Source organism: Colossoma macropomum, unplaced genomic scaffold (genome assembly GCF_904425465.1).
Source record: "Colossoma macropomum unplaced genomic scaffold, Colossoma_macropomum, whole genome shotgun sequence".
NCBI lineage: Eukaryota > Metazoa > Chordata > Actinopteri > Characiformes > Serrasalmidae > Colossoma > Colossoma macropomum.
Window position 1 is genome coordinate 24,783,130 of NW_023494784.1, and position 134,438 is coordinate 24,917,567.

The 134,438-nt window shown below is 39.8% G+C and overlaps 7 protein-coding genes across 17 annotated transcripts; 6 read left to right on the plus strand and 1 right to left on the minus strand.

The window, feature by feature from the left end:
• Nucleotides 1–428: 428 nt before the first annotated feature.
• mycbp2 (MYC binding protein 2) lies at nt 429–78,013 on the minus strand. 9 transcript variants are annotated; one of them, XM_036564263.1, is made up of 84 exons: nt 77,295–78,013; nt 74,852–74,927; nt 64,493–64,708; nt 60,302–60,455; nt 60,001–60,197; nt 54,566–54,808; nt 54,243–54,314; nt 53,761–53,857; nt 53,122–53,195; nt 50,320–50,458; nt 48,843–48,919; nt 46,979–47,183; nt 46,386–46,550; nt 45,888–46,046; nt 45,496–45,700; nt 45,196–45,341; nt 44,790–44,876; nt 43,545–43,649; nt 42,269–42,388; nt 40,371–40,452; nt 40,081–40,198; nt 39,735–39,939; nt 39,474–39,627; nt 38,992–39,164; nt 37,313–37,438; nt 37,009–37,136; nt 36,804–36,895; nt 36,327–36,461; nt 36,137–36,220; nt 35,919–36,015; nt 34,737–34,929; nt 33,830–34,104; nt 32,324–32,545; nt 31,915–32,106; nt 30,854–31,060; nt 30,448–30,585; nt 30,151–30,329; nt 29,769–29,911; nt 29,598–29,698; nt 29,262–29,480; nt 28,877–29,099; nt 28,388–28,506; nt 28,005–28,092; nt 27,830–27,879; nt 27,561–27,733; nt 26,742–26,886; nt 26,435–26,641; nt 26,265–26,320; nt 26,063–26,178; nt 25,729–25,826; nt 25,051–25,167; nt 24,302–24,442; nt 21,398–21,622; nt 20,380–20,512; nt 20,127–20,249; nt 18,041–18,205; nt 14,891–16,525; nt 14,604–14,773; nt 12,524–12,768; nt 12,196–12,363; nt 11,936–12,093; nt 10,100–10,299; nt 9,815–9,964; nt 9,482–9,642; nt 9,227–9,383; nt 8,799–9,023; nt 8,607–8,672; nt 8,186–8,425; nt 7,381–7,470; nt 7,181–7,261; nt 6,807–7,073; nt 6,416–6,699; nt 6,173–6,269; nt 5,951–6,070; nt 5,442–5,543; nt 5,193–5,321; nt 4,683–4,815; nt 3,961–4,064; nt 3,615–3,803; nt 3,393–3,500; nt 3,030–3,239; nt 2,611–2,718; nt 1,707–1,872; nt 429–1,601 (listed from the first exon to the last, which is right to left on the minus strand). In XM_036564263.1, exons 1-84 carry the CDS (start codon nt 77,564–77,566, stop codon nt 1,486–1,488), a joined length of 14,130 nt encoding a protein of 4,709 aa, XP_036420156.1. In that variant the 5' UTR covers nt 77,567–78,013; the 3' UTR covers nt 429–1,485. The 9 variants fall into 9 exon arrangements, with proteins under 9 accessions (XP_036420156.1, XP_036420085.1, XP_036420308.1 ...); XM_036564192.1 differs by having other exon boundaries at nt 44,790–44,900; XM_036564415.1 differs by having other exon boundaries at nt 21,506–21,622; nt 44,790–44,900; nt 77,295–77,566.
• Nucleotides 78,014–83,141: 5,128 nt separating this feature from the next.
• Nucleotides 83,142–91,831, plus strand: scel (sciellin). Its single transcript, XM_036564959.1, has 21 exons — nt 83,142–83,357; nt 84,453–84,511; nt 85,207–85,312; nt 85,460–85,522; nt 85,661–85,750; nt 86,378–86,413; nt 86,877–86,906; nt 87,161–87,223; nt 87,311–87,385; nt 87,894–87,944; nt 88,651–88,719; nt 88,802–88,864; nt 88,949–89,023; nt 89,777–89,851; nt 89,953–90,015; nt 90,129–90,197; nt 90,303–90,371; nt 90,506–90,574; nt 90,905–91,013; nt 91,167–91,269; nt 91,364–91,831. Exons 2-21 carry the CDS (start codon nt 84,469–84,471, stop codon nt 91,378–91,380), a joined length of 1,338 nt encoding a protein of 445 aa, XP_036420852.1. The 5' UTR covers nt 83,142–83,357; nt 84,453–84,468; the 3' UTR covers nt 91,381–91,831.
• Nucleotides 91,832–92,880: 1,049 nt separating this feature from the next.
• On the plus strand, nt 92,881–101,454 carry slain1a (SLAIN motif family, member 1a). Of its 2 annotated transcripts, XM_036564796.1 has the most exons (9): nt 92,881–93,450; nt 94,257–94,393; nt 96,501–96,629; nt 97,201–97,311; nt 97,543–97,692; nt 98,915–99,262; nt 99,803–99,988; nt 100,146–100,428; nt 100,547–101,454. In XM_036564796.1, exons 1-9 carry the CDS (start codon nt 93,029–93,031, stop codon nt 100,620–100,622), a joined length of 1,842 nt encoding a protein of 613 aa, XP_036420689.1. In that variant the 5' UTR covers nt 92,881–93,028; the 3' UTR covers nt 100,623–101,454. The 2 variants fall into 2 exon arrangements, with proteins under 2 accessions (XP_036420689.1, XP_036420748.1); XM_036564855.1 differs by lacking the exon at nt 96,501–96,629.
• Nucleotides 101,455–104,736: 3,282 nt separating this feature from the next.
• On the plus strand, nt 104,737–105,728 carry wu:fc50b12 (uncharacterized protein LOC103911624 homolog). 2 transcript variants are annotated; one of them, XM_036573657.1, is made up of 4 exons: nt 104,737–104,789; nt 104,939–104,989; nt 105,086–105,249; nt 105,464–105,728. In XM_036573657.1, the coding sequence occupies exons 2-4, from the start codon at nt 104,948–104,950 to the stop codon at nt 105,696–105,698; spliced, it is 441 nt and encodes a 146-aa protein (XP_036429550.1). In that variant the 5' UTR covers nt 104,737–104,789; nt 104,939–104,947; the 3' UTR covers nt 105,699–105,728. The 2 variants fall into 2 exon arrangements, with proteins under 2 accessions (XP_036429550.1, XP_036429540.1); XM_036573647.1 differs by lacking the exon at nt 104,737–104,789 and having other exon boundaries at nt 104,918–104,989.
• Nucleotides 105,729–107,954: 2,226 nt separating this feature from the next.
• On the plus strand, nt 107,955–111,325 carry kbtbd7 (kelch repeat and BTB (POZ) domain containing 7). Its single transcript, XM_036565043.1, has one exon. The coding sequence runs from the start codon at nt 108,288–108,290 to the stop codon at nt 110,187–110,189; it is 1,902 nt and encodes a 633-aa protein (XP_036420936.1). The 5' UTR covers nt 107,955–108,287; the 3' UTR covers nt 110,190–111,325.
• A 142-nt stretch (nt 111,326–111,467) lies between these two features.
• zgc:101559 (uncharacterized protein LOC492776 homolog) lies at nt 111,468–114,125 on the plus strand. Its single transcript, XM_036565168.1, has 2 exons — nt 111,468–111,764; nt 112,501–114,125. The coding sequence occupies exons 1-2, from the start codon at nt 111,513–111,515 to the stop codon at nt 112,936–112,938; spliced, it is 690 nt and encodes a 229-aa protein (XP_036421061.1). The 5' UTR covers nt 111,468–111,512; the 3' UTR covers nt 112,939–114,125.
• Nucleotides 114,126–116,929: 2,804 nt separating this feature from the next.
• On the plus strand, nt 116,930–120,754 carry rgcc (regulator of cell cycle). Its single transcript, XM_036565257.1, has 5 exons — nt 116,930–117,098; nt 117,328–117,501; nt 119,500–119,607; nt 119,703–119,765; nt 120,224–120,754. The coding sequence occupies exons 1-5, from the start codon at nt 117,065–117,067 to the stop codon at nt 120,229–120,231; spliced, it is 387 nt and encodes a 128-aa protein (XP_036421150.1). The 5' UTR covers nt 116,930–117,064; the 3' UTR covers nt 120,232–120,754.
• Nucleotides 120,755–134,438: the final 13,684 nt, after the last annotated feature.

Below are 134,438 nucleotides of genomic sequence, written 5' to 3' on the forward strand. Positions count from 1 at the left end.
CCTTAAATAGGTCACCAGTGAACCTACACAAAACATTGATTATTTTGAAATTGTGGTAAAAAAGGGTACTGTTTTACATGTACCTCTTTATCATAACTATAAATAAAAAAATGTTTTAGGCCAAAACCATCTCAAAACTACAGTAAAACGATGTCTCACACATCAGACAATTCATGCAATAACTGCGTGAAACTCCTCGGATGTCTGGTTGCTATAACCACTACTGTGTGTTTCTCCACAATGGAGTATTGCACATCAGAACCACTCAAAATAATGTGCACATTTTAATGACTGACTTTTGCAGGAATTCTTTTTTAGTAAGCCTTAGTACAGACACCTATTACCATACTGTTATACCTTACACATTAATAGCTAAGGACAGCTCTGTCAGGAGAAAAAAAAACAAAAAAAAAAACACGACACCTTTGTAATGTACCTTGCAGAACAGAGAATCTGGTTTATTACCGTCCAACTCTATCCACCACAGATAATACAGAGCAGATTTACAAGTAGCATTTTTTTCTTTTACAGCAGCTGTTCATCACACTTCCACACATTCTCACACTTCCAAAAAATGATTCACAATTTCCATTTTTTTCTTTTTTTTTTTTTGGTGTGAAGACTGACCCCAGCCCAAAGATTTCTGTGTTCTGTTCTTACAACACGATGGTAGAACATACTCACCTTTTAACGTTTTTAAAAAGACAGAAAAAGGGTTTGTACCACATTATAACATTGTGGAGCTGAAAGGGACACGTCAGACGTAGGCCCATCAAAGTTTTCTGAGCACAGAGATGATATTTGTTATATTTGCAGAGGGAAAACAATGGCGTGTATCACTGTATAAAAATGTACAGTGGCTTTTATTGACATACATTCCATATGTTTACAGCTGCAAGATAGGAGGCACACCCAGTATTGCACTTCATTAAAAGTTCTGGCTCAAAACAAAACCCAGAATATCAAACAAAACTGAAGTGTAAAGTAGCAACATCTGAATACACCTATTTTGGATACTATCATTATATACAAGATTAGATAAATCGTACACTATTTTCCTCCCAACATAACATTCTTGACAGTCCACTTATATAATCTTACCAGAATCTTTTCTGCCAAGCAATGATGCACTCAATAGTGGAGAATACTGTACAGGATTACGAAAAGAGTCAGTTTACATATTGTTACACTTCAGTGATCGGGTGGTGTGCAACGTTTATGGGAGCCGAGGGTTACAACGGCTGCATGCAAACACGTCACAAAGTTTTTTCCATATTTTTTTTCTTTTAATTTCCTATATTCTTCAGCGTCCATTGAGAGATAGAGAGAGAAACTGAATCCTGAAGCACAGTGGCTTATCAGTGCCTCCTCTTAGCCAGACATCCAGGGTAAGTACTCTCAGACTGGACTTAAGCAGGACTCTGCTGTTTTAGCAGGACAAGTAAAACAGGGACTCAAAGAGGGAGTAAGACAGGGTCCAGCAGTTCAGAAGGTATGGGCATTTCTGCACACGCCACAACCGAGGGCAAACTCCTCTCCAGTGGGAGGATGCACAACATGCAGGGGACACTCACTTCCCTCCAGCTGTTTACCCTTAGGACCTGTCAAGAAAAGTAAATATGTCAGTCATGGTGCTTAGACTGCGAGCTGGTTTAAATTAATTTAAAATAACGTTACACAGCGCATTTTTACAGAAAAACGTTTACCAGCTGGACAATGAGGCAGCTCTTCTTTGGGGACACTGGTCATTCTCTGGAAGTCATCATGGCAAGCGTTGCAGAAGTGTGTGGTCCCAAAGCAAAAGAACACAGCAACAGAACAGCAGTAACGGCATTTGTACTCAAGGAAGTCTGTTCCATGTTTAGAGCACATCTGCAAAAAAGAGACAAGACTCTTTTAAATATGAAGATAACTGTTTATTCTCTATACAAATAAAACAGTACATATTATAAATAGCATGATTATATACATCGTTGCTGTTGGAACAAACAAATCCAATCCAAATCCAAAAATCCCCCCACCATTACACCACCTCCACCAGCCTGGACTATTGACAAGGCTGGTTGGGTCCATGGATTCATTCTGTTGGCACCAAATTCTGACCCTACCAACTGTGTGCCTCAGCAGAAATCCAGATTCATCAAACCAGGCTACATTTCTCCAGTCTTCAACTGTCCAATTTTGGTGAGCCTGTGCCCACCGTAGCTTCAGCCTTCTGTTCTTGGCTGACAGAAGTGGAACCATGTGGTGTTCTGCTGTTGTAGCCCTCAAGATTTAACGTGCATTCTGAGATGCTTTTTCTGCTCACCACAATTGTACCTGAGTGGTTACCTGAATTACTGAGCCTTTCTGTCAGGTTGAACCAGTCTGGCCATTCTGATGGTTCATGTGAACTTTACCTGAAGCTGCTGGCCTGTATCTCCATAATTTCATGCCCTGCACTTGCATAAATAAATAGGCGTACAGGTGTTCCTAATAAAGTGCATGGTGAGTGTTTTATATAGAATGTTGTATATACACATATATACATATATAAAATCATGTCATCATATATATTAAAGAATGTTTCTATTTGGCATTTTTCAGAACACACCATTCCTTTTTACTAACCTGTGCTCTGGACACATCTGAGCATGCTCCACAGATGAGCTCGCTGGGGTCATAGTCATCGCCTTGTCCTGCCTCTGCATCACAGCGTGCCTCTCCCCCAAAATAGGCCTGCAGAATTTAGCATTTAACTCATACTTTTAGCCAAAAAACACTATAGCCGGTGGGTAATTTCTTGCATACTAACGTAAACTGATCGGATTAGTGCTACTTTCATATCATTTAAGGTTCTGCTTTACTTTATACAAGGCTTTACGGAATTCTGAAAGTGCAAAACAAGATCAGAAACAGTACTGGCATATCAAGTACAATATATATTTAATAGATATGACATATGAACTAAAAAGACTAGATTATATATTTACCATTAAATACTAATTTCAATGTATAAATTAAAAATGTCTGGAACCCTATGAGCTAACCTTTTTGCACTTGTAGCACACATAATAAGCGTATCTATTCATAGCGAATCCAGCAGGGTCATTGTAAAAGCGGGCTCCAGGCGTTGTAATGGCTTCACTCTTGTGTAGGCCCTCATATTCCAGTCTCATTAAAGCTTTTCTCCTCACATCATCATACAGCTCTTTAATGGGATCCAGGAGATCTTTGATCACTGAGTGGTTAATTTTGTTCTAGAACAGACAAAAGATTCCAAGAAAAAAAAAAATCATGAGTGTTACCAAAGATACCAAAGTACATGTACTCTAAAGAAAACATTGAACTTTTGCTTGATTTAGCAGCTTTTGGTTTGTAGCTCTTTTAAAAGTACAAATGAGATTACATACCTTACAGATAGGACACGACATGAACCCAAAGGTTATCCTGGGCCCAAGCCAACGATTCTCCAGGACTCTGCGTGTGCACTGGAGATGGAACACATGGCTGCAATCCAGCTAAGAACAGACAAAGACATGTCAGACCTACAGAACAGTTATGACCTTATAATGAATAATATGCCAACTGTTTGTCCTGTGGCCACAATTACAGTTTTTCTTCACAACATATACCTGGATGGCAGGGGCAGCAGACAGAGCCTCAGTGAAACAGATCATGCACATATCATCAGCATCTTGTTTGAGACAGCCAGTGCTCTTGTCACAGCCATGAAGACAGGGCAAACACAGCTCTTCATTCTTCACCCCACCACAAGGGTGACCACACGCATGGGTCTTACTGCAGGCCAGTTTTGCATACTCCTACACACACACACACACACACACAGAGCATAACAATGTGTCACTGTGGTCACATTACAATAACAGATAGCCCTCTTGCTGCATTTATTAAATTTCAAATAGACACAGTAGTTCTACAATATGGTGCATATATTCTAGGACAGGGAAAGCTTTGTACCTGACAGTCTGGGTCTGAGCACACACTTCCCACTGCAGACAACTCCGTGCCATTCCTGGTTCCACAAAAGCGGCAGGCATCTGAACTGCTTGAAGCAGGTTTACCTGAGAGACAAGGGGATTTATGGCCATAAGGATGGATAAAAAGAGTGTCCCTTAGAATTGGGATGAAAAACTGATATTATCGAACATCGCAATCCTTTTAAATTAAGTGCTGATATTCTGCAGCTTATTGTTCTTTCTCTAGAGGCTATACAAACATAACATGAACAGCTAATTAACTACACGCATTTTCTTTAAATGCCAGTTGGAAAAGTTTGGAAAATGTATAATTGGCAACAAATGCTGAAGTACATGCAACAAAGAAATGCTAATACATGCTAATGCTAATACTCTCCAATAATGAGTAAATGTATGAATTTGTTCAGAAGGGTGCAGCAGTTTGGTTTCCAAAAAACGAACCGAACTGACGAAGCTGGAGTTAATTTTCCAACAATTACATTACCATGAGGAAAAATGCAAGCTATAGTGTAAGGATATGTAATGGTCACAGGTGTTTCGTAACTGAATTAGGATCACAATAATATCATTCATCATGGTAATTCTGCAGACGATAATAGTTTAGTCAATTTTATATCATCCAAACAGTGTCCATAAACAATCCACTTCCTAAGAATACAGCAGAAGACATTTTCACCAGCACAGAGTGTAAGCTCGCCTCACCTGTGTGTTCTCTAAATTCCACCATGGCCTTCATGGTCTTGGAGTCAGCCAGTGCCATGAGCCAGAAGAGTTTGGTCCTTCCACAGCCCTCATGCAGGTCAACCTTTATGGCCTCCTCTTCCTCCTTAAAAACCTGCAAACAGCAACAAGAGCAATATATTGTTGAGCAGGTTTCATGATGTATCCCACTCACCGTGAATTAGGCTTGCATATATCGCTTGATAATCATTATGACAATACTGGCCTTTGCAATATGCAAATTAGAGTTTGTTTATTGTTTGCTGTAAGCATCCTGACCAATCACTCATGTTCCTGATGGGTGATATTCTGTGGGTGTTTTGATGAATCACATGATTCAATTATGGTAATATGTTTGAGAAAGCACCAAGGTGTTTAATATATTGCAATATATTGTTTAATAAGTTGCAATTCACCATCACAAAATGTAAAAATAATCACAATTTGTTATTCTGCCCATATCATGTAACAGTTGCATGAACGGGAGCATACCTGTCGTTGATGGGAGCGTGTCCGGCGGTGCAAGTGGAGGAAGCGGTCACAGTCAGTGCACAGGTTTCCACACACATTACACAGGATGATGGCTGCAGTCTCTCCGTCATCATGGTTATCACACATAGGCTGTGAACAAACGCAAAAGAAGGTAAAGAGCCAGTTTTCGGCAGTAGGCCTATGAGGTAACTGTGTATTTATGGCTCTTTATTGTGTCCACAGGGGCCTGTTAGAGACTGTATGCTGTACCATCTGTTTTTGCTGGCCGTCTTTGCCCATCCAGCGGCCTGAGGACAGTCGGTCCACATGGTCCTGATCCAGCACACACAGAGAAGCAAGAGCCAGCCAAAGCTGTGAAGAAATCATATAAATACATTACATTTAGCTTAACCCATTTTAAAAATAATTTGCTCTGTAGTAGAATAACATTCTTTTATTACACTTCAACTGACCATCTCCATAAAATGTTTAATTATATTCACTTAAAAAACAGAACAAATACAAAAAGAATAACCTGGATACTGGTCTCTTTTCATGTTTAAAATTCTATATCTGCTGTAAATGAGGGCTTCTGATTTTATATGTAAATGCTATTTGGGATTGCTATTAAAGTCTGTTTTAAAAGGACATTTGAACAGTACACTCCACCCAACCCACACTTGACAGCTCAGTGGCCAGATTTGCTGAAGAGCACTCACTAAGCTGACCTGTGCTCAAAAGAAACAGAAGGGACTGAGTAATGAAAAGCTTAGTCATACCCGCGTGGTAGCAATGCAGCGCACTGGTGAGCGATGCTCCTCCTCCATCTTAGTGAGAGCAATAATGGTCTCAGCAATAGCGTTCTTGGTCACTCTGGACCAGGCATCTGAGAGATGGCCCTGCATAGAAGAAATGGTGGGTCTACCTTCCTCCAAAACCACTACAAAACCATGAACAGGAATTGAGAGGTGTGGAAACAAAAATTGAGACTGAATACTAACAGCAGCCATATCTTTAACCAGCTTAATGATGATCTCTGCAATCTGAGGTGGGGTTGAGCCCTTCATCCACCAGTGACTTTCCCCTCGCCGGATGTAACTACACAAAAAAAAGAAAGGGAAAAAGGGACAAATGAGCATGCTGAAGCATAGACCAAGCTCAATCTTTCACGTGTAGGCTCATTTCATGAATCTGAAGTAAATTTTTTTTTTTCAGATTACTGTAGCAAATCAGTGCAAGCTTACCTTGAGTTGAAAATCATAGGCAATGTAACTGTTGTTACACCTTTGCCTGCTGCCATACCAGCTGTACCCACAATGGTGGTGCCCTTTGCCTTCAGCTGTACGGTGAGGGCCTTAGCAATGCAGCCCAGGAACATGTCCAGGATTCCTAGCTTGTTCCAGTCTCCTTTCTCCGTAGAATGGATGATGTCACTGATATCTGCTGGGGGCAAGGCCTTCACTCCAATTACACTGGCTAACCGCACAGGAGTCACTTCAGGAAGCACACGTCTGAGCAATGAGGTCACCTGTGTGGAGTGCAGGGCCATTAATCCTAAAGCTAGCTAAGACTGTGATAGTCACATGTGAGAGAAAAGAAGAAGAGTGCGTATTATACACACAGACTTAGACACACCTGTCTTTGGACACGTGGTGAAGCCGTATGGAGGAGGGAGAAGAGATCCTGTAGTAGGGTGAGTTGTTGAGCCAAATACTGCCTACCCACATTGGACCCACTCAGGGCAAGCACCATTGATAGCAATTCAAAACAGTATGCATCTGAGGAGGCGTCATCATCACTAGGCTGGGAGTTGGCATTCTCCTTACTGGAGATGGCATGTTCCCACTCCTCCCGCACACGTGTAGCCTCCATGCGAATGGCCTGCACAATGTGGGCACACACCTGGGGACAAAATAAGGATTAATGAGGATTAAAAAACGTGGATGAGATTTAGCATTTTCTGACTTTGTGGTATAATAGCAAGACACTAATTTATCACAATATTGTACCTGCTTCTGTAGATTAGTGAGCTTGCTCCTGCTGAAGATGATGCCAACCATGTGTTCTTTCAAGTCAGCATCAGATGGTGCCTGACAAGAAATTAGTAATAAAAGCAATTATCTTCAATAAACACATGATTGGCCTTTGTCTATTAGATTAGTTCTTGTGATTATGGTTCTTGTGATTATGTGATTACTCTGGCACTGACCTTGTCTTCACCCTCAGGAGATGACAGAAGGTTCTTCTCCTCCTGCTCTGGAGTAGGTTCAGCATCTCCACAAATCAGCTTCCCAAACACCTACACAAATGATAGGAACTATTTTAAGTGCAAGTAAGAAGTTTAATTTTAGCGTACTGGTCATAAACAGCTTTAATTTAAAGGAAATGAAAAGCCACATTTATTCTAAAACAATTTCTTTAAATTTATTCTAAATTTATTCTCAAACAATTTACAGCAATGAAAGTGTCTCCTTATGTTTCAACAGGGCTCAGAACAAGTTTAAATTCAAAATGGTCTCAAGTTATTGTGTGCATTATGAATGAGTATTTAAAACATACTGACAAATCCTTTTTGCATCAAAAACATTATTTATCTATCAACATGATAACTTGCATTCTGGCTTACTAGCTTCAATGACATATGTTTTTGCACACGTAGGTGAGAAAGAGTAATGTGGAAAGCGATGTACCAGAATGTATCACTACCCACAATATTCAAAGGAGTGTAGGAAAATAAGTAAGCATTATTGCCATCATCTTCTGTGTCATGTAGAAAGTTAAAAGAGGTCATTTCTGGCCCATATCCTTCTTTAAAAACTTGACTTTACAAATAAACAACAAAAACAAAAAAAAAACCTCAAACAACCTCAAAAAAAAAAAACTGGATTACAGCATCTAAAAGTATGGGTGGGGAACTTCAGCAGTTGTGGTTGGTGTGCTAGAGCAGGGAAATCACCAAACTGTGCCAGACTCTGACCCTCAGTTCCACAACCTTGATCTAAAGACACACTAACCTGTGAGGTGATTAGGCGGAACACGCGCAGGGTCTCTGCTTCACAGTTCTTTTGCTGGGCCACGCTGGCAGAGATTTGTCCAGCTATCTTGATGCTCTCACCCTCCTTCCAGCCAAGCACTTTGACTTGCCTCACCCTCAGAGTGTTCTCAGGGCCCTTCATCTCAATCTTGATCACATGGTGGTCTCCTCCAGGCAACTCACTGGTCACCCATCCCATGTGCCTTGAGTCCAAGTCGATCTACGACAACAAAGAGATCACTAAATAAAAAGGCCACGGAAATCAATAGTAACTTGGTATCCGGACACATGATTGAAATGTCCACATAGACTTAATTGATTGCTTTTCCCATTGAATCTTCAACCATATTACTGATGATTGTTTAATATTCAGAGTTTAATGTGACATTTGAATGACATACCTGTTTGATCCTGCAGAGGTCTTCCACTGCCTTTCCACATAGAAATGTCATCGATGTGACTTTGTTCTAATGGATCAGAAAAAGCAGAAGCAGCACAACATGAATCTGCATGCAAGTGTTAATTAACTGAACAATCACATGATCTACAAAATGATAATAACTATAAAACACGATCCCCAGTCTCAGACTCACCCCAATGTCACGGGAGTTGTCCACATGTACAGACACGTAAGAAGCATTGATGCCTTTCACACAGCTGATGGTGATGCTCTTGGTCTTGTTCTTGTCCTCATCCCCTGACTCCCAAAAAGTCTCAGTAGATCCATCTGTTAGGCTGCCAATCATAGCTGGTCGGCTGGATGTTTTTATATCTACTACACTGGTCAAGTCCTTCAAACAGGTTACCACGCACAGCTCCTGCGTTCAAAGAATTATTTCAAAATGTGCATGAAAAATATACTGCTAATGTGGTAATAGTAAAAGTATTTTAAGTTTTGATCTGAATTTCAATATTTTATGAGTTAAAAGTGTTTCTGCAAGGCTGATGTTATACACTACCCAGACTGGTTTGGCTGTTTAAAGGAGCAATGAGTTTGACTACTGAAAAATGTAATTAAAACCTGGTTGATGGCTTCATATCCTGACTGCACACTGATGTTAAAGCTCTCCTCGCTATCCCCATCATCCGATTTGGACAAGATGTTGTTGATATGATGGAACACGTTACTCTGATGCAGAAACTGGTGGTCTGACTGTTTGAATTTGAGACTCCAACACCTATTGCAAGCAAAAATATCAGTTACAAGACAGATTTCACAGTTGCATGTAACATATAGGTGCCCATAGAGGCATGTGTTTCACAGAGGATTAATTACCTGAGGGCCATTTGTTGGAGAGAGCTTCCACTGGGTAGTGACATCATCAGGTCAGAGATGGTCTGAAGGAGTCGATGGAAGGTATGGGGCAGCGGGTGAGCGGCCTCTCCAGCAATAACAATATCAGAGAGCGGATGCTCACACACACCCAAATCTTTCTCCTGCAAAACAACAGATCAGACAGCATTCAAAGGTAACAAATCCCTGCTCAATACTCTCAAAACAGACAGAAAACAAAAGCAGTGTCCTTAACTGGACACATCTGTTAAAATTACTGTAAAAGCAATCATACAGTATGTTGTTAATTCACAAAATTAACAAATTGCCACACACCTGCTCCACAATTTCTTTGTTCCCTTTGTTGTCCTCTTCCTCCTCCTCCTCTGGTTCACAGGGAGATGGGGTGAGAGAAGCCACAAAATGCCAGAGGATATCATGGAGAGACGTGGTCTGAATCACGTTGCATAGCAGCCAGTTAAAAGCCTGACAAAGGAAAAGGAGGATCTTCATTATGAAATAGGGATTGTATAGCGCAAAGACATGAATAAGGATATACTCTGATGAGAACATGAAACAGGTATCACTACCAGGTAGAGTATGTGACCAGTTATCACTAACCTCCATAGCAAACACTCTGCAGGCAGATTTGCGCAGAGCATGCTTCATGGCCACTTCTAGGCCCTCCAAATCATGGTGTTGAATGACAAAGGCAAGCACAGGCCACTGAAAATTTCTCTCCCCCTTACTCAGGGAGCCATGAGCTGAGATTAGACGAGACAGCTCAGGAGAAGGATGCCGCAAAAGTGAGGAGCCCACTTCTAAAACAGAAGAAGAATACAGAGCACTTGCTTCATAGGAACATCTATAGGTCATTTGAGGAAGTAAGTACACCCTATGACATGTTCATATTTTTTTGGACATACGTGGACATCGCCAGTTAAAAAGTATGTACAGATAAACATTATGCAATAGAACAAAAAACAATGGAAATTTGGCTTCATGAACAATTATTCCAAAGAATAATAAAAACCGAGATGTCTTTTTTGTCTGGCTTTAGTAACTAGTACTGCTCCCTTTGACAGAAATAACTTTTTGTAGACATTTCCTGTAACTGTCTACTAGTTTCTGACATCTACTGTGAGAATGTTTTGCCTGTTTCTCCATTCAAAATTCTTTCAACCCCCCACAGCATTTCAGTGAGATTCAGATCTGGGCTTTGACTAGGCCTTTTCAAGACCTTCCAATTCTTCCATTCCTCAGTGGATTTACTTGTATGTTTATGATCCTTATCCTGTTAGATGGTCTATTTCTTCAACCTTTTTTTTTGCATTCTCCTCAAGCAGTCTCTGGCACAAAAGAATTCACAATGGATTCAAGAGCTACCTGCAGGACCAGTGATCAAATTTTAGGAGACCTCTTTTAGCATCTTATGGTCTGCGGTCTGCTTTCCTGTGGCAGCCTGGCCTAGACAAGTTGGCAGTAGTTTTAAATTTCCTCCACTTGTAGATAATCTTTCAGACAGTGGAATGATTGATTTCCAATATTTTGGATATCTTTTCAAACCCCTTTCCAGGCTCATAGACATCTAAACTCTTGATCCAAGCATGATGATACCACATACTCCAATAACAAAGAGCAAAAGCAGTGATATATGTAGGGGTGTACTTACTTTTTCTACAAAGGAAATTGCATTATTCTTTACTTCAGTTATATAAACAATGACAAAAATTTTCATTCTAAGTGTCACTTGTTAAATCATTTCACCTATCTACCAATACTGTTTGAAGACTTGATATGTGTATCTCCAAATATATTGAAAAAGTCTAAACTTTTACTACTAGAAAGTCATGACCTAAACAAACTAATTCAATTTTATACTTTTTTATACTTTTATACCATTTTAGAGCGAGAGCTAGGATTAGTTTCAAACAGGTGATTACCAACAAAATGCTTTTAAGTACAACACAAATCTGCAATTCCCATAGTTTTACAAGGCTGATGTATAAAAATACTGGGCCATATTACCTTCTGTACATAGAGGTCTCTTTGTTACAAAAGTTCTCTTAAAACTAAATCTCCAGTAATATCCGAGGAGAATGTTTCTAAGCAGTATCTAGACTTATATACACCTACCACCAACTAAACCAATTTAAGTAGAAGGAGACAGAGCACCTCCAAATAACTGCTCACGAAAAAATACAGATACATTTTGTTATATAAAAATGTATCTTGCTAACTTTCATGAAACATGAAGCATAAACGAGGGCTAAATGGATTAGGTTAATGTATCTGTGGTAGACTGGGAAAAGCACCCAGGTGAACTATTCCAGCAGTTTTAATAGAACATCAGAAAATTCTGTGACGTATTAGAACATACAACTCCAAGTTATATTTATTTAGTAAGTCAGAGGCAACAATATTGTGGATGTGCCATTAAATACAAGTAGAACATACCTGCGTCTCCACTGTGTACCCTTCGTCTGGGCACTGCCTTCACTCGTGCAGGGGATGCCGAGTGCTGCTTGTCATACTCAGAAGCTACTACAGAGTAAGAGCGCTGGAACACTGTCCGCTTGGCTGTGTCACTGTCTGTGATTGGGCTGGTCTCAAGACTACCAAAGCAAAGAGTGAAGAGAGAGAAACAGATTATTTGAAAAGCTCATCTCTGCCTCAGTTAGTAAAACTATCACTTAGAGTGGACTATGCGCTCCTACCTAGGTGGCATAGACTTCATGTTGCTCTCTGGCTCTTCAAACACATTAGGGCAAGCATCCGGTGTGACAGAAATATAAGGAGCAGGAACTGAAGTCGATCTCAAGTAGCGCATTTCATCTTGAAACAGATTTTCATCCTGGTATGCTCCAAAATTCTCAGTATGTTGACTGCAACAAAAGACACTGAGATCAAGCTCACATCAGATGCTTGAATACAACTGTTGACTGACATCAACGTTCACAGATAAAAGAATTCAAGTTAGATGACATTTTTTGAGCAAATATGAAATGTTATATGACTCAGTAATAACAGGGCTGTGCTATGTACCGGGCCAGGGTCTGCAGATACAGGCAGCCAATTTTGTTGGGCAGCTCTTCAGAAACACCCTCCTTGAGGCTGGGCAGATGTGGGTGGAAGGGTTTGGGTGGGTGGTGGCACAGCAGGCTGGGTTCAGCTGCACTGCTCAGGGACAACAGAAATAGGGCATTGGCACGGATCACCTGGTGAGCCTCCATGGTGGGAAGTGCTCGAGGAGTTTTCACCTGCAGAGGCTTCTTCCTGGATTGTTTCACCTACACCAAAAAAATGAAAAATACACTTAAATCTGAACCAATTACTTCAAACTGAAAGCAAAGTTTCAAAGTTACATAACTGTTATGACTGTAACCATGGTATCATCCACCTAACACACAAACTTTCCATTTAATGTAGACAGTAACACAAATACCCTGCTCACTAGACATCCTCCAGGAATCTCCTTGCCAATTCAGAGCGATTGTCAACTCTAGTGGTAATCTGGTATTCATACAACCACAGCTACCTTTAAAACTAAAGTTCTATTTCTTTCCTCTTGATAGCTGGAGAAGTATGATAAATGCTAACAAAGTCATGTGGAGTGGGCCTCATCTAGCGGTTCTTCTTGAATCAACGATACTGATATTGTCATTCCAAAGAATGTAGCTCCAATGTTTTGCAGCCCAATGCTGTGGAGTTTATATGCCTCTAGCCGAAGCTTGACATGGGTATGGTGCCCTCTGGCTTATGTAAGGCTGCTCCAGAGCACCCCATTCTAGTGGCAATGCTTTTCTATGGCAATTACGCAAGCTGAGTGTGTGCATCTGACTGCCAGTATCAGCAACAGCTCCGCCTTAAAGTAGCTGAATTAGAACAGGTGCCTGGATATATTTCACCAAGTTAGTGTAGTAGGGCTTTAGGGAGGCCACACTGATACATTATAATCAGAAAAAGTTTTGACTTTCATCATTGAAACATTGCTGAGAATGCAATTAGGCTCTGGGCATGGTGGCAAGACACCGATCCTGGTGTCAGATACCAACCAGATCCACATGTAGGTCATAAAGACTACCTCCTGTCTGGCAAACGCTGGCACTTAAGTCCACATAATGCCACAATGCCTGGCCTGGGAACAACAGACAGCAGACAAGCATGTTGCTTTTCAGTGAAAAATCCACCTTGATATACTGACAAACTGAGGGGGTAAGACTCTCCCAAAAAAATAAATAAAAATATATAAACAAATAAAATAAAAAGAACTGGGTCATAGGAAGAACCTAGTACCATGTGGACTTCCTGGCATGCACAGCACTCTCTTAGGCAACGTGTGGCTCTTTCAGACTTGACAGACTTCTAGGCTAGGGCAAAAAATAGAAGGAATGCACTGTTCAAATGATGTGCATCTAGAGACAATCCTTCCATATTCTTGGGATGATAAATGTACATTTTAAGAAGGAAAGGAAAACTTGGATTACTTAAAAATTTGAATGCAATTTTCCTTCCATGGGCCATATACAGCGTGAGAAACTGTCACAGCTCTTTGGCTGAAAGGAGACTGATGGTTAGCTCCGTAGAAGTAAAAGATACAGCAGGGTCTTGTTCTTTAACACTCATCTTGCACCAGTAACAATATCTAATAGCGACCTTATTATCAAGCTATCTGGGGAACAGTAGCATGGATTCAAATCAGGTGACCCAAGCCAACAAGTCTGTGCTAGCACAGGGCTACTTACACAACCAGCAGTAGGATACTTAAACTTATGAATTGTTTTCAGCCAGTGGAGGACACAGTAGGGTCCTGCAGCTCAGGCAATGTCACTAGACTGTTTGAAAGCAATATAACATCTTAATCTGTATCACCAAGAGAACAGGAAAGAGCATGTCTCATGTATGAGCTAGATATTTGCATTTTTATCTTTATTTATCATTATTATTATTTTTGTCTCCTACATGTTATTGGTATAACATACCAAAATATGTGCAGATGCACATGCTTCACATTACCTCTGACAGCCGTCAGGAATTAAACAGAACTACTTTTGCAACATACAAGATGTGTGTATGCAAGTGTGTGTGTAAAAAACAGATAAGCACTTGTGAAACTAAGCTTTACCTTTTCCCTGGCTGCAGTTTGTTTCTCTCTCAGATACTTTTCTCTGCAGCGATCACAAACCAGATACCAGGTGCTCCCTCCTATGCCTCCATCTCCACAGTTCCCTGCCCACCCACCGCAGAAGTGACCAATACTGTTATAGCCCTGGCCACCAGCATAACGTCCACAGCCTGAAAGAGTACAAAGGAAACCACTCATAATCCATGTCATCTACATATACTTACACTTCGAATTTTACAAAATTCAGTAGTACACTAAGACTTTTCAATAAAAAACAGCTGTTGTACCTGGATGGGCCTGCCTCATGTGGTAGGTAACAGGGTATGGATGAGACTCTCCACAAAGCTCACAAATGGTGTCTTTCTCTGGGCCTCCCATGGCCAACTGCGCCATCTCCCCAAAGAGGTTCCCTCTAGGACGCACCTCTGCTTTCTCTTTCTTCTTCTTCTCCTTCTTGGCTTTCTTGCTGTCTTTCTCATTTTCCTTCTTTTTTAGAATGGCACTGGAACCAGGGCTAGGAAAGATCATGTTCTGTGTAGCAGCTTTGATAGTCGCCATAGAAATGTCCTCCCAAAAAGCCACCAGGTGTTGGAGCGTAAGGGGCAAGAGAGACTTCGATCTTATGGATGAGTGGCTGGTTATTTCATAGGAGACAGGCTCACCCTTCCCATCCTCACACTTCTCAGGCAATGGTGGCTCTTTAAGCATGGAGAGAACCTTGTTTTTGTTGATGCTTCCCATCTTAGAGATGTCCGGTCCATGAGGTGAGATGTTGAACATGTTGAGAGCAGATGAGATCTCCAGAGAGTGACGGTTTTTCAGCTTGCTTTCTTTCTCATCTAGGCTCTGCTGGCAGCTGAGTGAGCTGCGAATGGGTGCATGCTCTTTGGTGAGCTCAGGGTTGAACTTCAGGAAGGAGGAACAGGCCATCGCATCATGTACAATGCCCTCATGCCACAGGAAGGCTGCAAAGACAGCTCGGGCACATTCAGCCACAGAAGGTGACATGGCCTGTTTAGCAGGCTCAGTGAGACGCACATTCTCCCCTTTAAAGAGTGGACCTGATTTGTCCTTTTTCGGCCGTACATGTCTGCTAGAGGTCTTTCGGCTGACTTTAGGTGAGGAACGACTGTCCAATTCCTCCTTGACAGGAGCCTTTCCAATGCTGAAATGTACTTTGGAGGAGCCCTCTTCAGCATTGCGCAATTCTGCATTTTCATCATTGACATCACTGACATCACTGACATCATTTGACAGCAGGGCACTGGAGGTGCACAGTTCTACCACTTCACTGTGGAGGTTCTCTTGGACAACATGGGGAGATGGGGCACGATTTTCTGCATTGCTGCTTCCACCTTTTCCCTCTTTGGGTGGGAGTTTTGGTTTGGGGGAAGTAGACCTGCCTCTTAGTGGCTCTGTTAGGGGCACCTTTTTCTTTCTTAAAGTGTCAGGATCCAGTGTGTAGGAGTCAGATTTTGATCTTTCACGTGGAGGGTCTAGACGGGCCTTCGAAGAGGGGCTGACTTTCAGTGGCAGGTTCTTATCATGTGGAGAGGAAGAGCGTGGGGAACCGATGCTAGAGGGACTTGACCTGCCTGAGGAGAGGGTCTTCTGTTTGGGTGAGGAAGAGCGGGAACTGGGGGTTGGAGACTCGGCACGGAGGCCTGAGGTCCTACCATCGGCCTTTAGGGCTTGTAGGGTATTGTGGTTGGGTGAGTGTGAGCGGCTGTGGGAGTCAGAACGCAGTTTGCCTGTATCTGACTTGAGGATGAGAGCCTCGCTGGCTGATAAGCTGTCGATGGTCTTGATCTTCCCCTGGTCAGTAGTGCGGTTGGAACGGCTATCCAGTTTGGGTGAGCGACTCTCCTGATGGTGCTTGCTTGCAGGAGACAAGGATCGAGCTGCCACATTCCCTCTCTCACCTACATATCATAACACACCAGTGATTACCAGAGTATACAATTACCATGTGTGGGAAGGAACCCCACAAAGTACAGGCTTTTCAGGGTTTTAGAAATTTCACAGTGTGGCAGGGTAACAAAATAACTATACAATATATTAAAGTAAAATATGTAACCTAAAAATTAAAAAAGGAGGGGGGAGGATTGTAAACAACATGAAGGACAGAAAGAATGAAAAAATCTGAAATGAGAGGAACATGACAATAATCCACTGAAACCCTAGCCTTCCAGTTCATTAATTCACACTTAATCATGTCAACTTCGTGAATCTAAGTTACAATGACGTAAAAGTATTTCTGCAATCATTAGAGTGTACCCTGCCAGAGCTGAGCATTTCTGCCAATACCTCTAATGCTGCAAAATTTAACGAGCTATATACTCCATACCCACACCTAAGGGAAAGTACACAGATCATGGAGCAGTGGATGAGACGAATCCCATCCCAGTAGTGAGTCTCCTGGGTGCTCCCAGGAAAGGCATGCATTACCCACCCTTTTGTCTGAGAGCAAGAGATGAGAGAGCGGTGCCAGGCCCAGTCACACTGCTTTTGTGCACACGCTCACGTGAAGCAAGGCTGCGTGATGAAGCATCTACAGCGGAAAACAGTTGCAAGGAGAGTAAGCAACAAGGCTTGATTGAACCAAAGAAAACTATCAGAGAAAGAGAGAGTACAGGAGCAAGACAGACATAGAGAGGGTAGATGTAATAGAAGGAAGAAGGAGAAGGAAGAAAAAAGGGAGAGAGAGGGAGAGAGAGGGAGAGAGAGAGAGGGAGAGAGAGAGAGAGAGAGAGAGAGAGAGAGAGAGAGAGAGAGAGAGAGAGAGAGAGAAAGAAGAATGCAGTCACTAAGGCCAAGTGCCAGGGGGATTGAGGGTGGGGGGGTGTGGGGGGGGTAATGCTGGTATTTGTTCCTGAGAGTGCGCATGGGACTATAATGGCTGGTTGAAGAGCTACTGATATATGCAGACCCATACTGAGTTAGTATATTTTAGCTGATTCACATATGTATTTTCAAACAGTTCTACTAGATAGCTGCATATTTAGTACCACAGAGAGTGAGTGAGTGAGGGTATTTTGAAATATTCTCAGCTGTTTTAGTCTAATACCTCATCCTCTTAAAAGCTGTTTGTAAAACAATGAAAGAATCACAAAGTACATGTTGTAAATCAGAGAAAAAAATGAAATAAAATGATAACGTGATAAGGTGAACAAACATTTAAAATAAAAGCTGATATAATAGCAGCAGAAATTTAATAGAGACTAATGGTTTAAATGGTTACAAGATGAGGACAAGAAAAGTGTTACTTGATGATATAGCAAATATAGCAAGCGAGTATGGGGGAAGACAGGTTGAAGAGCAGGGGACCTAAGCCTAAACAGAGCACAAGAAACCAAACCAGTAAATAAAAGAATAAGAATACAAGCAGCACCTGGGCAAGCAAGCACCACCACTGTCAGACAGACAGACAGACTTACTCAGAAGCTGTGGTTGTGGCTGAGGCTGCTGGGAAAGGGACTGTCCAAACACAAAAGGGCTGTGGGCAAGGGAAGAGGGAGGTTTGGCAGCTTGCTCAAATACGGAGGGAGCTGGGAGGAAAGGCCCAGACTGAATGGAATTCAGTATGGCACTCAGCCGGTCACCTGTAATGTGGAAGACAAGGGGAAGACTATAGCTTTTACGATCCTCGATAGGAACCATAAAAAATGCTAGTCTGATCAACGGCCCACAGAGACACACTCACTGGCAGTACAGAGGGGTGTCAGTAGGTCAGTTGAACTATGGGGTAATAGGTAAAGGGTTCGGGGACAGCAAGTTGGATTTAAAATCCCACACCTCTGATGGTTAAGGTGTAGCATACCAGGCCATGGATAAGGCACTGGCTTTGGCAACATTGCCTTGACATTTCTTTCATCACTTCCAAGTTAAATACAGTTCATAGCTCGTTTACATTTCTTGCTAAAATATGACAGAATAAATTTAAAAAAGTGTTAACCAGGTGGAACAGTCTAGTTTAACTTTGGTCCTATCACTAGCCTCTCATCATGAACTGTAATGGTAACAACTGTAAGCATCAGGCAGTGATGAAAAGCCCATAAGACACCACAGTATGCAGCAAGGGTCTATGGGAGCACCACTCAGCAGCAGTAAACGAAGAAAGAATGGCAAGAGCCAGGCCTTAAACCAAGTCAGAAGCTGAAAGAGACAATGGGGCAAAACTTGGTAAGACCTGACTGCAGCACACAGAGTTTTGCCCATGCATGTTATACATGGCACTGATGCTAGCCATGACACACAATGACACATGAGCATGCACAACACAGGTAAAAGATAGACCGACTATTCCAGAATCATCTGTCAGTGATTTCTGCTTCCTTAATTAAAAAACGCTCCAGAATGGTCCATTTTTTTTCAAATTTAATAACATGTGGCATCAGGGTGTTACATGATATGATATGCTAAAATTAGAAGCTATTTATCAGACAGTAAAAGCACATTTACTGTTCATTTCACTTAAATCTACCTGGGGTAAAAAAGCCAACAGTACTTTGAAATTGTGTCCAAGTTTTGTAGCATAAAAAAAATATTTTTTTTCCCAGCAAATGCGGTAGATCAGTTGAGGAACCGAATAAAATAATTATTTTAAAAAATAAATATCAAAATCATGGTTGGCAAATTACTGAGTTACTGAGTTATGAGTTCAAGCAAGTGTGTGATTTACTACATGTGCTGTGTTGAGACCCTGCAGAAGTGCTGGAAGTTGGGCATGCCTAATTTAATTCTAACAACCTACAGTCAAGGTTTTGGGAAATTAATAATATAAAGAAATTAAAGAAGAAAAGATAAAAAAACTAAAAAATGATAAAAGGTAAGGTAAAAACAACATTGAAAAAAAAAACAAACAAAGCAAAAAAAAACACATGTTTACTCTGTTACTCCGTTGTACTCTGCAGGAATGCGTTTTGAAATGGGAAAGACCCTTAAAGTAATGCCTTGTGTACTAAAACAAATGAACAAATAAAAACAGAAAGGGCAATAAAGCAATGTAATAACTGTATCTCTCCTCATTCGGTCACTCACTCAATGTTTAGCTTAAATCATTCTCAAAACAGCACTAAATCTGCAATGAACAGATCCAGGTAATACAAAGGCAAAAGCATACAACATACTATCACTTAGTTCACTACTCTACACAACACTGATGAGAAGTATTGGTGTTTCTTGGTAAATGCAAAGAAGAGGATGAAAGATGCAAAGAGCTTAGTCCAAAACAGAACCTGACAGCTTGAGCGTGTGGGTAGTTTATATATATGATTTAAGCAAACTGGTTAATGAGTTTATACATTACTTAATCACGGGTCTTTATGCAAATACATACGTTTGGGATGAGTTATAAGTTTTCAAATGATGTATATATAAAATTATGATGAGACCATCCAGGAAGATATCATGACAGAACATACAAAGGTTTGGAGAAATGCTGGTTATGTTATGCAGTGTTATCAAGGCAGAATGGAAGGATAAACTTTATTTTCTTGTCTTCCTACGATTCTCTATGCTCACCTTTGTTGTTGGAAATGCCATAATCAAATCCTTGGGCTCCACTGCTTACGGCTCTATTGAAGGCCTGCACTGAGAAGGGGCTGGGTGGAGGAGTCTGAGCACCATGTTCCAGGATGACTTGCTCTGTTATAAAAAAACAAAGCCAGTTTAATGAATGACGATCCTTTTCATCAGCTTTCTGTACTGGGGTGTCTTGTTTTGAGTAGATTGGTTGTCCTTCTAAACTCTATTTTCTTTGTGGGTGTGGTGTTACCTTCTTCATGGCGCAGATACTGGTTTCCTCCTCTATCTCTGGCCAGAGACCAGGCCTCTCCCTCATCGCTCTCACAGAACTCCACCACACTATTCTTATCCAGTTGCACCCATGTGCCTTCAGAGTTAATTACCTGACATACAGAGAACAAAACTTATTTCTTAACTCCTAACCACAGCTCAAAAAACAAGACCATTAAAACGTGTGAAAGTGGTTTCTCAGCGAATAAAATGACAGTGAAACTGAAAATAAAATGCATTAGGATTATTAATGCTGATGTATTTGATGTGATTAAATTGGTATCATGTCATTTACTACGAACACAGGTTTGAAGCACTGGATCGAACACACAGCACATTGGTCTATTTTCAATGTGACTGCTAAAGGGAACACTAGTGAAGCAGTTGTAAGTGCACACTTGAGAAACAGCCAGTGTTTCAAAGGAGGGGTATTCAAAGGACAGCATGACACACCACACCCTCTAAGGAGAGATTGAGAAGGAAGAGGCACATTCCGCCACCTCCATGGCAGAGCATGGAGAGCATTCAAATGTGCTAAAGGAAGAAACACTCAGAGTGGGCCGAGAAGGTCACTGAAGTGATGACTTCAGCTTTGTTGAGAAGCTTATTTCATGGGAATCACAGTATGTAAGATTTATTTCTGCCCACAGTAGACTGCTCATAGCAGTAGAGTCCACAAGATGTACCATATCATTCGCTGACCATTCCAAATAGATGTAATAAGACAAATTTAATAAGAGTGCTGAAAGCTGAAGCCATGCGTGTTACTTAGGAGAGAATTTTAATATACATAGAATGATCACACATCCACACCAGAGGCATATTATACATTGTCTCTTTAAGAGGAAGTTACACAAAGGTAAATGTCTAATCTTTTAGGGACACAAAGAAGAAAAGGAAACTCGTGATGCAGTGACTGCAGCACTGGCAAGACAGTACGAAATCTGGGAACTAAGTTATCTACTAGCAGCCAAAAGAACACAGCTGGGAGTCCATACCTCGCCTACTGCCTTGACTTTGTTCCCCAGAACTAACATTCCAATGGGGATACCTCTAAGGTTTGGGCAGCTTCTGATGTTGTGACCCGAGGGTCCCGTCTTCACTACCTTATAAAGACCTGGTCCGCCACCCAGGCCCACCCTGTCCAGGTTGCGCATGGGGGCTTCATGTGAGGGGCGGCCATTGGTCTCCCTTATACACTCATCTGACTGGGGCCTGGCCTCCTGCAAAACCAAAGATCACAAGTCAATCTCCGTAGTACAGAAGCAGCTGGCACAGTGCTTTACATTTATGAAGTCCATATGGGCTGTCAAATTCTAAAATATTTGCCTCTGAGTTCAAAGGCCAATCTATATTTTTCAGCAGCAAGATCACCTGCGCACATACTTATTGTATTGTTTCATTGGTATCCATCCAGGACAATATATGCAACATAAACAAATTATGAGTAGTAACATACATATCTCACTGACGTTCATGAATTTAACATTACAAATGCTATTTGACGAGCATCTCAATGAGATTCACATTATGGTACTTCAGTCTACTCCAGAGTAGTGCTGACTGTCAGGTAGACAAGCTGTTTAAAGAATCCTAAATCATTCTAGCTTGTTTTATAAGTAAGATCAAAGACAAAACAAAAGACATGCTACTATACACTATATGTCCAAAAGTATCCAGAAAGACCTTAGGGCTACTTCAAGGTGCACCCATTGTTGACATAGGTGTTCTATTGCCATTACACAGATAATGTATAATCTCTACTGAAAAGCACCCTCAGTAATAAGCGACACTCTTGAACAGCCACAAATGATCTTAAGGTCACCATGCCCAATGCCTAGAGTCAGATAGAGGTGTTTAAAGCCCCCCACTCTTTGGGCTGTGGAGCAATACTAAATACTTCTGGGATGGGCTGGAGTGTTGTTTGTGTTCCAGAACTAATCTTCCACAATCAGTACCTGAAATCACTAACGCTCTTGTGGCTGAACGCATTCAAATTCTTACAGCAATGTTTCAATATCTAGCATAAAGCCTTCCCAGATGAGGTAACAAGAGGAGGACAGACTGCCTATTAATACCCTTGATTTTGAAACAAACGTTGAATTAGCAGCTGTCTTCAAACTTTTGGACAAGTAGTGTATGCTCTCAGTCTCTTACACCAATGAACTTTCATGCAAATGACATGTGAATTACTAATTTATAATCTAAACAGAGCTTCATATGACACTTCCATTAGCTAAAAGTGTAAAAGTATCACTAGCAACAATAGTACAAAAATGCATTTATTGGCATGTTCAGTATATTATCTTGAACCTTCCCAGTGATACGAACCACAAAAATAACCATGCATTTGTGTTTGAATTCATTTGTGACACACATGAACTGCAGAAATACACAACATTTCAAGAGGACAAATAATGACAAACACTGGTGGAAAACAAAGAAGCAGCAAAGCCATACACATCTCTCTCCTTGTGACAACTCACCTGAGGGAAACAAGATAAGGTCGTCCAAGACAAAAAGTCGATATCCCTGACTCCTTGGCTAGTGCTAAAGGCATTCTGAGCAACAGATTGCAAGAAAGTCAAATCATGGTAGGGAATTACTTAGAAGAGAAAAGGCGCTAACGGGATGGATTTTCTTTTTTTGGAAGAGAGAAATCCGTTCCTTTAATGTTTTTCATTTGCATGAAAATTACTGTCTAATATTAGGACTTGTAAACTTGAGGTAAGGCCTAATTATGGAATTCTGAATCTGCTGCAACTGAATCTGGTACCAATTGTAATTTTCAATCCATTCATTCCTGCATTACAAGAGGTATACGGTAATACAAGAAATTAAAAGATCACTGAACAACTAATTACACCATCGTAAACAATCTTCCAAAAAAGTTATGGTGTGTCATGCTGTTCACATTGAGACTCATATTGAGAGTCCTTCAAATCCATGAGTAAACGTGCTTTCAGAATCATGGCACATTTTCCAGCAAAGCAGTCTTCTGACAGCCAATTGTTTCATGGCAGAAAACAATGTGTGACATGATCCTTTGTCTGTTCACTAATTCCTAAGCATACATACTTGGAAACAAAGAAATCAACAAATGCTGTTAATCAGGACATCTGATTTGAAGATTTCTGTGCCATGAAGCAAATATAGCAAATACATTTTCATCTGTTAAGATGATCTTCAGATACACAGTGCAGTCCTAAAGTAACACAACAGTAATTCCGAAATATGTCAGCTGATATGAATACAAATACACTTGAAGCTGACAGTCTAGACCAAAAGCCACTTGTTTCACTTGAGTACAATGTGCTGGAGTACAAAGCCAAAACAACATGTACTTACAGACTGCACTGTATGCAGTAGTGTCAGGCTCTGTGAAGTAAGAGGCAGTGGGGGTTCAGTTGAAGGGCAGCTTGTGCCTTTCAGTTACACTGATGTAGCTCATCCAGTGGCTCACTTTCATCAGGAAACAGTACTGCACAGTGCACTGACATCAAGAAGCTGTTTTTTCCACACCACACATGATGGGTAACATACCAGTTATGCAAGTGTTAGTACCTTTCATACAAACTACTGTGCATATGCACCTGCCCAAATGCTTTCATTTCTGTAGGCCTCAGTGAAAGTCTTCAAAAGAAACGCTGGAGTGTTGCGCCACTGAATTATGACATGCAAGAAAATATTTTGCTGACTTCAAAGTTATCAGCACTTCATGCTTGTAGGCATTTGGGACTGGGTTACTGGATGCACTTGAGAGTGAATGTTAAACTAGTATATCACTGAACGCACTGGCACAGTGCTCCAGTTAACCTGGAAGGTTATGAGGCATAACTCCCGATCCCAAATGGGCAGCATAGGGGCTCCAGCTAGTCTACAAAGGGGCATCCATTACTTACGTCAACAGGGACCAGAAGGCTTCTGCCCAGATGCTGGTTAAAAGAGAGGCACCAGGCTTCAGTGTACCCATTCATGTTGGGAACATACTTCTTAACAGTCTCATCATTCAGTCTGAGCCACACACCATCATCATTGTGGATCTATGGGAAACAAGCAACAGAGCGGAGCCATGCCCTCCTGTAACTGCTAACAGGACCTCGCATGATCCTTAGAGGCTGCAGTACATGGGTGCTATAGTTGATTCTGCATGTAATAGTGCTATAATTGATTCTATAGAAGATTCTGCGTGCAACATGTAAACATAGATCTACAGAGCATGTTAGTGTGGAATTATGAATATCATCATCTGCAGTGTTTGAGTACGTATTTCTGCTGAAGAAGTCTCAATAACAGAGAGCAGACTTATCAGGGGCCAGCTCTGACTAATTTAAATGAATATGTCCCTTGGACTAAGGCTAAGGACAGAACTGCAGCCTCAAAGTCTCTTGCATGTGTGAAGCAAAGGAAAGGCAAAGAAATGTTTTAACCAAATCAAAAAATGTAAGCTTACAGAGAGTTGCAGAACTAATTTTAAAAAGCTTATTACTATTTGTGATTTTAGAAAGGAGGAACCATAAAGGAATCAAACATAATTACTGTCACCAGGCTCTCTCTGATTTAAACAAGAGGAAAAACAAGAGGGAAAAGGACACAGTACTTGGAAACAATACAGACAGATTAAGTGTGTCCCTGGTCTAGAGTGGTTTACCTCGTCAATGAAAGTGATGGTGCCATTGACTTGGACTATGCCTATCTGTTCACTCTGCAGAGAGGGGTGACTACGCACACGCAGCCCTGCGCTGTCCTTGGCGACAAATTTGCGCACCTGAGAGAAGCAGAGAGGGGAGAGAGAGACGGGGAACAGTGAGACAGGCAAGCAGATGGCAGGAGAAAGCAAAGCACCGCAGATTACGAGAGGAGGAGACAAACACACAGCAGGGATATGTAGCAGAGAAAGTGTGAGAAGAGCTCCATTCCAAAAACAACCTGTCAGATTAGTCTTCTGATTTAAAAACCTTAGGACATAAAATCAAGCTTTGAGAGGTTTTACACAGAAATAAGGAGCCCAGCAGCAAAGGCATAAAAAGCTTGCATGATTATGCGCAGTATGTTTGTGTTGCTTGTTTCCCAGCTTAAACTCACAGTACAAGTACATGAGAAAAAGGCGTTAAAGAAAAAGTCACTTCTCACGTCAACCCAGGAAACTCCTTACAAGAATGTAATACAACTCAAGCCTTACTTCTAATAAGCTGAAGGTAAACAAACACAAAAAAGTTTCAAGTTTGAATAAAAAATGTCAACAATAGAACGTAACTCTTGGAAAGAAAAGCCCTGCAAGACCAAAGGGATCAGGCCTTGGTTTAGATGTTAGAAGAGGAAATCTCACCTTGCTTGGTTGTGGCTCAGCTTTGGGTTTAACCATCTGCGTGCCTGGAGGGATCATCCCTTTGGGTGGGTCTTTCACTTCCACCTCCAGACCTGCATCTGCAGAAAATTCCATGCTGTCAGCAATCATTTATATGTAGCACATCTTAACGCGGCATTTTTTATTAAGTTATTAAAATAGTATTTCCACAGTGAAATGCTCTATAAAGCTTATTTGACTTTAAATAAAATTAAAACTGCCAATGGTTTTATGAAGTCAGATGGCACACTTTCCCCTTAGCTTACACTACTGCTATTGCATCTACTCAGGCTACGATAATTCTAGGACTATTTACCAATTTCAATGCCATCTATGGTAACATGGATGGTGTACAGCCCAACAGCACCAGGAGTCCAGTTGGCACTGTAGGTGCCGTCCGTATTAGCCCGGATGAGCATATTTTCACTAGGCCTGATGAGAATAAGAGCATATGCTGTAAAACATTATTTCTATTCAACAGAATACAGAATTTAGCAGTTCACGAAACCCATCTTTACCTCTTTGGAGTGGGCGAGGCAAAGCGCAGCTCCTCAAAGGAATAATTCTCGTATGCCTAAGTAGGGGGGAAAAGACCACAATCCAAGCATGAAATATAAATGAACGCACTTGGTTACATTGGATGTACCTATTATTCCTGCTCTCACAAACCAAAGCAGTAGCAGCAAACCTTCATCATGGTAATGGCAATGTAGCGGGCTTCCTTGATGATCATGGGTTCGTAAGTGGCCTCCAGTTTTGGTGCTGGCAAGCCACCGAAAGTGAGGTCAGTGCCTGTTGCTGAGTTAGAAGGGCTCCCTGGCAGTCGCTGCAGTTTCTTCATGTTGTCTTGCTGAATGGACTTCTTCTGAGACACAGGCACAGCTTTCACTTCCACCTGCAGACCAAAGATGATGAATTTGGAAAAGGTTCTCGGATGTCAAAAAACTTATTTTAGACATAAAAACATAGTTGCTCTGTATAAGTACAAGGCTTACCTTCATATTTGGCACATGTACCACATCCCCATACTGGTCTTTGGTCTGCACAACCACAGTAGTTGGCCAACCACAACGGATGTCATCTTTGTTGAGAATGAGGGAAGTCTTCTGAGGGTCTGCGTAGGAGTCTGGCTGGAGCCACCTGAAAGTAGAGGCAAGTTTTTGGAGGAAAAAAAAATTATAACTTGCCTTTCTTAGGCATGTGTTGCTTTTATTTTGTTGTTGCCATCATCAGACAAAACCAGGACTGTCCAACGATAAAAACAAGTAATATCGATTATTTGCATTAGTTTGTGTAGTGGAATGCGATTAAGCATAATTCTCTTATTTGTTTGAGCTTAACCCTAAAGAAAGATTTTTTTCAAATTAAAGCAGTGTTATAGTTACATAAGTGGACAGATAATTCATTAACAGTATTTTTATTAGGGTTAACCAGGGTTCACAGGAACCTGAACATGAAAATCATGTATTTTCTGTAAATGCATTTTCTAATTTTCATCACTGATGTCCAGTGAAAGCAACAGTGGCTGCATGTTACAGCTGAATATCATATGTACAGTCAACATACAGTGAACTCCTTGGTGATCAAAGCCCTCTCACTTTTGCTTGTGTTCTTATAGCTTTTGGATTCTTGTACAGTTGCTTTCCTCTTTGCTATTAGTTTATTAATTCGCTGCTCGTTCATTTATCCAAAGCTTTCCCACAAGCACTGTCCAGCATAGTCTGATTAATGTAATGCATTAAATGCCATTTAAATTTACATCTGAACAGTTGGGCTTCAGCCTGCACGACTATAATGTCTTCTTTAGGACTAACCTGGCTAGGCGGCCTCCACTTGAATTGGGCACACAAGTGATAAAGTCCTCCAGAAAAGAGTGCTCATTGCTTTGCAGGTGCAGGGGCAAGTTGCCCTCTAGAGCTTCCAGAATTGTAGGGGAGTGAGAGAGAGCCAGCCCCTTCCCCAGGATCCCTGAATGGGCCTTGCACACCTAATAGACACAATCACAGAGATTACAACTTAATCCTACTTAACCCAACTTTATCTTACTGAACCTAAATGATTTACAAAACCTTTATTGTAATACCTGAAGTGATGCCTCTTCAAGAATTTCCAAATCTTCCTCTAGTTCATTTCCTGTGGAAGAGAAAGAAAGGTGATACATTGAACAGAAATGAGTGGAAGTATGATTAAAAGTGGAAATCACTAATGCAATTACCATTGTAAAACTTCCTAAAGAAAAAAAAATATATATATTTTACCTATAGGCAAAGCTAGGTCCTTTTTCATGAGAGCAGCAGCACACACACTTCCCAAATATGCCAGCTCCTTCTCCAGCTGAATGATACCCTAAGAGACACAGGCAGGTGGAGAGAGTTTCAGTTAATATGCATGACTAGACATCACAAAGCTTTGTTCCAGCTCACAAAAGACGGAGCTAATCCACTAATTAACCGGGCAACTAAAAATCAGCCAAATGCATGCAACCATCTTCATTAAACATAAGAGAGTGGAAAAGAAAATCAACAGGAACAGTATATCCTGTGAGAATGAGATTCAAACTCATTCAGATTAACTCAGGGGTTTATCAGAAAGAAATGTATTCTAAAACTCCCTAATCAAAGGGCTTAAATTGACCCCTTACCTCATCAGGACCAGGGTTAAACTCATACCCCACAGCCACACATTTAAAGCCATAGAAGCAGGATTTCTCATCTTTGACGTAATCTGATGCTGTTTCTAACGAGAAGAGGGCCTCATTACCTTAAAGAAGAAAGATACATGAGTTTATAATGGCAACAGTATATAGTGATCAATCTTCACTACCGGTGTTTTAATTTCACTTGCTGGAAACACATTGTTTTTTTGTGTCCACACACACACACACACACACACACACACACACACACACACACACACACACATGCGTTTATCTAAAAAAAAACACAACCATATCTACAAAGAAAAGAAGTTTTAATTTTGCAAACTATAACCTTTTACATTTAAGTTACCTTTCTGGGATCTGAATGTTATACTTATTTGAGGAATTGTTTTTTTGTTTTTTTTTTTAAACAAGCGGTGTTCAGATACAGTAGCATGCTGTGTGTTTAGGAACTTGAGACTGTGCTCCTACCTGGCAGTACAAGGACAGTGGTGGGCCAGCCAGTAGAGCCAGAGAATTTCTTGAGTTCGGTCCAAGCGTTGATGGTCTCGTGGGCCAGGGGCCTGGCTCCCAGGCCAGAGAAGTGCAGCGTCCGACTAGGAATGAGCAGCCGCAGCACATCTTCCGGCTGGGCTGTGCCACACTGGGGGTCAAACTCTATAGTTGTCCAGCGCACACAGTCTGGGAAGGACACCTACAGGGTTTAAAAAAAAAAAAAGGTGAACTTCATAGTTTCTGCTTAATAAGAACCAAACATGTCTTATATATTTTGATATTTACCTTGACATACTTTGTCATTACAATTAAAAACATATTTAGTTACTAATTAATACTTTAGTACAAATTAATGCTTTACCTTGTAGTGGGTAACACCAGCCTGCTTGTAAGGATGATCACTCTCTATAACTGCATAATGGCTGGAAGTAGTGCAAGCCGACAGACCCTGCTCAGGCTGGTTACCGGTGGTGCTGTCTGTAGACTGGTTAGGATTGAAAGCAGGTGGGGCATACTTTTGGTTCAGGGCAGACACAGAAGGGAGAAGCTCCTGCACCAAACCAAACACCTCCACGGCAGCCTGTTATGGGGTCACACAAAATTATGACAGATATAATAGACACTGACAAGATAAACTGTTTAAAAAAACAAAAAAAACAAAAAAAAAAACAAATACCTAGGCAGAACACGTGATTACCTTTGGTACTGAGGCTGCCACAGGGCCAATGTATGCCAAAATGAGAGGAAGTAGCATGGAGAAAAGACTGGAGGAGCTCAGCAACTCTGGAATGTCTTCAGCTGCACAAAGAAAACAGTTAGTCACAGTAAGACACTCAGACATGACCATGAATAAAGGGATAATACTCACCATCCACAGCAAAGGCCCGGTGTAGGAGGTCCTTAGCTGCCCGTACCACAGCGCTAACCACTGAGAGAGCACGGCTACAGTTTTTATCCTCTTCATTAGCCTTGCTCAGCAACTGGGACTGCAAATCTCCATCATATTCACTTCTGTGACAGACAAAATGTAACAACAATGTAACAAAGAATACTTGTACTCATCATGCTCTAATTAATTACAGATTTACTTTAGGCGTACAGTGAATTCTCATGTCATACAACAGCTTTGGCATGAAATTTAATTCTAAAGGTATATACGGCTCATGTATGACAAGAAAGACACTGCTTTTTTTTTTTAAAAAGGATATATTGGTTTGTGAAAAGAGGAATACAAAAGTGTAATAACCCACCTGTAGTAGAGGATCTGAGGGATCTGGCCTCGGGTCTGGTTGGTGCCATTACTACTGAGACTACAGGTACTAAAGGTGAATGTTACTCCGTCAGAACACTGCACTGTGGTCATCCCTCCGTCTCCATTGGCAGTGCGACTGCCATAGTTACGCAGGCGAACAGCATATTTCACAGTCTCCTGTAGTAAACAGAGATATGAGATGCAGATGTTTGTTAATGATGTTCTGATGTTTCAAAGTCCCGTAAAACAAAAGGAAGACGGTTTATGTTTGAGCTTAAGTAAGTAGCCAAATCACCTTCAGAGGCACAGCCTTGTCCAGTCGGATCTCAGCAATATCACTGGGGCTATCATCAGTGCTGTAGGTGCCTTTGACCAGCTCCAAAGATGTCCATCTGTGGGAGTGTGCTGAGTCCCCAGGGTGCTCTGTCTGTGCCTGAAACATGCATCAAAAAGTACATATTGGGTTATTTTCCAAAGCTTGATTTTATAAGAGCTTTCCTGAAAAAACACAAGCAGCATGAAAACGGAAGCATCACTTGAAAGAGCCAAATCAATATTTCCCCATGTAATTTGAGGCTTTGAGAGTGGTTTCTATGACTGCTACTTATATGCAAAAAAATTTAATTAATTAAAAAAACAGAATAGAAGACACAACTAATAAAAAATGGCTTATATAACTGACGCAAAAAAACAGCTCTTACATCATCAGCAAGAACCTCCAGTTCGTATTCATGGATACCCCCTCCCCCGTAGACGCAGAAGCCCACCAGAACCACGCCCGGTTTGTCCACAGTGAAGCAGATAGCATCAGGGGAGCCATTGCCTGTGTTCCAGCTGCGGCCCTGACTGGTCTTAGTGAAGCGGTTGGGAGTGGATTTTACAGAGTGCAGTGAATTAAGCCCATCAACCTGAGCAAGGAAATTACAACAGAGCAATTCAAAAAATGCAATACTGAGTGTTTTTTAATCTAAAGATGCACAAAGTTCAATGTTTCTGCTAAGATTACTGGTAATGGCAATCCATCCTGCATATAGTCCACTTTAAAGATCTAGAAGTAATGATGCAGTACCGGGAAAAGACATTAAATGATCAACATCGCAGCATGCTGACATCACATTTCTTTTCCACTGGGTGGCAGTAGTGGAGATAACAAAAATTGAAGGAAAATGTTTTTGTGATTGCTTGCTCAAATGACAAATACAGGCCTTAACTAATGGGAAGAAAAGAGGTCTGTGTCTTCATACGTTTCCACATACTAACCATATATACCAAAACAACATAAGATGAAATGAACAGTAACATGGCTCGTCCTCTACACAGCCAGCAGACTAATGGCACGGCTGACCAGTTGCTATGACAACCAGTCAATGGCAGTTTCCTAAGCAAGACGGACTGCAGTACACCAGACAATAGAAGGGTGATACAGTCCTGTGGAGAACACACCTGTGCCCATGACTCAGCTTCCTACAGCACAATACTCAAAGAGGGAAGAACAGGAACAGAGAGGAGGGGATATATCTGATGAACAGAATGATATCATCTCTCATGCAGCAGCCAAAGGCTATTTATGGCCAGCAGGCTGCTGTAATAAGATTAGAGCAGAGGGCAAAGCTTATTCGAACTAGAAGTTGGAAAATGGTCACGTTTTTTCCAGGAAAGAAAGAGGAGGGTGAAAAATGAAGAAAAAAAAGAGCAAAAGGCAGGAGGTCAAAGAGACAGAGAGTTGGACCGAGAAAGAAAGAGAAAGACATAAGTATCTAACCTCAGAGCCGAGAGCAGAGGCGGTGAGCTCACTGACGATGCTGGCCAGCAGGCCGCAAGTGTTGGACACTAAATGGGGAGAGAAAAGCTCCATCTCTTTCCTCAGACTTTTCCTCACTGGGAGAACCACAATTACCAACATTTTCTCCAGAACTTCCCGGAAACTTGTCATCCCCATTAGGTTCTCCTCCGTCTGGACGCCCAAACAAACATACAGCATATCATTTTCATGTTAAAAAAAGGTCACTACAGACACATATACATACATACATACTTATATACACTCATACACATACACCCACACGCACACAGATATAAGACAATGTCTGTGTCCATTATCTCTGTTGTTAATAATTACAGTGAACATTGTCCTAAATGGATACATAGGCAGGATGTTTGTGAGTACTCACATGGCTGAGTTTCTCCATGTGAGCCACCAGCAGGGGGAAGCGGTGAGCGAGGGCAGAGTCATTCTCAGTGCTGACCTGTTTAACGAGCGAGCGCAGCAGAACCTCTCCATCATATGCGATAGGCAGAATGGAGGTCAGTTTAACTGATGTGTTACACAGTGCAGACATCACTGCAGCCAGCAGACGACTGCTTGAGGTGCGGAAGTTTGCCTCCTGGATGTCCTAGAACATCAACATTGGATTTACTGTAAGTGTGAAGCTGAGAGTGAGAGATCTGTCAGAGATCTGATAATGACAATGATTTTTGACATATAATTTCATGACACATAATTTCAATGTGTTGTCATGAATGACAGGCCTAACTCTGATTGCGTACTCTAATGATTGAGGATTGCAGATTCTGTTCCTGAATTCAGTGTCTTACTTTCAGAGCAAACCTCTAAATGAGCATGTCACTGGAGATATTTCAGAACACAACACCACCAGGCTATCAGACCTAAATCTGTCAAGTGGCTTATTTTCTGGGGCTTGAAAGTGGTTCAGCTTCTCAAGGATACATGAAGCACTAGAAAAATTAACCATGTTAATGCTAAGGACTAGGGAAGTTTCAAAACACTAATGAATGTACTTTTTACATACTGTAAAACAAGTTCACAGTATAATTCATATGTGCAGCGAGTGCAAGACAGGATAAGACCGTAACAATGGATAATTTATTAATTCTACACAGGCACAACACCTCTACATCAGATATGATAATTATTGTAAACATTTATTCTTGTATTTTTAACAGACACTCTTATCTAGAAAAACTTACAATAGTAGCTGAATGCAGTACTAACAGCTTTGCCCAAGGACTCTTTATTATCCTGATTGGTCAGGGAATGAAACTATCAATCGCCCATGTAAGGGCTGTGGTGTTTCTCACTAGGTTTCACTTCAATGAGTTCAAGAAAAACAAAAATGCCCACCACTGCTGACTACACCTGCATCAGTGCATGTGCAAGCACAAATCTGGCAGCAAGTTACTGGTTGCAATTATTGGCTCCAATACCTACACTTTCCCATTCGCTGGCAAATAATATACTGGCCACCAATATATCATGTACCCCTACTGGGGGAATAGGAGTGGTAATAGTAGGCTCCCAAATAAAGTACAGTTCAAAATTCTACTCTATGGCTTAGTAAAAATTACAGCAGTGTCTTTTATCAACTGGGGCCAGAAGTTAAGGATTACAAAGTGGTACACTGACATTTCCACAAGACATGGGGAAGATGAATAGAGTGTCTTCTTCATGCAGTGACATACTGACACAATCAGGCATCACAGTCTTTAGTCACTTTTAGTGTGCTGTGAGAGAGCTCTGTGTAGCTGGTTCCTCAAAAGGATCCCACATACCACAGAGGATGTGTGCATTCTCTGACCTCACCACTGTTGGTAAAATTGGGCAATGTAGGAAGAAGCTGTATTTTGGTTATGACCAAGCGTCCTCAGAAGGCATTTACCTGGTCAAGGCAGTTGAGCAGGTCGCACAGGCAGGCCCACTGCAGGGCAGGGGTAGGGTAGAAGGAGTGGAAGCAAGCTGTGAAGGTGTTGTGGCATTCCTGAAGCACTGCCTCCAACAGTGTGAGCGGTTGGCTAAGGTAGCCCTGCGGGTCGTTATCCAGTTTGGTCAGGCAGTTGTCCATGCCCTCTGACAGAATTTTCTTCAGCAGGCTGCGTGTCTTCCCAACACACTCTGCCAGCTTGCTTGACTCCTCCACAACTGCCTTGGTACTAGCTGAACAGGACAAGGCACAAGCACAGGGACACACAATGTTAGGGTTACATATGCTATCATGACGCATGTCCTAATCTTTACTGGCTTATAATCAGCAGAGCATGTGCACTAAAGGTGTAACAAATTTAATACAGTCCGAGTGGATAATATGATAAAATTTTATGCCTATCACGTATCATGAAAATGTCTTGAAGTATCATATTTTTTTCATACCACCCACCCTGACAAGGTAAGGAGTTTCTCCTTTGTCTTCTCATTTGGGATTATGCTATACATGCATTCATGTTACAGGGACTTCAGCCACGTAACACTGATTATGTTCCACAGAAAGAATTCCACTACTAACATTATCTGTCTGTCACAAAAGAAGGGCAATTCATTGTCCATAAACAATGCACTGTGTCAGTGGTGACATGACTGGTAAATAGTAATAGCAGTAAATTAATTAGCAGTAGTTTTGCTGATCTAATATTGATGATAATTTAACGACATATCGAACAGTTATGATACTTTGCCAACAGCAGCCACCACTAAATGATAACTCAGAAGCTTTTTTCACATATAGAAGTATTAACCTTCTGCACTGTACTGACCACATGTATGCATCTATTACCAAATATTATCTAGATTACCAGAGATGGGGTAGATCTCGCAGATATAAACACGGAGCAGGCGTAGGCAGCAGGTGCCCACAAAGCGTAGACGCTCAAGGTCCAGCAAGGTGGCTGTGTACTGGAAGCCCTTCAGTCCTCTGAGCTCCTCCACCCCCAGCACCAGCGTAGTCCAGCTCCAGTGCAGGATACTCAGCAGAGACTCGAAGCACTCCTGAAGGAAAAACATACAAACATTACAGCATTAGGTCAGGCCACTTGCTAGAAGGTCAGTAGACTGGTAAATGTATTGTTTTTTAATTTACTTGTTTCACAAATTCAAATAAGCAATTTAATATGTTTTCTATTTCTGAAAAATAAACACAACTAGGCCAGACTAGTCAGAACAGTCCACATATTTGAGTCCATTTCTAAACGAATACGTTTATCAAATACAGGCAAACGTAGATAAAAAAAAATATGTTGTCTAGCTAATACAGGTGTGTTGATTCATAATTAAGCAATAGAGCAGAAAAGTGTTTTCATGAATAACACACAACCTTGAGTATTCTATGGCTGGTAACCAACAGTGCTGAAAAAAGTCAAGCAAAGACGTCAATTTGACGAACACTGTATCAAATGAGTTTTAGTATTGAAAAGTATTTTTCAGCAAAAAAGTAACACCTTTTGCACTGCAGAGCCATAAAACTGCCACAATATCAGGTTCAGCTCAGCTTTATCAATACTCGTCAGATTAAACTGAATGCTGCTTTGTTCCAGCCAATGTTGTTTGCTGAATTGTGTTCTGTTAATTTCTGGCTATTTCAAGTTTGTTTAGTTGTTTTGCTATCACAGCTGCCAAGCAAAAACCTCACTTAGGAACATTTAGGGACAGAACTGGAATTTAAAACAGGCCTGCTGTTATTCTCTTCTGGCCAATCTAACCAAACAGCCTGCAGGTCAAAAATGATCTTATAACTTACGTATCATATCCATTCTCTGTTTTTTGTATGTGCTAAAATAGGGCTTAGTCAGCTGCAGCATAAAACAAATTTGTTTGTGGTTCGTTCGTTACTCAGTAACTGGTGCTCAGTCGAATTTTACCGAACAATCATTGTGAAAAAAAAAACATAAATAACAGGACAGGAAGAACACTTCTTAACCAATCAGACTCTCTCTTCAGAACTAACTGTGGTATAAGGTATCTGTTCTTGGCAAACATACCACTGAGACAGTCCTGGCAAAGGAGCGCTTCAGAATGTGAACCGGCTCACTGGTCTGCTGTTTTCCTTTTGCTGCATTACCATCATTTGATGGCAACCTAAGAAAATCAAGTAAGAAATCTCCTAAGAAAGTCAAGTAAGTTGAAGAGGTCAATCACATATTGAAATAAAATGTATCATAGTAAGTTGTCTGGTCAAATGAGCACCTACATCACATACCTGTATAACAACTGAGGTATCTGACCAGCATTCACATCAGTACCATTATTCGATTTCTTGGAGCTCTTAAACTGAAACACCACGCTGCAAAGTGGCACAGAGAGACATTGTTTTCACATACTAATTTACAATCACACAACACTGAAGGATTAACATTTCCATTTGGATATGAAAGTAAAGAGGCTGGTACCCATCATCAGTGGTTATAGTTGCTTGGCCATGCGAGCCACAGTCACTGCTGGGCCCAGACACTCGAGCCCAGGCCACATACCACCAGCCTAGCTGTAACAGCACCGGCTCATCAAACATCATGGCATACTTCTCCCTGAAAACACATAGAGGATGGATAATCAGACCAAACTTCCTGATGACAAGGTCCGCATCATTCTCGCTCTCCCTCACATATAGAAACAAAAAAGAACATATCCTGCATCTGTGTGTGACTCATGGAGCAACCAGACACAACATTAACACTGATGCTAGCTATAGATCAGCATGGACATGTTCAGACTAGCAAACAGTAGTCAAGAGCCCCCTGAGAGCTATATGTCATTAAAATTCTGTGCTTCAGTTTTAGACTTTTGCCTTTGCAATATCACACGACCAGTTCCAGTGATGAAATGAGTGTTAATGTCCAGAAAAAGAATAGAAACATTTCTATCAGTACCTAGCAGCACAGTCATAAGCCAGAACGTCTGTCTCAGCCAGTAGGTCCCCATCTGTCTCATGATCTCCTCCATCTGGGCCCAACTCAAACAGCTGCAAGTAAACAGCCAATCATCCACAAGGGCATTCATGTATCAAATCTAAGTAAATTGAGAAAAGGCAATAATTATAGCATAAGTGAGCTTCTAACCGAAACAACAGCCTACCTTGATTTTGGCAGTGTACTCTCCCCGACCTCCAAACAGCCCCAACCCCCCCAGCAGGATATCAGCATCCGCACAGAAGCGAATGGCCTCTACAGAGTGGGCAGAGTAACCCCAGCCTCCACCATGACCTGAACACCAAAAAATTAAAACAATAACAATAATAAATGACAAACTGCACATATTCTGCAACATTCTATTCGGTAACACTGGTCAACCTTCCATTCTCGTATTGGACAAAGTAGAGACATTGTTAATATAGCATGGTTTTAAAAAAGTTCATTGTGTCACAGCAATGGGAACTGACTCTCAAAGCGGTTGACCACACTGTAGTCCTCTTTGGAATAAACCTTCATCACTGCCTGTGTCTCCTCCTCAGCACTGGCCACACCCATCTTCAGCTCCTGCATGGCTGCTAGTGTATCCAGACAACCTGTACAAAATCACACACAGGTTCCCAACAGAATCAGCAACATATTTCACACTGGACAACCACAGAATTTTTTACTAATCGTATTTGAGTTAGATGGCTAATAACTTAACTCTGACAGATCGCAGTCCCTCTCAAACAGCCAGTCAGAGCAAGTCTTTTAACCAAACATAATTTGACTCTAATTAGCTCTAATCGGAAGTGCTAGGGATGGTGCAAAACGGCTGCCAACAGGTTGTGCCCAACTCAGGCCACTTGGCCTACATTCACGCTGCAGGTAAAAGTGGCCCAAATCCAATCTTTTTATTCACATGTGACAAAGATTTGTTTTTTGTGTGACAGCACAAATAAAAATAATAAAAAAACATTTTTGAGTTCGGCCTCTTTCACATGCGGTACTAAAATCTGATTTGCAGCAATGTGTTTGAACAGTCACATCAAAATCTATGCTACTTTTACATTAATCCAACTCCATCTTTATCATAATTTTATATGCATGCTGCAACTGACTGATAGCAACAGCATCAAAACTCCTTTTGCCTTTTACTATTGTTACACTTCATGTCTTTTCATTTGATGAGCTACACAAACGTAAGTTAACAAGTGTAAACAAATAAGCATGGCACTGACTAATGAGAGAAACTAAGCTAACAGCCATTCAAAATCATGTTTACTTCAAAGGAAAAAATAGGGAGAAACAAAGGAGTCAAAGGAGCCGCACACAGATCAAGTGTCTTTATTGCCACTGTGGCAGTGTGCGCCCCTTTGCTAGCATTTATTTTTGCAGCAAATAAATGAAAGCTTGATCAGCTTCCATAATTAAAACAAGTACAGACATTCACTACTTCACTCTTTTCTGCAATCAACTTAACATTTGTTGGATTAGTGTACTTAATGGATCGGTGTTCTTTCACGCATGCAGATTAATTCAGGAGCGTGATCTGTTCAGACTGATGTCAGATATAGGTCACATTAAAAAGACAGCATGAACGACTAAACAAAAAAAATAAATAATCAATCAGATTTGGGCAGTAAATCGGATTTGGCCCTTTTACTGTAGTCTGAACATAGCCTTATGTACTCTAATACGATTTGTACATTGGACGAATGCCACAATGGTAATTCATTTCTCATTTCTTCTTGATTATAGTCACATTTATCATTTTCAAGGCATTTGCTAAACTATTTATTTGAATAACTTTTTTTCAATACTTTCCCCATATCTCTCACAATCTTGGCGGTTTATAATACACATTTTAACATTGAGTCCACTTGTGAAGTTAACTTATCACCAACACACATTACATAAATCACTTTCCTCAACAATGGCTGCATAACAATTAATGTTTGTATATAAATGGCTAAAGGGAATTAGAATAATGCATCAGTCATCAGCTTATTCACCACTTAGCTTATATCTCCTTTCTGTTTAGACATGATTTGAGAGGCTGTCATGAGGAGAGGCAGAGAGAAATTATATGGAGAGGTAAAGCTGCAGAAATGTATGTGACAGAGTGACAGAGCCAGAAGGAAAGAATGATTGACCGAGAGCCTACCCAGGATATGAAGGGCTCCGTGAGAGCGCGTGGTGGTGGCATGGGAGCCAGAGGGCAAGGCCAGCTCAGGGCTCAGGATGCTACAACGAGACTGGATGTCCGAGGCAGAGGGCATGCGAGCGTCTGCAATCACAGCGTTGTAGCACCACATCTCCCGTGTGCTAGGTAGGAATCTAGAGATGCAGAGAGCCAGAGTTTGGGTTGATGGACGAAAGAGGTAATATAACAGTAGACTTAAACAAAACCACTGTTAATGTTAAGTCACTGTTAATGTTAAGCCAGTTTCACATACTGTAGGATAAAAAAGTGTAAGAACTCATAGCACTCATAACACAGGCCACAGAGGACACTGGCAAAGCCATACTGAATGGTTATGTATACAGTATATTGTTTCCATTTATCTTTCTCTTCTTCTCTGCAGCCACCAGCACATTCTGGCTGCAATAAGATAGTTAGCCCAGACAGTGTAACCAGATCCTTACCTCCAGATGACATCATATACAGGGTCTAGACAGAGGCCAAAGCCCTGAAGGTCCTCCTGCTCTGAGTCATTAAAGGTCCGACAGCTTCCATCCATTTTGTTGATCAGCAGGCATTTGAAGGGAGGTGGTTCAGATACAGATGTAGGAACCAAACCTACAGAGAACAGATAATTGGTTTAGGACAGGCAGTGACATTTTTCATCAGAAACATTGAGACACAAGGCCTTCAAATGCTGAGGGTGAGTCATGCAGGGACAGTACCAATGATGCGTTTGCTGGCAAAAATCTCTGAGGTGGCCAGAACATGGGAGTTGATTAGTGCTTCATCAATCCTCAAGAAGGTCTGGTCTCCACTGGCACCAATCCATGTGGCTTTGCGGCCATATTTGGCACCGATGTTGGGCATGGGCGAAGGCTTAGCATTCCAGTAGGGCATGTCCAGAATGGGCCGACCAAGCTGTCCTTTCTGCAGACACGACAGAGGGAACCCTTAGTTTTTTTTATTTTGGCCAGCACTGACAATGATATATCTTTTTTACACCTCTTAAGACTCAATAGTATCTCAGCGTAAAGTAAAAAAAAAAAAAACACTGATGGACCAACACACCGAGAAGCTTCCAAAAGTGAAGACCTGACCATCCATGAGGAGCACTGCAGTGTGGTTACTGCCTGCTGTCACCTGAATGCTGGGGCCAGGAAGAGCCTGCACTAGAGTGGGAGACCCCCTTTGTAAAACAGAAACAAATAAGCCATTAGCAGCCTGGATCTGATCAATTTATTTCATATATTATTAGTATATGTGCAAAACAAAATTTAATTTAATTTATTTTCAAGGCAAAGCACAATGAACAATTTATGTCCAGCACTTTGTTTCAAAGTGTGGTAAAACATCCCTACCTGGAATTGACGTCTCCATGTCCTAGCTGACCATGCTGCCCATAGCCAAATGTGTAAACATCTCCATTCTCCATTAGCACCACTGTAAGTTACATACAAACACTTACATATGAACATACAAACAGCAATAGTAGTATGTATGCATCCAGGCAGGACTGCAGTACTACAATGAAAGTTAATTAACCGAATTACCAATAAATTCAAATTTAAAATGTATAAATTCTAAACCAAATTTACAGAGCCAGTGAACGTTTTGTAGTTCGTACGCACGCTTTCTCTTATTCGTGGTCATGATTACTTAATTCGTTCCCACGATTAACAATTCGTTATCTCGTTTTCTTTTCATCTTGGGCACGTTTTCTTTACTTCGTGGGCATGGGTTTTTTTTATTTTTTTTTATTTGTGTTCACGATTTTCTAATTCGTTCTCTCGTTTTCTTCTAATCCTGCTCATGTTTCCTTTTTAATTGAACGCACATTGTTTGCTTTTTTATTTGTGCACAAACAAACTAAATGCAGTAGATACAGGCCGCTAACAGCTCCCTGAGACTTTCTGATGGGTTTTGATGTGTTAGATTGATGAGATAATGGACAGAGATGCTCATTAGGTTTGATTCTGATTTGGGGGCGTTAAGAAGACACTGTAGATCTTCTTCACAGCAAACGGCCCATAATTTATCAGTGCAGCTGCAGTTTGGTGGTGAAATGAAGGAAGACAATAAACTACAAAAACAATCTTCACTAAACTGCACTTTCTAATGATTATATTTAACAGAAATATAGAAGCAGCATGGCCGCTTAGCCCTGTTTCTGCTCCCGTGTCAAGCTGCGGTGTTAGAGATCATCACACAATTACAGGAAGAAATGATCAGCATCAACATTTCAACAAACTCTAATTAAACACACAGAAACATTCATGTGGGATGAGGTCAAACGGCGAGACAGTTTAATAGATTTATGCATTGGATGTAGATATATTAATGTGAGGATGTTAAAACACTGATCATTTCTTCCTGTAATTGAGTGCTGGTCTCTAACACCGCAGCTTGACGCAGGAGCAGAAACAAGGCTAGCAGAGCCATTAGCTGCTTCTGCATAGGACAAATATCATGTGCATTCAATTAAAAAGAAAAACATGACCACAATTAAAAGAAAACGAGAGAACGAATTAGAAAATCGTGATCACGAATAAAAATAAATAAATAAATAATACAAAAAAAAACCATACCCAAGTAAAGAAACATGCGCACGATTAAAAGAAACGAGAGAACGAATTGTTAATCATGGGAACGAATTAAGATATCGTGACCACATGAACTGCACAACGTTCACTCGTATAAATTTTTTTTTTCACCTCCGTAAAATTTGTAATTTGTAAAAAGTTATTCTGTTGCAAAGGAAAAACTATATACAATCTAGTTATATGCAAAAGTTTGAACACGCCCAGTCAAATTACATTTTGTTGTTAACAGATCCTCTACAGGGAACAAACTAAAATATGTTGCTTTCTGTAAATTTAAGTGTACATTTGATTTATTTGCTAAGTTCATCATACTGGAAAAAATAAAAAATGTAAAATGACATAGCTTTTGTACAGGACACATTTTGTGGTATATTTTCCCCCACTATGTTAAACACCAACACAGTAAATACATGAATCTGTATTCAAATGTGCAGAAGTGTGCTCCCTGTAGAGGATGTGTACTTATTTTCATGTAGAAAATCAATAAAATATATCATTTGTACAGGGGTGCCCGAATGTTTGCATACAACTGTGTATTCATTGCAGGGTTTTGTAGTTTTATCATTTTAGATTCCAAAGGGTCTCGAGTTCTAAAAGGAAATCTTGCTCAGCCACATACAAGAGACAACATGCGGCCAGCTGCAGTTCTAGCTTACCCGAGTGGTGGAATCCACAGCTGACCTGCACAGCACGGAGCTCACAGTCAAAACGCACCGCTCCCGGAGGGTAAGTAGTGATCTTACTGGCATCTTTGTCCCCACGCTCACTGCTGCCGTCTATAACACAGAACAGGGTTAGATGATGTTGAGGACAGAGAGGGCAGAGAAGGACAGCCTCACACAGACAGATATCTGAACCAGCGGGGGAGGCTGAGGGCCATCAGTCACCTGGGAGGAAAGAACTGGAGCTTCAAGAAAAAGGATGAAAAAAGGAATAAAAGCATGCATAGTGATCGAAAACCAAAAAAAAACTCAGCAAAACAAGCTACAACAAATTATGTGAGTGCTTTTTAACAGACAATTTGAGGGTCAGTCACTGATTTGCTGGCAATCACCAAGATGGGCAGAGACAGACAGCTGATGTGATTTTGCTGAAGCCACAGCCCTGATCACAACAGCATGGATGAGTGAGAATCCTACTAACAAATACCTCAACCAGCATGGTTATCACTATAACCTCACTGTGAACACATAAGCTGCAATCGCTCCTCTCAATCTCCTTGCTTATGCACACCAAAAGAGGAAGTGGACGGGAGTTTTAATCCACCACCAACAGAATGGGTTAGTCTGAATTAGGGGGTGTGCAAAAACGTTTTTAAACATGTATAAACTACTGTCTTATTCATTTAATGTTTCCCAAAATAAACGTGTATCACATTCTATTTATAGTGATTGTGCACTGGGATTTATTTTCTGAAAAACATTTGATGAAAGTGTTAGAGCTGATATGACCGCTTGAAAGTGAACAGTTACACTTGATACACTGCATAAAAATATACAAAAGAGCTCCTCACACTATTTTTAGCACAAATGTGCCAAATGTGTTTATTGTAGTTTCCATTATCAACTTGTTATCTGCCAGACAGTGGTGTATGACTCTTGGTCAGACTCTCTTGTATAAATCTGGGGAAATTATACTTTAGCTTGGCTACTAATTTAACAAACGTTGCTACTATTTTAACAAAAAAGTGAGACGTTCAAATATTAAAAAAAAACAAAAACACACAACCTAACTAACACAACTGGGCAATTTGTCTTCTTCTACTACTAAAATGTACAAGCAGAGTGGGGGGGGCAAAGAGGAAGAGGAAGAGAAGAGGAAGAGAAGAGAAGAGAAGAGAAGAGAAGAGAAGAGAAGAGAAGAGAAGAGCCTGGTGATGGGGAGAGGGGGCAGCTGGGCTCCAAGTGGAGTCAGAAGTGAAGACCATAGTACCTTTGAGTTTCTCCCGCATTAGCTTAATGGCCTGAAGGGGTCTTAGTCTGGCTAGGGCCTGCTCACGCTGGTTCATAAAAAGGGGGCCAGGGAATACAAGGGGGCCTATGAGGGGGAGAAAGAAACTTTCACATGCATGGGCAAAGCATCTCACAAATGGAAAAATAGCATATAGTATACAACACATCGCAAATCATAGAATACACAAGCAAGGGGAGCACCTGTACAAGACAAATCCTTTCACAAAGATCACAAATGTATGTGAAGGATGATTCAACTGTAGGAGCGTTGTGGATCACAGATCCTTAGAGCTACTTTTTTTGGCTGAATCAAGACTAAAAGCTTTGTACAGACAATGCATGATCACAAGCAAAGCCCTGTGCACAGTCCAAAAGAGGTCTTAACTGATACGCTCGAGCCAAATTGATGGTGCCTATGGCCTTTAAAAGCATAAAAATAAATCATTCTTGTGATCTGCATTTTCTTTATTTTGGAGTCCATGTGCCATATAAACCCTAAAATGTTGTCAATTGAACTAATAAATATTTATCACTGTCAACTGCCGATGGCTAAGGGTTGCAGTCAAATGTTGGTATATTGCACACAGCCTCAAAAGCCCATCAGCAGCATGTGAAAAATCATGCTGTCCATGACAAGCAGTGCCCTGATTCAGCAGATCCACAAAGCACCAGTTCTTGAAAACACAAACTCTGTTTACACCTGGACAGTTTTATGTAACTGGCACTTTATTTTAACTTCCTCGGGCCATTTAAGGCAACTGAATTAAACTCAGAAGGACAAACTCATTAAGAGCTAAACAGAAGGAGCAGCATGCCTCTGTTTAGTGGTGGTAGCCCAGAGGGGGTTTTGTCCCCCACAAGCAGAACAGCAGAAGAAGGTGGCATCACAGCACCAGGAGGGGTTCTGGTCATCAAATGTGGCTTGGAGAAATGAATGCATGTATATTTGTTTAAAATGAGTCTTGGATCACCTCTTGAAGTGAACGGAATGATTTAAATCTGTTATAACTGCATCTTGGGTGCACGTACACCTGCATTTTATGTGGATAATCTGTAGGTGTAGTCCTTATACTCAAGATGCATGAAATATCCAGGTGTAAACGGTGTCTTAAGCACATAACTATTAACATGCTGTTACATAACCTGCACTTCAGGCTCCGCACTGTCTTTGTCCTGAAGAGCAGTGGTCAGTGTGGGTGTGTTTATAATAATGACTGCATCTCACCTCTGCCTTCCTCCAGCCTGTGACGGCGATTGATGCGCTGCCTCTTTTCTTCCTGTCGGATCTGGATGTGCTCCTCTATATTGACGCCTGGAGGGGGAGGGACAGGAACAGCTAAAATAAAAACGGTCCAGCATGGGCAGGGCCAAAGGAGGGAGCAAATGAGAGACAACATGGGCAGTGTGAATGATGAGCATGGAAAAGCGATGTAAGTCAGTGGACATGCATATGCACATACAGACACAGCACAAGCACACTGTGATATTAGGCAAACAACAACAGTACTACAGCAACAGCAGCTCTTTGCCATGGAATGATAAACATGATAATGATATGTTAGAAATGGTAGTACAGAGTCTCCGTAACCAATTATGAGGCAGCACCATCCAGGATAAAGTTGGTGTTGTACCTAACAGTAGATCTAGTGGTATCATTTCCTTCACAGCATCAAAGATTCCCCTTTGCCTGGCTTCCTGACCATCCAGCTCACGAGCACACGCCTTACAGCAACCACATGAGGAGCAGCCAGACTCGCCAGAGCCACAGCCACAGATTCTGAAGAGAATATACAGACTCATACATAAACAAACATTACCACATACATAGTGCATATACAAACACCACATCCAAAGACATAATAGCACATTCATGAAGCAAAAACTAGCAACATGGTTTTACACTGCTGTGTGTGGACGTGTACGTTACATACCCTCCTGGCACTCTGTCAGGTCTCCCACTGCTCACACAGCTGGCTCCATAGCCAGTGCAGTCTCCACACACAGTGCACACCATGCACTGGTCCAGCTTCCACTTGTGCATGCCTGGCTGGCACATCATTGACTTCTCCTCCTTCTCGTCCAGCTCATCTTCCAAGTCCTCATCCATCGCTGTGGCCATGTTCTCCACTCCAAAAGCTGCAATAGCAAAACACATAAATCCCAAAGATGGTTCTAAAATACAATCAAAGGGCATTTTTCACTGAGACAGCACAGTGATGCCCCACTGGAAACCTTGAGTTAATCACCCCTGGCCCAGAAAGAGTAATGTGACTGATCTGTCTGGTGATTTATGCTACCAAAGAGATCCATTTATGATTCTTACCCTTCCCTGCCTGACTCATGGCTCCTGTGTCTCTGCCGCACTGGCCTTTGTTGTTCACTCCAAACGTCCACACCTCGCCACTCTTAGTCAGTACACATGTGTGGGCCTTACCCATGGCCACCTGAGTTACAAAGTGACCCTTCAGATCTGATACCTGGCCTGAATGAAACATGAGAACAAAGGATTTGACTGATCAGGGTTTGATTAGGCACTGAAGCACAAATCTCAGCTCAAACATCGCTCTGTAGACTCTTTCAAAGAACTAAGATGAATTTAACATCATGGCACTTTTGAGATCAGGCCCAACTCTACAGCAATGATATGCTTAATCTGGCAAAGATCCCCGCATTCACAATAAAGTATAGCTGGCAATCTAAAAACAAAACCAATACAAGAGGTGACACAATGTACTGCAAAGAAGATGGATACATTGCCCACAGAAAGCTAAATGTCAGTCTATCATTTATAAAAAAAAAATATTTTTGTGAAGATACTTACAGGTGCTGTCACTGTAAATGGCATCCTTGCCAAACATGTAGAGCTCTCCATCCTTAGTGACTATGCTGCTGCTGCCATTGTTGCAGGCTGTGTACACAGCTGTCTTTGTCTCCAGCTTGATCATCTTCTTGGGCTTGTAGGGCTTTGGCTGTCTCCGACTCTTTGCTGAAGAAAATAAGGTTCACATTTCTTTTACAGTTTCACAGATGCTTGCTTGCCCTGAAACAAATCACTGGCTGTGCAAAAGAATATTCCTGAACGTTTGTGTTCTATCAGCATGTATTCATATAAGAGAAATCCAAGCCAACTATTAGCTCAATTGACTTTTATTATGAGAAAAGAATGTTTAAGAATGCACTTTTTAAATTACAAATGGTAAGAACAGAAACATCTGGAAGAAGAAGAAAGAAATAGTTTGAGTAAATTAAGTGAATTATAAGGTTATATTTATATAAGCAATTTTAAGCAAGGCTCTACTACATGCTGAACATATTTGAAAAAGAAATCCAATTCATTAGAAGAGGCTTTCTTCCTTAGATAGCTGACAAAATTCCACACCTTCTCAAATGATGAACCAACTAACAAAGCCTTACTTGACTCTCCATCTTCTCCCTTACTGGCGGACCCTGTGAAGAAGACGCTGCCATCCTCAGCTACTAAGAGGGCATGAGAGCCATCATGGCCCACTGAAAACTGCACAATCTTGGGTGACTTAGTGACCGGCAGCTCCACCCACTTCCCAGCTGATGGGCCACCCTGCTTGATGCCAAGGCTCTGATACTTCCCAGTGTAGTAGATCTAGAAGGAACGGTCAAGGGAAAGAAAAGATTTTTTTTTTACAACAGGTATTTGTATTTTTTTCAACAGGTTTTTGTATTTCATTAAAATATCTCCTAAAACTTCTGATGTTTTCTATCACAAAACAGTGACTCCATCAATGACTACAGCAGTTTTACTAATGAGCAACAGCACTCCTAGGCTCTCTTTAATAATGTTTAAAGTGTGAAAATTTTAACTGTGCAGCTGAGGGATGTATATCAGAAGTGCTATGACCAGGAGATCATAAATATCATCATAAAGAGAGGGGGGCTTCCCATAAAAATAACCAGAGATAGAAGCAAGTAAGAGCAAGACACATTAGGTCTACACATGACAAAGGAGAGCAAAAAATGCTACAAGTCTTCAGAGGCACTGTTACGACACAGAGCACAGTGGCGAGGTGTTAGGAAGACGATGTAGTGAAAAAGTTTTTTGTTGTGTCACAGGTCAAGCAGCTCTATTTTTCATGCAGTGTTCACTGGGCTGGATAATTGCCACATATGGCCAAGCTTGAGATTAGACTAACTTGGTGACAAACTCACAGAAGGGCTCTTTTATTCACACCCTGGACACACCCATACAGACATCCCACTAAAAACATTCTCCAACACACACACTCAGCAAAGTTAATACACACTAAAGTTCCTTGTTCCTTGCATACTTGACAAGTTTTCTTTAAGCTTCCCATGATCCTATGTACACAAGATAAGGACTTTTGAATTGTTTAACTAGTTTGGAATCTTACAGTAAGTATAATATTTTATTAAAATTATTCTGAAAGCGTTTTCATCGGTTTAGACTAGGGATCAAAAATGGCACTTTCAGTTTTTGGTCAAATAAGTAAAAAGGCAGGAAACCGGAGTGGTGCAACTGTTAAGCATGGGCTTATCATCAGGAGATCATGAATTTGTTCCTGGTGATGCCCAGTCACGTGTGGCCAGTTCAAGAGAGCAGAATCTGCCTTGCTCTCTATGTGGGGGGGTGTAGGACAGTGCTCATTCTCTCATTACAGGTGTCTGTTAGCTAATATTACAAGTGCTCTCCTCCAAGCACGTTGATGCCACATTATCAGCAGTTCAAAAAGATATGGTGGCGCCTCAAATTTCTCAAAGGAAGCAGTTGCTATCACTGACACAATTCTTGGTAGTACTGTGTGATGGGGAAGAACTAGCCAGTGGGTGGAATTGGCAAAGGCTAAAAATTAGAAAGAAAATTTGGTTTAAAAAAAAGAAAAAAGGTAAACCAAACATTAAATAGGTTTTTACAAATAAAATGCTGTTTCTATGAGAGACATTAGACAGGCAATTTGTAATTACTGTTAATGCAAAGTACCAAGAGTGGTACAACACCCAAGAACTTCTCCACTACAGGTCTGACGCCACTTCAAAACATGACATTGCTCTTAACACGCAAAACTGAGCAAAAAACAGAAGCAGAAAGGAAAGTCCTTGCTAGCACGCAGGAATGATCTTCTAAATTGCTAAAGAAATCATAATTAAGCCAAAGTGCAAAGTATAACTAAAAAATAATGGAATTAATTATGGTTAACTGTTTCTGTTTTCCTTCTGCCTTCTGCACTGCTGATAATGTGACTGGAACAGGAAAACTGGAAAGCAGTAAGATTATGCAGAAGCGTACCTTCCCAGAAGCTGTTTTCATCAAAGCAAACTCCCTGCCAGCTCCGAGCAGTGCTGCTTCTTCATCAAACCCTGTGCCTGAGGACATGATCGCAGACAGGGGGGGAAAAAAACAAAACAAAACACACACACACACACACACAAGCACATTGTGAGACAGATGAGAAAGACAGAAAATGTTGCACCAGCGTATCTATGCTCCAAATTCAGCTGCATTTTTTTATACATCTCACTTTGGCAAAGATTTAAAAAATGTTGATATTGGTCATGGGCCTTGCTAGGCCAATTTTAGGGTGGCTTTAGCTTCCTTCTAAATGTTATTTAGCCCCCCTTTCTAAGTAAATGTACATAACTAGTCCAAAACAACTATAGTTTATTCTCATTCACAATATACTGTGATAGCAGGGCACGACCTGGGGAAGGCGCTGGTGGTGCCTCTGCTGTACTACCAAAGATTGACTAACGTAACATTCAGACAATCATATCAGACCTCATACGCTGTAAGCCAATCATATCAGAACTGGGTGAGGCAAAGCACTGCAAAGTAATCAGTGGCTGAGCTGAAGACAGGATTTTGGCAAAAAGCTCACTAAAAATAAAAACATTAGACCTTATTCAAAATCTATAATATACAGAGTAAAACAGTCCACCTACAGGATGGATTTGTGGCAAATTATGGTCAGTACAGCTGGACATCTTTTTTTCTTTTACTTGGTTGTTAAGTAACTTTAGTTAACTTTGGGTAAAGAAAAAAGAGGTAAAGAAAAGAGGCTAGGCTAAAACTAGCATTAACTAGCTGACAGGCCAACTAATTTAACCTTACTTCATAATGAGGGCGAAAGTTTGAAAGAACAAGAGGGATAAAAATTAATGTTTATATTAGTTATAACACTCTTTATAGTCTTTGTTTTTAGATTTCTCTTCAGTATCTGGGAACAATGACACCAGTATTTGCCACATATTGCTGTTCACAGTAAGTAAAATCAGTGAAAAGGGTGATGGTGAAGTTGGCTTCCTGTTGGCAAGATTCCTGTTCAAATTTTCCCGCTGCAAGGCGCCAGAACTGCTGCAGCATTTATGGTGGAAAATTCAAACAAGAAGCTGACTTCAGCTTTGGGTACAAAGGTCATTACAATAGTTTTATATCCCTCAATTACTCAACCTGTAGATGGAAATTAAGAGTCAACAGCTCAGTCGAACGCCAGTCAGTTTTACCAGTGAAAAAAAAAATTACTGAGTTCTTGTAAATCTGAGTTTAATAAAATTAATGTATTACTACATGCAGGAAGAGAGGGAGGGGAAAAAAGTTGAAAGAGACTGACAGGGTTAAAGGAGTAGATCTGATAGAGGCTAGTGATCAAGAAAAAAGCAAGGGAGAGTTGTATAATCTTTCGGTTAAAATTAATACAGAATTTAATTTAACTGAGAAAATACAGAGAGATAAAACACAGAGAGATCACAGAAATAAGTGAACTCACTAATGATATGCAGGTCTTTTTCTAGGTCAAAGAGCGAGATGCCACAGGCATGAAGACATTTTCTAGCGAGCTTAAGCTGCAGCTCCTGCTGCAAGGCCGGGTCCGTGCTGGTGGCGTAGATCCGCACCACAAAGCCGTCCTGCATCAAAACAATAAGCATGGTTACACCTCAGTTTTCTTATATGATGATTACTGCAATAGGGCAATTAAGTTCCACAGTATGTGTACACCATCCAGACCTGTTCAGCAGTAATTGTGGTACAAATAAATCATGCCTTTTGCACTGTACTGTTACTCTGTGCACTTTGTGTCCACGTCAGGGCAAATGTGTTAAACCAGTGATAATGTATCCCAGACCCACTCAGTAGATGAGAGGATGGTCCACAGAGGACCATCAATGTAGCAGGTCAGCTGCTCTCTCTCTTTCTCAGTTTCTCTCTCTCTCTATATAATTGGGCCATTAGCACTATGCTGTCACCCAGTTCTCTGAGTCACAGAGCACTCAGGAGTCAAACCTGCCTTACCAAACAAAACGGTCTACATGTAGCATATTTTTGCTGTCGTCGCAAATCCTTGTATAGGACAGCTGTCATTTTCAAAAGATGTTAAAAAACAAAATACAAATTGAAAAAAAGGAGATACAAAATTTTATTCCAACAGTGATAACATACATAAAACCTAGCGCTGAATCAGTAATACTGTTCATCAGAAATCTGGGAAAGTGGCTCTTCAATATGTATTGAAGATCTCTATTGCTGTTTTGTTTACTTTTTTGATTTAATTTTATTTGACTATCTTTGCCTAAACAATGAGATCAGAAACCAAGTTTATTTCTTGGGATCCATAAAGTTTTCAAGCTTAAATTTCTTTTGACTTTGTTCTGGAGCAGTACTAAAATAACTTCCGACACAGGGGATTTCAAGTCTTTGACACCATTAGAACTACACAAGCATCTCAATTAGACAATCTCTGTACAAGGAGTATATTAACACACGCATTTAAGTGTGCTTAAACCCAACAAAGAGGAGAGAGACATCCTTCACCCTGGCAATAGGGCAGCACATACCAACCAGCCCCTCAACTGGACAACCTCACAAACTTACATACACATTGCCACATCTAGCTCAGTTATGACAAGAGGAGACAAAGTGGCACCGCATTGCCCTGTGGGCTACTATGTGTCATTGTAAAAGAGTGAGTGTGTGGGAGTTGAGATTCAGTATTGTGCAAAAGTCAGAGATCACCCTTCATTTATTTAATTCCCAATCAAAATGGCCATTAGGTACAAGGTGTTCATTTTTCACCAGTTATTTGAAGAAATTAGATGTATGATAATTCACCTGCATAAGAAAGGTGAAAGTCAAAGAAAAATAAGTGAAAAAGTTTACAGAACTGGAATTTAAAAAAATTATTAAAAGACAAATGGGACTCCTAACAACTGTGCAAGACCTGGTAGATCACCAAAACTGTCACCATCAGATAAACCATACTTAAAGCTTTCACTTTTGCTTCAGAAAAAAATCCATAGGTCAAACCTACAAATCATAGAAGCCGCTGATGTTCTCAAAAAAGGAACCGACCACCCCAGAGTCCAGACCTCAACATCATTAAATGCTTTTGCAATTATTTAGATTGTGAGAAGCAGAAAATTCAACCAACTTCTAAGACTCAACTTTGGAGGTGTGAAAAAACATCCCTGTAGATTTCTTTGAAAAACTGAAAGCAAGTCTCCTGAAAAGGAATAGAAGCTGTAATAAAAGCTGAACATACTAAATACTGAGATTTTTATACTATACTTAGTTGTTGAGGTTTCGGTTTCATTTTCTGCCTTTTTCCCCTGATGCCAAAAAATGAATAATTGTACTTAATGTACTTAATGGTTGTTTTTGTTTTGACTGGAAAGTAAATATATGAAGGGTGCTCCCTGACTTTTGTACAGAACTGTATGCCTGAGGCAATTATTTGATTTGCCTATGCTTTGATATTACAAAATGTGCATGCCCCTCCCTCCCTCCAGGACATCCGTGTTGGCTGCTTAGAGGCTGCTGAAACACAAAGATGTGCACACAGACACAATTTCTTTCTCTCTTGTATCAATAAAAGCTCCTCTGCATCTAAAATCATCATGTATATGGTCCTTATCCTTGGAAGCATGTATAAATGTATTTTACATGCTTCTCCTTCACAGTGGTTCACGAATGTGATGTCAGTAATCTTGGAGACCCTGGTACAATGACTACATGCTGCCCTGCGGACTCTCCTCACACTTCATAGTCATTAAACAGACAAGACATGCACACAAACTATATACATTTTCAAATAATTATTCTCTCCTGATAAAATTATTCCTTATTTTAGACGGTATGATCTTGGTTGTCATAAGCACCTAAGCATTACACCCACTCTGACTGTTTGTATAGGAAAAGGATGCTGCTGTCTTTCAGGCCATAAGTGACAAACTGTTGTGTGGTCTGAGCTGTTTGTGTTCTATCACAGACATTTCATTTCAGTGTGAAGAGAACAGACTCCCTGCTTTCATGCTGTTTAGCAAAGGCGTCTGAACAGCAGGTTCTGTCCTGACTGGTTACATCAATCTGTCACCTAGTGTCTGGGCAAATCAGTTCCTGGATAGTGCTACAAATGATATTTCCTTACACAGGTGATAATGACAACGTTACTCAGTTAATCTAGATTTTTATGCAGGTAGCACAGCAATAATAAAAAGGTAACATGGAATAAAAAGCGACTTTATCAGAGGTTGCAATTAGCTATGCATAAGCAAGTGCCTTTGAAAATACTTACATCCTTGCAGGCTGCTATCTGGTTGATATATTCACCGTCAGTGAATATGATGTTCTGCCCATCTGCTTGAAGACCTCAAAACAAAAACAAGGACACAGTGTCATTCATGCAAAGCACCGCCCTTACATACTGTAGCACTCTTGCCTCTAATAAATCTAAATGAGCAATGCAAAGTGACAGAACACAAAGGCAAGCTACAATGGCAACCACACATCGCACACAACACACCATGCAGCACTACGTAGCGTCACCTAGCATCATGTAGCAGATGCAGTATAAATCGTGACCATACTACACAGAATGTAACTGATAACAGCCAAGCACTCGTTATTTTTTTTTCATTCTACTTGTTTGAATTTCATAACATGAAACTTTCAGCATCAATTATGAATTTACCCTGAATGGTATCAGCACTCTTCACAAATCACACGTTTGAGGTGAAAAACAAAGTAGGCCAGAAAGGTTAGCTGAGGTGACAGACGATTAGCTGGGCGACATGCCACGCCCAGTGCACAGTGGTCTTTAGAGAGGACAGTGTTTGGGGTGCGGAAAAGAATATTTAGCTAGTCTCTTTAAAAATTAGGATTACAACATACATTTTAATACCCTAATAGACATGTTAATTAAAGGTGTTGTTACCAGGCATTGTGATCGTGCCCTCCTGCTCTAGAGTCTCTGGGTTGATCTTGACGGCTACCATGCTGTGACTGTTCATGTCACGATATAGCAGGGAGCCCTACAAACACACAGAACAATTTTTAAGCATCTCAGACTTCATATCTGCTGTTTTCAGTAGAGGTACTTCCATTAACAGACTAAAATTTTAGCAACCACTTCACACACTTCACAGCATACATCTTCCTGAATTCTGATCACCATGCCATGTGACCTTTTAACCCCTCGCCCTAAATGTTCTGTAGCAAACTTGACCAAAATTATCCTTAAGCTTTGATACTACAGAGAGGTTTAAAGTTTACTACAGAGCTCTCAAACCAAATTAATTATAGCTATAACATAGAAAAACCTGACAACTTGCATGTGACTGGATGCTACATGCATTCATATCATAGAATAAATCAGTTCTCTAAATTTTGTAGGAATTTAAGAAGTAGTCTTGTTACCTGAGCAAACCCCAGCCATGACCTCTTTTCCTTTCGGTTCCTGATGCGTGATGTAGAGTTGTACACATGGCCCTGCAATAATTAGTCTTCCATTAGTACACTTAGGCAGACCCTTTGGCAAACCACAGTTTTAGCAATAAATAACAGTACATTACATACATAAGAAAGAGACTCCCAGAAGCACTATAGTGCTATTATTCATTTAAATAAAATAGTTTGGGAGCTCTCCAAGATTAGACTATTCTGATTTTAGAACTAAAGAAGTATATTCACATAGCTTATTCTTTGTTCAAGACAGATGGTAAAATAACAGGTAGGCTTACCCTGACAGTGCCGCTGTACCCTGAGCCTATTTTGTAGAGGCCATCCTTGCAGAGCAGATAGAGGAAGGATCCGTCAGTCTGCAGCAGACAGCGCTCATCCTCATCAATGCTCACCTCCTTCAGAACCCACTTGTTCATCAGTGCTGCTCGTTTGATGCCGTTCCCAAACCAGTCCTGGATCTGGATCTTCCCTACAAGCACTGCCTGTACGCTCCTTTGAAGAGCATTTAGGATGGTTGGAACCTATACATCATTCAGACACAAGATGCAAATCAGAAACACTGTTGTGTTTGAAAATTCATTCATACTGACAACTAGGCTTCAGCCATTCAAGAAAGACAGACATTTTGTCTGTTGCAATGGTGTACATAGTGATTAACTACAACAAGCACTTCTCATTAAATTTACACTTGGAAGTACTATCCTTGTGGCCTTGTAAAAATTCATCCTGCATATCTTTTCTCTTTTCATTTTAGACACATTCAGTCCAGCATTATAAGCCAATTATTGTTATGACTTTTAAGCTGGACCAATCAGTATGTTGTGATGAGCCAAATGTGTATTTTTAGTTGGTGATATGCAGTAAAGAGTCCAAAAACCAAAGTAGAGAAACTGGCTGCATTAACCATGCAACACTATCAATTACACCAGAATTAAAAGGCAGAAAAGAAGAAAATACAGAGAGCAATGCTGTGCATGTTTTATTTGATGAACATGACTGTTCTCGTCTGACTCAGGAACAGGCAGTGCCAAACTGAAACTGAAAAGTTTGCAAGATAAAGGAATGGAGAGGCAAATTTATATGCAACCCATAGCTTAAAGTGCACTAATTTGCACAGCAAGAGCATAAATAAATAAATAAATAAAACCTGAGAGCCCAATGAGGCTTTTTACCATTTTTACATTAAAACAACATACTACCTCATTAGATTTTAAAGCTAACAAATATGTTTTGGTTTGTTACAACATTAAATTTTTTTTTTTATTAATTTTGCCTAGCAGATCAAAGTAGAGAGTCCAGTGTGTATTTCATTTCAAGCTGCACAATTGCCCATCCTGTGCTTCATCTGCTTTAAAGGGGCACCCACTGCTCACCAGCCTTCTGGACCAGTTTGACCACCATGGAGCTTCCCGCTGTTCATCAGTATGCAAACCTCACCTGCACGCCACTGACCCTCCTAATGATACTGCTGCATGCACAAACTCAAGCTATTTAATCATAGCCAATGCTTCTTTTGCTTTTCCCCTTTTCTGTATCTTATACTAATGGTCAAACCTTATTCTCTGTTCATATTGCTCTTTTGTCATTGTTTTGCTATCCAGTGTCGACCAGAAGTGGATGGGTTTCCTCTTTGAGTCTTGGTTTCTCTCAAGGTTTCTTCCTCTTACTCTTAGGGAGTTTTTCCTTGCTACTGTTAGCAGCCTCGTAAAAAAACAAACTTTGCTGAGCCTAAACAAAGCTCAGTTAATTTAAGGGCCATATAATAAATATGCTATCATAGTGAAGCTAACGCTTAAAAGCTACTCTTCTAGCAGCACTGTTTAACATTAATTAGTTGTTTAGTAGGTGGTTTAAGATTTATTGAATGATGGCTTGAAAATCGTGCACTGTATTATATTTGGTGACCGCATAAAGCTAACTTTTTTACCCGCAGCTCAGTTTATTTTACTTTATTTTTTTTACACAAATACAGTCATATACCATACACCCTGGTAAAAAGTCAGGAAGGTATTAAGGTATGAAAAAATAGACACTGCCCAAGCCTACTCAATATCACTTGCACACACTGGACACCAAAAATTTCTTTAGCACACAAATTACTCATCTTCTTTTCTAACCTGTCTTTCTTGTACCTATGAATAGTCACATACTCATTACCCTTCATGTTAATGCCTTCTATGAGACCCAAGTGTCTGTCTGATCCACCATCAAGCATTGCCCACTGACAATTCTGGGCCTGTAGATCATTCTTGACTCTTTAATAACTTCACCGCGCACAGTTGATAGCAGCACATGAAACAGTTATGCTCAGTAGGGATCAACTCAAAAAAAAAAAAAACCCTCAACACATAAGACAGATGTATCTTTGCATCCTACTATGTTGTGCACTAGATTTGGGCTATATGACCATAGTATTGAGAATTACTAATAGATTCCATCAGTCGTAGTATCCATAATCAAGCTGGGCAATTTACATGCCAGAAAATGTATCACTGGCTTTAAATCTGTGTGCTCTTTTTGAAGTGCAGATTCCACACCAGCCATAATATGTCTTTCTGTCTGTCATAGCACTCTACTGCAGTGCAATGCTACACAAGTTTCAGGTCACAAAACGTAAAAGGTGTGCTGTAGTCTTTTCTTGTGAAACATAACGTGGACATGATTTTGAAGGTTAAAACAAAGACCCTGTTTATACCTGGTAACTTCTTGCATCTTGAGTATCAGAATTATCTGGTTAAGGCCAAGTCACATAAATATGCAAGTGTGAACATACCCAAGACGCACTTACAACAGACAAACAAATCGGATTACTCAAACCACTTCAGGAGGTGGTCCAAGACATATCTGAGCCACACGTTATAGCAGTGTAAATGCATCCGCCTCTCTAAAACATATTCGATAACTGAAACTCCTCCCCACGCAGCACGTCATTAGGTGTGTGATCCGTGTCTGTGAGGAAGATAATTATGGAGGACGCATATGTTCGGGGATAGAAGAAACAAAATGCCTAATAGCAATATGGACAGACATTACTGTGCAAAACAAACTGCAGACGAAGAGGCTGAAAAGGTAAACGACTGGAATTGTTTGCCGTGTAACAAGCAGATTTGCATATTCCATCCCACTCAGCAGTCAGATTTCAGATTTAACCAGAGACGCATTTGACTACCAAGCGTAAATACATGTGGCTAAAATCTTATCAAGATTCAATCTAGATACGAGTTACATGAAGTAACCAGGTGTAAACAGGGTCAAAGTTGTTAAATACAAAGCCTATTCAGAGGTAGGTGTGGGCAATATGGTGAAAATATTATATCACAATACCCCAAGACATTTTTATGATACACAGTATTCAGCAAGATATTTAGTTTTTCTGAGATATAACAAGTTGTAACAGACAAATTAGAATGTGTAGTGCCAACAACTAAAAAAACATAATAAAAATAATAATAAACCTATAACTACAATGATTTTTATTAAATATTTTACAAACTGATATGCACTATATCCAATCTTAATCCTAATTATGCTCACCTTATAATGCATGTAGTCGTCAGTGTTCTTAAATCACTGACAATATCCATATGCTCTGAAAGTGCCAATTTATCACGATAATGATAAAATATCGTCATATTGCCCAGCCCTATTTAGAAAAGACAGTTTAATATATTGTTTACAGGCTATATGCTAGTCCATAAACAATAAAAGTAGTATGGAGGTTACACTGTAAGTTTTAGCCTACATTATTATTTTAAAAATAGGCTTCTGGAGAACACAGCCTACATGTTTCTGACCAGAAAATGCAACATTTCAGCAGTGTTCTCCACGGTGTTACCACTTCACCTGTCCTACCACCAATGGGTTACAGTTGACTGTGAGACTGTTCACTGCCACTACAGTTAAGGTTAAGAGCAGCCTTTCACTCAACTAAAAGCACTTATTAATTGGTGACATCATTACGCGCCTTTCTCGTGCTCACTAAAATGTTTTGAGTTGAGAAAAGCGTGATGGCAGCCACAAGAACAAAATACTCAAAAGTGTGGGAGCATTTCATGCTAAACTCGGAAAAAAAGGTTGTCAGTTATACTATTTGTAAAGCCGACCTCAGCTGGCAGGGGAGCACATCCTCCATGTTGAAGCATCTGAAGAGGAAACATGTCGGCTCACTAGATGAAGAAGATGCATCTCAGTAAGTTACCTGTGCTAGCTAGTTAGCTAAGGTTAATGTTAAAAGCCGTCTTACTTTACGTTAAGAGCTGTAACATCTATTTGGAAATGTTTTTCTGTTGACTCATTAATGGAGTTGGAACGGAGAAGCAAGTAACTATTATTCATAACGACCCTGTTCACATTCCAAATAATGTTTACAGTTTTAAATATAGAATTGTTGTCTTAAGGTTGAGGCCACCAGTGCGTTCAAATTCAGCGAACATAGGAGAACATTTGCGAACACTCGCAAATAGTTTCAGGAGGTAATTCTCCGCATACAGGACAGCTTGACAAAGTGTTAGACAGTACAATGCAGGAAGCACAGACTGCATTGTTTACATTTAAAATTTTAATTTAGATTCATTTTTTTTATTTACTTGATTGGACAATTGATTGAATTTTGTCATATATTTTATTTCTGCTAGTGTGCACATTCTTGGTTTTAAATTGCTAGAAAAAATATACTGGAGTTTTTTTTTTCTTTTGTATTAGCAGGAAAGTTCATTAAAACAGCACATTTTTAAATAAGTTACTCATCTTTATTGTCTTCGTTTTTAGTTAGCAAATGCCTAAAACAACCTCAAGCTAAATAAGACAGCTGATAGCTACATAAGAGTTAGTGATTCATAACCGATTATTCATTTCAATAATCAATAGATTATCAATAGACTATTGAACTATCAAATTAGTAGAGATATTTACTTATGATTTTGGCCATCAAAAAAGGGCAGCTGCCAAGATGTCTAATAAATGCGCAATGTCACCACTCAATTGTGAAACAGTGATGGCTACAGAGGCACAATAATGCACACAATCTCACAAGCCTATTGTGCACTTTTGTGCTAATTATACATTCAGCATCAATGAATCTAACTCCACATCTTCAAACAAGCTTTGCATATTACATTTGCATATTATGCCCCAATCGAATGTCCTCTCAGCAACTAAGGAGAATGAACTCCGATCTGTGTCATGTCTAAACTCCAACAATCCAGCAGTCACGCCCCAGGCTACATCATTAAGCCAAATTTAGCAACATGAAAAGACAAACAGTCTAGAAGAGGCGCAAACGAGGCCGAAACGTAATTGACAGAGGCACTCTTGGCAGGCAGAGTAACCTTATAAGACTGGAACTCAGAGGGCTTTGGCATTTTCAGCAATTCAATTCTTGAGTTCCAGATACAGAGATGCAGCTCAGAGTCTGCCTGCCTCACTGAAGTTAGACACAGATCATTTCACTTAGAAACAGTGGCAGTGGCAGAGTCTCTACAAACTAACAGTAGAACCATCTTCTGCAGCTCAGAACAAACAAACAGACATAAATACCACTGCAAGTATTCAGCGACTTAAATGCGTGTTATAAAGCTGCCACAAATTTACACCCTGTTAAACACTACAAAACATAATCATCTATTCAGAGCTTATCTTTATAACTGTCTACGTATACATTAGTGTGCAGTACACACCTCAACTGCTTTGCATTCAAACACATTGCCATTCTAACCTGGATGGTCTGGCAGGCGTGGCTGCCATTGTTGGTGAGGATGGCGGATACAGCCTGCAGGGTTTTCCCCGTGTCTCCCCAGGCCACCACCAGGCTGAACAGGCATGCACAGGACAGAGCTGTCAAGGCCTGACCAGTGGGGTCATTCATTCCTGTACTTCGCACTGTTGTCTCTAGTAGCAGGTGGAAGAGGGATTCTATGGGACCAAAAATGAAATCATGTTTAGCAAAAATATGCATGCATATAAGAGTTTTTTGTGTTTTGTGTGTGTGTGAGAGTGAGTCAGAGAGTGAGACTTACCCAGTACATCTGGAGGTTCAGTCTGGAAGCTCTCAGGCTGTTGTCCCTGTAGCATGTCCAGCAGGGCCTGTAGGCTTCTTAGACACAGTGAGTGGTGTGAAAACCGTGTCTCCTTGATAAGCTCAAACACCCCACACAGTCCAATGCCAATGATCTGACAAGAACAAGAACATACAATGACTGTTATGGCACTAAACAGACAGAGAGAGACACACATATTAGGGGCACACGATACACAAAATGCAAAATGCAAAAATGTAACCAGACAATTTATTATTTTAGTTGATCTGCGTTTTAAATTTAGGAAGTAAATAAAGTGAAACAGGTAAGTGCTCACTGTATCTAAATGCTGCTGTTATACTAGCACTAAAATGTCAAAGCATAATTGCATATGACACATTGTGCTAAATAGCTTGTTGCTACTTACCTTTGATGTAGCATTTTGTCTGACTCATGTTATTAAATAGGAAACTATTAATTTCTAATTAAACAATTTAAAATGCCAGTTTTGCCCATTGAACAGCAGATAATGTTATTTATGTTGCAACTCTGGCTACAAAAGATACTACACTAGTGCATTTCATATGCTCATTTATCTCAGTGTGATCTTCAGGTTAAAAATGCAAATAACAATAGGCCAAAAACTCAGCCATCAACCAATTTGTCTGTTAAAAAATTATAACTGGAATCGACCATAAAAACTGATGCATCCCTACCACATCCATAAAAGTATGCTTACATTACAGAGGTGAAACACACAAGCAAATTTCTAAATAAATTCACAGGCAAATCTTTTATGCTCTACAAGTTTGGACACCTTCTAAAATATTTTCCATTTTCATTTTCATCCAAACACACTATCAAACAGCACTCACTGGATAAGACATGTTGCATCTCCAAAATGTCAATCTGGCTAATCTACATCTTGAAGAAGGTAGAAAAAAAAGCTATTTAAATGGCTATTTAATGTCAATCCAGTCACATGGATCTTTGAGTCTGTGGAACTGCTTCCTAGCCCTCATGACCTAGCCACTAGGTACGGCCAATATGATGATTTTTATTGTTATTGTGATAAATTAGATCAGAAACGCTTTTCTGAGCATATCATGGACATCAGTACTTCAAGAATACTGACTAACTACGTTTCATCAAAAAGTGACTATAATTAGGCCTGTTTAACTGGATTTAGTGCACTGCAATTTGTATTACACTGAATAAAAATCACTGTAGTTGTAGCTTTATTATTATTATTATTATTATTATTATTATTATAGTAGTTTTATGTGTGGCACTAGATGTTCTATTTTCGGTTCCACTTATTAAATCTCAGAAAAACAAAATATCATAATGGATACTGTGTATCAAGAAATGTCATGAAGTACAACGATATAATATTTTTGCCATATCGCCCTCCCCCGCTTCTTGCCCTGATGAAGAGATAGTTCTATTCTCCATCATGCTTTGTTTCCTTCTGTACGTTTATCGAAACAAACTGACTCATTTTCATTCATCTTCGAATATCATCCTCTAACACATGAATGTCACAAATTACTCATCAAAGGCCCTCTGCTGAACTACAGTGCAAAACAATACCAACTTACTCAAAAAGCCTCAATTAAATGCCTGCCCTTTGACCAATGAAACACTGCTTTTGATAGAGGAACATGGATCACTCTTACATAATCCTCATAAAGCCAAGTATGCCTGCTTTTCAAGAGTATGTCCAAAGGGCAAATAACACATGGAACATCAAGATGCCAAAAACAAAAGATTGTAATTACATCAAAAAGTGATTCTGATAATTATTTTATATAGACGGGTTTTAAAATACACGGCAATGAAACTGTTCTATAAAATTACAGATTCTTAACAACTTCTTAAGTTGCTGCAGTATGTCTGTGAATTGTGATTGGTTGGCATGTATTTCAATTTAATCATATTTAAGAATATCAACCATTTTTAACTGCACACCCCAGCAATTAGCACTGTGCAAACTGCATCACCTGCATCATCAAGTCAGGTTGTTAAGTAATCTCAAACACACTTGCTTCTGACAGTGCTTGGCATACTGTTATTTATAAGACAAACATATGATCAAAATTCAGGCTTCCCCCAACGCACACACACACACACACACCCACACACACACACACACAACACACTGGTCAATAAATTACAAACCATTTAGGCTAAGAGAATGTAGGTATGCTAGTCAATATTTTATCTGATGACTAATTGATTACTCAAGTCTGATTGGCCAGTGATGGCCTTGTTTTTCAAGATACTAAGTCCTGTCTTGAAATCCCATTAAAGACTTCCAGAGGTGCTATACGCAAAAGCCGAACTCAATAGGGCAACCGGATGTTTAGACAGTCATTTGCATTTTACAGGATCAGATATTAAGTATTTCTGAGAATTGTCAGCAGCTCTTAAGTAATGCAGCTGTTTTGCTCAACTAAACTCCACCACTAAAAGATTAATTGGTCATATTGCTTACAAATGTCAACATGACCGTATCTGCCACAAGACTGTATATTTGGCACATGCTATGTGCTGAACTCCACACACGGTCAGGAAGGAGAGATGGTTGAGAAGTTTGACTTGGATTTGAACTAGTAAAAATCAAATTTGAAAGAACTGGACACAAAAAATTATTTGACAAATTATACGATCCAATATGGCAGATGTGCAGTGTCCTTGAGACTATTTGATTCTGGTTCTTATGCCGCATTCACACAATTGCAGTAGATGGACAATGTCAAACTGGACACTCCATTGTTTTCAATGGAGCCGCAGCAGAACATTCTGCCATCGCCAGTAGCAAAGCCCTGCAGATTGCTGCAGAGAGCAATTTCTGCTTGACAAACGGGTAACATTAACTCCTTTTTTGCTGTTTCACAGAACCAATAGGTCAGTACTGCTTTCTCTGATTCGCTAATATTTGTGATAGCTAATCCCAATTAGTTAGCTTCACAGTAGCAATTGTAGCAACAGTTTGCTAACCCAAAACCAAATTACACTACCTGGTGTGTCTTGCTCACTTTAACATCATATCATGGTAATTGTCCCACGTTTGCAAAGGGTTTTATGGCCACAAAGAGCTTTAAAACACCTCCTTCAAGCTGTGGAGTATATGATGTTGAATGATAAGAAGTTAAAATTAATTCTCTTTCAGCACACAACAGACTAGTAGGAAAATGATTACACAACGTATGTGTTACCCCTACAAAAACTTCAGAAATACTGCATCAGAGTCATCATATTATATTTATTAGAGCTCAATTTATTTAAGGTTTTTCTTCATGCTCCTAGGTTGTAGATTGCACATGTGCTCTTTGATGTTGTGACTAAAATTATATAATACCCCTCTTCGGACAGGCATGATGTTAACTGAAATCTGCATCAATTTATGGTCTTACAAGGCAGCATTCGCCTTTGGTCTTCCTTGCGAAAAGAACCGAGTTCTTTACGTGCTCTGCTTCCAAAAAGTCACAATGCCGGGCCTCCTGATGAGCTGAGAGGCTCGGCCTTTAATCCTTTCAAGCACTGCTAAAAGCTTCTGATAGTGTAGATTTAATTACAAGACCCGTCTAAAGGAGACAGTGCTAACCTGATGAGTTCAAAAGCACAGCTTCTCACAGAACTCCACATGTACATGTACTAGACCCACAGTCAAACCAAGAATCTCCTCATAGCGTAAGCACTTCTTACTAGCTTGCCATCGTCACTGCTACCTAACGTCCTCAAAATTTGCTTATTCTAACAAAACTTTTTAAACTGAGTTCCATCATCAGTTCATCAATGTTAATCTCAGAAGAATACAAACAGAAACAGGGATCCAGTCCTCTCACATTTCTACAGAAACACAGTCAAAAAAATATCAAACGTTTGGACACACCTACAAATAGTGGGGTTTCATTTTCACTATTTTTCACAGTTCAGAATAATAGTGAAACTATCCAAACTATGAAGTAACACAGATGGAAATAACAAATACCACCCCTGCCCTGATGACAGTTTCTGAACTGACTGGTGCTGTACATGATCAGACAATTCAGGTCCTAATAAAGGACTTGGCTGCGTGAGAGAACTCTGATGCTTGTAATTTGACGTTTAGCATTTGCAGAGGTTGCTTCAATGCCATGGATCAAGAGAAGAGTCAGCCATAGTGCACTGGTGTATCCTACTAACCTTGGGCAGTTTGACAGCAGGTTCCCGGCACTCCTCCTCCTCCTCACTGTCCGAGTCACCACTCTGCACAGAGTTCCGAGAGGCCAAGGCCAGGGAGGCCTCCTTCTGCTGCCAATCCAGCACACAGTGCCGTACATTACAGTAGACATTGAAAGCAGAGGGATTACTATGGAGCTTGATGTCTGGCACCGGGAAGGCTCCGTCCAGATTTTCTGTCTGCAGGAGTGACAGATATACAGAAAGATGAGGAATACAAGAAAATGTGGAAGAACAGAGCAATGGAGATTGGGTGAGATAAATGATGTACATTTAGAGTCTTAAACAAGACATGCGACACAACAAGAAAATGGGATTCCCTTTATTTTTCTTTACTACAGGGAAATCTTACTGCTCTATTTGTGGGTCAGTACATTCTGTCACCAGACATTTACACACACCTGCAGAGTGAACAGATACACGCTGCCAAAAATCCCAGTCAACAAAACAAAATGACAAATAGCACATTGGCTGATTAAGAGCACTAATATAATTCACAAACATCAGGAGTGTAGCATCAAAATACACTAAGATTCACAAAAAATATATAAAAAAAAATCCAGTCAATAAAGCACAATGCACCAGAAAGCTTGACTTGTTCTCCAGTGTTACTTCTAGAAGAAAAATTTCTCTGATCCCTTCAGCAAGCTAAGTCTTCATTTCATAAAAATGAACAATTACCTATTGATGAACAAACAACAGAAAAGTACACTAGGATGTGACTGGGTAGGTTTGTGCTAAACGAACTGTAACTGGTAAAAGGTAAAGAAAAAACAAAACAAATCTATTGGCTTTCCTCAGACTCAGACTGATGGAAATGTCTGTTCACTGGTACATTCTGATACAGGCTATTAAGCCACATACGTGCCACAAAAGCTTGAAGGTAATGCTTTAATGTGATCAACTGAGAAATCCATTAATGTTTCTTTGGCAGCAAGATGGACGGCACTTTTCACAGAGCTGGGGAGATTCCGAACCACTTTTCGATTGAGAAAGAAAAAAAATTCCCATTTTCCCTAACCACACGGACCACAGGCCTGTAAGCACAGACAATCAGCCCAACTCAGTGGCAGAACCAAACTTCTTCCATGCCACCGTGTACATATCCTTAGACTACAGTGCCAGGTTTTGAGATTAATTACACTTTCCTTGGCAAATTAAAGATGACAATATATATCAACCAACACTTTAACTTAACTGTGATATTATTCTTTTATTTCCATTATCTTACAACCCTGTTTGCAAAAAGTTTATTATTTTTATGATTATTAGTAGTAGTAGTAGTAGTATTGGCAGTAGTAGGGCATCTCTGTATTTACATGTGCTGATACTTGTGGACACCTCAGTGATGTTCCTGGAAGCATCAGCAATTACACTTTAAGTTTACAGAGATTATTATAATTCTTTTATAACTCTGAAGTGGATGCAGGAGCAAAACACCATAATAGTATGTGAGATGAAGCTTAACCTTTGTCAAATAAAAAGTAAGACAAGGGAAAACCAAAAAACAGGTTTAACCAGGTATGACCATTCACTGTGTTTTTCCACATGGTTATCTAGAGGTGGGCGGAATGGCAAAAATGTAATATTGCAATACTTCAATACTTCATAATGGTATATTTCACAATATATATTTTTTTTCTGACATCTAATAAATTGGAAAAGACAAAGTAGTGCCACATTTAGAAATACCAACAAACATTATGAATACAGTGATTTATATACCACATTTCACACACTGCGATGCACTAAATCCAAGAAAACAAAACTGTGCTCATGTTTGTAATCAAACATGCAGTGGGAAGTGTTTAAAGGACAGAAAATATCCATGACATATTCAGAATAGCATACGGTGACATATTGTGATGCAATTTATTATAATAACAATAAATATTGTCATATTGCCCAGCCCTATGGTTATCCAAATAAGAGGATTCTGTTACCAGCACAAGCCTACACAACACTTTTGTTGGTATGGTTCCACCCTGCCTCAGTTAGAAAAGAATACTCACAGTACAATAAGTATTTTTATTTGATAACCAAATATAAAGTCTGTTTACTTAACTAACACTTTTACTACACAAGCACAAGGGTCTCGGAACCATTTTCATTTGGAACGGGAGAGTCCTTCTGATCCCATCATTTTTTGTTCCCATCGCAAGGATATGCAGAGTAGCCCAGCACAGTGAAGCAGTTAACATTCTCTTCTAAGTGCCCAGGGTGTTTGCCTGCATGCCCAGTAGTTAAAAAAGATGTAGAAACAGGCATTTTCTTGATCATTTTCAAGCCAGTAATAATCATTAGATGAAACAAAGACATTTATAATATCAAGGCAGGAAACGATTCCTACTGACCAGCCACCAAATAATTGATAAGCTACTAAGTAATCAGGCATGAAATGCTGTCTAGTAAAGAGGATTCAATTTTATAGCTCCATTAGTATAATCTTCAGAATTGACATTATTATTAGCCTCTTTAGCTCACCGTCAGCACTCACATGCCCACTCTAGACAGTGTTATTCAAGAGAAAAAAAAATCCCATGAGGGCCTGTGATCACTGTGGCTTAAATAATCACTTTTTTTAGCTTAGTTTCTCAAAGACATGAGCTACTGTTGGTTGTATAGCCCAGTTTTACAGATGACCAGCTATTGGTAATACAGAACAAAAATACTTGTGAATTCACTCTCGCTTCAATGCTAATTGGCACTGGTCTTAGCACCACATTGAAGGAGAATAGAAATCCAAGATATTATTATGAAGAACATATCCAACAAATGTTTGAAGGAAGACGCAAAGAAATATTTTTTCATTCATTTATTTATCAATACATTTTTCATGGAAAAAAGAACAATCAAAACGAACAAACTACTCCACTTACAAAAAATGTCCACAAGAATAATGGCTAATCTGACCACTCAGAAATGAGCATTTGAAACAATGACATCCCTCCAACCAAAAGGAATAGCAATTTTGACAGTAATTTTTAATTTTAAAAGCACCAGGTTTCTGATTTTATGCATGATTTGCATAATTGCTGCTAAAGCACTTTTACATGGTGTGACCACAGGAGAAGAGAAAAAGAGAAATTTACAAAAACTACCAAAGTCAAAAGTTAGGCAAAATGTAATATTTCACAGAAAGGTTGTTGAGCTGAAGAAAATCTCAATAAAACAAAACCATATTTGAACTGAACTTCAAGCAACAAACTGTAGTTAGGATGGAAATACTGACCATATATTACAAAGACAGCATAACCGGTTCTCTTTAACTGGATTTAGTGCAGTTCAGTATATGAAATGTAGAATATAAATCACAGTATTCATAGTTTTTGATGCAGCTTTTAAACATGGTACTACTTTGTCTGTTCTAACCTATCAATGGTCATCTTTGCCATATCACTCACCTCTAAGTATATTCATTTATAACTATCCTTACATATGTTAAATGAATTATCAAACCTGCACATAATTTGAAGTGTGCCCACACTTGAATTGTTAGTCTTTGCTCTTTTAGCTTCAATGGCCATACAGAATATATATATATATATATATATATATATATATATATATATATATATATATATATATATATATATATGAAGAACAGGGCTTAAACTGTACACTTAAATATTAGACAAAGATAACACAAGTAAACACAAAAAGTAAACAGCAAACCTACAGGGCCCTGTGTGAAAAAGTGATTGCCCCCTAAAACTGGTTGGGCCACCCTTAGCAGCAACAACTTCAATCAAGCGTTTACGATAACTGGCAATGAGTCTTTTACAGCGCTGTGGAGGAATTCTGGCCCACTCATCTTTGCAGAATTGTTGTAATTCAGCCACATTGCAGGGTTTCCGAGAACGAACCGCCTTTTTAAGGTCATGCCACAGCATCTCAATCGGATTCAGGTCAGGACTTTGACTAGGCCACTCCAAAGTCTTAATTTTGTTTTTCTTAAGCCATTCAGAGGTGGACTTGCTGGTGTGTTCTGGGTCATTGTCCTGCTGCAGAACCCAAGTGCGCTTCAGCTTGAGGTCATGAACAGATGGCTGGACATTCTCCTTCAGGATTTTTTGGCAGACAGCAGAATTCATGGTTCCGTTCACCACAGCAAGTCTCCCAGGTCCTGAAGCAGCAAAACAGCCCCAGACCATCACACTACCACCACCATATTTTACTGTTGGTATGATGTTCCTTTTCTGAAATGCTGTGTTACTTCTACGCCAGATGTAATGGGACACACACCTTCCAAAAAGTTCAACTTTTGTCTCGTCAGTCCACAGAGTGTTTTCCCGAAAGTCTTGGGGATCATCAAGATGAGACGAGCCCTTATGTTCTTTTTGCTCAGCAGTGGTTTTCATCTTGGAACTCTGCCATGCAGGCCATTTTTGCCCAGTCTCCTTCTTATGGTGGAGTCATGAACACTGACCTTAACTGAGGAAAGTGAGGCCTGCAGTTCTTTGAATGTTGTTGTTGGGTCTTTTGTGACCTCTTGGATGAGTTGTCGCTGCGCTCTTGGGGCAATTTTGGTTGGCCGGCCACTCCTGGGAAGGTTCACCATTTTTCCATGTTTTCCCCATTTGTGGATAATGCCTCTCACTGTGGTTCGCTGGAGTCCCAAAACCTTAGGAATGGCTTTATAACCTTTTCCAGACTGATAGATCTCAATTACTTTGTTTCTCATTTGTTCCTGAATTTCTTTGGATCACAGCATGATGTCTAGCTTTTCAGGATCTTTTGGTCTACTTCACTTTGTCAGGCAGGTCCTATTTGAGTGATTTCTTGATTGAGAACAGGTGTGACAGTAATCAGGCCTGGGTGTGGCTAGGGAAATCGAACTCAGCTTTCCAAATTTGTGATAAACTACAGTTAATTTATGTTTTAACGGGGGGGGGCAATCACTTTTTCACAAAGGGCCCTGTAGGTTTGGATTTCTTTTTCCCTTAATAATAAAGATCTTTATTTATAAACTGCATTTAGTGTTTACTTGTGTTATCTTTGTCTAATATTTAAATTTGTTTGGTGATCTGAAACATTGAAGTGTGACAAACATGCAAAAGAACAAGAAATCAGGAAGGGGGCAAACACTTTTTCACACCACTGTATGTATGTATGTATGTATGTATGTGTGTGTATATATATATATATATATATATACACACATACACATACATACACACACACACACACACACATATACGCACATACACACATACATATATTATTGCATCTGCTAGATATTTCACCAACATTTCAAACCAACATCTGACGATGCATCTGACGAAGTATACTCTGAAAGAGAAGAATGTTGCCGGGACACTGGGCTAAAATATCTGCACTGTATTCATTGTACTGCATTTGTAACCCTACACAAATAAAAGCTATATTTTGAGAATGCCTTGGCCAGTAAAGAAAACAAATGTATCCTCCAACAAATTAGGCCTCACCTCTCACTCAAAGCCTACATAAGCAAACTGAAGCTACCTTTTTCTGGACATATTCTAAGAAGCACCAATCCATTGGAAAAGACCATCATACTTGGAAGAGCTGAAGGTAAAAGATGAAGAGAATGACCAGCAACAACACAAACTGACACAATCAGTGGAATCATGAACCAGCCATTCAGAAGCCTGAAGGCCCAAACAGAAAACAGGATGTTATGGAAAAACACTTTCCATACGGTCGCCAGGACGGCACTTCATTAATTAGTTAATTAATGCTAATCTACATAGATGTCGTACCAGTTTCTACTTTTTATAAAGGTTTATGTGTCGCCATTGACAGATACATACAGGAAAAATATCAGACAGCCTCATCGGCCCTTAATTCCCACATCGGTGCATCCCTAAACTGCATGACATGACAATGCAAGTGTGTGCTATCTCAGGCAATATTTTCAGCACAGGATCAGATTCACTCTGTTTTTCCCCTCTGATAACTGACCCAGCATTTTCTGCTTATATCGGCCCGATACAGACATCTGGATCAGTGCCATCTTTGACAGTGAGCCTTTCAAGTTGAATTTGCACCGTACACAATGTTTAATGGTGAAGTAAGTAAATGACAGAGACAAGCTACATTTGCCCCAGTGTCCCCTAAAAGCCAAACCACACTCCAGCATCCCAGTTTTTCCTGAAATACTTTATTAATTCTGTCACTCACATCTTTGAGAAGGGAAAGTGAAACTAATCAGCATGCATTACAGCTGTTCAGAAGCAAAATGCAGAGTTTGAAAACTAAACTAAAATGAAACCAACTCAAGTCAACCTTTCTCTGCGAACCAACTCTGCTGAGGCAGAGACATTAACTACTTCATTTGCCTTCACACAAGACTTCAGTAAATGTACAATGCAGCAAAATGTTGCAGAACTTTTTGGGGAAATCTTTTCAAAAAGAAATAAGTGAGCAATACAAGTGGTACATGCTGCTTTCAAAAGGCTGTCAAAAAATCCCCATGCAAAATAGGTCAAACCAAACATTTTCTGTCAGGAAGAATGTCATTGCATCTGATAGAGGGAGCAGTTACACACTGTAGTGTTCAAGTTATTTAAACAGCATCTTCTGTCTTCAAAACAAACCCTCCCTCTGTGAAGGACTCCACCCATGTCTGTTTGGGAGCAAACAAAGCACGCCATAGAAGTGACAGAGGGACGGATAAAGACAGGGAGTGACATGAGAGAAGGGAAGCAATGAGAGAAGCAGAAAGCCAGCGGGTTTTCAGAGCGGAGAATTACTGCTGCAAATGCCCGCTTTCTGCTACAATCACGTTAATCTCCTTTGCCCCTTCCCGTGAGCCATTCTTATTCCCTTTGGGAAAATAAAAGTGCCGGAAAAGGGACATCCAAACACAGGCAAGAATTATGCTCCACACACACAATCGGGAAAAAAAACATCTAGTACAAGATCTGTTACACTTGTGCTGAGAGACTCTCTCCGCACAGATGTAAAACCCTGCTGACTGGCACACTATAGGTGTTCAGAGCAGGAGATGGAGAAAGCTGTTGCTGTGGAGATGTGCAACACGGGTCGCCCAGCAACAGCCAATCGTGACCCAGTCACTGCCCAAATTTCTTCCATGTGTGCAAGTGTTTACTGGCATCTGCTCAGCTCGAGCAGACTAATTAAAACATAATAAAACAACTGAAGTCTTTTTGATAACACAACCAACAAAGGTTGCACAAGAATTGTCATCTGCCAATTAGACCTGTGCGATGTAACTGGATATCGGTGATGACTAACAAGGCAATAATAGTCATGTTGAGAATCGTCGCGTTGAGAATCACGATATTGAATATAATATTTTGAACAAAATTCGAATGAAAAATAATGCTGACAATAAACACGTTGTTGCACAACTTACTAACAACACTAGAGCTGGGTGGCAGGAGGAGTGAGTTTGCTGATTGGTGCTGACTGTTTGCAAAATTGGTGTTCGAACAATGCAACTGCATTAGACTGCATGATTAACAGAATGTCCATTTTCCACAAGACATTGTCAAAGTTTCGTATTGCAATATCACAATGCAGCATCACCCCCTACGAAATAATATTAAATAATATGTACTTGAACGTTTTATTCTTTAGCGCAACATTGTAAGCGTTTCCCATCGAGCTTAAGCAGCCGGATTGTTCAGATGAGTGGTAAATTTATGAAAACTGAACACTTCATGGTTTCCCAGACAACTACAGCTGAACTGCAGAGTGTCTCCGCTGTTAGGACTGATGGCAGCAGGCCTGGGAGAAAGGGTGATGTAATCAGATATCATTAATGATGGACTGGTAACGTTGACGATGTGTAAAAGGCGATAACCACAGTTTTGGAAAAGCAACAGGGGACCAATCTAACGTTAAACAGCTTGTAAACATATAAGGAAATTGAGGTTCTTGTTCCTTTAAGATGTAAGCAACATCTGGCTCTTTTACTGTCCTGTTGCGGCTCCACAACAGAATTAGATTTTTAGGTGAAATAAAATAATCCTTCTTTGCAGTAAAATAAAGCTCTGCCGATCGTTCTAACCATTTTAACGATAAATGGTCTTAAACGCTGGAGTTAATGTATAACTGCTAATTCACCCTTTAACGCTGAAGGTTGGTGCGCAGACTGCTGATCACAATAGCAACATCAACAATCTGGCCTAACTAGTAGCTGACAAAAAAGGCAAAGAGAGAGATTTAAGACGAACATCGATAATTTTGTGACGAGTGGACTTTGCGTTTATAAGCACTCCAGCTGGTTTCCTGATACATTTAATCTACAAAGAGAAACTGTCAAACACTGGAAGGTCATGAGGCTGAAGTCAGCTTCTCATTCGCCAGCTTCTTGTTAGAATTTTTCCATTCCACCTTAAAAAGTGAAGCAGTTCTGTCACCTCAGGCACCATTTAAGAGGGAATCGGAAAAATGTAAACAAGAAGCCAGCGAACAAGAAGCTGACTTCAGCCTCAGAAAAAGTCAAACGTTGGGAGACATTTTACAAGAAACTATTCTACTTTTGTGGAAAAGTTTTCTGCTGGAGATGCAAGAAAAGCAGCTATAGCTGAGCTAAAGCTTAAAGCAGAGCAAAGTGACCCTGCATTTCCATTTATATTATATTTTTAGCCTATACTAGTACTACTGAGACATATGTACAGTCAAGATGGTAAAATAGACAGAAACTGTTGTGGCTCCCAAGGTGGTTTAATTTTTGTTGAAAGGACAAAATAGCTCTTCTTAACATTTGGATTGCCGACCCCTGCTTTAATAAGTGCAGAGGTACGCTCATCAATAGTCATTTTCTCTGTCTGAAAGACAGAGAGAGATAGATAGAGGGAGAGAGAGAGAGAGGGAGAGGGGGGAGAGAGAGAGAGAGAGAGAGAGAGAGAGAGAGAGAGAGAGAGATAGATAGATAGAGAGAGAGAGAGAGAGAGAGAGAGAGAGATAGAGAGAGAGAGAGAGAGAGAGAGAGAGATAGAGAGAGATAGATGTTTAAGAAGCTGCTTGTTAGTTCTCACTGCTACGCGCTGTTATGCTAGCTTTACCTCACGGCTTTTCAACTTCTACTTATTTTACTTTAAGTTCAGCTTGGGGTGCATGGAGCCAAAAATAAATGCTGACGTGCTTTGGAACCCTGGAGATAAAGTTGCTCTGATCCCCATTTACAGCCAGGAAACAGGATAGAAAAAAAAGGTAATAACATTAAGCAAATATGCACATAATGTTTTTTTCACTTTTACTGTTAAAACATCGAGTTATAATGGGGCCTATGATGAGGCTACCAGTAAACTCCCACTGTCTCTGCTGCATGCGATTTACTGAGTAAAATGTGCAGTATTTTCTGTACAGCTTAAGTGTCACAGTGGCTCAATTAAGAAAATGCCGCTGTAACGACAGAAAACGTCTTGTTTCTTAATACCTGCAGCACATGCACATGGCTTTGGAAATCACTTGCAGTCTGAAGTTTCTCCAAAAGTGAGGGCTATTAGCATGCAAGTTGCCCTAAATCTGCACCAGGAGAAGCTCATGAACATATACGTTAGCAGCCACGTTCATTATAACGACAAGTGAAGTAGTTTAAAAAAGAAGCTGGGTCCTCAGTATCATATTATGTAATTTATGGTTTTATTAAAGATCATCATGTAAACAGTTAATGTTAAAAAAAGCATGTAGACTAAACCAGAATAGAAAGTAGGTCAACGCTGCAGAGGACCATGTGTACTTGTTTAGAGTGGGACTGCGCCCATATAATCAATAATCACGCTATTTTACTAGAAAATATCATGCTAATAATTTTTTCTAAATATGTCAAGTACGGTGGCGTGGCTTTGGAGCTCACTCATGCACGCATGTTTAGCAGTCTGAATTTTCTCCACAAGGGGAGCTATCAGTATGCAAGTCACTTTTGTGGGCATCACCCAAAGAAGAAACGACATAAACCCAAAGGTTTGCACTTTTAACCTTCAAACCCAGAGGTGAAAAGGTTTATATCCCAAAAGTTATTCTATAATATTTAGTATGTCATTTTAATGAAAGACTTTCATTGAATCAGTTAAGGCTAAAACATAGAAGCTTTCATATACAATTCAGAAAAAGACATGGAGATTCACAGTTCACACAAATATGAAGTGCATGTAGTACATCTTTCCGCAATTTCCAGGGAAAAATGGAAATAATTTAGTATGTAAAATGCTAATTTGACATACTAAGGTGAAAGAAACCAAAACATTAAGGTTTATTTAAACAGCATCACCAGAGAGACATGTACGTCTACGTAAGTCTACCAATAGTGAAAAAATATATACATTTTCCCATAAGAAAACAGTTTAGTATCCCAAACAAAAAACTTACCTTTGTTCTTGTTTTGACTTTTGATCTGACCTTTTGCCGTCTCTTCAGTTTTTTCTTACTCAAAGCTTTCTTGCCCCTGAAACAAATAAAAACAGATGGCAAAGCGTAAGACAGAATGCAGTCTATTTTTCAATTTCAAGGACGAAAAACAAGGGAGAATATGAATTTGTGTAGCCCAAGATTCGCATGTTTAAATGTTCATGATTGACTGATCCTTAGAATCAGACTATAAACATTAGAGACACTAATAAATATCTGTCATATTGTTTTACACAGTTCAAGTCCTGGCCAGTAGGACAGCAAAGTGTTTTGATTTTTTTTTGGGGGGGTGGTGGGTGGGTAGTTGTTGTAAATGTTCTTAGTACACTGGCTAACATTTTTGAAACGTGTTCATATGTTTATACTGTATTTCAAACAAAAAATGTTGTGTCAGGCAACAAAACACTGTTTACTTGGGTAATCTTACTTAGCTCCTTAACATAAGCTTGAGAACAGAGGGCCATCCTGTCATCAACATTTGTTGTAATAAATATTCACTGCACAAGAAAATGTTTACTGCAACACATATTTACCACGTTTCATTTGACCAAGTGATTTAGTTTATATTGACTGGGCTGAAGATGAAGATGTAAAACTAATTAGAGAATAGGAAGTACATTAATATTTATGTACACGAGTACACAGTGACGGTTAAATAATTCAGTATCTAATATTTAAACAACAGAAACTGGCTCCAAATGTACACTGAAATGGCGCAATTCTGCAAATATTTAGAAATGTTGACATAATAAGGATTCTGCGGTAAGCTGAATTACCGGTTCTTCTTTTGCACCTGGTAATATTTGGTTTAATAAAGATCCTCTCTGAGTAAACAGTCGGCAACATTACAAATAGTACACTTCACTGACAAATGAGGAAAAAAACTAACGGAATTCACAAAGTATTGATCTGCACACCCAAACATGTCTGGTGCCTTTCGTCCCCGCTGCCTTTTAAATGTGCTACAGTAACCTGGTAACACGCACGACTCAAGCAACGTGAATTTGTTTGGGTGCTGTCACAAGGGCAACCCCCACTAGAATTCCTGGCTCTACAGGCCAGAGCTTCTGTGCCAGAGAGATTTACCATGCAAACTCCAACTGATCGAGCAGGGAAGGACACAAATCCTCCCGGCGTTTTATCCTGATGCACACACAGCGCATTTTTATCTGGGTAATGCAAATGAGCTACCGTTGTTTACACTGCTGCTGTACATGACGTTCTGTTTGGGATAGCTTTATTAATGCTATATTTGCGTTTATAGACTGCCCCTAAAGTCACAGTAAACGTGCAGGCAGGTCTAACGGATGTGGCAGCTCCTGCAGCAGAAGCGCTGTAAAGGCCGCCGGTGCTTCAGCTCTCCCGATGTGAACAGGGTGACGTAAGACCAAACGCGCTCAATCCTGCGCAAGCTAACAAAATGAATGTGGCCTGTGCGCATTGATTTCCCAAATAAATACACCAGGCTTCATCGATTCATTCAATTACCATTTTTAACTCAACCGAAACCTCCTTGTAGTTTACGCCTGAGACGGATTGATACACTACGAACCTACCCAAATGCAAGCCAGTGACATACAGCCAGGCCCACGCATCCAGTGTCCCCAGTATAAAAAAAAACGATTAAAAGAACAGAAAGCTAGAGAAACGACACTGGGCTAAAATGTGGTTTTTTTTTGCGATAACAACATAGAGCTAGCTTGTTCAGCAAGAGCGTCTGCTACGCTGTCATCAAAATGTTGCTAGCTTAAACAGTTATTAGCTCGCAAGCCAACCAGCTATCAAGGTAATGTTGCTTCGGTAACTGCCGGCTTTAAACAAGGGTGTTACCTCGGCTAACGTTGACACGCTTAGATAATACTTTAAACAAGATATGGCATGGGCTGAGCAACGCCTGCAGAATGACCGTCTTGCTAGCTGCTTATTCAATTAACTGTTGTTGGGCCGAGACAGCCCGGCCAACTAGCTGGACTTGTCGAGCTTGTGCACGGTTTCAGTAACGTTAACCTGATTTTCTTAACGTGTCAGCACATGAACTGTGAACGTAAGGGAGTTGAAAAGAACAGGCTTTTCTTTGTACCGGCATAATGACGAAAAACAAAACAAAACCGGGCAGCTAGTGTTAGCCTTTCGTAGCTAAGGAAGTTAGCTAGCTAACGCTAGCTTGCCAGCCCGCTAGCTAACCTCCCCAACGTTAGCGCGGTGTGGGCTAGACCTTTGCTCGTGTTGACTGCTCTAGTGGCTTCGCTTTCGCTTCTCGTTAGCCATTTAGCGTTAGCTTGCTAACGTTACGTTACGTTACATGTGTAACGCTGGCTAAACAAATCTAATTATTTCCACTGTTTACAGAACCAGACGCGGGACAGTCCATTTTCCAAGATGAACCTGACGAGCCATAACTCACCTCCCAAGGTTTAAGCCTTGTTCTTTGTCGTTGACAGCGGTCGTGTAAATCCTCCTGTACTTCTCGGCCAAAGCTCGCCCTGACAGGAGAAGCTGGTATCGACTCCGACAGTCCGGCTGAGCCCCTGGAGTGGGAGTCGAGCCCATACCGGCTCCGAAAGAGGAGAAATCGTTCCCAGCTCCAGATATGACCCTGACACCCAGCCCCATGGAGGGGGATGAGGAGGACAGAATCCCACCGCCGGCTCCAGCTGCCGCAGCAGCACACATCATCGTTTTGGAGAACAATGCATATATCACACCAATATGTCACCAGTTGGCGATCAATATGTACTTCCAGCCGTCGTAAAGCACACAGCACTCCCCATATATCCGAGACGTAAACACAAAAACCGTCCAGTAGCAGTTCGCTAGCTACATCCACTAGCTCCACTCACCCCAGCAGTGATCTCGGCATACGCGTTAGCCGCTGCTGCAACTGCGAAATAAGCTGCTTTCTCGAGATAGCGATTTAACCCTCGCCTCGATGAGAACAATGTTTTAGGCCAAACCTAATATTCATTTTCAACTGTATAAGCAGAAGTCTTTCAAAAACGCGAGCTGTCGTCCGTTGTTTTCATTTGTTCCTTGTATTTTTCTTGCGCCCGGACAGGCAGCTCCCCTAGCTGCGCTGCCATCTTAACTTCATCATCCTTCCCCGTTCGAGTCTCTCTGTCAAGCATGCCGGGATACATTCCCATCCCAGTGAAACTGTAGTGATGGGCTCGCTGTAGGAGCGCCGCTCACTGCAGCACAAACACGCACGTTGAACACCGTCCCTTTAGCTTCCTTCATTCATTCATTTCTAAAAACATTGCATCTAATAAAACATAACTGGCACATAGTGAGTAAATCTTAAACCCTTTTCACTCAAGCAAGAATAGGCTACAAAGGCAAAAGATAGCGTCATGCTGAAATCGATTATTTTAGCATTGATCATTTTAGCCTATTTTTATTTAGTTAGGAGTGACTGGTCCAGCTGTGGTACAAGATTATTCACAGAAAGTATTCTAGAAAACTCTAAATTGTTAAGCAATTGCATGCTTGACTTTTTGTTATGCACTGTCACAGGGCTAAGAGAGAAAGGATACCTCTGAGGGGGGGAACTAGTGAATTTCCTTCATTAAAAACATGCCACAAGATTTTGGACATTAATATTCCATATGTTACCATACATGGGAAATGGAGTTAAAATATTGTTTATGGGCTTTATTTAACAAACAAAAATATGAGTAAAGGCATGTCTCTATGATTTGATTTTTATAGTTAAAAACATTCTGCCTCAGTCTGCATCCATTCCCAAGCAGAGTTTAATAGTGTCAGAGCCTGCTGTGGAGGTTGGTTTCTGTGGGAATCTGTGGATGGACAAATGTTATTGCCTTTATTTAACAAGGAAAAATGTAGCTGAGATTAAAAATTTCTTTTACAGGAGTGTCCTGACCAAATATAACTGAGCTCTTGTTCTGAATAAAAGTCATCACCCTTGCTCTGGCCCATAAGAAGAATTTAAGGATTTATCATGATGCACAAATAGTTTGTTTAACGGAACAGCAAAGACACCTATCTTTCCATCGTCTGAGCAAGCCATTTGGGTGGGGGAAATTCGAAGTTACTGTGCCGCTCTGAATGTTTCTCAGATGTCATGTTTTTACTGGTCATTTATTGCAAGAGCAGCAGACACAATGGCAACAATGACCAATAAAAATAATGAAATGTCTTGACTGAAGATCATCTCTAAGGTGAATCTGTTGCAGCAAAAATCCAGCATTAATGATGTTTAAAAGTGAAAAAAGTATACAATTCTTGTAGATATTCACAAGCTATGTGTGCACCCTTGGATGTGGTTCTGTGGGGGATGGGGAAATGATGTTACCACAGGAATAACACACAATAACCACAGGAGAAATAAAAATTGAATTAGGCCTCACATGTGCACACATATAGGCTAATACTGTAAATGTACAAATGCGCTCTTCAAGCCCAGTCTATTTGGGTGAGGCCTCTTTAGATTTAGCTTAACTGCACCAAAGGAAATAGGTGCAATATCAAAGTAATCTACATCTCATCTTAGTACAAACACTGTTGTTTGATTAGCAGCTTCCAACTCGAGAGCTCCACTCAAGAAAAACAGCAAGAAAATGGATGAAGCACAAGACCGCGCAACATCACAAGTGAACAGGGATCAGAGCATGTCCCACTGGGCCAGATTGTTTGAGTAAAAGCCTAACCATGGCAACAACACTAGAGCATCGCTGCAGGAACAGCAAGAGAAAGACCAAGACTAGGTATGCTTTTCAAAGAGATGTACTGTAGCTTGTTCAGTGTATATCCAAAAGTATCCAGACACCTGTTTTAATTGGTGAATTCTGCTACTACAAGGTACTGTAAATTGCTGACAAAGGCTTTCAATTGAGCTTATATCTTATAATCTCCATATAAAAGCACTGTCCATAGAATGGGACGCTCTGGAGTAGCCACACATATATTTATGTGGTTTTATGTTCCAAAAAACAGTCGTAATTATTTTTTACATAACCAGTTCCAACCTCTCTTTTTCACACAGCATTAAACAAGCTGGTTTTGTTACTGTGCCTTTTAGACTGATATATATATACATCAGTTCTTTTCTGATTAGCTGCCTTTATTGCACCTCTTTCAAAGCAGTCAGGTACTGAAATGCTTCTTATAATTTCACCATGAATGGCAGAGCTAAACTGCTGTAGGATACATAGGAAGATGTGAATGTTAATTTTCATGACATCATGAAAACAATGAATTCAGAACAGTTTGTTTTTGCAGCTTAGGATTCATACATGGTCTGTATAAGCTTAATAGTGCATTTTGGTACTTGTTTGATACAATGTGTACATACTACATAAAATTGAAGTAATATGATGTATGCCCTTTAAAGATAAACTTCCAATAATCATTATTTAGCTGTATACAGAATGCTGATCAATATGGCTTTTTCCTCATGTCCTTGACTCACTGAAACGACATAGAACATTTGTAATTGTGTCAGCTGCAGAAGGCTCAGGGATATGCAATTAACCCCTATTAGCTTCAGCTCCTCTTCATAGCGATGATGGTCGAGGTCTGTAAAGCAGAAACAGCCACTTTGCATTGGCCAAGAGTTCACTACTGCTCAATCAAGGGGAACAAATGTGTTCGGTGGAGTATGAGCAAAGACATGCAATTATCCAGTCAGGGCTGTGCATTCAAAATCGCAGTCAGATCTGATAGTCACTCATGACATGAGGCATTGTTGCAAACATAGACATTATATTTGCATCAATGTACCTTCACTAGCTTATTAGCCAAAAGAACAATGAGCTGATAAGCAAGCGTAGTCAGCACCTCGGAGGCCGTCTGTTACCCTAGTACCCGAAACAGAGGAATTATGCCCAAGCTCTACTGACTTAACTAAAGAAAAAATAAGTGTAAATGTGTGCTTTTTTGTTTTTTTTGTTTTTTTTGCTTTTTATGCTCTTTCTTTTGATGGATCACGAATCATATAGATAAGGTATTGACATTAATCAGTAACATAACCTTTTCCTCTGTAAATTACATTAATTGCACCATCTAGTGGTGGTGGGAGTGGTGAACAAAATACAGTCAGAAAAGTTTAAAGGGAAGCAACTTAAAGTGGAACTCCACGAATTTGTAAAATATCTGTAAAATTAAATCACCAAGAAGTAAACAAAGTAATTCAGAGTGGTTTGATGTGAAATGGTTCATTGTAGAGAAAGTTACAGAACCGGATTTCTTTACAGTGGTGATGATAGGAACCAGGTGTCACAATGTTTACAACACAAATATACACACTTTATTAACTTTCCAAAACCACCAGTAAACCTACACACATCTTTTCAGTTATTATGTGAAATAGTTGAAATAGTAGAAAATCTGAAAAAAAGTAGTCTTCTTTGGGGACTATTTTGCCTCTGAATGCCCCACGTGTAAGATGAATCAACAGATCTAATTTTGAAGTCAGCAGTTCTTGAACTATTTTTGGGTCAAAGGCGCCTTTTGTGCATAGCAAGTACCTTGCGCCCCCTCTCTCCCTGCCCCCACCTGCACTTACAAAAGAGATAAGGGCCTGTTTTATAACATTATAGATAAATTGTTTAGTGTGGCCATCAATTGTGGTAGGTTGGCACATATTTCATTTTAATAACAATAAGGAATATCTACAATTTTAACTGCGTACCACCTAGTTTTAGAAATGGCCAAAGCAGATTTAATAAATTGACAAAATGAAAAGTCACTAAATAGAGACACAACTTCTAAAATATTTCTGCAGGCCCCATAGCACCCCTCCAACAGCCCATCCCTTGTTTCGGGAACTTTTAAGTCCTACAGTAATCACATTCACCTCACACATGTATTTTTGTTTTGCTGTTGTCTCTTTGTTCTGTCAAAGGGGGTGTAAATTAAATCCACTGTCACACCCTACAAGAGTATGTAGACTTCATATTTTCTTTAAACACCTGGAGATCCTCCCAGTCCCGACATCTTGGAATGTCGGCGTGGAACTTTTTACTTTCCTTACAAAACCACATATTTGCCATGAGCCAACATAAACCCATCCATCCTCATACCTTATAGTGATGTGCAAAGATTACTGTTGAGTATCTTATTACCTTATCTTATTGAGTATCTTACATCTTATTAAGTTATATATGAATGTAAAGAGCAACATATTTCTAGTCTTCTTTTCCTGATTTACTGCATGCATATCACAGGTACAAAGGGTATTTAAAGGCTGCTGTAAGGGAATGAGATAAAAAGGAACATTACACCAATGTGAGGATCAAATTATTTATTTTTAGAGGTCTGTTAATATTACATGGGGTTTTAATATGCTAAGAATGTATTAAAGCTACATTTTTGACAGAAAACATGCAAAAGTTTGTGTTATATAGGTGTTAAAGATTTGTATTTGAAATATGGAGGGATTTGTAGCACTTGTGCAATCACTTACAGTTTAAAGATTCCAGTAGAGGCAAAACTTTCTATTACAGAGCACTCTGACTTCACACAGCCATGCTCATGAAGGGAAAAGACATCAGTTTTAGAATGCTTTGATGACGGTGTGTTTTATACCACCATTCAAAAGTTCTGAATCTTATTGAATGAATAATTTGCAATATTTTATATATTACAATAATGTATGTAATGTGGATTTTTTTTACTAGACATAAAAAAGGTATTGCTAGATGTTTTATTCAATATTTCAAGGAAATATTTGTAACTTTTTTGTTGTTTTGATTATTATACAATCTAAATTACTAAATACTATACAGTACTGTACTATATTATTCTATTCTATCCTATACTATACTATCCTGTACTGCACTGTACTACATTATACTATATGTCCATCATTTCTTTAAATCAAGTTATCTTCCTCAACATTTGATCACCATGTTTTAAATATGAAGCATTCTGGGTGTTCCGTTTATTAAAACCTAATTCTGGATGGTAAACAGCTTCCTCTGTCATTTCAGAATCAAATACAGCTCTACTCATCATTCTGAATACATCTAACTTTTCTTCATGTTTGTGCATCTTTCTAGCTTCCTACTAATTATTTGAAAGCTGTGGAATTGCAGAGGAATAATATTCATTTTATACATTTATCTGAAACCAAATTGTTTTTTGTATTGTTATAAATTCTAAACTTTTGATCAGTAGTGTTAATTCTTGCTCATAAAAAAATGTGTAAAAATACTTTCCATGACTCAAAGTTCAAACATTTTTTCACACCCTCTGAAGGGTTTCGGCTCATCCCTGGCTTTATGGGGTCACTGGTACTGATCTACCTGTCACACCTGTACACAAATCACAGCTGACATATCCATGGGACCAGTTTGTAACTGACTGTTCTGGTTTTGGTGGTGGTTTGTGTACAGCCACACCTTCAGCCGCCCTCACCGTCCCCTCCCAGCAGGTCAAATACAGCGGGACAGACACGCTCTGTAAAGTTACTTGCATTCAACCTTTGTCCATCGGAGACTGTAAGGTAGGTCCACTCTTGATTCACAAATATCATGTGTTCTTTCGCTGTGTCTCAGAATAGGAGTACAGTTTTATGAGAAGCTGTCATAACTGAATGATTATGCTGAATGTTTTAAGGTTTTTCTCTGTTTAGTATACTGTAATTTACTAATATATAGAGCAAGTAGGTTGATGCTCACTAGGCAGTTCCTGTGAAAATTATAAGTTGTCATAATTTTCCATTTGAGTGAATGCTACCATTGAGGTAGTGCCTCCTTTGGGCATGATGGACATTAATGAATAAAAATTTAACGGAAATCTCCTGTTGAACTGATTTTCCGACGTGTTATCTATACATAGCATAGCAAATATGTGTCTTCAAATAAACTGACATGCTCAGAGAGTGCAGTACAAAAGCCTACAATGCACTTATAAGCCACACCTCAACTTTGTTCAAGATAAACTTTCAGTAACTCATAACGAAGCTAAATTTTAGTATTCGTTCTTGCTTTGCTAGAGCTAATCCTTTTCTGTCAACATAGTCTGTTATATTATACTCCAACTTGGATGTGAAATACAGCTGAACCAGCTCAAGAAAAGCCCATAAACCCTCTAATGAATGTAATGAGCTACTGCCAAACTTACAGGCATTACTTTTGAGGATCACTTCTCCAAAGGGTCAGCATCCAGCCTCACTATACATGCTGTATGTCTATGCTGTGAAAGGCTCACATATATGTGTGACGGTGCATATGACTGTGTAATCTCTGTCACCAAAGACCAGAGGAACACTGCTGAAGAGCTGCCAGAGCTGTGTTTGAGTAGGGTGTGTCTTTATGATAGGCAAGATAGACAAGTTTTGCATTGAAAAAGGAAAAGTCAGAGGTTAAAGAATACCAGAGAAGGGCACTGTGTTATAAGTTATTGCAGGGTGTTGTCTAGAGATCAATCAACAGCATGAGGAAGGAAGTCAAAAACATCAAATCTAAAGAGTAAGACATTGCCATGCTGTGATTGCAGAGGCCTGGTTCATAGCATCTTTTTGGTGGATAATAAATGGTTGGAAATGTAAAAAAAATCTAATTCACAATATGTTTTTCGTTTCTTTTGTTTCTGACAGGGTGCCAGCACAAACCATGTCTCTTAAAACCAACAGGAGATCATACCCTCCTCAAACAGGTGAGATAACCTGTCAAAATGTTGCACTTCTATATCAGAATCTGTTGGTGTATCTCCATTAAATCCAAAAGATGTGACAGCAGCCTTAATTCACTGGAAAATACATTAACTGAACCCATGTCCTGTGATGCTAGTACTACTGTGGTGTAGAAAAAATGCCTAGTTCTTTTTTTCTGCATCCCAGAAATGAGAAATGTTCTCTAAGAAGTGGCAGCCCTGTAATAAACCATTCAAGTCAACAGTCTCCTTTTACCAAATGGTTTGATAACATGATATACATTTTTGTAGTGGGCTTTACACAAGAAATATCAGTGCTATACACACAATGTGTTTTCCACACATTTTATGTCAGCTGTTATTCTTTTCAAAACGTATCCAAAGTTTTATCTAAGGTTTACAGCATTTTGGAATGAAGCTCTTCAAATAAAGTTAAAGAATAATTAAAGTTTAGTGTAGGGACCATGCCCTTCTTAACCTCCTATTCATTTTCATCTCCACCTTTCCTGGGACAAAGCTTTTCCCCCTCTGTCTCTTTCCTGTTCCTCAGTTCTGTCTCTCCATTCTATCCCCAAGTAGGATCTGGTCTTCTACCCCCCCAGAACTCCAGCCCAAATATTCAGTTTCCTACTGTGAAAAAATGAATGCCTGTATGAATATGAATAACTGCATTAATTATGCATGCTGTGTAACTGCAGACAACAGCAGTCCCAAGAATGTCGTGGAGGACAGCAAAAAGAAGACATCCCTGCTGAAGGACAACAGCTGGATCAGGAAGGATGTGAACAATGAAAAAACAGTAGAGTGAGTTAACGTTCAAACGTACAAGAATACATGAATAAATAAAATCCATCTTTCAACCAGTCTGCCATATATTCTCACTATATGAAAACAGCATCCACTGATAATATTCATGGTCTCAAAAATATAAATTTTGTCTTTATTTTACAGCCAGGACACAAACTTTGGTAGAACTGTGCTGACCCGGTTTAGATCCAGCGAAAATCTTAACAGGTACTGCAACAAATGAGCTCTCAAGGCCTTCAGTTGCTTACATGCTCACATAAAACATGTGGAATATGAATGAAAAAGCACATTAAATCTATGATCTATGATGTATGGTAATATGTATTTGTCCATTACTCCCCAAAGCTCTCCAGATAAAACCACCTCAATCACCACCACCACCACCACCTCCACCAGTCGACCCCAAAGAACCACAGTCCAGACCCTGACTAGAAGGTAATGCAGCTGACAAAAATGCATACATACCACATACTGATTGAGAGCAAATCGCATCAATACATTAGTAGTATCACAGTACAACATTCTAAACATTTAAAGCTTATATCCTACATTTTTCATGTATTTAACCACCCCCCCACCCCAGAAATAAACTCATAGCATTCGAATGAGTTTATGTGCCATTCACTTTTACAAGACCGTTTTACAACCTCTCCATAGAATTAAATAGGCTGTTTTGTGTGCGAATACATGTCAATTAGCTCTGATCTGACTGGCTGTTCTCCATTGCGCATCATCCAAAAATTAGTCCAGGCTAAAACACTTCTCATAACTTCGGCATGAGTGGGCGGGACTAAACTGCTGATAGTGAATTAGGTGTTTGTGTCCAAATGTGTTGGGTTTGTGAAGTCAGACAAAATCAATAAATTCAAAATAGGCTGTTTTTGCAACTTAATTTCTATATTTGAACCATGTAGACTGATGTCTATGTATGTAATAGTATGTTTTGAAAGATCAAACCCTTTTTTTTCCATGATATGGGCCCTCTAACATATGGCATGAAAAAGAATGAAAGCAATTTTAACTCTTCTCAAAATTTTCACGTCATATTTTTTAATCTTGCAGATTCAGTGCAAGTCAGGATGAACTGGATTCACGCATGTATGCTTAATTTATTCACTTTTTTTATTCATTATTTAATTATTATGAGTACTTGGTAATGTATTTTAGCACAACAACCTACACTGTATAATATTTATTGTTTTCCATTAAAAAAAGTAAATAACTGTGTTGCCTTAAAACAGAAAGGAAGACAGACTTTTGTTCTGTTAACTTATTATTAGAAGTTCAATTTACTTAAATGTTTAAGGCAGCACGGTTATCTACTTTTTAAGACACCATTTTACAGTGTAAAATTTCGATTATGAGATTTTAATTATTATTATTATTATTATTATTATTACTATTAGTAGTAGTAGTATTAGTAGTAGTAGTTGTTGTTGTTGTAGTTGTAGTGTTATTATTATTATTATTATTGTCTGTAGTAGTAGTAGTAGTAGTAGTAACTTTCAGTATTTAGCTTTGAGAGGCGTTGCATCTATGCATAACCATTTCTGTTTTACAGAACAACATCTGTGAAGTCTGATCCAAAGATGTAGGTGACCTTGTTCACGTTAAGCTCCTATGTCATTTACCCAGTGCACTATTTAAATAAATATAGCTGTTTAGTATAATCCTTTAAAATGCATCTCTATTGGGATTACAGCCTGCGCCATAAAATGCATTTAGAAAAGTATTTCAAACATCTAAAGTTTCACCTCCACACCCATCTGTTTCATGCTGACACACCTAGTTTAATGACACATTCTTTTGTAAAATGGGCTTTAAAACATTCCTTTTCCTTTTCAGCACTACTTCTGCTACTACAACAACTGTCAAAGACGGCACAAAGACTACTGTAACCACCACCAGGTACAAACACTGAGCAGAAGACTTAATTTTGTGCTTTCTCTGTCATCACTTCTACAAAGTGCTAAATCTCTTCACACATTTTCACAGGACATCTTCAGTAAAATCACCAACCAAAACTGAAACAGTCACTGAGAAGATCCTCTCAGATACCACCAATATCACGTAAGTGGTTATCGGTACAACTGCATATATCTGATCTATTCACACCCTTGAGGCGTGCTTTTCTCGCTCATTTATCATTCTTAAAATAGACAGCATGTCTTGTACTTCTGTAGGTTTGCTTGCTCTGGAAGGCAGGCAGCCACATTGATCAGATTCTCGCCTTCACTGTCCTGCGTCTGCAGTTTACTCCCCAGCACGTCTGTCACAATCCTGCTGTGTGTAGTTCAGTGATTCACTCGCAGCCCTAGGCATTGTGTGGCACTCCTAAAAGTGAAAGGAATTAAATCTGCCTTCAAGCCTTTCGCATTTACTGGTTGTCTGCAGGGGGTCATAGCTTTATTTGCATACAAAGGGAAAGGTCACTGTCTTTTCGTTTCAATGCAATATGCCTGCCAGCTATATACGTTCACTGAGTCATTCATTTATTTAGTATATCTGCCTTTCCCATTTTCCTATTGAATAGAGTGAAACAGCAGTAATTTGGCTAAAAACTTTTATCTCTTTAAAGGAAAACTCAAAGTCAGCCTCCTGTGGAAACTACACAGGCACCGACTAAAAGGTATGACAATGATTTAACTTAAAGGGGAATTCTGATGATTTTTCAAAATTTCTCCATAATTCAGTGGTTAAGACATAAACAAAGTCAATTATAGAGGTTTAATGTGAAATGGGTAATTGTAGAGAAACTTACAGATTCAGACTCAGATTTCTTTACAGTGATGGTGATAAGAACCAGGGGTCATAATGTCTAAAACATAAATATCGCCATTTTATTTACTATCCAAAACCAGCAGTGTAATATTGATGATGGTAAAATAGCGGTAAATCTGAAAAAAATTATTTTCTTGGAGGAATATTTTGCCTTAGAACACCTTTCATGTATCCCTCCACCATGACTGGATTAAAATTTGCTAGTTAAAATATGTTTAAGACCAAAACTTTGTCTCACAACTGTTGTGAAACAATGTCTCAGACATCAGGTTGAGTATTCATACCATTTCATGTAATAACTTTCTGTGAGGGAGCTTTTAGAAGAAGATATCTGGTTCCTATCCACCTCTACTGTGAATAATTCTGACTCTGTAAGTTTCACTAGAACAGGGCATTTTACACCAAACCACTCTGAATGACCATATTTACATCTTAACCATTTAATCATGCAAAAATTTCAAAAAATCAGTGGAGTTCCCCTTTAATGAATATCAGGGTTAAACATTATCAGAAAATAAAGATTGGACTAATAACGGCTGGTCTCTTAACATCAGTTCCAGAAGCTCAAGTGTTTCCAAGACAGAGACTATCACTGTGACTACTTCCAAGGACACCAAGAATGGGTAAGTGATTAATCTGGTGCGAAATCTCATTCATTTTATCATTTTTTCTAGAGAAATTCTCTCACTCTCTTCTTCTGTTCAGAGAAGAAAGCAAAACTGTTGAGTCAGTGACGTCCCCAACTTCGACCATCAAAACTACTACAAGGTAAAGACAACACTCAGTGCCTGAGCTTCAAATTGATCAAATTCCCATCTTGGCTTTCTTTTAAACTGTCCATCTTATCAACAGCACCAAGAACTATGTTAGTCATAATGATGTACCAACATCTAAGACGACAACGAGCACCATCACCACCAAATCAAGGTGAGAATCTTAGTTTATATAGCAGTATGTCTTTTATAGGGAAATTCCACCGATTTTTCTAAATTTCAGCATAATTAAGTGGTTGAGATTTGACGATGAGAGGTTTGATATGAAATAGTTCATTGTAGAGAAAGTTACTGACTCAGATTTTTTTGCAGTGGTGGTGATAGGACCCAGGGGTTGAGATGTCTACAGTGCAAATAGAGCCATAAAATAGTGGTAAATCTGGACAAAATTAGGTTTATTGGGGACTTGTTTGCCTTAGAATACCCTACATGTACCCTTCTATCATAAGGGTATATTAAAAATATGTTTTAAGCTTGCGGCTATCGGAAAACAATGTTTCAGGCATCAGACAGCATATTCAAAACTGTTTTATGTAATAACTTTTTGTGAGCGAGCTTTAAGAGGTATTAAATGATTCAGAGTTTAAAGCACTAATTTCAACCGCTTAACAAATTTCTTTTGTGATCAGAAGATCCAAGTAAAAAGTAAAAACAAGGTATACTTCTATCCAAAAAGTAGTTTTTTTACATAGAAATATATAGAAACTCTAAATTGCATAAATTTAGGTATGAATTGTACATAGAAATTCTAAAAACAAGGACGAGTGACTTACATAGTAATGGGCATTCAGTCACAGTCCACATGTAGTGCCAAAAAGCCTTCTTTAGCGTGACCACACTGCAATTTTAATGGTGTAATTTTCAGTAAATTACCTAAAACCAACCTCTCATTATCACTTTCTTATAGCGCTGAGGACCAGTTGTTTGATACACTTGTACCGACATCCATCAAGTCAGCTTACTCAGCACCTGTCACCAGCAGGTATGGCATGCAGGGTGGGGTCTGCGTATTATTTTAGTCAGCTTGTAGTCTTTTCTTGTGACTTCCAAATAGCTCATTTACATACTGTGTCTTTTACACAGCAATGAGCAAAGCAGCGTAACCAGTCCCACGACCTATACGAGAACCTCATACAAAAAGACCAGGTACGCATTCTCATTTGGGCTCCAGTGTTCGCATGACTCTACTTAAGAGCTTTTCAGTGCAGTCACATTTCAAGCTGCACATACTTTACAATGGAGTTTTATCGATTTCGCAGAGCCGAGGATTACCTTCCTGATACGGGGGTCACCAAATCTGTGAAGACCGTTTCCTCAACACCTGATAGGTAATTCATTTAATTTTATTTTGCTAAGCAACTTTTGGTTGATGAAGAACTGCAGACACTGTTATGTTTGAATTTTTAATGCATTAATTCATTTCTGTTGAAAAGGTATGAGCGCCGCAGTATCAGTGGCTCCACCACGACCTACACTACAACAACAACTTACACAGACAACAGGTGCGATAAGAGCAAGGGCAAATGTTTAAAGAAGTGAATTACAAATTTGAATCAGGCTGTAACGTGTATATTAAACAGGATTTCAACTGCAATTTGCTTTAACATGATTGCCATGGGGTGTATTTTCTCTGCAGGCCTGAAGATTACCTGTCTGATACCTTCACATCAAAAACTGTTAAAACGGTGTACACAACACCTGACAGGTAGGATTGAACTGTACTCTAATTATATGTATTTAATTATTATTATTTTATTTGGGACAGCATATTGTCACTGTCCAAAAAATAAATGTCTCCAAAATGTTAACTTTACAGGAGAGGGCAAAAACATTGTTTACTTTTGATTAAATCAATGCAATGAGATTTATTTCCAGTAATTTTGGACTATTTCTATTGGTCTATTCATCATGAAGTTTGGACATATGTTAAGAACAACCGCTGTGCTCAAATGATGGAGAAGAATAAAAACAGAAAAACATAGAGATACGTTTATGAACAGTGATGATATGTGAAATGCATTTCACTTTTCAAAAGGAAAATCATTGAGAAGGATTATTGCACATACTGCCACAAACCCATGATCTCTGAGGTCAAGATGATTCTGGATGATATGAATATACAGTGTCACGCCACTTGTTTCAAGGTAGGACTTTTAGTTCATTTTTTTGTCTGTAATTATCATCTAAGAATAGTGAACAAGTAAATAGAATATGATATTACTAGTTTTTGACTATTTTTAGATTTTTACCTTTTGATCAATGTAATTACTCTCACATTCTGTGGATCTCTGTGACAGTGTGAGCTGTGTAAGTGTTCTCTGGGACATCTGAAGGCAGGGGACAGCATGTGGGTCTATCAGCGCACTGTGCACTGTGAACGCTGCTTTGGTGTCACCAGGGGTAAGACAGCACCACCCTTCTGTTCAAAGACTTACTGTATATTGATCAATCAGTAATGGATGACCTAATACAAACAAATCTGCTCATTTTACAGATAAGTGGCGTCGCTGAAGCTACAACAGGTGTCATCACTAAGGCAAAAACATGTGAAGATAAAACATGAAGAACAGAGAAATGAAGGAAATCCATATATCGACTTTTAAGACTTTGATTAGGTGAAGGAAAATTATGATAATGGGATTTTTTTGCATGTTGTGTTATTCAAAGTGCTTTCCCACAAATGTCATAGAAAAGAGGAACTGAAATACAAGCAAGAGGGGTAGTGGGTCTGTCTGTAGTAAGTGGTGGAAGCAGGTGATAGGATTTGTGTATTTGTCTTAATATCCTGTAATATTTTATCTCCTCTCTCTATTTCTATTTAACAAACTGAAGTGACCTTCAAGTCTGCTGTGAGCCACCATGTTTTATCATTGAAAGACAAGTGTTAGGACTTTGTGACCGTTTCTCCATTTGTCCATTCTCTATTCAAAGTATTTGAATAAATAAACATTTTAATTACATACATCCGTGTGTTTGGGGTCATTAAAGCTATGCATGCTCATTTTAGGACAATTAATTGTTTAACACATTTTAATGCATTTTACTATCCTTGAAACCAGAACAGGACCACGGTGTGTGATCCTACGTGGAAATTCCACAGATTTTTCAAAACGTCAGTATAATTAAATCATTAAGATGTAAACAGACATTCAGGGCGGTTTGATGTGAAATGCTCTGTTCTATTGTTCATGATAATAATCACAAAATAAAAGTGAAAAAGGGCAAAAAAGATAGGAACCAGATATCTGAATCATTTAATGCCTCTAAAAGCTACCTCAGAGAAAAGTGTATGATTAAATAGTTACAAATACGCTGCCTAATGTCTGAGACACTGTTTTTAAATAGTTTTGAGAAAAGATTTTGGCCTAAACGGTATTTTTTAAATCCAGGGAGGTACATGCACAGCATTAAAAAGCAAAATAGTACCCAGAAAACTTTTCTTGTTTTTCAGTTTAACCACTGTTTTACCAATTTGCATATCGCTGTTGTCAGAAGAAAACCTTGCATCTCCAAAATGGTAACTTTACAGGAGAAGGAAAAAACACATTTTACTTTTAATGTAAGTCAGTGGAACCAGACGTTTTTCCAAGTGATTCTGGGTCGTTTCTTTTAGTTCATTCATCATGAAATTTACATATAATATAAAGGGAAACAGGTATTTTCAAACTATGTCAAAAACTGAAAAACGTCAAAAATGGAAATACCAGGTTTTCTTCCAACAACAGCGATATAAACCACATGCATTTTCAATGGTTATTTTGGACAGCAAATAAAACATATTTGCATTTGTAGACATGACTCGACCTCTGGTTCCAATCACCACTACTGTAAAGAAAACCTAAGGTTGGAAATTTTTAAAAATCGGTGAAAGTTCCCTTTAATAGCTTTTTTTCCTCAATCACCACGCCAGACCCGCCGAACAAAAGGAGAGCTCTTTTAAAATGCCCGGTAGGCTCGCAGCCCTGTGTGTTGTGCTGTGTTGTTGTGAGCTGAGGGGAGGGGACACGGAGAGCCAGGCTTTGCGTCCAGCACATCACATTCAGCATCTGAATGAAGCATGGCGCTGCCAGCCGAGCGGCTAAAGCTGTGAGCTGCCGCGCTGGGTGAAATCCTCGCCACCATTTTTTTTACTGCTGGGTACTTTTTGTATTAGGATCCAATGGAAGCTGCTGTGCTGAATCTCCAAATGATGGCGGACGTCAACGGTAACAGTAAGGTTATGGACGCCGAGCTGGAGGTAAAAAAGCTCCAGGAGCTCGTGCGGAAACTGGAGCGCCAGAACGAGCAGCTGAGGACGAGAGCAAACACGGCCAACAGCTGCCCCTCCGCTGGCCATCTGTGTTCAAACTCCAGCTGCTCTGAACTCCTCACAGCGGGCCAGTTTTATACAGGGAATTACCCGGTTTCCTCCCCGTCCGTCACAGGTTCGTTTGGACCCCACACGACCGAGGAGCTTTATCCGTATTTCCATCCTCAGAGGGAGGCGGAGAACAACGGCTGCGAGCGAACAGCGCTGGACGAGGCTGAAATTTTGGACCTTTCTGCTCTTCTCCCCATCGATGGAGAGGCTGAGGACACCTGGTACTGCAGCCCAGCTCCATTTCACTGACCTGATTTTAAACCTGCGTGTCTCAATTGCGTTTAAATACTGTTGTTTTTTAAGGAACACTGTGTTTACCTTCAACAGTGCTGCCCCATTTCAATTTGAATTAGCTGTAGTTAGTATTGTGTACAGAGAGTGAAAGTTATGCAGATAATTGAATTCATGACATATCTGCCCAATATTGTTATCTTTATTATTTAGCTTCAGTTTATTAGTAACCTAAGAGGTCCCACTGCAGCAATAGCTGCTGTGTTAATCTAGATGTCCTTTGTTGGGTCTGTTTACATCTGAAATGCTCTTACCTAAAGGGTTCTGATGGAGTGGATCTTAATTAGTGGATCAGATTTGCTTACTCACAGCCTCTCAATAGGAAAATTTCATATTACCACATAAGCATATGCCAACTTCATAGATCTTATAGTATTGTTTTGATATCCCAGGCCCATTTACAGGCCTATTAAAACTTGCATCTGTGTTGATAGCCTCACAGTTTGTGACCGCCCACCTTTTGTGATTGGGTAGGATGGTCTATGTGGCTCTCAGGCCTCAAAGAAAATTATAAAAATCAGCATCTATTCCTTAATAGATCCTGACATCATCTTGACTTTCAACCATTGCAACCATATGTCATGAATCAATAATTCAGACATGATTTATTATGTCCTTCAAACACATGCATATAGTAACTTATCAGCCTATCGAAATTGTGTCACAGTAACTGGCAAATCTGCGAGGCGAACTGATTGTTTTACTTGGCTCCCTGTTCCATCTCTTCTATCTCCAGGTTGTTTGTGTCTCCAAAAGCAAAGCTGTACCCTCAGTCCCTCCTCAGCCCCCTGCAGTGGTGTAGACACGTGCTTGATAACCCCAGCCCCGAGGTGGAGTTGGCTAAGCGTTCGTTATGCTACCGACTAGAGCAAGGTATGGTGACCTTCTCACATCCTTACATACAAGTTCAATCTCCAATCCAAGAGAGAAAGTAAGACTTGATTATGTCTGAGTTAATGTAGTTTTTGAACTAAGGGGCTTAGACATCTTGAACAAAACAGGAAACTTGTTGTCCCTTATGTGACAGTCAGTCATTTGATTTCACTTGAAGCTCAGTTTTTTGAAAAGCAGTTTAATAATAGCTGCTATATTCATCCTCAGATTGCAATAATCAGCTTTTCTTCATCAGCCTTTCTCTTAGTAGAGATCAGCTGTGTCATTAACCGGTTCTTAAGGTCTGGTATGTGAAATGTGATGTCACTAAAAACATGGTGTTGTTGGAGCCTGTACTGTGAATTTGTTAAAACCCTTGTCAGTGGATGAAATCATTTGTGCTCCTTTCGTCTGTCAGTTATTTTATATATAGACTTATGTGAGAACGTGCAAAAAGTGAGAAGAACCCTGGTATTAAGCTTAGATTATACAATTATGTAAGTGTCAATCTACTTGGATATAATCACGTTGCTGTGAAGAAAAGAGTCAGTAATTATGCTCTGAAGATAAGAGAACCATGTGGTTTACGTGACAGCACAAAAGCACCAAGTGAGGACTAAGGCAAGGTTATAAGCTGCAGCATGCATATAGCAATGGCATCTTATGAGACATATATAGCACTAGAAACTGTCTACAGAACAGATTATTAATGGCCTATTACATTTTTGGTTTCTGCATATACTACATTACCTGTGCATGTTTGCATGTGTAACCTTCAAAGTATTAAAAGTATCAGTTCTTCTGCTTATGACACAGAAAAACTATGATAAGTGTAGATAAGTGTAAAGCCTTTTCCACTCCTCAATTCATTTCAGTCTTGAAATATTCAGCCTTGTATTTTGCAGCCATGGTGGAGAAGATGGTTACCATAGAAACCCTGACTATATTAACCCCTTCTGCTAAACTGGAGTGTAGCAGTTTCATTTCCACAGTTTCAATACACAGCTCAGTCAGAACAGGGGCAAAGCATGAGGATAGCATTTTATATCAGTTATTCCATTTGGATCAGTCCACGTATAAATAATGTATAAGATGTATTTACAGAGAAGTGTGAGCTTTGCGTTCTCTTTGCTGTTGAAAGGCCAGATTGAGCAAGGTTGGCTCTGTGCTAGGGGGTCATGAATACAGCTTTGTTCCACCAGTCTCTAAAAAGCTTTGTTTTTGTGGGTAGACATGAATGCTAGTTTTCATTGCTGTCATGGCAGGGCTAATTGTGTAAGGTATGCCAAAAGCACAGTGCTCTGTTTGCCTACCAATAACCCCAAATTAGCTTAATGTTCAAAGCAAAATGCATCCCACTGCAGTGTTAATTAAAGATTGACAGAGGGGTAGATATAGGAACTGAAATGTTGGTGCAGTCACTACCCTGATAGCAAAAATAAGCTCTAACCTTGTGCTCTATAACCTTCACTCTCCATCTTACAGGGGAATTCCATTGATTTTTCAAAAATCAATGTCATTCAGAGTGTTTTAATGTGAATTGTAATGACTCGGATTTCTTTACAGTGGTGTTGATGGTAACCAGGGGTTGTAATGTCTACAAATATCACCATTGTATTTACCATCCAGATTGACCAGTGAACCTACATGTCTTCTGTGTTTTATGTGTAATGTTAAAAGTAGTAAAATAGTAGTCTTATTTGAGGACTGTCTTGCCTTAGAACATCTTTTATGTATATCTCTGCTATTCCTGGATTTAAAAAATGTTTTAGGCATGTTTATCATCCAGCTATTGTGAAAAAAAGTATCAGACTGCATATGCTTAACCATTCTGTGTAATAGCTTTCTGTGAGGTGGTTTTTCAAGGCATTCAGATGGTTGGTTCCTGTCACTACCACTGTGAATAATCCTGACAAGTTAGAATAAAGTATTTCAACTAATCAAACAACTCTGAATGACTTTGTTTACATCTTAATGATTTAATTATGCTGAAATTTTGAAAAAAAAAACTGATGGAATTCCCTTTTAACTAAGTTTTGAGTAGCTTCAAATATTTACTGTTCTTCAGTGCATGATTGTACTAACATTCCTCCCCTTCTTCCTTTAGCCAAAAGATGGCGAGGGGTCCTCTCTGGCTATGCCTCATCTTCCCTTGCCTACAGCCCTATAGATGGACTCTCCTCCTTAAGCACTCCTGTTAAACCTCTTACTAAACCCACACTAACTGAACAAACAGGTAACAGTGTCACTACAGCTATACTACCATATTAAAAAGAAAGCAGGGCAAAAATAATTTAGCTTTTACTCAGTCACTCTATTTGCTGAGGCACTATATGTGGATGTAATAGCAGTATACTTATTGTACAACATCGCATTGCATTTCTTTCATGATATGAGCATTTTGCTTATTTAGGCTGGATCAGAAGGTTATGGCTATTGATTTTGCACTAGAAAGAAAGGATATCCCATGTCTTTGAGCGCAACTCAGCATATTTTTTCAGACTTAGTGAAATCTGAGACATTATTGACTGGCTCTGGTGACATCATCTGTGGAGTGGCTACAGCAGCATATGTTCTCTGTGGCAAAGCCGTTATAGTCATACTGTGTTTCACTTACGGTCCTTTGCATTGTGAGTGGTTTAAATATGCACTTCAAATTGGATGTTTGCTCATTTTTTATATTTATAACTACCACTTAAAGTATAATGGCCCCAGATTATGAGTAAAGTCATCTCACATTCATCATCCAAGTTCAAATATTGTGAATCCATTACAATGAGCTACTTCTCATGTCTCTGTTGATTCAGCGCCATCCTCTCCATCCAGCCAATGCTTCCTGCAGCAGCCTCTCACTGGGAGGAGTTGCGGTGGCCTGGCCGAGAGGTCTCCCTCATTCCTCTATCACACGGCTACTCAGAGTAAGCCTAGTCATGTCCATTATTCATCCTTGGGCTTTACAAGCAGCTTAGCTAATGTGGAACTACCACCCAAAAATATAATGTAATATATTTTTGATTCTGTAAGTCTTCATACATAGTTTGTATGAAAAGTCACATTCAGTATGTTATGTAATAGTAAAGGTTATAGAAATGCCTTAACTATGTCTGTTTTACTCCCAAACGTCAATCTTAACCCTCTCATCACTGTAGATTACAGTCGTCCACATGCAGCCGTCAGCCCACAGTCTTCCACGGACAATGATTTCAGCACCTCAGAGCTGGAGGATGACTCAATCTCTATGGACTATAAACTTCAGGACATGACAGACGTGCAGGTCATGGCCCGACTGCAAGAAGAGAGTATGTCCTTTGTCGCACATCACACTAATCAGCCTTGATGTGTCAGCACTGTCCAAAAAAAACATGTATCTCCAAAATGGTAACTTTACAGGAGAAGACAAAAACGCTCTTAACTTTTAATGCAAGTTAATGGAAAGAGATTTAATTAAAGGATTTTTTTCAGCTTATTCATCATAAAATGTTCATACAATATACAGGGTGGCTGCTATGTTCAAATGATGTAAAAAAAAAAAAAAAAAGGGGGTTACATGTTTTTATTTTTGATACTGCTTTTTTAACAGCAACAATATGAACATATTGATTTGGGCATATTTCGAATTATCAGCTTGACATAACAGAGCAATGGTGAACTATGTATATGATACAAATGCAAACCAAATAATGTCATGTCTGTTGGTGCAGGACAAGAACCATTTAGGAACCTTTATTTTAAGAGTGTATATGAACAATTTGTGGGAAATATCTAATTGTGATATTTCCGATTAATACGGTGACTGCGATTTAAATTGCTACTATTTTCTATAAATTGAGGTCCAGGCCTGCTCAGGAAATTTCTCAGGAAAGCTTTATTTATTTCTCAGCTTTATTATGTCTATTCTGAAGGGCTAAAAAATCTATATGATGCTGAAACAATAGTTGGTGTCCTAGCTGCTGCATATATGTAGTGGTGGGACTAAAAATCAATACAGCAATACACTGTGATAGTTCCTTTCACAATATGTTGTTAATACACTGGCACTTAGTACTGGTGTTCTTAGTAAATACATAGGTGCTCTAAATTGATTGAGTCTTTTACCACTTTGAATTATCAGAATGTCACACTTCATAACTCCTAGAGGGGGCGCTAATCAAATTGTGATGAGTGCAGGGTGAGCAAAATCTGACGAACAGTGACAATGCTAGGATTCAAGAACAATTTACAGATGCATCTTTCCAAACAAAGGTCTACTTCAAACTTTACAACACTGACAGGAAAAGACTACTCAATGAATATGCATAGGCACCCTATTGGTCATAATCCTGATCTTGAGATAATAATACCACAACTGTAAGCAAGCCTACACTGGACTAGGGATAGGACAAAATATCAATGTAGTAATATATCATGTATCACAGAATCGCTTGTATTGCGACACCTTTGAGATGGTGAACAACTTTGTTATCGTATTACAAGTTACTCACATCCTGTGATTCTTGTTTACAAGTGTACATTTGTGCTCAGGTCTGCGTCAGGAGTATGCCACTACCTCGGCCACAGTCGCTCGCCGCAGCTCCAGCTTTTCCGTGCACTCAGGTTTGCGTCGACCGGGGAGGAGCACGTTGGAGCTGGAGGAAGAGGAGGAATGTGATGATCTACCACCTCCTCAGCCTCGGCTCTTCCGTACAGGGTCTATGCAGCGCAGTCTGTCCCATTCATACAACCTCTCCAGCCCCAGAGACCCCCGCCGCAGCCCCTCCAGCCCACAGTACCTCAGCAGCCTGTCCTACCAGCATCTCAGCAACCCCAGCCCCAGTCCCAGCACAACCAGCTACACAGCCAACGAAGCACAGAGTTACCGCACCAGCACAGGTCAGCATGCATCACAACATAGGCAATACTGAATTACTGCTTTTATAGTGAAAGCACAAAATAAGACATTTGTTAACTACTGTACTTTGTATTGTATGTTTTGTTAAAACAGTGCTTCTGTAGGTGGAGAAGACTTTTGCAATTATCATAGTAAATTACAGAGGATTTTTTTTTGTTATATTAGTTCATAGTTAATGATTGACTTTTTTAACACTTCACTTATTTATTGACATTGACATAACCTGTATTTAATTTACCTTCAATCATTTTTTTAATTATGAATACCACATGTGGTATTTCCAGACTCTGAGCCAATTTTTTTGATTATAAGTGGTTGAATGGCAGTTCATGGCAGCTCTCAGCATAGACAGCAAATGTTACTCTGTTTATGCCAAAATCCAGCATATGCTGGATTAAGCAGCAGAGCTGTCAGGGCAATGACAGTAGACTTGTAAAGAATGTAATTATTGCGATCATTAATGGGTAACTATTCACTAATTGTTAATTTAGTATCTTACTGGATGTCATTTGTGCTTAAAGACAAGTTGCGGAGAAGTATGCCAAACCTGATACGAGCTCCCAGCATGCTGTCTGTGCCAAGTGTCCCAAGCGTTGCTGCTCCTGCCAGCCACACAGCGTTCTCGTCATTTTCATCCTCATCGTCCTCATTACGCAACAGTCAGAGCTTTGACTCTTCAAGTGGGCTCGCCAGGCTTCAGACTGCAAGTGAGGCCAACACTGCAAACACATCTTTGCTAGATAAGGAACAATTATGACTAATATTGGCTGTTAGGTTTAAAAATAAAATGATTTCTTAATTTTGCTTTGCAATTTGTTGATATAGATTGAATTATTCTTTATAAAACTACCACTCTTATCCCAGTTCCCTCTCCAGGTCAGCTGCAGCAGCGGGTACAGAGTATAGGCAACTTCTCCACAACAACACGACAACCTTTGAAGGCCACAGCCTACGTCAGTCCAACGATACAGGGTCCTACCACAATGCCTTCGTCAGTTAGCTTAAACTCTCTCTCCAGCAGTGGCATCCCTCTCCCCAGTAAACCCAGCACCTCGTCCACTACAAGTCGCAGTGCTCTACCTCGACCAGCCTCCTTCGTTGGGACCACTGGGACCCTGCGCAGCAAAATTGCTCAGCCAGTGCGCAGGTAATCACTTCTGTTTATAGGATAATATAGTTTCACTGTTATATTTACACTTATACTATTATTTACAATATTAATTACACTGTTTATTATTCTAAAATGTCTTTTTCATTATTATCAGCTTACTTACGCCCCCAAAGAGCGTAGCTGCTTTGAACGCCCTGCGCGATGCAAGCTGGAAGGATGGATGCTATTGATGCTGGATAAATACTGCCGTCCACAAACATCCAACAGTATTTCAAGCCCAGCGGGCTGGGCAAAGCTGTTGTTCACAAATTGAAGCTGATAAGAGAAGGAGTGTTACCATAACTGATGGTATAAGAAGGATAGCAGTGTTAATTGCGTTAATGCAATATAAAAAAGTAACTGCAATATGCCCTTTGGCCAAACATTTTGATTAGAGCATTATGCATACAGTTGTTTACATGCAAATTACTCCCCTCTAATTAACACTGTTTGTTATATCAATGTTTGTTACAGAAACCAAGCATCAAGTGAAATGATAAATTAGTTAAGGCAAATATTGGTCATTTTTAGTGCCTAATGTCAAGTGTTTTTAATGTCATAAGTTTATAGTCAAATTGCGCTTTTACTGTTAAGTTTGTTAAAAAAGAACAGATTATTGCCAGTTAAGTTTCCTTTCACAAAGCACATCTAGTACTACTGAACCTTTCCTCTCTAAAAGTTTCTAAAGAAGCACTTTTTGATAAGTACATTGGTGACTAGAAAATGAAACTGTAACTGTGAAAACAAAGATTTGTCATGTCAATAATGGACAGGTTGGTTTTTGACAATATTACACATACATTAATACAGTTCCTGTCATAGTCTTGTTTTCTTAGTAATTACTCTTCAATTCTACAGTAAGTACAAATGCCTCTTAATGCAAAGTGCGACATGCATAATTGTATGTTTACAAGATGCTCATGTAAAGGAGCATTGCTGATGAATTGCACATCTAAAACACTTTTTGTTAAAAACATGAAGGGAATGCAAATAAGTGTATTTTAACATTGAAATAAAGGCTTTTCAACTGGCCAGTCATCTGCTCTTTTGTTTTGGTGTTTGATTGTACACTACACTGTTTACCTCCAGGTGGTACTGTGACAAAAGATTATCAACACAGTGGCACAAGGACAAAAGAGATTTTTTGTGCCCCCAATATCCAGTTTACTTGCACAAAATTGGAAATATTTTTACAATCACTTTTCCTCAGAGGATTTTCTTAAGTACATATGTGCCCTACCAAAGGAGTGTTTTTGATATTCATTATAGAACAGTTTTTTAAGTGCTCTCAGTTCCAGTGCCCTCATTTGACAGAGTTGTTCTGCTATCTTTAATATCATTATATTCATATTTAGTCATTTGGTAGGTACAGGATAATGCACAAGACAAAGAGTCTTATCTTAATAAGATATCCTAGTCTTGTGTACATTTATCAAAGAAGTACTTCCTAGAAAAAATAAACATAGCTTGAACACTGCATTGTCTTGGTATTAAAGATTCATGAATAGGAAATTTAGTGTGCCTCATGACTGCTGGAAAGAGAGAAGGGAAGTTCGGATATCAGGGAAGCCAGTTCCACAACTGAGGTCACACTGGAGAAAGAGCTAGATGCTTTGTAGAGATGTGGTGTCATATTAGGGAAGACCCTAGCTGTATCAGCAAGCTGCTGTAGTCCAGTTAAGAAATGACCAAGGCCTGGAGTTTGGTCAGCCTGTGTTATCAGGAATGATCCCACTCTTGTACTGCTGTAGAGTAAGAATCTGCATGATCTAAGAGTAAATGTGATGTACACCAAGAAGGTAAGCTAGTCAACCAGTAACAACAAGAGATTTTTACATATGTTGTATGTGAGGGAAGAACAGTGAGGGTATTAATCGGAATTGAAAGGTCTAGCATTGGAGAATGTTTTGTCGACATGCAGATCAGTTATGATAGTCAAGTTTTGTGAATTAAGTAATTAAGTTGTGTGAATTATTTCTTAATCCAGTTTCTTAGTTTACAAAGACAATGTGAGTGTTTCAATGTGAATCACGAAGAGGTATGGATTACTGCCTTGATGGGCCTCACACCATTGACTTAAAACTAGGGACATCCCACTGCAGAAGCAAAAATTAGATGAATGAATAGCCCTTATACCTTAACGACTACATTTACATTTATGGCATTTAACAGACGCTTTTATTCAGAGTGACTTACAAACGTGCTTTGCTGTCCACTCAGGAAATGTACCCTATATAACACAAATAAAATCCAAGCTACCCCTGAGCTCAGACACTGCCAGACAGAAAAGCCAGTGCTGATACCTAGAAAGAAAGATACAGAACATAGATCTACATTTGAAGACTGTGACAGAGTCTGCTGTTCGAACAGCCAGTGGAAGAAGAAAGTGTCAAATCCTCCTGATGTTGTACAGGAGAAACCTGCATGATTGAGTCAGGTTCACAATATGAGCTGAGAACTATAACTGGTCATCCAGATTCAGACCAAGACATCCTGCATCTTCAGACAGAACGACCAAGGAGTTCTCAAATAAGGCAGCAAGATCATGGTGAGGACAGCATGGTACTCAAAAGAGGAAACCGAAAGATGAAAAAATGAGAGTGAAACGCCACTTTTCAGACAGAAGCAAACCTGTGCCACCACCCCTGCCAGTCTGTCTTGGCACATGGGAGAAGTTAAAGGCAAAGGATTGGGCCGCTGGAGTTGCTGAGTGCTCGGAGGTGATCTGAGTCTCTGTCAAAGCCAGGAATGGAGGAATGCCAAGCTGAGATGAAGTCTGCCTTATGGACTACAGACTAGCAAATCCAGAGCCAACCTGCCACCCTGGTCTAAGATTGTGACGATCATAGGGGATAGATAAGATTACTGGTATTACTGTTCCTGCTACGATTATGGGTCCCTCTGGTGGATCTGTGGGATGAGAAGATAGGCATTATAAGACACATTTTGGATGTGCAAAAATGGAGTAATATAGTGGTAAAAAAAAAAAAATTAAAAACAATAAAATGATACTTCGCCAAAGTTGTAGGGTCCCTTATCTGTGTTGATAATAAATAGAACAGATAGGTATGTCCACCTAGCTGTTACAGACCATTACAAAAGCACACTAAATAAATGCCCATACCCTGCCACTATATTTAAACCTTTTAAAAGCTCCCCTAACAAAAACAATGTGTAGAAATATAACTGCAGGAAATAATAGGCTATTTCACATTATTTGAAAACAAACAATTTTGGTTTCATTACTTTTTTCTAACACTGCTCAAAGTGCATATAAACAAACAACAACAAACAAGCAAGAGTGGTTTATTAAGGGTCCAACATTCAACATTTTCCTCTAATTAATATTTTTTCTTGAAGTCCACTTGAACATTTGTGTGTTTTTATGAACGAAAAACATTTTCCAACCTCTCCTTATCCCTTAATCCCGTAAACAGGCTGTTTTTGTAACTGTGTCTCTAAGATGAAAATACGCGAATGACCTCTGTTTCCCAGGCTGAAACACTCAATGGGGTTAACTGCTGTAAACTGAATAAGTAGATATATGCAAATGCATAGGTTTTCGTGACATCACTGAAACAATTAATTCAAAACTAACTTTTTTTAACAGCTTAGTTTCCACATATGAACTGTATGGTCTGGGGAGTGAATGGTACAGTTTGAAACTTTAACAGTGTTTGCATACCACATCAAGCTCTTTTACTGCAAAAAAGTCAGGGAATCCAATTTCCATTGTTTTGACTCTTTAAAGTTAACTTGCTGGTCTGTTTTTTGTGATTTTTTGCATTATGGTCAATGTAAGTGTGGGGGTAAAGGGGGGCCTCCAAAGACACTTGTGCCTAGGGGCCTTGTGAGACAACGATCCATGCCTGGTCAAGAAATGTAAAATACTAGTTGTTATGTTATGAGGCGTTTAAAGTAACTTACTTCAGGCTACCTTGAAGATGAGACTAGGAAAGCATGATGATATCAGATTCATATTGGTATTAAAATTTGATAATGTATTTACTATACTCTGGAAGAGCAGAATGTTCAGGTAATGCTGAGCTACTGTGCTAAAATATTTCTATTTTATTAATTTTAGTATTTTTTAACCCTGTAGAAATATTTTATTTTTCTGTAACACTAGATACAAGTAGATGAAGTCTCATTTGTACATTTATGCACTAATTGCACACAGTATACTGTAAGTGAGTCACAGGACATGACTTAATGCCGCATTAAGTTTAGTGGACTCAACTGGGTGAGCTCAGCCTAAATAAAGACTTAATTTCTAACAGCAGATTTGTGTTGGAGAATCTCCATGGAGACTCCAAGCCAGAGCAAGAGATCTGACTTTTGTGTGCAGCAACAACAAAGTAAGTGCTTGTTTAATTTAAAACACTCATGTAACCACTCATGTTTTGCCCTATTAGTTGAGTAGACATACATAAATGGTTGCTTTCCTTAACATCAGAGTAATCACTGACTTTTGCTTTTTGTTTATGGGACAATCATGGATGGAAAGGACTGTTACATGAGGACAAGTGTGGACAAAATGCCAAGTAAAGCTCAAGAGGTGAGTCCTATTAATCCTTGCCTTTCTGTAAAAGTGTGAGGCCAAATTGATGTTGATTAGAAATAAAAACTAATACATATCTTTTGTGTCTCTCAGGATGCTGTGATCAATTTGAAATCTATTCAGGATATCTCTAAGCAGCTGGGCTTCGAGTGGACAGTTCTTGCGTATGAACTGGGCTTCACCAGAAACGAAGTGAGGCAGTTTCACGCCACATCTCAAGAAAAAAGGGTTCAGGCCAAGAGCATGCTGGAATCCTGGTAAAAACCAGCAAACTTCATAATAAATAGATAAATAACACTGTTAACTCAAGCTAGCATGTGGATACACAAATTATTACACACTCATAAGTAATATTACAAAGGCAGCATACTTTTTATAAATAAAAATGGTTTTTTTTATGTAGACTCATTCCTTAATTTTTTCCATTTATCTTAATGTGAGCAAGTAAGTTTAATCTTTCTTATCACACAGGTATGATCGCTCTTGGGACAAGCCCAATAAGACTAAACTGCTTCAGGATGGTCTGGAGCGAGCTGGTCGTCGGGACCTGGCTGAGAAGCTGCGCTGTCTGCACTGGGGCCACCAGAAACTCAGTCGCAGAGTGGAGCTACCCTCTGCCTTTCCCTTTCTCATTACAGTCCACAAGACTATAGACAACAAGGATGCCCTGCGTAGAATCAATGAACTTAATCGTAGTTACAACTAAATTTATTTCTTGGCAGGCATGTGTTCTCAGTTGTCTTTAGCCCCATCAATGTGTTTTTTAATGTTCAAATGTCTTTTTTAGTAAAGATATGTAGAGGAAAAAGCATTTACCAGTGTTTTATTAAAGAAATACATATAAATTAATACAATTAGCAATTGCAAAAATTGAGAGCTGCTGCCAGCTCACAACTGTGTGGCTGTGTCAGAATGCAAATGACTGACAGTGGCGTCTCCCAGGCAATGTAAACAACCTGCCGCCAGAGGCAGTGGTGAGCCAAACCGCTAACTGGTGTGGTTCGGCCCTGCATGTTTGAGCCGACGTGTAGACCACGGACATCATGTGCGATATTTAAACGGTCAGCAGCACCAATGTTATATCCGTAACAGCTAGCTAACAGCTGGGCCTGTGAAACTGAGGTCATGCTCCCATTCGGTTAGATATATATATGCAGATACGGTGGGGAAAATCCTTCTGTGCCTCACGGTGCAGCACGCCTTTAAAGTACAACTGTAATGAAACACTATAAGCTTTGAAATTAAGGGAGTAGCTAACATATGATTTTTTTATTCCTACAGTTAAAGTGGACCGCAAACTATTGCACTCTTGTTAATGAAGTTAATCGCTTAGGTGGCTAACGCAAGTAGGAGGAAACAAACAACAGTTAGCAGTTTTGTCTGAGACTCCGAGCAGCAACAGAGCGGTCACTGTATGTGAAGGAGAGGAACGCGGGTGGCTGACGTACACATACTGCTAACTCTGATTGGTCCTTTGGCAGATCTGACATCACCTGTGCATTATTTAGTCCCACCCAACTCAAATCAAACAGAAGATCAGAAAAAGTGATTTAATAAAAACTGTCAACAGAAAAGACAGCATTCTTTATCTGCCAGATCACTGTAAAAAAACATAACCAAAACTACAGATAATAGATAGAAAAAATCATGAAAATGAGTAAGGGCTTTAAAAGAGAATTCCCCTGATTTTCGAAAACTTTTGCATAAAACATTCAGCGAGATGTAGCCCATTCAGGGCGGTTTGATGTGCAATGGTGTATTGTAGAGAAATATGCCGACGTGGACAGGAACGAGGGGATGCAATGCAATATAGCCACTTTATTGACTACCCAAAACCACCAGTAAACCTACAAGTATCTTAAGTTTTTATATGTAATACTGATAATGTAAAATAGTGCTAAAACTAAAAGAATATGTTTTCTTTTGGGACTATTTTGCCTTACAAATATCCATTTTAGGCCAAAAGTAGAAAAGTACTGTAACACAGTGTCTAAGGCATACACTCGTAACCACTTTATGCCAAAACTTTCTGTGAGGTAGCTTTCAGAGGCATTAACGACTTTGAACGTTCTTACAGCCACCAATGTGAACTGTTAAGACTTGGTAAGTCTCACTAGAACAGCACATTTTCCCATCAAACTTTACATATTAATGACTGGGTTCTGCATAAATTTTGAAACAACTGTGAAACTAACCTCTAATTTCTGGATATTTGGAGGGGATGTGAAATTATTCTGCAACTGGATTTAAATCTAAGTTTCGTGGAGAACATCATAAATCATGAGGACCATTTATTCAAAGAAGCTTTAACACTGTGTTTCAGGCAAATATAGTCTCCATAATCTTAATGCAGCAGGCTGCTGCTCCCGTTTTACTTAGGCTACGAGAAGCAGCATTACTGTTTTATTGACCCCAATCCCCTAAAATCTGTTAAACCTCTCAGAACGTGTGTCAAAATTAAGCTTAAACGGTTGAATCTGTTTTTCTCTCATTTTATTTTAAAAGACGTACTGGATGGGGGATCAGGTGAGGACGATCCATATACGAAGCTACCTGAAGTCAGCCTTTTATTCGCCAGCTTCTTGTTCTAAATTTCCCGTTCCACCTTAAACGGTGAAGCAAGATTAACTGCTGTACCGTTTAAGGTGGAACGGGAAAATTCGAACGAGAGGCTGGAGAATAGGACGCCAACTTCAGCATTGCTATCTGTACGAATGACCCTCCGTACAATGCTTATTGCCACCTCATCATGTACAAGTCTACTTACTGTTCGCGGACTAAAAATGACATAAACGCTGCTTTTCAGTAAATAAGGTGGACCGTGTTCAGCGCAGCTGGATTTGTTTAAATACCAGAGTAAACAAGGACACGACGAGTCAACCAAACCCGCTGATGCAGAGCGCAGTCTGCGTAGCCAATCAGTGCCTAATGTTTCAGCTTCTCTGGTAGCACGGTTGGCTGCGCCGTGCTACGTTGAGCTCTCAAGAACAAGATGAGTCAACGGAGAAAAGCTGTTCATCAAATTTCACATTTATGATGGAAAATAAACTAATGTGGTCACCGCGACCACGTTTTCAACCATGAAACATGGTTTCGTTATCAGGCAACAAAGAAAACGTGCCTGTTCAAGCCGTTGGGAGGCTGTTAGCTCTCCATTTGGGAATGTGAATTGGAAAGCTTATGTCTGCGCCGGCGACCGTTGGATTGGTAAAATGAGAATTACACAGATAATAAGGACATAACTAACTTTCCTGGGTCATACCTACGACTGGAGAGGCAAGACACCGGCTTCTGAATGCCTCTTAAGCTAAAAATGGCTACAGTGGACTGTTTCAGTGGTCCGGAGGAGCTCGAAGATTCAAATCATGCAGCGAGTTTGATGAAAGAGCTTAAATTTTTCTACGACTCTCGCCTTCTGGTGGATGTCACTATTGAAGTGGAGCCAGAGCAGGACAACTCGGCTAACAGCGTGTCCTCAGACTGTGCCTCCAGAGCTGAAACAGGGAAAGTTTTCCAGTGCAACCGTAACGTACTGGCCGCGGCCAGTCCCTATTTCAAGAGCATGTTTACAGGGGGTCTGTACGAGAGCACTCAGAGCAAGATAACCATCCACGATGTGGACGCGGACTCGATGTCTGTTATAATCGACTACTGTTACACTGGGAAAGTGACAATCACAGAAGGCAACGTGCAAAGGCTTTACGCAGCTGCTAACATGCTGCAGTTGGAATACATCAGGCATGCCTGTACTGATTTTATGACCAGAAGGCTGGACCTCTCTAACTGTACAGGGGTTTTGAAATTTGCTGACACGTTCGACAATCTGGATCTGAAAAGCAAAGCTCAAGCATTTATAGCAAAGAACTTCGACCTGCTCAGTGCCAGTGGGAAGGAGCTGTGTGAGCTGGACATGAAACAAATGAAAGAAATCCTCACTCTGGATTCCCTGGATGTGGACTGTGAGCGGAAAGTGTGCTCGCTTGCAATACACTGGATCGAAAATAATTTGCCTCCAGAATCGGAGGATGCATTGCACATCCTTAAATGTGTTCGGTGGTCACTATTCACAGAAAAAGACAGGGTTTATTTAGATAGCCTTAAGTCAAAGCCTTTTATAAAGAAACACCTTTCTGGTTTCGTAGATTTGGCTGGTGGTGGAGAAAGCAGTGTAATTTCAAAAGGCATGAACCTTACGAAACAGAGAATAGGCAAAAGTGCTAAGGAAATGGTCCTGTTCTTTGGGCGACCGAATGAACCTTTCATGTGCTATGATCCTTATACAGAAGAGATCTACTCTATGGGATCACCTGTCATTAATCTGAGCAATCAGAACTTTAAACGGTCTCCCATGGAGACATTTTTAGTCTGTGCCACACCAGAGAACAACCTGTATCTGGCCTCACACCTGTCAAAGCACTTCTGGGTGTATAATCCATTGTTGAATTGCTGGCAGGAGTTGGCTGAGAGGCTGCTAGGAAGGATGCACTCGTACATCGGCTACCTCAGTGGGCACTTGTATGTTCTCGGTGGAAGAGACCCTGTATCTGATGCCAGGCTCAAGGAGGTTGAGTGCTACAGCATTCAGAGAAACCAGTGGATGTTTGTCGCCCCCCTGCCGCATTCCTTAGGTAAGATGCAAGTTGTGACAGTAAATGAGCGACTTTATGTAGTGAACAAGAGAAGAATGCTCTGCTATGAGCCCAAGAGAAACCACTGGCTCCAGCGTGGCTCCTTAAAACGAAACAAGCTGCACAAAGCCTGCGTCTTTCAGGAGCAGATCATCTGCCTCTGTGACATCCCTGTGGTGAAAGCGTATAACCCAGCCCGAGGGGAATGGAGGCGCATTGGGGACATACCCATCGACAGCAGTGCTCTGAACTACCAGGTGGTGCAACACAACAGCAAACTGCTTCTGCTCACTCTTGCCATTGTGCATCACAACAAAAACAGGCTTGTCATACACGAGTATGACTCCACAAGGGATACATGGAAAAACGTGGTTACCATGTTTGGATCTTCTTTTGGTTCGATAAGCCTCTCTGCCCGTGTGTACACAGCATGCCTTAGTTCAGGACAGAACTTCATCACTGAGGAGGATGATGACAGTGGCTCCAGTGCAGACTGGGACTTTGATGGTTTGACTGATGCAGACTCAGATTCTGGCAGCTCAAGCTCTTTTTCTGATGAGAACTGGTAGCAAACACTGTGTATCAAGTCATCATAGTGTCATACACAGGGCTGTTTGTAGGAGATAAACTAGGTATCAAATGTGGATATTAAAGCAAATGCCACCGATTTTAAAAATTTTCTGCATAATTCAATTATTTAGATGTAAACAGAGCCATTCAGAGTAGTTTGATGTGAGATGGTGCGTTGTAGAGAAACTCAGATTTTATTTTTATAATTTGCTTTATGATATTTTGAGTTACGACTTTGGCCTAAAAACTCACAGTACCTACAGCACAAGCATAGCCATTTCATTTAGTATCCAAAACTATATGAATTTACACGTGTCCTCTGGGTTTTTGTAGGTAATGTTGATAATGGTGGAAAAAAAAAAATCTTTGGGTACTATTTTGCCATAGAACACTCTATGTGTACCATAAATGGATTTATTTGTTTTAGGCCAAAACGTTATCATAAAACTACCCTAAAACAATATTTCAAGCATTAGATAATGAATTTCTAACAATTCTGTGTGATAGCTTTCTGTGAAGAAGCTTTTAGATGCGTTTCGGACATCTTGTTCCTGTCACTGTCACTTGTGAGCAATTCTGACTCACTAAGTTTCTCTGGAAAGGAGCATTTTACTTTGAACCAATTTGACTTTGTTTACATCTTAACAATTTAATCATCAGAAAATGTGAAACAGCAGTGGACTTTCCTTTTAAGGTTTAAGCATTACTTAACAGCATTGGTATTATTTGCCCAACCATAAGTGACTTTTCCAGTTGTATACAAGTGCAGAGGATCTGTTTTACTTGAATTTACATGGTATTAGTAGTATAGAATCAGATGCTACTGTGATAAACACCAGAGGCTGAAAAATAATTTTCTCAGGATTATAATGCCAATTTGGTAAACCGCTGTTACAGTGTGAACAGTGTTATTGTGTACGTTTTGAGAGATGCAGCTAAATAGCAGTATTAATACACTTTTGGGGTCTAAAAATGTCTTGTATGTTTTAGTTTTTATTCATTCTCATGCATTTGTCTCCATGCATTCACACAAGTATTTTTACATGAGAATGTAGAAATGAGATCTGATTTATGTCTTTTATTTCTCCTATTTATATGTTTGCTCCTAATTAATTAAAGTTTTTTGTCTGCACAATTACTGTAGCTCGTGTATTTTTTATATGTCATAAATAAAGACTGTAGGCCTGTATGAAGCTGCAATGTATGTGTGTGTGTGTGTGTGTGTGAGAGAGAGAGAGCGGTTGGGGGCGTGGTCATGTGGAGTTCACGCTCAGCTCGCGGCTTCCTGTTCTCTCGCGAGACGCCATGGGACTCTCTGAACTATGGCAGTTGAAAACAAGAATGCCGATAATGATTTTACAACGATTCATAACAGAGACAGTCTTGCGAATGACTCGTTTCAGGACAGCCTTCAGTCAAGAATATTTAAGATAATTGTTATTGGTGACTCAAATGTTGGAAAAACCTGTCTAAGCTATAGGTTCTGTGGCGGTAAATTTCTCAAAAACCCTGAAGCAACAATCGGAGTTGACTTCAGAGAAAGGACCCTCCAGCTTGATGGAGAAAATATCAAGGTAAGAAAGTCGCTCATCGCCTTTATTCTTATAATGTCTGCGTGTTATTTTGATACGGAATATGCAGTGGCGTGTTGGTAGCGGCTGCTGCGCTGTGACCGTTATTCTGCTTGAGGCTTAAGGCTAGCTTTAGGCTACTCGGTAGTTTGCCCTGCAGTCATAGCCAGAATGCTACAGAACAGCAGTGCAGTGGGAATAGCTAAAGAATCAGGAAAACTAGACCGTTAATGAACCGTAGAGATACACAGCAGGTCGAGGTAGTCTAACAAGCTTACGTTCATTAAGCTCATCTAATGAAAATTATTATGCATTGACCATTTCCTTTTCCGAACCCTTGATAATCGACAGTGATTAAGTCTGACGGTCAGCGAAGATAATCTGTGGCCTTGTGAAAACAGGCTGTAGGCCTGTATTTACACTCAAATTTGTAAAGAGACTGCTGATCTGGGATATGTTCATGTTAGTAAGGTCATCGTATAATAACGAGAGGAATCTGATCCAGGGTCAGCCCTCTAGCCTGTGTAAATGAAGGTATAGGGCCCGTGTTCATAGCGCTTCTTTGAGAAGAAGTGCTGATCCTGGATCTGTTTCTGTCAGTAAGGTCATAAATAAGAGAGGAATCTGATCCTAGATCAGCACTCCCACTCTGCTTTATCAATACAGACCCAGAAGTGCAACACTGCTGTTTTCTTTGTGGCTGTCGGGAAAATGATCTAAATAGTTTGTTCATTTTTAGTTGCAGATCTGGGACACAGCAGGACAGGAGCGGTTCCGGAAGAGTATGGTGGAGCATTACTACCGCAATGTCCATGCTGTCATCTTTGTCTATGACGTGACCAATCTAGCTTCCTTCGAGAGTTTGCCAGAGTGGATTGAGGAATGCAGCCGCCACTCGGTCCCTCCTATGGTGCCCCGAATCTTGGTGGGGAACAAATGTGACTTAGGAAGAGGAGAGGTTCCCAACTCGCTGGCACAGCGTCTAGCTGACAGCTACAATTTCCCCCTCTTCGAGACATCTGCGAAGGACCCTGCTGAGAAAGAGCATGTTGATGCCATTTTTCTCACGTTGGCATACAAGCTAAAGAATCACAAGCCCCTAAGACTGAAACAGCCAAGCGGAAGTGTTGTAATGCAGCCAACTAGTGATCAAGAGGAGAAGCTCTGTTTCTGCTGAGTTAATGTGGCCTTGTTTGATAGAACAAAAATAATGAAATACCTGTAAAGACAGAGAACATGCCACTTGTTTTGAATGTTCAGCTGTTTTAAATGAAACAGGAAATGAGGGAGGGAAAGCAGGATGCACTTTCTTGTTTGCTTTCTGGTTTGAACGATGTGCAATTAGCTAAGGTGTTCGTCAGGAACACTGCACAAGTCCTATGTTTTCGTTACTCTCTGAGGCCAGCTTAAGAGTTTACAAATATTTGAATGATTCTGAAATAAAATACAGACTTTCTTTTAGAAGGTAAAAAAGGGAAACAATTGATCATGTTCTTTAGGTTTTGATCACTCACTATAACACAGGTCTTCAAATCTGGACCTTGAATCCACAATAAATCCACATGACACTACGTGGCCAGTTAGTTACAACAGGTCAGATAACTACCAGTGATTACAAAATGCAGGACCGGAAACTGAATTCAAGGTCTGAATTTGAAGGCCTCTCCTCTATAAAGTAGTTATACGTTAATAGCAGTCACTACAGACTTGTATTCATACAGAACAGGAAAATGTTTATCAATTAGGATGTGCCATACCCATCTTACTGCATCATTTCAAAAGATCTTCTGACAACCTATATGAATCAGAAGCTGTTAAGATCAGCCTTAACTTGGACCAGTTTGTGTTTTTACACAGGCACAGTACTGTATTTAGTCTTAAATGGTATGGACCATAATTGGAACTGTGACATACAAGTATCAATAGCTGAGGCATGCTTGGGTGCTCCTATTGATCAATATAAACGGTATCTTAATTTTTTTACCATTTATCAAACATAATTTGTGTTGAAAATGGAAGGATATTCATTGAAGGCACTTTATGACCAGCATGACAACTGAATATTATGTAACTCTGTCAAGTCTTACATTTCTCAGTATTAAGCCTGTGTTGTTGGAGGCATTCGTAATAGGTGAACCAGCAACAACAAAACTTTAAAAATAAAGTTCATGTGAATGTAGGCCACAATGGTGAAAGGCTATGGCGAGAAGGCAATACTGTCTTAAAAATGCATTTTGTCTGTCATTATTTAGGAGCTCCTTGATGATTCGGCACTACAGTGTATATTTTGTGTGGAAAAATGTGTCATAAATGTGTATGTAATTGAAATCAATCAAAAGAAATGCAGAAATAAAGATGGTAATAATTCAGTGTTTTCTTCTTTGTTTGATTAACTCCAGGTAATCATTTGAGAAAAGAGTTTTAGATACACGGCACATTGTTCTTTTAGCATAATGTTTTTTTTCTTGTATTGTGCTTTATTAGCACACCTTGAATACTCAGTTTGTACTTTTAATATATTACAGATGCCATACTGAAATATAAGCTGAAATTTAATTACAACATCGTTAACATCCTGTATACCAGGGCTGCCCATAGTGTGCCTCGCAGGCCAAAGTTGGCTGATAAAGATGTTTAATTTGGCCTGCCAGAAAGTTGCCCTAACTCCAACCCCTCACCCAATAAGAGTCACATTTAATACATAATACAGACATTGTACTTCAGTCTCCTAAGACAAAAAGTTTGGGAACCCCTGCTTTATACACTGCATATTATATTATCACTATCATATCATACATGTCTGTCACATTTTTCTACATTATTTGAGCACAGCAGTTGTTTACACTGTGTGATCATTTCATGATGAATGGAACAATAGAAATCCTCCAGGATTATGTGGAGTAACATCTCTTTACATTAACGTATATTAACATTTAAGAACATTTTTGACTTCTCCTGTAAAGTTACTGTTTTAGAGATACATGTTTTTTTCATATTTCAGGCTTGTGAACTAAACAAAGCTGTCGCTCCCTCATACAGTTAAGTGTTAAATCTGTCACCTTGTGTAACACTGAGTGTGTTATTACCTTACACAGCTGCTTTAAAAGTCATCGGGAAAGTGCAGATGCAAACACACACTTTGTTTTGCCATTTGTCTACGTGCTAAAGCAGACAATGAATGTGTGATAAAATGCTAAAAGTGCTGGAATTCACACCTCAGGGAAAGCAATGTGTTGACACCTGAACCCCTGAGCCTCCAAATCCTCCAAAGCTCACATATACATATGTCATACACAAAGGTTTGGTCCCATTTGGTCATTTAAATGAGGAGAAGCACAACAAGTGACAGATATTCCATCAAGACAATGCAAGATGCATTGAGATCTGGTGGGGTTATTGTTGGGAAGTGTGTAAAGAAAAATCCAGCCAATACGGATGGTCTGTGGACAGCAGTGAAGAATGTGTGGGAAGCAGTTTAGGAAAGTATGGCAAGGCCATGTGAGGCACTAGAGGAGCTAAAAAAAATACTGATACATTGTTGTTTTTGCAATGATCACTGACACTCCAAAAATGAAGGCAAAATAGAAAATACACACTAACAGTTTATAGAGTTTATCGCAATTTATAGCTTCAGAGTAACAATAGATACACATTGGTGCATGCAAAATTGAGAATTTCACTTTAGTCTCACTCCAGCCAACTGAAAATCTCACCAAACACATACCCACTAAAATTGGCAGTCTTGTTATGCTTTCATACAGCATATATAATATTTTCATTTAACCCCTTACGTGGCCAGGGCCCTCCAGCAGGCCCAAAGTTTTACTGCTTACTTCTATAACCTAAGAATAGCTCAACCAGTTTGCACTGAGGTCCCTGTACTTACTGAATAATACGCCTTAGCGTGTAAAAAGCCTGGGATTTTGAATGAGTTATAGGGGACCTCCAAATATTTCATAGCTTAGGACCACAAAATGGCTTAATTATATGTTGTGGTTTTCTTCCTTTAAGACAAGATAAACCCTTAAAAACCAGCTGCTATGTGTATGACATCCGTGCATGTGCAATTCTTTCTGACTCCCAGTGTAAATACTACACTATCTTGTCAGTTGCATAATGTGTAAAATGTTTAACCCAGCAGTTCATTTGACGTCTTGAAGTTCCTTGGAGGTCGTCTCATTAGTGTAATTACCGTTCCAGACCACCAGATGTCGCTACAAACTCAGTGTTACAAAAGAACGGTTGCCTCTGCAGTAGTACGTCTGTGGGAGTGAACAGCGCCAGTGTCTACATGCACAACTACGCTCTTAAAAAGTTGATCCTTGAGGGGTTCTTTAGTGAAGACAGTGGTTCTATATAGAATCATGAACACGCAAGAACCATTTGCGTGCCTAAACTGTTACGATGGGAGCCCGTTTTGGTGCCAAATAAACTTTTTGAAAAATACAACACATTCTAAATCAATCTGACTTCACCAGAAAAAGAACCCCTTAATCATGCAAAAGGACCTTTGAGTGTTCATGGTTCTATATAGAACCACTGTCTTTAATGGAGAACTCTTAAAGAATCATCTTTTTTTAAGAGTGTACCAAGAACATTTTACCAATATTAACCCACTGATAAAGAAAAAAATTATCTAAAAATAAACAAATAGATGTAATGAAAATTATTTCAAAATATTAAAAAAGTGATCATTTTTAAAAGACTGTGTTACTAGTTTTCCTGTCTCATTTTATAAAAAAACGAGAGATCTATCTATCTATCTATCTATCTATCTATCTATCTATCTATCTATCTATCTGGCTTTTTCCCCTCATTTTTATAAACATCATCGAGCTGCTGTGGCTTGTGAGGTTCTACCAAAAATAAATCTAAAAGAGACTGGTTCTTCTCTCTGAAGTGCTCTGAAAATGTGAAATGAGACTTTGTACCTGTGTATTTCTGTAAGGCTAAAGTAAGTGCTGGCTCATGGTTAAAAATAAAGAGGAGCAGCACGTTGTGTGCTACATGTGTCGTGGTGGTTTACACACACTGCTAACAGAAATGACGGCCCGCTGCGGAAAACTAAATCAGGCAGCAATGCTAGAGCTTTAGTCACTTTTCCCCGCCTCCGCACTGGCCCCGCCCACCACAACGGGAGGCGGGGAACATTTAAAAGCGCTCACGCTACTTTCACTGCAAGGCAGCTTCACACGAGAGAGGAGCGAGGATAAGGAGAAGCTTATAGGCGCTTCCACAAAGTCTTTCCTGGGACACTTACTCTGTCGGATCATTTGGAATTGTACTAGGATACCTGAACCGAAATGAAGTCTCCAAAGATGAAGTCTCAGAGCAAATGTGAGTTTATTCGACTCCTTAAAGTGCTGTGTTCGACTTATTAACCCTCATGGTTGAGGTGAGGCTGTAGCTTATGGTACCTGTGACCTCTTCAGGTTTAGTACAGATACTAACCGAATCCCAGCATGCTCGCCAAGGCCACGCTCCAAAAGTCTAACGAAGAATAAATTTAAGATAAGTTTAATGCTGGAAATTGCGATGTTAAAGCTCTTTTCTTGTCATTTTGCAGCATTTATTGAGGACGACGACGACCTCAACGCCGTGCTGTGCGAGTTCGATGCTGTTATTGAGGATTTCACGTCCCCCATAGAGAAGAGACACTTCAGATATGATGAACACTTAAAAACGATGAAGAGGAGGAGCAGCGCCAGCGTCAGCGACAGCGGCATCAGCGACTCAGAAAGTGAGTGACGGGTTGAACTGAGACCGTTAGGCTATGAGGATTATGGGGCGTCAGTGAGAAGTTTGTAAACACACAGCATGAACTGCCTGGGTACTCAGAGGTTTGCTCCTGTGGTTCAGACGCCATCTGACCTCCGCGTCATTGTTAATTGTAGACATTATAACGAAAAGTTGTCGCTATTTAAAAGTTACGTCACAACACGCCTTGTTTGCGCATATCGGTTATATCGTCAGTACTTTTAGAACACTGATTAACAGAAAAATAAGAAAAGACAACCTCTAAACAGCAGTGTATTGAACCATGTAAGTTAGCTGACTGGATGTCAGCCATCATGGAATAAACTTATTTTATTAATTTATTTATACTAATTGTTTGATTTCTCCTCCTGTTTCTTCTTAAGTAGTCTTTTTAGGCAAATGCAGATTTTTATAGTCTTTTAAAATGTGACACTGCTGTTCTTCTGGTAGCTTTTGGTGCATCTTCAAGTTTTCTGAAATAGTTTTTTGGCCATATCGCCCACCCTTTGGTAGTAAACTAAAACTGGATTATAACAGTGCCCCACAGGCCAGGTTACCCAACTGTAAAAATGTTAATAGCTATGTAATTACTATAACATCTGTAGCATTTGTATGGTGGCTCTATCTTATATTGAAACATCTTAGAGCAGATATAAGGAGGTCAGGTGAAGGCCCATGCAAGCCTTCCCTTGAGAATTGATTAGGGTGAAAGACTTGTTGTTTATCTAAGGCTTGGTCTCGAGTTCTTTCAAGTCATTTCTTTGACTGCATATTCAGACATGTCAGTCCTAAAGTTGGACTAATGCCATGTGTGTTGAGGTCTTGCTAGTACAGATTATGTCAAAGTTCTTGAGGCAGTGTTTAATGCCAGGAACAACAGCAGTAGATGTTCACAGTGTTGTCTGAACAGGTAGTCTCTCTGGGGGCATTCTGTACACAGACAGGCAGGCTTCCATCAGTGGTGAGTGCTGTCAGTGTTAGAGCTGCAGGGAGTTGCGCAGGGGGAGCTCAGGCAGACACTGCAAAAAACCCTCACACAGACCCAAAGAAAGCCAAAACTAACCCAGTGGATTTGAGCTCAGCCTGGAGAATGTAGGGTATTATTTTCAGGATATGCATTCACTCATATGAATCAGTTTTGTTTAAAGCCAACATAGAGCGGTTTTTGGGTTCATTAATGTACTGCTATCTAAAATCTGGTTCTTGAGAGCCAAAACAAAAAGACTTTTGTGATAGTGAACAATGTATTTACACGGGCAATGATTAAAGGACAGGCCTCTAAAAGGAGTCTTGTTCATATATTCCAAAATAAATTCACATTGCTTGGGCATTTGTTCCTACGCTTAATCAGGAATAACAAAAACGTTCTTCTCCCTCCCGTTTCCTCTCGGAACAAACAGTCGAATGTGTTGAATTTTGTGGCAGGCTAAAATATATCTTGGCAAAATCAAAGCATTCATTATTTCACTCAGCAGTCAGACGGGCAGATTTTACTACTGTGTGTGGAACACAAGCAACCTGTGCTCTTTTGGCATTGCTGTTTTGGAGCTGTGGTGTGAGTGAGCTGTGCTAAGCCTGCACTTAGGAGTGAAGGGGACCAACATTGAGCCGAATGATTCCACCGAGGGGAAAAGTTGAACATGCTGAGGGTCCCTGTAATGACATGCCTGGTTTGTCTTAGGTGCGAGCTGGGATAAGAATGCACAAACACAGAGCAGGGATTGGTGTTTTTTGCATAGAAGGGAGCAGACTTGGCTTTAAATTAACCTGCCAGTGGGTGGGACGCTTGAATGTGTGTACGTGTTGGAGTGGAGAGCGAGGCTATTATTTGAGGACTATGCACTGATTACACACTGAAGCCCCTAGGTCAGTCTGACAGGTCTGTATACTGCAGGATGAGGGTGAGAGGGGTATTCACCTGTTTGAGAGGCCTGGGTTGGGCAAGCATGTTTAAACCTTTCTCGTGCTCTCTCTCTGACAGGTGCAGAGTCGCTCAACAGAAACAGCTTCAGCTTCAGCGATGAAAAGCTCAACTCTCCCACCGTCTTCTCCCCTTCACCTACCAGTCCCTTAGTTATGTCACCCAAACGTAAGTAAACGTCAGGTTTAGATCCAGACATTTCATTTAGTATTGTGTATCGTTTGTTGAATTGTCTTTTTTATACCTTACTGTGGTCTTTACAGCTAAACTTGGTGACACAAAGGAACTAGAAGACTTCATCGCTGACCTTGACAAGACATTAGCAAGTAAGTACTGACATGTCTTCAGTGACTACATTTTTTTTTGCAGCGGGACAGCCCTTGACAAAAAGTGAAAATCTCAGTTCATGACCATGTCTTTTTAGATGCAGTACACAAGTTCTGCCAAGTTTATTTCTTTGGGGGGGGGTTATAGGCCAGAGTGCTGTAACACGTCTCAGGGAGCATGGAATGCATGTTTGTAAAACATGGAGTGTAAATGTCAGGGTAGGAGTGGCTCCAGAGGCTGTTTTTTATATATTACATGTAGCCCTTCCACTTCTATGCTGGGAACTAAGTGCTCCCCACTGTGTGCAGTACAGCAGTTAAGACTGGCGTGTTTATCGGGCCACAGTGTTTACAGTGTGGCTGTTATTTAAAACAGAACCCCTCAGTCCAAGAACAGCCTTGACAACTAAAGACTAAAGAAGCCTCAATAATTGGTGTCCCTTCTTGTTTTTGTGTAGGCATGTAACTGGAGTTGCAATGGCAATGGGCCAGCATAAGGCAGCCCCACCATGAGGGATAACAGCCAGGCAGCAGGACGCGCACTGGACTGTCAAGGGCCTTGACAAGGCATTCTCATGGACTAACATGCTGAACTATGATGTAATGCATGAAGACTGATAACACACACACACACACACACAATATCAAGACTGGTTGTTTTCCCTCGGGAAAACATGAGCTGGAAGATTATTTAAATGGCTTTTTATAGAAATCTATTTGTAATTGTATAGAGGAGGTTAATGTAAATTTACACAGTAATGCCTTTTTGTGAATATATATATATTTTTGTATTTTATGTAAATATGAATCGTTTCTATTGCTTTGTTATAAGAAGCTTTTCTGTTTTGGTTGCTGCATTATTAATTGAGTTTAGTACCATGAGCTTAACATGAATGTAAACTTAATTTTTAATTCACTAGAAAAAACTGGAAAGCAACATTAAAGTGTATTTAATATGACTGCCAGAGATTAAAATGGAAAAACTGTGAGTTGGTAGTATGTCTTTGTTTTATTTTTTGCCTTTACTCAAGTCCTGGCTGCTTGATATTCACACTTTTAAAAAAGAAAAAAAAGAGAAAAGGGACTCCTAACAACCATTCAAGACCTGATAGACCACCAAAATCAAGCTCCGCTCTTGCTTTAGATGTAGATAAATATAAAGAAATAGATAAAGAGAAAATTTTACAAATCAAACAAAGAAGCTGCTAATGTTCTCAGAACAATGAACTGACTACCTCAGAGCCCTGACCTCAACATCACTGAATGTGTATGGGATTATCAATCCCAATTCCAAACAAAGACTAAAAAAGACTAAATTTGGGCAGTGTGGAAAAATATCCCTGTAGATCTTTGAAAAACTGAAAGCAAGTCTCCTGAAAAGAATGGAAGCTTTAAAAAAGGCAAAGAGTAGACACACTACTGAAAATGTTGATATTATATTTAGTGTTGGAAGTTTTTCTGTTAAATATATTGAGTTGTTTTTTCTGCATTATATCATGTTGATAAGTAGAGCTATGCAAATTCATTTGGTGATTAAATTAGTCACGGTCTGTGGGCAATCTGTCAATGGTTGACCACACAGCGAGAGTCTGAGCTTGCAAGCAGTTGTTCTGCACAACATGGCAGCTGGTCTGCACCTCAGCACTTTGAGTCTGCCTACTGTCAAAGAGCCAGAGAGGCAGTGACCTGTCAAAGCCTGCCGGCCTGCTGCTCTGTTATAGCCTGGCTTCATTTCAGCTATAATGAGTTCAGCCAAGAGGCTAAAGTTTGGAACAATCATTCTGTGATTTCAGCATTTAATGTATGTGGTCTTCAAAGCAAATGTCTGAATGTTGAAGTGTGTCAATGGGAAGTGTCCAAAAACTGTAAAGTCAGAAATATTCTAAACTATACTTAGCCAAAAGGACAAGACCCGGGTTAGTAGGTGGGAGTCCAGCAGTGATTTGCAGAAGCTAAGGCTGAGTGTACACTTCTGCTTTGTCTAAGTGAAAGGAATGAATATTACTACATTAATTTAAAGGGGAAATTTTGTGGTGAAAAAGAAGAACAGTGCTTACTAATGAATCAGTGCATGAACCTAGTATTGGCACTTTTTTTATTTATAATGAATAAAGCAGAAGTGGCTTTACCCATTCCCCTCCATTTGTTTCTTTAATAAAGTCGGCACAGGCCAGAGGCTCCTGTACAGCAGCTGTCCTCCACCTGTACTAGTTGTTTTGCATAGGGCAGTAGGCTTTTGCATCCCCTCTACAGGCATGAGGCCAGTTAGTGCCAGAAGTGTTGACACAACAGCTTAACTTCCTGGGGCTGTGCTCTATCATTTTTAAAACAGAACTCCTAGTTGGCAGCAGTTGGCACCTTTTTGGCAGCTCTGCCTGTGTGAGTTTGGCGGGCAGTGCAGAGCCACTGGTCTGGAAGTGTGGGAAAGTGGTGGATGATAACTATATCTGCCAATACATCGGCATGGAGCTGTGCTTGCCCTCCTCCTACACAACTCAATATCCTAGAGAAAAGCAGGAGCACCTCCCAAACATGGGTGTTTTCAGATCATTGCATAAACATGGCACTGATAACCGTGTTTGGAGGAAAACATTACACAAATATTGTCAAATTTATTTAGATACTGAATTGATTTACCATACAACAGGAATTTAAGGAAGGGATCCAGCTAGGCACACAATAGAATAAACTGAGCCAAGTGACGTCATGTTAAATATACCACAATATCCCAATGCTGATTCCTTTTACGACAAGGAAGGAAAAAGTCAAAACACATCTAAGCTAGAGTTGTTCCCCATGAGCCCAGCTGTCAGTCAGAGTGGAAAAAGGCACCACTTGTCTTGTGACAACACCTGGAGGCAAAAATTAGTTACAGTTTACTTTGAGATACCTAGAAACCCATGACGCCAATGTTCTGGCAGAATTCCAACTCTGAAAACATGGAAAGAAGATGAAGAAGAAGAGTTAACAAAACACAAATGAAAACATGGACAGTTCAGTCATGTACAAGTTTGCAGGTGGGGTACTGCTGCTTACAGTACAGTACAATGGTCTCCATACATCATATTTATAAATGTGGCTCATGACAAGTTAGGTATGAAAGCTCAGCGGTTCTGATAAAAAAGGAAATAAATTCTATCATACAACTAGAAAGGGGGAGTTTGTGAACAAACTTTAATTTGGTCCGCCAAGCCCAGCTAATAAAGCTTCAAAAATTAAAGCAGTTGCAGAATACTGTCCATTGTTTTTTATAACTTAATTGGGTTTTTATAGTAATTCCAGGGAGCTGTTAAGGAATTCCAGCTTGTTGTTAGAGCATGGGTTGACAATTGTTAGGTGGTTGCTAAGGTGTTGCTAGGTCATTGCTGTGGTATCCCAGGTTGTTGCTAAAGTGTTACATACTTGTATGATAGTGACATAAAATCAGTGTCCAAAAACATCTGGCTACAGAGAGTATGCTGTCCGTGCAGAAAAAGAGGTAATTATTTATTTAATTATATATAAAATAAATGGAATGCTAAGCATTTCCCCAATCACTCCTATAAAAAAACTGTATCTGAACAAACACTGTTTTTTTCAAGCAATACGAGCAATACATGCCTATATAGCATACAAATTGCCTATATAAGTCATTTTCAAGCCAACTTAACTAGGAGCACCTTGATTTTATATATTCTTCCTACACACAAACTACACCAAATGCAATGGACCCCAACCATTATACATTTCTACAGAGCACAGGGTGACAGGGCATGTATAACAACAACTAGCTACATTATTTAGCTTCCTGTGTTTGTACAGTCCATATGGATGTAGTAGCGACAAACATTACAGAATGGCATCACACCGCTGTTACTTGTCCAGGCTGAAATATGTGACATTACAGTGAGATGAGACAACAAGATGCAGGTAGCTACATACTGTATTGATCGTATAAGTCATCATTATGGTCTCTCGTCTCATTAAAGGGTTAGTTAGTGCTTAAAAATGTTTGAAAGCTTTCTGTCACTTACTTGTTGCTGCTAGAGGATTATACTAGCTAACTTTCTGCCATTGGTTAAATCTGAAATGGGGCCAACTTATGTATATAGTGCATTATGCAGGTAATGAAATTATGAATGTGACATCCCAAATACTGCAAAAATATACAAGTCAAAGGGCACAAAGCAAATGACCTATTCAAAAAACCTTTAAAAAAATTTCTCTTTTTCTGGTGCTTCACTAAGTGTGGTGCAGCCCAGTGTGAACAAGCAGAATGTGGTAATGTTAAGATTATCGTTTAAATAAATTTCAGTCTTAAGATGGAGATAAAACAGTCATAATCACCAAGAAGTCTAGTTTAACACTCCAAACACATTCATAGGGATTTAAATCCACAGCCTCATAAACAGACATCCCCCATCTTCCTGAACTAAAGACGTTGAACTGCAGAGATGCCTGATGGTAGGCTGTGTTATGGTATGCTGCCCCCAGGCCAGCAAGGCGCATTGATTTAGAGTGATGGAACACCCAGGCCAAGCACATTCATCTCTCGTGCAGGCCTTGCATTGTCTCTGTCCTTCCCCTGACCTCTGTGACACCAGCCACCTTTCACCCAAACACAGAGCAAAGGAGGCCGGGGTCACAGGTCACACAACAAGGCACAGAGGGTGGGCTGCAAAAGAGAAAAGAGCCAGATTAACAATTTATGTACTTGATGTGTCTGAAGGAGGAAAACAGCACTTAATTTGGCCTGACAATCTCTCAAAGAGCTAAATAGGGTATTCTTGCTAAAATGATATCGGGGACAGAACAGAGCTTTTATCTTATTAAAGGAATGATTCAGCATAAAATCTGCTCAAGTTTGGTGTCCAAAGTTTGTTTCTTTAGTTTTGCACTGTAGCTATGAGACTCAACTAAAGTCTTTTCAGGTAGACTTCTATTAAATTAACCTTATACCTCCATTAAAAAACTAAGCAAGTAGACTTTGGAAACCAAAATGTCTTGGTGATTTACTATGTTCGGGTTTAGTTTTTCTTTTTTGTTGAACCATTCTTTTAAAGGGGAATTTCACCATTTTTGGAACATTTCTGCATAATTAAACTATAAAGGCCCAAAGTCATTCAGAGAAGTTTGATATGGAATGTTCCATTCTAGAGAAACTTGCCAAGCCAGAATTGTTCACTGTGGTGGTCATAGGAACCAGGCGTCTGAAGAGTTTAATGTTGCTGAAGGCTTTGGCACTAGAAGTTATTGCACCAAATGTTTATGAGTACGTTGTCTGATGCCTGAGACATTGTTTTATCAAGGTTTTGAGATATGGTTTTGGCCTAAAATGTAACATGTACATGCAGGGTGTTCCGAGGTAAAATGCTACCCAAAGAAAATTGAATGAAGTATGCTGATTTTTTAAAAAATCAGTGGAATTTCCCTTCAAGCTCTACATACTTATCTGCTCTTGTTCTTCTCTCAGAGGATATTTGATCACAGTGCCAAACACAAAGCTAATGAAATCCTTTTTAAATGATTCTAATTCAGCACACAGTACATCAGCTCTCATTACCAGTCAGAGAGTGTGTGCCAGTGCAGATGCAGGGACCAGATGGCCTGTTGTGAGTTCCTCTCCCATTGTAGAGCTAAATCGCTGAGAATGTATCATCAACTGGGGATCCCATTTGACAGAGATTGATCACTGCTCTCAGGACAGAAGCTACATCCTATCTATGTGAATAAAATGATGTCTTTGCATTGTTGCTAACATCCCTTGAGGGTTCCTTTTGACACTCAAGGAATTGGACAAAGCCTCCCAGTATTACAATGCTTCAGTCCTTGAGATATTAAAAAATCACAATAGTAAAATAACAGTAAAAGTTCTTGCTCTCGCACACAACCTCCATCCTTCCATTACTCGCTCACTCACCCACTCACTCACTCACTCACTCACTCTCTCACTCACTCTCTATAACATGACAAATTGACAGTGATGATTTTTGAATGCCATTGTGTTACTGTGGGGTACTTCATAGTCATGATACTGAAGCTCTTACACCAAGATGTTGATGATGAGAAGGATGTTACTGGAGTGCCTGTCACAGAAAAACCTTCCAGGTTACTGGCAGATGGAGTTGGACCCAGACACTATACTTTAGAAAAGAGGATTCCTCCCACAGAACATTAAATTGGGGAAATTCTAGCCATGAAATAATAGCAACAGGAGTCATTAGAATACAGATTTGTCTTACAGATTATCTCAACATAATGAAGGATGTTTGTAACATGGAGAGAGAAAAGGACATTTGGAACATTAGAGATCAGCAGACTCCTCAGCCAAAGAGATGCAGTTGAAGTCTGTGCTGCACTTAGTTCATCTAGCAAGTATAGAAAGGAAAGCACAAAGTTAAACATGCGATCTTAAGGCAGTAAATCTTAAAGATAACCTTCAAGACTGGACTGTAGGAAGTCTTGCTCTTAACTGCCAACAGAATTACCCCTGTTTGATAATGATTCTGATAAGATTGCACTGTCTAGGTTGTGGATTTGCATTCAGGGCAGTCTTAAAATTGAGTACACTACATTCAGAATGGCTGCTGCTGTGCTGATAACGCGAAAGAAAGAGCTCCATAGTAAAAGAGAACGGCACGGAAAGAGGGGGAGAGACTGTGAACTCGGCCCTGACTATAATCCACAGTGCTAAACAATTTGTCCCCATTCACTCTTCAGTGCATCTCTCAGCACAGCTCACTTATCTGCTTGCAGCAGGCCAGTGTTTGCCAGCGGAGGAAAGAAAGGCCACTTTCAGAGTTCATGAATGAGAATTAGGCAGGGGTCTACCAGTGACATGAAGGGGCTCAATTTAGCTGGCTTTGAGAACAGTCATGAAAGACAAGTTGTCTTTTGCAAATGCCTTTTAAATTGAGTACAATTCCATCCTACATGAGGCAAAACAGATCTTACTTGAAATAGCTAACTCATTCAATTTCATAAACTGCCTTGAACAGCTCCTCACAAGTTTGAGTAACAGAGAAAATTACAAACCCACACCTTGCCTTCAGCAATCAAAAGAAGTTACAAAAGCAGAGCAACTTATTTAATGGTTCTTGTTTAATGGGAAGTATCTGGCAAAAGTAAACATCATTTTTTAACTGGATTAAGCACCATAAAACCCTTCAATCTATAGAATGATTATATTGTCACTGTAATAACAAAACCTCCTAGTGCCAAAAGGGTAACTTTACATGTGAGAGTGCTCTTAACTCTTGTAATGAGATTTTAGACTATTATGGAATGCTCTCACATGTAGAGGGTATGTTACATTTTTAAATGGCCTAAATAAATAAACTAAAACACTACTACTACTAAGTAAACTAACTGAAATACTACTAAAACTACTAAAATAAATAAATTAATATTTATATTAACATTTACGAATTATAATAAATAAATAACTGATAAAATGATGGTACGAGGTGTTGTCAGAACATTTTACAATGTGATACTAAGCCATTATGAAATATTTTGATAGAGCTATAGACTTTAAATTAAGAGAAGACTTTAAGAAAATGATTTATACTGGTTTCCAGATGGTGTACAAAATTGCTGCAGGAAAATAGTTTCTCAGATGCTCAAAACAAAAAGAGCAACCACTAAGTAGCCCCTTACATCTCCCCTTCTGTCTCAAGTCCTCTTCCCTTCTGGCCAGGTCAGGGATGTGGGTGGAGGACTGCTTAATTTGGCATCACAACCCTCTCATTTAGTTCTGCTAGGTTTAAATGACTTTCCCCTGCACCTGGAGGCTAAAGGCTGAGAAAGTATCTTTTTACCTAGGCCACACCTTCCTTGGGGTAGATGGGGGCTTTGTTTGTGCTGCTTTGCCTACAGAAGTTCTATTCCGTCCAATGAAAAATGTAAATACCGGGGTAATTGGGATAGAATGGGCTGTGACATTCCAGTCAATCACCAATATTGCTTTCTGTCCATGATGCTCCATACTGCAGACCTTCATATGACATTTGTGAGTTGTCGTGACTGCCACGCTGCTGTCAGTTAGTGGTCCATTAATTATAGTTCAAAACCTTTTCATTGACTTTATCTGTGGGCAGGATTGAAGGTGGGGGGTGGTTGGGTGGGGAATTCAGCTCAAGTGGGCAGATAGAGCAGTGCTCCACACAGCCTCAGGGCTGAGTTCAGCCCAAGCCCTCTTAATTATCTTCTGTCAATACCCACTCATCAGAGCAGCCAGAGTAAGTGACCTGCATGAGCTTGTTCAGCATGAGCCGTGACTGCCAACACACCATACTCACTGCACAACTCAACACTAGCTCACAGACTCATCACATTGTTGTGGTTTGCCATCCCCAAATGAGTGTTACACAAATGCCAGCTTAATTTATCTATTAGCTGACACAGCACGCACACAATAATTGTTATTTGCTCATTTACTTTTTTATTTAATCTTTTATGTAAGAAGATGAATTCCCTCAGATTATTATCTTTTCTGTGAGGGAGACCTGTCAAGAAGTAGAGGAGATCTATCACAGAGCAGCATAAAAAGAGAGCCAGACGGACACCAGCATGGAGTATCCTCACGTCTGCCATGTTTGTTTACTCAACCTCAGCCCGAGGCAAGAGGCCTAAAGGGTCCATCATCTGCAGTGGGTCGGTAAAGTTGGTGTAAAATTACCCTCTCTAACTGCAGGCTATATCCACTGAGTAACAATATGCAAAGTGCTGGCTGTTCTCAAAACAAAAGAAGCAGCTGTTCTTTAGCTTCTCAAAAGCCACCCTTCATTTATTTAATTTCCAAAACGGTTATTAAGTACCATTTATTCAGTTTTCAGGAGGTATTTCTGAGGAGATTAGATGTAAGATTGCATAATGAAGGAGAAAGTCAAGGGAAAATAAGTGAAAAAACATGCTTAATGGCATGTTTGACTGGAAACAAAATTAATGAAGGGAGATTTCCTGACTTTTCCACAGTACAGTACCTAGTATTTTCAACAAACACATGAGGCTGTATGTAAGGGTTACACTTCAGTGAGTATGAAGGATTACATGTGCAATCTGAGCTGTATTAAAAAAAAAAATTGGATCTGGATCCACGAGTTAGTCAGTAATCACATTTCTTTCTAAATACAGGTCATGATGTCACCTCTTAAGACCAAACTAACAGTACAAATGTGCTGAATATACTTATTATTGTGCTAAAATCTAAGTCGGCAAATCTGATAATGGCTTTAATCTAAGACGCTGTTTACATGACCACTTGAATGATCTGTTGAAATCGTAATGATTGTATTATTAGTGTGCATGGAAATGCACTCAATTATTAAAACATCGAGACGGACAGGTGAAGCAGGCATGATGTCACTGAGCTTCTGGCTCACTTACAGAAGAATGTCTTCTGAGTCACTACTATGTAGATATCTTTATCTTTAAATGTTTGTCAGGTGCTGAAAACACTGGTGGTTTAAATGTCGTTACCTGTGGCACAGATGTATTAAGCAAGATTAAAACCAGAAGACCAAACAGGTTTGGATTTACTATGTGAACACTCTTCAACGTGCTGAGACGGCTATTAATCAAGTGACAAGTGGTTTCAGATGCCACATTTAGCAGTGTCGCTTTCAGGATCCGAGCAGCAGTCATCATTCTAGATGATATAGCGGGGTAGCGGGAGGCGCGTACCATCACATGATGCTGTGATCTGTGGAACATGACCTTTAGGCATCCGTTCCAGTACAAAATTCACTTGGGCCCAGTGGTTGTCCACCAGCTCTAAATGATTCTCTTTAGAGTCTCCCAGCCCTGGTCCCTAGAGACCTCCTGCCCCAAACAGTTTAGTGCTTTCACTGCTTTAACACACCATCCTCAACTTAGCAAGAGTTTGTTAATAAGATGATTCGTTGGATTAGGTGTGTCAGGAGAACACTAAAATGTGCAGTGCAGAGGGCCTCCAGGGTTCGGAACCACTGCCTGAGTAACTCTCACTGATGATATGCCTGAAGTCCCCTGTGGAAGAATCTAGGCAGTGGCTAGGCAGTTGCTATGTTATCCCAGGTGGTTACTTATGCCGCTTTTTCACTGCTTGGTATAGCCGAACTCGACTCTACTCAAGCTACTTCATTTTCCACCGCAGATATAGCAACCCCTCAGTGTAGTTGGTCATCATCGTGGCACCACATGAAACTGCTGTAAAGGAGACAAATTTTGTTCAGAAGATGCTGATGGCAGCAAGACAAAAGACTGCTGAAACAAACAGGAGAGTCTGGGAAGCACTACATCAAAGTTTAGACCAGGGGTCGGCAACTAAATTTTAAGAAGAGCCATTTTCTCCTTTCAACAAAAATCAAATCACCTTGGGAGCCACAACATTTATGTCCATTTCACCATCTTGGCTGTAAATATGTATCTGTGCTAATGTGCTAGTATAGGCTAAAAAATATAAACATATTTTCCAGAAAAAAAATTCCGGCAGGAAAATTTTGAGCCAAAATCATGTGGTGGAAAAGCGACTTTAGGTGTTACTCTGTGCTTGCTAGTGTATCTTAGGAGGTTGCTAGGGTGTTGCTATGTGGTTGCTGTGGTATTCCAGGTGGTTGCTAGGTGGTTGGTATGGTAGTGAAGATCATTGCTGAGCTTTCATTCATTCATTTCCTAGGATGGTTACTATAGGATTGTGTTATGGTTGCTAAGGGGTTACTAGGTGGTTGCTGGGGTATCCCAGGTGGTTGCTATAATGTTGGTAGTGTACTTGTATCATGGTATGAAGTGTACAAAGTTGTACACAATCATTCCACTATTCATTCCTATATGAGGAAAAAAGGTTGCTATGCTACATCTAGTCAAAAAGCTGTTAACAAACATTCTGCAGTTGGTTATGGTCTAGATATATATAAACTGCGGGACAAGTGATCACACTTGTTGAATTCGCCAGAAGAAGAAGTAGGAGAATATGTTAATAAATAAGTTAATAAAAAGCTTCTGTTTAAGATGTGTAAGTAGACATGAAAATGTTTTAAATATGCTTTTATGTGGCATTCCTAATCTACCTGGTAATTAAAATGTGACAGTATTTCAAGGTGTCAGACTACTTAACCTTACTGTGATACAGTAACTGACAGCTAAGCTCAAAACATCAGAGGCAGTGCAGGTGGGGAATGTTCCAGACTGCAGGTATACACGTAATTATGTCTAACCAAGAGACCCACACAGAGCATTCAGACAGTACACGTCTCAAACATATACACCGCATGAAAGGTTTCTTTTCACTGCTCTTTCTCTACCTCTCTCTCTCTCTCCCTCCCTCTCTCTCTAGCGCTGCTCATGATAAACGCAAAAAGTATGTTTGCCCTTACTTTCAAGCCAAGCAGCTCAGCATAGACATTCATGAATTATTCAGTAATACTAGTCATGTCATATAAGCCATCAGGACAAACCATATGGTACTTATTAATGAAATCAGGGTGGCCAGCTTCTGCAGGGAGAGCAGAGAGAAAAGTCTTGGAGGTGAAGTGAACATTTTAAAAAACAATGTTTTACCAGAGTTTTAAAACAATGTTTTCTTTCAGGTTAAAGGTTAAAGTTGAAGGTATAAAAAGTTTGGCATTTCGTGAGTTTCTCATGTTGTGAGAATTCAGTGGGGTAAAACAAAACAGACAGAGTGGGAGTGTGTGTGCACATGCATTTGAGTTGATGAAGTAATATGCATAAACCATATCAGACACTCTCCCTACCCACAGATCTCTCGAAACCACCTCCTCTACCATTTCAGGCTAACCCTAAGCTATGACTCCTTACAGAGCACTGAGGAACATTTCACTATGATCTGCCTCTCAGGATCAGGGCGTTCATTTAGTGTACAGTAACGTTTCATGTTGTTGATCGAAATAATACTGGAATTGAATGAAAGGATTTATGGCTCAAGAATATAAAAGAAAGACATAGTACAGCACTATACAATCATATGCAAAAGTTTGGGTGCCCCTGGACAAATTCTGTTTTATTGATTTTGTGAAAATAAATATCTTAAACTCTCTGAAATTTCATTTCAACAAAACATGTGATTTGGCCAGGGGCATTCAAACCTTTGCATTTGACTGTATGGTCTAAAGAGACAGTCTGGTCTACCAGAGTAAATCTCTTGACTGTCATTTAGTTCAAGTAAAACTACTGTACACAAAAAGTATTTATAGATGCATTTGTAAAATATGTAATATTTAACATGCATGACTGATGATAATGTGTGTGGAAACTCTCGGGGAAGTTCTCACACGAAAGAAATGAAGGAACAGGCAGGGATTATTCATTTGCATTAGACAGCAGAATCCTGCAGTGAAAGGCTGGAATGCAGCTGTGGACAGAGCCTGGGACCGAAGGCTGGGAAAGTGAAATGAGCTGCTAGGGCCGAGCCAGCTGGACACACGGATGTGAGAAGAGACACACATACGTGCACATTTGTTTTTAGGCAACATCAGGACATGTGGACACACAGAAGGTAGTAGACACATGCTTGCCCTATATTTCTTCAAGAATCATGTGTATTAGAGAGTTTTTCCTCCCTTTAGTACAGTAAAAGTCTGCACTCTACTGGGGAAGCTTTACACTAGAGGTTGGAACGTTGCTGTTAGAATTTGATTGCATTCAACCACAAGAGCATTAGTGAGGTCACATACTGATGTTGCTTGATCAGTTCTGGATCATAAATGCCACTCCAACTCATCCCAAAGGTATTCCAGAGAAAGCAGTTTCACTGCTCCTGAGCTCAGTGCTGGGGGACTTTATACCCCTCTAGCTGATGCTAGGCATTGGGAATGGTCACCTCATATTCAGCTGCTCCATATTCATCTACCAACAATGTTTTCTATGGAGATTATACAAACAGTGTAAACATAACTGAACATCTGAGTCAGCAATGGGTGCACACTGAAGAGGTTGAATTCACTATTTAGAAAGGGTGTCTGGATACTTTTGGACAGATAGTGAATGCCCCCAAAGTATTATATACACTGGGGACTAAAGGTGTGAGACCACATTGAAAACCTGGGATTTTTTTATTTAAACCTTTAAAAAAACAACAGAACATTTTAGTCTTTTGAGAAATTTAAAACAAAGAAAATGTATGACGAAATGAAGGAGAAATATTCAAGATTCTTCACTATTTCTAGGTCACTACTCACATTAAGGCAAATTTTTAACACTGACCTTGTTGAGGTCTTTGTACAAAAAGGTCAGTTTTTTTTGTGTTATCTCTTTCATTGAAGCTCGTGTTCAGACAACTGTAAGGAGGATTTGATCCACTCATCAGAGGCTTTTGCACAAACTTGTGGAGTCCATGCCAACTCAAGCGCATGCAGTCATTAAAGCAAAAGAAGGACATATTAAATACTAAGAAATTCATGTTAAAATTTCAAAGATTCTACTTTTTGTTCATGACGTTATGCTGATAATAGAATTTGTAATGAAAATCTTCCTATCAAATGAGAAATTAATGTAACATAGATGCATTTTCACTAGTGGTCTCACACTTTTGGACCCACTGTATATGTAAGCCCATATATGTAATGCAAATTTTCTATATCTATCTTGAACCTTAAAAGCACAAAAGAAATGGCTCATCCTGATTTTATAAGTTAGCACTTTTTCTTGTTTTCTGCATGTTTTTGTCCTGAAAATGTGCAAAAACAAACACACACACGCACAAAGTCTATTCTTTCTGTTAAACTAATCAGTGTCCCTCTCACACTGTTCAGTACAGCAGTGCTCTTGAGCCAGAGCTGTCACACCATGTCCAGAGCAGACAAGTGCCAATAAAACACCAAGCACATGGACTCTAAATAAAAGCAGAAGGAGAGTCATCAGTACACTGACAAAAATGAAACTGCTGCCAAAATGCCAAACACTCTGGCAGAGCTCAATCCCTCAGTACCAGACAGAAAATCGGCTAACACACCAGCAAAGAGGCTGATGCAACCGCTCAAGAAAGTACTTGGAAACACGAAACAAGCTGCTCAAAGACATCTGGACGCAGTGCCAGAAGGCCTCATGCTACACGGCTGTGAGTCAGTAGCAGAGTGTGAAACTGAGAATCCGTCACTAAAGTGCTGTTTCCCCCTCAGTCCCTCTCCTCTGAGCAGCGGCAGCCTGAGAAACACTTAACCCTGCCACAGGGGAAGCAGCATTTGTTCAATATTTAAAAAACTAGCATTAGCACTGGGAGTACTGGCAAGGGAATCTTATTGGTAAAGCAATTGCATTCTTACTAGTGCCACCGCTGACAGAAACCGTGGTCCGACTTATGATCCTAGTATCCTATTAGTCTAATATGGGCTAAAAATATTAAATAACAAAACATCAATAAATGGGGCTCTTTGTATCCATATTATTTATATTATTTATATATTATTCCATCCATCAGCACTCTGACCTACAGTCCAGTCACAGTTCCACCTCTAAAACAACACATCACACTCCCAGCATTCCACCAGCACTGAAGAAACATCAGAGAAAGCCATTCAGAGCACTAGTTCACCCTGTTTTGATTACGTCACTATTTACCATGTGCTGATCTTTTGTCTTCAGTGACTGTTTTTAATCTGATGATCAGGCGTCACATAGCGCATGGCTGGCAATGTTAAGATCACACATTCTTTCGTCTACACTGATTAAACATCATGCTGAATCACAGCAATTCACCTC

Excerpts from the sequence above, each read along its gene's own strand:
- mycbp2 (XM_036564192.1), bottom strand. The coding sequence starts at position 77,566 with ATGATGTGTGCTGCTGCGGCAGCTGGAGCCGGCGGTGGGATTCTGTCC. Across the intron at positions 34,105-34,736 it reads CGAGATCTACCCCATCTCTG|CTAGTACCAAGGCAGTTGTG; the intron begins GTAATCTAGATA and ends TGTCCTGTTCAG. Across the intron at positions 12,094-12,195 it reads ATGAAGTCTATGCCACCTAG|TCTTGAGACCAGCCCAATCA; the intron begins GTAGGAGCGCAT and ends TTGCTTTGGTAG.
- scel (XM_036564959.1), top strand. The coding sequence starts at position 84,469 with ATGTCTCTTAAAACCAACAGGAGATCATACCCTCCTCAAACAG. Across the intron at positions 90,016-90,128 it reads ACCTCATACAAAAAGACCAG|AGCCGAGGATTACCTTCCTG; the intron begins GTACGCATTCTC and ends TCGATTTCGCAG. Across the intron at positions 90,198-90,302 it reads GTTTCCTCAACACCTGATAG|GTATGAGCGCCGCAGTATCA; the intron begins GTAATTCATTTA and ends TCTGTTGAAAAG.
- slain1a (XM_036564796.1), top strand. The coding sequence starts at position 93,029 with ATGGAAGCTGCTGTGCTGAATCTCCAAATGATGGCGGACGTCAACGGT. Across the intron at positions 96,630-97,200 it reads CACACTAACTGAACAAACAG|CGCCATCCTCTCCATCCAGC; the intron begins GTAACAGTGTCA and ends CTGTTGATTCAG. Across the intron at positions 97,312-97,542 it reads CTATCACACGGCTACTCAGA|ATTACAGTCGTCCACATGCA; the intron begins GTAAGCCTAGTC and ends TCATCACTGTAG.
- wu:fc50b12 (XM_036573647.1), top strand. The coding sequence starts at position 104,927 with ATGGATGGAAAGGACTGTTACATGAGGACAAGTGTGGACAAAATGCCA. Across the intron at positions 104,990-105,085 it reads TGCCAAGTAAAGCTCAAGAG|GATGCTGTGATCAATTTGAA; the intron begins GTGAGTCCTATT and ends TGTGTCTCTCAG. Across the intron at positions 105,250-105,463 it reads AAGAGCATGCTGGAATCCTG|GTATGATCGCTCTTGGGACA; the intron begins GTAAAAACCAGC and ends CTTATCACACAG.
- kbtbd7 (XM_036565043.1), top strand. The coding sequence starts at position 108,288 with ATGCCTCTTAAGCTAAAAATGGCTACAGTGGACTGTTTCAGTGGTCCG.
- zgc:101559 (XM_036565168.1), top strand. The coding sequence starts at position 111,513 with ATGGCAGTTGAAAACAAGAATGCCGATAATGATTTTACAACGATTCAT. Across the intron at positions 111,765-112,500 it reads TTGATGGAGAAAATATCAAG|TTGCAGATCTGGGACACAGC; the intron begins GTAAGAAAGTCG and ends GTTCATTTTTAG.
- rgcc (XM_036565257.1), top strand. The coding sequence starts at position 117,065 with ATGAAGTCTCCAAAGATGAAGTCTCAGAGCAAAT. Across the intron at positions 117,502-119,499 it reads CGGCATCAGCGACTCAGAAA|GTGCAGAGTCGCTCAACAGA; the intron begins GTGAGTGACGGG and ends TCTCTCTGACAG. Across the intron at positions 119,608-119,702 it reads CTTAGTTATGTCACCCAAAC|CTAAACTTGGTGACACAAAG; the intron begins GTAAGTAAACGT and ends TGGTCTTTACAG.